At 40.1% G+C, this 130,392-nt stretch overlaps 3 protein-coding genes across 12 annotated transcripts; 1 reads left to right on the top strand and 2 right to left on the bottom strand.

Annotated features, from left to right (window-relative positions):
* Positions 1-8,379: 8,379 nt before the first annotated feature.
* ACKR2 (atypical chemokine receptor 2) lies at positions 8,380-66,439 on the top strand. 10 transcript variants are annotated; one of them, XM_016424358.2, is made up of 5 exons: positions 8,386-8,786; positions 10,879-10,977; positions 41,111-41,223; positions 62,868-62,943; positions 64,183-66,439. In XM_016424358.2, exon 5 carries the CDS (start codon positions 64,213-64,215, stop codon positions 65,323-65,325), a length of 1,113 nt encoding a protein of 370 aa, XP_016279844.1. In that variant the 5' UTR covers positions 8,386-8,786; positions 10,879-10,977; positions 41,111-41,223; positions 62,868-62,943; positions 64,183-64,212; the 3' UTR covers positions 65,326-66,439. The 10 variants fall into 10 exon arrangements, 9 of the variants coding, with proteins under 9 accessions (XP_056661087.1, XP_016279844.1, XP_056661084.1 ...); XM_056805106.1 differs by lacking the exon at positions 62,868-62,943; XM_016424360.2 differs by lacking the exon at positions 10,879-10,977.
* Positions 66,440-88,826: 22,387 nt separating this feature from the next.
* CYP8B (cytochrome P450, family 8, subfamily B) lies at positions 88,827-92,069 on the bottom strand. The gene has a single exon (XM_001377081.4). The coding sequence runs from the start codon at positions 92,027-92,029 to the stop codon at positions 90,500-90,502; it is 1,530 nt and encodes a 509-aa protein (XP_001377118.4). The 5' UTR covers positions 92,030-92,069; the 3' UTR covers positions 88,827-90,499.
* A 23,408-nt stretch (positions 92,070-115,477) lies between these two features.
* On the bottom strand, positions 115,478-118,097 carry LOC100026525 (5-beta-cholestane-3-alpha,7-alpha-diol 12-alpha-hydroxylase-like). Its single transcript, XM_001377067.4, has one exon. It carries the CDS (start codon positions 117,965-117,967, stop codon positions 116,441-116,443), a length of 1,527 nt encoding a protein of 508 aa, XP_001377104.3. The 5' UTR covers positions 117,968-118,097; the 3' UTR covers positions 115,478-116,440.
* Positions 118,098-130,392: the final 12,295 nt, after the last annotated feature.

Here is a 130,392-nt window from a genome sequence, read left to right on the forward strand (position 1 = left end):
TTACAGAGGTAACATCAGGTAGACTAAAGACAGCTGGCCATCTTTGGTTAGAAAAGCTAAGGTAAGCAGGAAGGGGAGGGGGTGAATCCAAGATGGAGTCTGTGAGAACCAAGGACAGGGCAAGAAAGGAAGGAGGGAGGTGATGAGGGGAAGCCAAGGACTTCAAGGAGTAAAGAAAAGGGGAGATAGAGAAAAAGGGCCAAGACTTAAAATTCTGAAATTCTGCCTCTCCAAGACAACTGCTCAGAAGGAGATTACGGGGGTCTTTTTGTTGGCTTTGGGTACGAGGCTCTTGTTGTAGTGTCCATCCAAAGAACCAGGTCTCAGCATTCATAGTGGAGGGAAACATGGGGCAGGTGGCCAGGAGAGTAGTGTGAACCTCACTCTCATCAGAATTGGCTCCATGAGGGAAGAAGAGACACAATCAACGGGAGATAGAAAGCTATCTTATCCTACAGGAAAGTAGGAGGGGAAGGGAATAAGAGAAGGCGGATGACTTTCATAATGCCATGTCTAGTTTTCTTGGCAAAGATATTAGAATTGTTTGCCATTTACTTCTCCAGCTCACTTTCCAGCTGAGAAAACTGAGGCCAATAAGGTTAAGGCCAACAGGGTCACACAGCTAGTAAGCGTCTGAGGCTGGATTTGAACTCAGAAAGATTAATCTTTTTGACTTCCAACATAGTGCTCTATCCACTGCACCACCTTAGCTGCCCTATTGGGGAAAGAACTTGATCCATGATGGATTCTTCCCCCCTTGTAAAAAAAAAAAGCATATATATATATATTGCTATATATATATATTTAATATCAATATATTGCTATATTGATATTAAGAGAAGGACTAAGGTGGATTGATGATGACAACCATCTAGGAAGCTGGTCACTTCACTTCTTTGGGTCAGTGTGCAAAGAAGTCTTAGAGACTATGTTGTATGAAAAACATTAACTATTTTATTTATAGATTGAGGTAAAGACTGAGGATTAAACAAGATGGCCCTGACACTAAGGAAAACTAGCTCTCCAATCCACAGAATCTACATTTTCCTCACTGTTATGGGCATGGAAGGGTACCCTTTGGGGTTGGGGAAGGATGCCTTTTGCAAGCATGCAAGACTCCAAAACTTAGCTTAAAAACAAAAAGAGATTTTTTAATTTAGAAAGTAATGTTGAGAGTGGCCAGGAGGATAGCAAGGTAGAACAGCAAGATGGGAAGCGGTTCCTTGGGAGGACAGCATGAAAGGAAAGGCTGTTCCTCCATGGGGACAGCATGGATGGAAAGACTGTCCCCCAGAGGACATCAGTTCTGGGGTTTATATACTCTTTAGATGCTATGTCCTGGTGTGGACATGACCAGAATGTTAGTCCCTCAGGCATTTGGTGCGGTGGGGCGGTCATCTGACTGGGATCTGCCTGGAGGCATAAAGATTCATTTCTTTGTCCACCTTAAATCTAGAGGACAAAAGAGGGTAAACATCTCCGGACCCTGGGTGGGGTCATTGGGTGTTTCTAGGTTAAGAGTCACAAGGATGCAGCAAGGGCAATGGAGTTTCCCTGATAATAGTTCACCTGGGTTTCTGGGGGTACAGTGCCCATGTCACTCACGGGAATGTCTTCTGTTCTTTAAATCTACTCTACCAGCTATTTCTCAAACACCCTCACTGCTCTACCTGGCTATAACCGTCAGTCCTTGAGTTGGTTCTCTTTCTTAGAAGTTGTCCCCAATCTGCTAAAAGTGGACTCAAATTGGCCAAGCCCACCCAAAGTGGGTCTGAGCCCTGAGGTAAAACCTCAGAGCCCACAGACAAGATTTTCCAGGCAAAACTTTTCAGGCAAGTTGTTAAAAAACAGCAGGTAAAGTTACATCTTCTTAGGATGTATTTCAGTTTATCCGGAACCTCCAAACTTCTCCAAAACAGGTTAGATCAAGGTAGTCAACAAGGGTTCCTCCTCCTTCTCCTCAGCCTGGGACAGGAAGAAGTGTCAGTTGTACCTTTAAAACTCTTCCTCCTCTGCTCCCTGCATTCCAGAATCCTCTCTCCAAACTTCCTAGCATGTGCCCATGCTAGCACCTTAAAGACAACCTTCAACTTCTCTTAAAACTTACTCTTATCTCTAGAACTCTACAATTACACTTGGCTGTAAGGCATCCTTTTCTCCCTCAACTGGGTCCTATTTTGCACATTGATTTTGAGACAAACATTTATTACAATACTTTTCCATTGAAATATAAATAATATGAATCAAGTGCCATAACAAGGAGCCCAAAAGAGTCTTAAAAAGCTCCTTATTCACCAACTATTTGACTGATTTACCATATAGAGAGATATGGCAGCCAGAAGCAACATGGATTTGGGGTATAAAATTCCACTGAGATTTACAACTTCCCTCTCCTGACCTTCCCTGTTTTGGTTGAGATCATCCACATTCTTGAAGTCATGCAGGCTCACAACCCTAGATTCATGCTTAACTTGCCTTGACCTCGTATATTCAATCACTTACCACCTCTAGGGAAATCTGTCTCCACATCTCTTGCCTCACTTCTCTCTTCTCACAAGTCTACCAGCCTAGTTCCATATTACCTCCCACCTGGACTATTGTACTAACCTTTTCATTGGTCTACCTGCCTCCTCTCTCCCCCTTCAATCCATCCTCCTGAGCTGCCGTAGTATAAACCAAACCATGAAGATTCTATTGTACTGAATAACATTTAATCATACTTAGAAGCATTACTGAATTCCTAGTAGTTTTTGTTATCATGAATTCTCAATTAATGGAAAGATAGGAAGGGACAAGGTTATGAAGAGTTTTATTTACACACTCATTTTAGAAATTTATTCTTCATATTTGCCATTTCTTACTTGACAATGCTATTATATCATCAACCCTGCCATGATAACCCATATTGATGGCCAGGATTTCATCCTTATTGCTAAAGAGCCAAGTAGGGTGACTGGTAGAAAGTGGGAGAGTTATTTACCAAACTTGCTTTCACCTAGACCATAAGTGAAGCAGTAAACAGGATTGGGGTAAATAAAGGTCTGTTTATAGCAATTGTACACCCCAATTAGTCAGGGATGTGTTGAAGAATGTTTATCTTATGTACACACCTTCAGATAAGAAAAGTCTAATTCACTGCAGCTTATAATTCTCTCCACCCATTCTCTTCTCCTTCCTGTCACCCAGTGCCCAGGTCAAGTTCCCCCTCCTTCAGGAAGTCTTCCTGATCACAATAAGTCCTGGACATTCACTTCAATATGATAAACTCTGAATAAAAACTCTGTTCAGAGCACAGTGCTAGGACTAGGCTGGCTGGAGGAGAGACAAAATTTAGATAATATCAAGTCCTTGTTTTCTAGGTTAGAAGTGCAAGTGTGATGATCTCTCCTTGATGGAAGAGGAAACTGAAATGCTTGGGGGCAAGTGATGTACCCTTGGTCCTAGAGTTCACTTAGAAAGGGGAGGGGGCTCCTGAATACAAGTCCAGGGCTCACAACAACCTTGGGAGGTAGACAATACAAATATTCGTGTCCCCAGGCAAGGAAAGATTTTTTTTAACCCTTACTTCCCATTTTAGAGTCAATATGCTATTGGTTCTAAGGTAGAAGAGAGACATAGGGGCTAGGCAATGGGGATTAAGTGACTTGCCCAGGATCACACAGCTAGGAAGTATCTGGGATCAGTTTTGAACCCAGGACCTCCAGGATTGGCTCTCTATCTACTGAGCCAACTAGCTGCATCCCCTGGAAACAGAATTTTGAGAGGGGAAGGGACTTACCCATGTTTGGTCTATAGCTAGTTAGTATTAGAGGCAAGTGTATGGGGTGCTCAGGGAGGGGTAGCATCTCTGGTATGGAGGGCTTGTCATGCCCTCCTAGGGCAGCTCTCCAGCCTCTGACCCCCACCTGACACCCAGCTCTCACTTGTGGCTCCTAGTAGCTGCTAGCATGGGACAGTGGCCACACCCCAGGCAAAGGCTTCAACAGGCCGGCTAAACCTTCTGAGGGTAGCCATTGGGTCGTCGACCCCTGGTGAACCAGGGCTTTGCTCACCCAGCATGTGAAGACTGTTTCGGCTGAACAGATGGAAGAAACCAATAAGAAGGTTCAACGGCTGAGATGGCGACGCAGCAAAGCACTGTGGAGTGCTTAGGGCGTGTTGGAGCACAAAAGACAACAGGGCTATCCAATGCAGTTGAGGAAGTCTCCAGGTGTAACGACTTTTCGTGCCACTGGACCTAGGCTTCCAACACCGAGAGAGCAGGACTGTCTCTGTGCATAGATTTTTCCACTTAAATCTTCATGCATAAGTGTCTTTGTGCACAAAAACACACAAAGACAATAGTCATCCTCAGTTACCGAGAGACTACTACTATACTATACTATACTATTAGAGGCAAGACTCAAACTCAGATCTGACTCTAACCTAGGGTTCTTTCTATTAATTCCCATGCTACTTTGATTTTAATAGCTCAGAAGAGGACTGATTCTGTGTCAGACTCATTGTTACTAATAAGGCTAATATACTTAGAGCTTCCTGAGGATCAGTATCTTATCTAAATTTTGTATGTCCCTCCAGTCATCAGAGAGTTCTGTACACTAGAGAAACCTAATCCTTCTGGAGCCTTTGCTTTGATCAGACTTTAATTGCTTTGATCTCTCTAGTCTACTCCTTCCAGTTGCCACTTAATCACATCTAGAGCTTTGGGGCTCATCAAATGTTAGTCACTTCCTTTTTCTGCTCCCTCAAATCACTCTCCCCTATTGAAGTTTATTTAAACCTGATCCTTTCCCTTTAGAGTGGACAGTCCAACACTCACCCATGCTGTGCAGTGACTCTGAACTGCAATTCCTCCACCCTGATTGAACACCCTTATAGGAAGGGAGGAAGGGAGAAAGAGATGGAGAGAGGAAGGAAGGAAGGAAGGAAGGAAGGAAGGAAGGAAGGAAGGAAGGAAGGAAGGAAGGAAGGAAGGAAGGAAGGAAGGAAGGAAGGAAGGAAGGAAGGGAGAGAGGGAGGGAGGGAGGGAGGAGGGAGGGAGGGAGGGAGGAAGAAAGGAAGGAAGGAAAGAAAGAGAAAGAAAGAAAGAAAAGAAAGAAAGAAAGAAAGAAAGAAAGAAAGAAAGAAAGAAAGAAAGAAAGAAAGAAAGAAAGAAAGAAAGAAAGAAAGAAAGAAAGAAAGAAAGAAAGAAAGAAAGAAAGAAAGAAAGAAAGAAAGAAAGAAAGAGAAAGAAAGAGAGAGAGAGAGAGAGAAAGAAAGAAAGAAAGAAAGAAAGAAAGAAAGAAAGAAAGAAAGAAAGAAAGAAAGAAAGAAAGAAAGAAATGTTAGAAGGGAGGGAAGAAGGGAGGGAAAGAAAGGGTGAGAGGGAGGGAGGAAGGAAGGAAGGGACCTTGAAGCACTGGTAATGTTGAAAAAAGTTAGGGGTAGGCAAGGAGGACATTTGAAGGATATAGTTTAAGAGAGGCATAGGTTGAAAAACATACATAGAAAGGCAAGGGGGTGTGTTTGTGTGTGTGTGTATGTGTGTGTGATATTTTATACACAGGCCAGAAGAGCAGAAATTAGTGCGTTTAGGGGAGTTCTTTTCCAGGAATATGGGCTCTTATAGCCACACCTGTATATCTAGGCTCTAGGGCACCTTAGAGTTAGCTGTCAAAGATGAATCTAAATTACTCCTCTGGCCTCCCAATTGCCCTGACTATGAAGGTGTTGAGGGCAATACAAATGTACATCATCAAGATGATGAAATAGTCGTCTCGGGTTATTTTCTCAGAAAATTGAAGTGCTGCAATCTCCATGGCTAACTCAGGAAACTCTTACCTTTCTCCTGCCCCTCCCAGAAAGAACTCGGGAGAACCTTACCTTTTACTGAAAAAGGGTCTCCTACAAATTCTTCAGTGGTTCAGTAGTTAGAGCACTGAGCCTAGAGTAAGGAAGATTCATCTTCCTGAGTTCAAATTTGGTTTTAGACACTTACTAGCTTTGTGATCCTGGGCAAGTCACTTAAGCCTTGTTTGCCTCAGTTTCTTCATCTGTAAAATGAGCTGGAGAAGGAAATGGCAAACCACTCTAGTCTCTTTGCCAAAAAAAAAAATTCCAGATGAAGTCACTATTAGTCATTATTTAGTCACACAATTAAACAACAACAAATTCTTCATTTGGTAACATTTTTTGAGTTTCCAGATGATTGCTCCAACATTTCACTTTTTAACTATATGGCAAAGGCAAATAAGTTGCTTTTCTTCTCTGAACCTTTCCTTTCTTATCTCTGCTTCCACTGCCCTAGAAGCCAATCAGGAGTCACTCCTCCACACAGTATCACAAGATTTCAGAGGATTCCCAAGCCTAGGCAGCAAGGGACAAAGCTCCACCATTACCATTTAAAAACAGGTCAGGGGGCAACTGGGTTGCTCAGTGGATTGAGAACCAGGCCTAGAGACAAGAGGTCCTGTATTCAAATTGGATCTCAGACACTTCCTGGCTGTGTGACCTTGGACAAGTCACTTGACCCCCATTGCCTAGCCCTTACTACTCTTCTGCCTTGGAACCAATACACAGTATTGATTCCAAGATGGAAGGTAAGGGTTTTAAAAAATAAAATAAAATAAAAACAGGTCAAATTAATATTATTTTATGCTAAATCATTTTACACATAGCAGTAAATTTGAAAAGTATGTTTGTGAAGAATTGAAGTAAACTTTGATTTATTTCTTGCCACTCAGAAAACAAACAAAAAAGAAACCATCAAATCCCTACATAAGATAGTTGAAGGCAGCTCATCACATACTGACAATACTTGGAAATAATCTTTGTTCTAACTCTAAAACATAAACATTCATCTTGTATGAAAGTCTTCCTCCCAGAGGACAGAAATAAACATGATGTCCTAGAAAGAGTGTTGAATTTGGAATCTTGAAACCTGGTCCCATAATCTACTGTGTGACCTGGGGGAAGTCATTTCCTACCTCTGGTTTTCAGTTTCTCTCTAAAATGAGGATAGGATGACAGGAACTAACTTTTTTTTTTTTCTAAACCCTTACCTTCCATCTTGGAGTCAATTCTGTATATTGGCTCCAAGGCAGAAGAGTGGTAAGGGATAGACAATGGGGGTCAAATGACTTGCCCAGGGTCACACAGGTGGGACCTGTCTGAGGCCAGATTTGAACCGAGGACTTCCCATCTCCATCCCAACTCTCTAAAAATGATGCACCTAGTTGCCCCATTGAGTTTTTTTAAACTTCTGCATAATAGATGCTTGATAAATATGTATTAAATTATATTTAAGTGATGTACTATTTCTTTGTGCCTCAGTTTCTTCATTTGTAAAATCAGTGGGTTACACTGGATCATCTGTGAGACTGTGAATCTTATGATTTTGGTTAATTCTATGTTCTAACATTTCTTCTGGTCCTAATAGTCTATGCTCCTTCATTGAAGGTTCCCCCCCCCCCCCACCTCCCAGTTCCATTCTTTGGGACTCAATAACAAGGACATTCCTGGTGAGCCAATGAATGAAGGCTTCCTAGAGGAGAGAGCACCTGAGCTCTAGACTTGAAGGAGGAAGATTCCAGAGAATGATGGGAACTAAGACAGGAGAAGGCAGGAAGGTAGGTGGGTTGGCTAATAAATATTCTGGGTTCTTAGCCCTCTACCATCTTTCCTGTGCTGGGGATAGTGCTAATACCAGTTATGCAGCAGCTCCACCTGGTGGTCACGTTTGGAGACGCCATCCAAAGACAGTTCACCCCCGAGGGATGGATAGGGTGGAGGGCTGAGAAGTCTAGGTGCGCATTAGGTTCACACACTCTTTAGGAGTCCCAAACCCTGAGAGCCAGATGCAGCCCAGGCTCGAGGATTTCTTCCCTCTATCTTGGGGGTCCCAGATCAAACTGTGGTAGATGTCTTTTAGAAAGGAGATGAGAGGGGGCAGCTGGGCAGCTGGGTGGCTCAGTGGATGGAGAGCCAGACCTAGAGACAGGAGGTCCTAGACACTTCCCAGCTGTGTGACCCTGGGCAAGTCACTTAACCCCCATTGCCTAGCCCTTACTGCTCTTCTGCCTTGGAGCCAATACACAGTATTGATTCCAAGACAGAAGGTAAGGGTAAAAAAAAGAAGAAGAAGAGAGATGAGAGCAAAAGGAGGAGCATCAGAGAGGAAAAAGCCCTTTGACCAGCAAAACAATGCTCAGCCCAAAGGCTTCTGAATATCCTCCACTGGGGATGACTTAAAGGCGCAGCCTGTCTTGCTCGCGGGTGCCACTTGGTGGCTAAAGGGAAAACTCAGGCAGATTAGTGGGAATCAAAGATGCAATGGCCAAAGAGAAGCCAGTTAGGACCAGACAGCCCCTCTCCCCTCCCCCTTCCCCCCCCTCCCCGGTCTTCAGGGGACAGTCCGCATAACCCTGTGGTCCCGTGACCTTTCCAGGGCACCACATCGCTTCAGGAGAGGGGGAACAGCCAGAGTTCCTCTGGCAACAAACTGGTTGCTGCAGAAACTCTAGGAGGAAGCATAACAATGGAATAACTCCTGGACCAGAAGAATTCCTGGCTGATCCCAACTTCTTCAACCACAGAGAAGAATTCTGGGGCAAAGCAAGAGCTCGAGCTGAAGGAGAGTTCAAGAATGATAGCGTTCGTTCTATGGGCAAACTTCAGAAATGAGACTTGTTATTTAGAGTTCAGACTGGTTTAATGTGTAACTCAGGACTCCATATTATATTGATCCCAAAGAAACCTTCCAGGAATGCCAGATCTGAAGATTAATGCCCTTCTCGGATACGGTAAAGGTTGGTGGAGGACGTTGGAAGTGGGTGGGAAGAGATTGTCTCTCTTAGTATAGAGGCTTCTTGGAATTTTCTCTGGGGGAGGAGAGGAGAGGGGGAAATCACCTTAGAATAATAATTTGTTAGGTGGACTATATAGATTACTGGGAGAGAAGGGGTTAACTGTAAAAAGGAGGCTCCAAGCTGTTATTGTTGCGTTTAGTCTGGTCCAACTCTTTTGGACCCCATTTGGGATTTTCTTGACAAAGATACTGGAATTGCTTGCCATGTTCTCCAGCTCATTTTACAGATGAGGAAACTGAGGCAAACAAGGTTAAGTGACTTGCCATGGATCACCCAGTTATTAAGTATCTGAGGCTGGATTTGAACTCAGGAAGATGTCTTTCTGACTCCAGGTAGAAGCTCTATCCATATAGTTGATAGACAAGTCCTAGAAAGGTTGCCAAATAGAATAAGGATTAGATTTGGTATGTTCGGTCCCAGAGGGCAGAACTAGAAGTAATGGAGAAGGAAGAGGAATTGTAGCTTGTAGATATGGTTGTGATCTAAAGAAAACCTTCCTAACAATGAGAAGAAAAGCTCAAGATACACAATGGAGGTTTCAGGAGCTAGGGAGACAGCACCCCATCAGTGAAGGGGGCAGGGTCTTCAATCCAAGACTGAGTGATCATCAGAGATATCTCTGAGATGCCTTCCTGCTCTGTGATTCCAGAAAATCAAATAACCAACAAAAGAGCATCTCCAGAAACCTGTCAGTTAAGTCCCAAGACATTTGCTGCTCTAGGTTGTCTACTTTTCCGACTTTCTCTCTTTTCAGATATTGTCCCCTGTTAATCCTACCTAAACCTTGTAACAAAATTTTCTCTCTCAGGCTTGGTTCCATTTTGGGGGGACACCTCCTCTGCTCTCCCTCCACCCTCTTGCATGCAGAAGGAGAACCCTAAAGCTCTCTCCTGGTCCTTCCCCCATCCTAAGTCAGGGCCTCAGGGTGTGATCATGGGTATAAAGGAGATCCACTCCATCTTGCAGTGTCCCAACCCAAGTGGTCCTGGGGAAGACCCTCACTCTCTTCGTGTAAAATAAAATGAACACAACTTGTACTGAGTCATTTATTGGCCCAAAGCACTTGAGCAAAAATACTCTGAAAGCTTCCAACTTACTCAACAAATGAATAAGATTCAGTCCCCACCCTCCTTGAGCTCATTGCCTCAGAGAGAAAAATTGGAGAAGTCAACAAGACCAGAATAGCCTCAGCCTCTAGTGTTTCACACATTTCAGCATGCAGCAGGAGCATATAATGGGTGGTGTGACCTCCCTGGGCTCCTGTGCCTCCAGAACTGCTCCAAGTCACAGATTGCCACAGGGCTGGCCGTGCATGTCTTTCTAGGTACATTCACTTACCCAACAGGCATTGTAGGAGCAAATGCAGAACTCCAGAGGCTCTGAAGTCCTGGGAATGCATAGTATAGAATGAATGCCCTAGCGCGAAGGGATGGATCTTAAAATAGGAGCCATATAAATGTTGGAACAGAAAGGGATTTGGGAGGTCACTCTAGTCCAATGACCTCATTTTGTATGTGGGCAGGGAAGGGAAATTATTTACTAAAGATTAAACAGCAGTCAATAACTGAACCCAGGCCTTGTGACATCAATTCCTTCAGTTCTCTCCTCTGTATACCAATTGCCACCATTTTCTGATATTTTCCTTTCGTATGTAGTTCTCCTTTATTTCTAACTACCAAAAATCTACTTGGTTAAATTCTATCTCCTTCAGGAAGCCCTTCTTGACTCCTTCCCCACTAAATCCACAGGGATTTCTCTCCTCTTTTCAGCTCCAATGGCATGGACCTTCTTTGTCCCTCTGCCTCACAAAACCCATAGAGCTTTGGCATTCACCTGATAATAAGAATAATTCATAACTTGTAGAATTTAGAGGTTTACAAAGCACATTCAGTCACTCGTGAGTGAGTGTGTGTGTGTGTGTGTGTGTGTGTGTGTGTGTGTGTGTGTGTGTGTGTGTGTCTTCCCACCCCAACCAAATGGTGGATGATTCAGGGGCAGGAAGAAGATCCTCTTCTCTTCTGTATCTCCTTAGGATATTGCACATAAGGAATGTACTACAAATGTGGTTGGACTTGACGATGAACAGACTTTTATAAAAGGCTCAGAGGAAGAAGCGACAAAGTGAGTCCAGGTATGCCTTTGCCACTGAGTTGTTGCATCACTGAGCCAATTCTTTCACCTTTGGATGTCACTGTCTTCCTTGAGAAATGGAGTAGCCAATGGAACTTTTACCTTGGTCTCTTCTATGTTCTTTGTTCGAAGGTTCCTTCTAGTTCTGTCATTCTATTTTCAGTATTCTAAGGTTCCACCTAGATTTGACATTTTATTGTTTTATGTTCTGGCCATCCTTTCGCCTCTGATATCCTAGCTAAAATATCAGAGCTGATAGAAAATAGAAAATGATTTTTGTAACCAGGGAATAATGTTTGAAAATGACCAAATTTAAAATATAAATAAATAAATAAAATATCAGAGCTGAGACTCTGAATTCTTGTACCTGAAAGCAAATTCATTTGTGGGAGAGCAAGAAGATGGTAATGGTCTAGAAGGCAGTCCAAATACAAATGCAGAAGGAAAGGATGTGGCCATATAGTTTGAGCTGAGCCCCTTAGGAGTTAGGGTGAAGGCAAGCCCCAGGAGAGGGATGCCATGATGATCTCCAGTGGTTGATAGTTCAGGCCTGGTAGAAGATTATTCACTTAGAGGTAGAGGGTGAGATAGAGCGGTTGGGTGGTGCAAGAGGATAAAATGCCAGGCCTGAGGTCAGGAAGACTCACCTTACCAAATCTGCCCTCAGACACATCCTATCTGTGTGACCATGGGCAAGTCACTTAAACCTGTTTACCTCAGTTTCCTTATCTGTAAAATGAGCTGGAGAAGAAAATGGCCAACCACTCCAGTATCTTTGCCAAGAAAACCCCAAATGGACTTGTTGGCTATGGGAGGAAGGAGGGAGGAATGGAGGGAAAGAACATGATTCATGTAACTATGGAAAAATATTCTTAATTAATTAATTAAACTTAAAAAAAAAGAAAACTCCAAGTGGGGCCAAGAAGAGTCAGATACAACTGAAAATGACTGAAAAACAGCAAAAAGAAGGGAGGCACAGGGATGGTGGTGATTATGAGGGGAAAGTGCTCTACCTTGTGTTGATTTTCTGGAGCAAAGCCTTGGGCTCTCTGGTCTAGTTATGGCTGTATTTATCAGGTCTCTTCTAGCTGTAATGATCTATGCCTCAGAGGGTCTCTGGCACAAGGGTTAAAAAAGATGTAGCAGAAAGATTCCAGAAGACCACAGAAAGTCAGCTTATTCCTACCCAGACAGCCCAGGGGTTGGGGAGGTTGGGGGGAACCCGGTTGTCGCATTTTCATACTCAGAGTGGAATAACAGCTACTGCAGGATTTCTGTAAAGTAACTTTTTAAGAACTATGTCAGGAAAGAAAAAAAGTTCATTTCTCCAAAGTCTCCACCCTACGGTTCAGATGAGGATGGAAATGTCCTCATCTAACCAATAGACGAATGAGCAGTTTCCACCATCCTCATAGCCTCCTCTTCTTCAGCAGTAGACTTCACAGACCCTTAGTTTCAGGGTCTTCCAGAGACTATTTCACAACCTCCCATTTATCAGTCAAGACGGAGTCCTTTTCTATGACCTAATGATAACAAAACCTGCTATTTCTACATCACTTTATTTTTTTAATTTATTTTTTTTAGTGCAAAGCAATAAATTTTTATTTGTTCACAGTTAGACACAAGCAACTGCCTTGACATTTTTAGAACATTCTAATAAGGACAGCAAAACCTTTTGATTCCAATTCTTATTCACTAGGACTGTACCATTTTCCCTTGGAGTTCATATTTATGGCACTTACTGTGGATTGTTTTTGACACGCTTACAAGGGTGAGGCAAGGAACAGACTGAACCTTTTTGACAAAAGATGACATTTTTAGATTTGGACTAAAAGCAGTTAAAAAAAGAAGTGGTGCCACTTCACCAATGCATCCCTTTAACCTGCAAGTTCACTCTATCATTCTGAAGATCCGCAGTTGAGGTTCACCAAACTAGATTACGTCCTTAGCAAAAACTCTTTTCCTTCATAATCTTTGTGGTCCATAGAAAAAGTCTTCCAAAAGTGATTCCCAATTCTTCCTAGTGTAAAACACCTGGCTTCTCCTGGGAAAAGCCATAGTGGAGTCCTGTTATAAAGAACACCCCTCCCTCCTCTCCAAACATGGCACCTGGGTTCAGCCTACAGGTTACAAACTCCCAAAGCTATCCTCTGGAAGGAGATCTAGCTCATTAAGTAAGCCCGTCTGTTTTTCAAGGATCATTTTTGTGGCCAAGTTACGTTTAGCTATTATCCACTGAGCAGCACGGAAAGGGACAAAGAAACTTACTCGGTCTTAATTCATCTCTGGGGCAGGAAAGTTGGGTAGAAAGAACTGTCCATTCACAGGGGTGCCAAGTTAGATTTGTGGACCAATCAGAGTTCACATTTCCCCTCATATGGAATGTAGATTGCAGGATTAAGACAAGCGAACCGTTATGTTTTCATTAAGCACACATGTAACTAACAATGAAGCCAAATATAGACAAGGGCACAGAGCAGCAGCTTAGGGGCCAGTTCCCTTATAGAAATCCATTCCTTGGTTAGCCTGGCCATACTGGTAAAAGCTTAGACAGGTGCAACTAATTTGCAAGAGGGACTACTCTGAAAATGCCTTCTCACACACCCAGACACACAGAGCAAGTGAGCTTCAGCCTGGATATAATTTCAAACACTCATTATTTAAAGTGATTTCCTTGTCACAGGGGGAACTACAAAGCACGGACCACGAGGAGTGAAGAATGCAACAGGCTAAATTGTCTAGAACACTCACTTCTCCGTCAATTACATGAAACATACCATCCTTTATCAGATCAGTGATCAACCCAGCCCAGTATTTTGTCTAAGAGCAACACCAAAGGCTGTTGTGAGAAAACATGGCTATTGGCTGAAGCAACTTCAAGAGGATCGGCCCATGTCCATCCTTGAACCTCGAAGCCACCTTATCATCACATTCCAATGTTTGCTACCCACTCCCAAGGATTACTCAAGCTTTCCTAAAATGACCTCTATCTTTGAAAGGATACTTTTTAGTCCTAGTATTTCAAGATGATGAAAAATGACACCTTTTCCTTTAGTAATTCTTCCCACAATTTTATAGATTTGACCATATCCACACTTAAGCCTTTTTTTTGTGGGAGCAGCTGGGTAGCTCAGCAGATTGAGAGCCAGGCCTAGAGATGGGAGGTCCTAAGTTCAAATCTGGCCTCAGATACTTCCCAGCTGTGTGACCCTGGGCAAGTCATTTAATTCCCATTGCCTAGCCCTTACCACTCTTATGCCTTGGAGCCAAGTCACAGTATTGACTCCAAGACGGAAGGTAAGGGTTAAAAAAAAAAAGACTTTTTTGACTAGGAGACCCAAATTTGGTTTGCATTTTTTTGTCTGTCCTCAAAAACTCCCATCATTGATTGCTTCATTCTTGCTGCCCTCTTGCTGACCGATCGATCTCTGGCTTTGTCCTTCCTAAGCAAAGCAAATCGTGTAACAAAGTTCCATATACAGGCAAGACATGATTTGAATATTTTTCATTTTGTTTTCAATTCCTTCCTATGAAGTTTGCTTCTACTTTTTTGATTTTTCATGCCACAGCAACATTGTCCTTAAGAAAGAGGTAATGATTTTCAGGTTGGTCTTAGATGTTATATAGCTTATTCTACATCACTTTACAATGCACAGCCACCAACTCATTACTTCTAATACAAATTTCCACACCTTCTCCTTTTTTTTTTTCTAAACCCTTATCTTAGGTCTTAGCATCAATACTGTGAATTGGTTTCAAGATGGAAGAGTGGTGAGGTCTAGGCAATGGGGGTCAAGTGACTCACTCAGCTAGGAAGGATCTGTGGTCAGATTTGAACCTAAAACCTTTCATGTCTAGGCCTGGCTCTCAATCCACCGAGTCACCTAACTGTCCCATTTCCATATCACCTTGTGGATTACAGAGCACTTTTTCTCAAGATACTCCCCTGAAAAAGATAGTACAAGAATTATTATCCCCATATTAAAGGTGGTAAAACAGACTTTGAAAGAGGTTAAGTGAGTGGCTTATATAGCTGATCCCCAATAGTGGGGTCTAGTCTATGAGTAGTTGCTGCTGTACTTCCAAGCTGGGCAAGATAGAATGATGTCATCTAGAATGAGAGATAGATAAGATAGATAGATAGATATAGACAGATGGATAGAAAGATGGAGAAGAAAGAAAGAGAGGGAAAAAAGAAAATAATAAGAAGAAAATGGAAGGAAAGAAGGAAGGAAAGAACAAAGGAAGAAAATGAAGAGAAGTAGGAAGGAAGGGAGTTAATTAGTACTCTCTTCTTGCACATTGTATGTAAGTGATGAATAAGTAGCTGTTAAATTAATGCATTGCTCTAAATGTTGTGGAGGGAAATTTTGTGAGGATGTATGTGTAACTGCCTGGGATTGATTTGTAGAGAATTCTGGGAAGAAAGTGACAGATGAGAGAGAGGATGGGGGTCAAGAGGAGCAGATGTATTCCCCCACTTGAAAGAAAGATATGGGATGGAATTGGAACCTCCTGCTTGTTTCCGACACAGCATTTTAGACTGAAAGGTCATGAGAACCAAGCATTCCAGAGGTACTTGTGTGACCTCAATGATGCAGATTATGTTTAGTTTGGATGAGATGGCTCCCCCTCAAAGTCATCCTTGAAAGTCTGAGCCAAGAGGAAAGGCACCAATTAATTGTCTTCCTCTCTGGTATCTAAGCAGCAAATCCGTTTCTGCTTCCTGCCATCAGAAAACACTGGCTGTTCAATTTTGCTTTCTTCTTTTTTTTTTTAACTTAAAAAAATGTTTTTCCAGTTACATATAGACAATTTTAAAAAATTAATTAAGAATATTTTTCCCATGGTCCCATGATTCAAGTTCTTTCCCTCCCTTCTTCTCTCCCTGCTTCTGTAGCCAACTAGCAATTCCACTGAGTTTTAAATGTATCATTGATCAAAACTTATTTTCATATTATTAATATTTGTACCAGAGTGATCATTTAGAGTTTACATCCCCAATTCCATCCACATCAACCCATGTGATCAAGCAGTTGTTTTTCTTCTGTGTTTCTACTCCCACAGTTTTTCCTCTGGATGTGGATAGCATTCTTTCTACTAAGTTCCTCTGAATTGTCCTGGATCATTGCATTGCTGCTAGTAGAGAAGTCCATTAGGTTCAATTGTGCCACAGTGTATTTGTCTCTATGTATAGTGTTCTCCTTTTGTTCTGCCTCAGTTCCTGGAGGTTGTTCTAGTTCACATGGAATTCCTCCAGTTTATTATTCCTTTGAGCACAATAGTATTCCATCATCAACAGATACCACAATTTGTTCAGCCATTCCCCAATCGAAGGGTTTATTGATTTAGCTCCTTATAAATTTGAGTAAGTAGACCTTTGTCAGGGGTTTTTGTTATGAAGATTTTCCCCCCAATTTGTTGCTTCCCTTCTAATGTTGGTTGCATTGGTTTTGTTTGCACAAATCCTTTTTAATTTAATGTAATCAAAATTATTCATTTTACATTTTATAATAATCTCTATCTCTTGCTGGGTCTTAAATTCTTTCCTTTCCCCTATACCTGACAGGTATACTAGTCCATGTTCACCTAATTTACTTATAGTTTCCTTTATATTCAAGTCATTCACCCATTCTGAGTTTATTTTGGTGTAGGATGTGAGATGTTGATCTAAATCTAATCTCTCCCATACCATTTTCCAATTTTCCCAGCAGTTTTTGTCAAACAGTGGGTTCTTGTCCCAAAAGCTGGGTTCTTTGGGTTTATAGTATACTATCTTGCCAAAGACATTTACTCCAAATCTATTCCATTGATCCTCCCTTCTGTCTCTTAGCCATTTAGGGATTAAATTTATAATTGGACTAAATAAAGAGAATGTGGTTGCTGATTAATTTAATCATTAATTAATTAATTAAAAATTAATACAGCTCAAGTCAAAATGACTTTTTAGCAGCTTTATTTACAAAAAGAGAGAAAGTGAAAGTAGAGAAATGTAAAAGGAGGGTAGAGAAGATATCTGCCTTAACACACTAAGTATTTGCTCCAGCACCTGGCTCCACTCTGGCAGGGCTTGTTAATCCCAGCCAGAGGGTCTAGTGATGAATTAATCAAGGGTTTTACCCACATGGCCTCCTCTAAAAGGGAGGCCTCTCCAGTGCTAATCTCTCCAGAAGCCAGGTAAGCCTTTTTCACTCACCCAATCCAAAGTCCAAAGGGAGAAGATCCAAGTGCAGTCTTATCAGAAGCAGGTCAAGTCACCAGCCCTAGGTCCTTCACACTGAAGATTCAGGCTGAAGACCATAGACCAAAAACCTTCTGACAGGAAGTTTAGGCCATTTTAATGGATCTTTCTTTACATCACTTCCTGTCCCTTCCTCCACTTTACAGGGACCAATTGCAGTCTTTAAATTTGCTTAACACTGCCTAAGGGGCAATAAATCTTTTCTGGAGGTGTTACTCACTTTAGTCAGTGATTTGTGAACCTCCCCTACTTAGTGTTAAGTAGCAGTGTTTACACTTTTGGTTGATTAAATTTAAAAGTAGGCAAGGGGAGAGTCAATCCCATCTTCACAAATCTCCCTGTGATCCTTTGGGAGACCAGTCTCCCCAATGGATCATTTAAACGTAACTCTCTTATACTTCTAAAAATCTTCTTACTAAAGGTGCATACAATATTGTACTTTCTAAGAGGAAACTACAATAGTTAGAGATAAGAGGGAACTAGAAGAGAGAGAGAAAGAAAGAGAAAAACCAATGTTTTCTAGGAGCATTGACAAAAAATCAATTAGAGGGTAGTCCCCTTTGGCATAAGAGTTTACATTCAGAATAACTGCGTTCAACCTCCTTCAGTTAAATCAATTGCATCCCAAAATTCATTCTGGATCTTCTGATGCAATGGAGATTTCTTTATGGCACTTTCTCCAAACAGTTCACTTTCTTGATTCAAGGAGTTAACAAGCTTCTTTTCATGAAATTTTTTTCTCAGAAAAATTTAAATCTTGGATTTTATGAAAATTATATAATCCCCCCCCCCCAAGGAGGGTGTTGACCAACACCCAAATCAACTTGGGATACATGGTTGAGTTATGGGGTATATAAATTATGTCAAAAGAAAACCAAAATCATAAAAAAGAAATACAAATAGAAGAAAAAATTAAACTTTTGAAGAAAAGAAAAAATTCAGAATCAGAATCAAAATATCAAAATTTATGTATATAAAAATTTCTGAGTAAACAAGACTAAATTCATAATAGGTTCTTAAATAAGGGTTCAATTAAAGTAATTTTTGTCCCACAAATCTGTAGGACAAATGCAGTAATATTGCACTTACCAATTGGCAGGCAGGACTACAGGAAGTTGCCATACTACAAAAGAGAAAAAAAAGACTAGATTTTCTGAGTAAAAGGGAAGTATGTTTCCCTGGCCTGTTTTTACCTTCACTCTCAGGGATAGAGGAGCCAAGATGGTAGCCATTCTTTTTTTTTTTCATTTTGAACCAACTTTCTGTACTGTTTCTGTACTATTGTGTTGATGTAGAGCTGAGATTCAAAAGATCTTGGCTTTAAAGGCAGCATGATGGAATGTTAAAAACAGAGGAAAACTTTCACCCAAAAGGTTGTTTTTGTTGTTGACTGACCATATCATTCTTTTTTTTTTTAAATATATTTTATTTGATCATTTCCAAGCATTATTCGTTAAAGATCATTTTCTTTTCCTCCCCCCCACCCCCCATAGCCGACGCGTAAGTCCACTGGGCATTAGATGTTTTCTTGATTTGAACCCATTGCTTTGTTGATAGTATTTGCACTAGAGTGTTCATTTAGAGTCTGTCCTCTGTCATGTCCCCTCAACCTCTGTATTCAGGCAGTTGCTTTTTCTCGGTGTTTCCACTCCCATAGTTTATCCTTTGCTTATGAATGGTGTTTTTTTTCTCCTGGATCCCTGCAAGTTGTTCAATACACCGCCACTAATGGAGAAGTCCATTACGTTCGATTATACCACAGTGTATCAGTCTCTGTGTACAATGTTCTCCTGGTTCTGCTCCTCTCACTCTGCATCACTTCCTGGAGGTTGTTCCAGTCTCCATGGAACTTCTCCACTTTATTATTCCTTTTAGCACAATAGTACTATCTTTTAAGAGTACCTTGGCAACAAAAGCTTCTGTGGCTCAGGCAGTAGGAAATGCTTCCAGTCATTTGGCCGGTTGATCCACTATGACTAGACAAAATTTGTAATGTTCATCCTATTGCTTTGATGACCACTGCTTTAAAGTACAGTTTAAGATCTGATACTACTAGGCCCCCATCCTTCATATTTTTTTCATTAGTTCCCTTGATATTCTTGATCTTTTGTTATATTGTTTTTCTAATTCAATAAAAAAACGTTTCTTGGTAGTTTAATAGGTATGGCACGGAATAAATAAATCCATTTGGGTAGGATTGTCATTTTTATTACATTAGCTTGCCCTACCTTTGAGCAATTCATGTTTTTCCAATTATTTAGATCTAGTTTTAATGGTGTGGAAAATGTTTTGTAGTTGTGTTCATATAATTCCTGTGTTTGTCTTGGTAAATAGATTCCTAAATACATGTAGATAACTTTTGACAATTGTTTTCTGACATTTTATCATTCAGATCCTCTCCTTTCCTCCCTTCCTCCCATCCTGATGTGGTAAATAATAAATAATCAGATATAGCTTATAACAATGCTTTCATGTGATACATATTTCCATATTCCTTATGCCATGAAAGAAGACATCACACATACAAAAAAACTTGTGAAAGAAATAAAGCAAAAAATGACAAGCTTTAATCTGCATTCAGATTCCAACATTTTTGGTCGATAACGTTTTCATCATGAATCCCTCGTGGTTATCTTGGAACTTTGATTTGCTGATGATAGTTTAATCCTTCACAGTTGATCATTGTTTAATATTTCTGTTACCATATACATTGTTGTACTGGTTTTGCTCACCTCACTTTGCATAAATTCATATAAGTCTTTCCAGGATTTTCTGAACTCATTCTGTTCATTATTTCCTATGGCACAATAGTATTCCATTATAACCATATTCCACAACTTGTTCAGTCATTTCCCAATAGATGGACAAACTATCAGTTTCCAAATCTTTGCCAGTACAAAAAGAACTGCCAAAAATATTTTGGTACAAGTAGGTCCTTTTCCCTGTGTAAAGGGAACCCCCTTCTCCTGGGATCTTTCAACCTGTGTCCCTGCACTGTGTAACTGGGTTTCAGGTGAATGCTCCAAAGAGAGGTCACAGGTGAAGAGTCCTAGGGACATGACCTGGAACTAAAGGTATGATTCGGGCCAAAAGAAAGAAATAAAAGGGGTGCCAGAAAATCTTCTCACTCTATTCACTTGGATGATGGCAGTGGAGCACCATGGCTGAGATAGATAGCCATGTGGAGGCATACGTGGTCAGAATTAGATTAGAAATAGGCTTTAAGCTCTATCTGCCTTCTTCATTCAAGTAATATTAATAAACTCTGTGGAAACTAAGAACCTGAAGTTTTTTATTTAACTTTCACATCCCCTTACTCTGATCTCTTTGGAATACAGAATGAGTAGTGGCATTGCTGGATCAAAAGGTATGCGGTTTTATGGCCCTTTAAGTATGGTTCTCCAGAATATTAAGTATTGTTCTCCAGAATAATGGTTGTGTCAGTTCAAAGTTCCACCAACAATATGTTATTAGTATCCCAATTTCCTCACAACCCTTCCAATATTTATCATTTTCCTTTTTGGTCATGTTGGCTAATCTAGTAGGTGTGAGGTAGTATCGCAGAGTTGTTTTACTTTGCATTTCTTTAATCAATAGCAATTTGGAACATTTACTTGTACTACTATAGACAGTTTTAATTTCTTCCTCTGAGAATTACCTGTTCATATCCTTTGACCATTTATCAATTGGAGGATGCTTTGTGTTCTCATAAATTTGACTCAGTTCTCTATGTATTTGAGAAATGAGGCCTTTATTAGGGACCTTTGCTATAAAGAATTTCCCCCCAATTTCTTCTGTGTTGATTACTTCCTGAGTGTTCTGTTCACACATCCCTCTCTTTCTGTTCCAATTCACCCTCTAATACCTAGAACTAATATAGCTGCAAGGTGGCACAATGACTAGAAATCTGGACTTGGAATCAGGAAAACCTAAGTCCAAATCCTTATTAGTTGTTTGACCTTGTCCAAGTCACTTATCTCTCTCAGCCTAAGTTTTTTTCAGTGGTAAAATGGAAAGTAATAATAGCACCTATCTCCCAAATTTGCTGTAAGAAACAAATGAAATAGCATATAAAACACTTTGAAAGTGTAAAGTACCATGTATATACCAGCTATGTAACATGCTAGTCCTGGTTATAGGATTATAGCAACTGATGCATCTAGCATTTTGAAAGGGATGGAGCCTTGATCCGGGATATGGCCTTCTAACCAATGGGCTGATCAACGGGGCATTCGCCAACCTGGCTTCTCCCGTTCCCCTCCTAACAAACAGGACAAAAAAAAAAGAGGAAGTAATCAGTCTCAAAAGGTCATTACCAGCTCTAACTACATTCTATAGTGATGAAGACCCAGAATTCAAATCCAGGGCTTTTAACCCCAAATCTGGCCATAGCTTATCTCCTCAATCTTTGTTCCTCATACAGTGGTCCAGGCCCGTGGCTTCTCAAATTGTCCTCAGTGGGGTGAGATTGGTTTCCCTCCCTGGAAACTAAGAATTTTCCCCATCGTTTTGCACAAACATCTGGCACATCTTTTAACTCACTGGGTCTCTTTAGTGTCAAGCAACCTGACACTGACCTAGGTGACCCAGCCAACCACATGCCTATTGGGATCAGAGAAAAACACTGAAAGGAATGTGAATTCTTGGAATTGGGGCTGAGTGGGGCCAGGGTTGGAACTGGAGTGAGCAGGGCATTGAGGCAGAAGCTAAGCAGCTAGTACACTGATGTGCCTACATCCTCCTCTCTGCTGGGGAGCTAACAGAGTTCAAGGCTGGTGAAGGGTAGGAATACAGTCTCTCTGTATCCCTGGCTAGTCTCCTGCCTCAGGGGATTCCTCATTCTGGGAGCAAAGGAAAAAGGGACAGCTAAGCAGATTCTTAGGGTGTTGGTTGACCAGGTGGCTTGCTCCATTCCAAGGTGAGGAAAAATCTGACAAAAGATCCTGAATCCACACCAAAGGTCTGCGGACAAAGAGCCTGGATTCTAAGCTCTCTGTGGTTCCTGTTCTGTTGCAGGAAGGCAAATGATCTGGGAGAAATGTGGAGGCCCATTTTTCTTTGTACTGGGCAGAAGGAGAAATGAGGAAGGTGGTAGTTTATCCATAGAACTATGTCTGCCATAGACAAGTCTGCCTAAAGGAAACATAATGGTCGCAGCACTTCTTAATACAAAAGAGATATGGAAAAAGCATTGCAAAATTAGAGTTACATATGGTTTTTCTTCTTATTCAGCAGATCAATATACTTCTGGAAATTTTATCAATTGGTTTTCTTTGTTATTCAGTCAATTCAGTCCTCTCTCACTCTTTGTAACCTCACCTGGGGTCTTCTTGGCAACAATAACAGCGTGATTTGTCATATCCTTCTCCAGTTCATTTTCCAGTTGAGGAAACCGAGTCAAACAGAGTTAAGTGATTTTCCCAGGGTCACACAGCTAATAAATGTCTGAAGCCAGATTTGAATTCAGAAAGAGGAGTCTTCCTGACTCTAGCCTGGCATTCTGTCCACTGAGCCACCTGTTGATTTTCTACAGCTGATATAATTGCAGAAGTTCAGGGGTCAGATGAACAGAAAAAAAAAGGTGCTACAGTCTTAAACAAAGTGCAAAGGGCTTATACTTGGTTTTTCTTTATGAAGTATAAAGAAGTTGTCCAAACATAATTGGTAGAATTTGAGAGCAGTTGACCATTGGCTAGCTAGTAGACCATAGGCCACCATTGGCTAGCTGACCACCATATCTTTGGTGGCCCTTTAAAAAATGGAAAATACAAAATATAAATTGCCTAGACTAACAGAAGAAGAAATAGTTTTCTTAAATAATCCCATATCAGAAAAAGAAATCCAAGAGGCCATCAAAGAACTTCCTAAGAAAAAATCCCCAGGGCCTGAAGGATTCACCAGTGAATTCTATCAAACATTCAAAGAACAGCTAACTCCAATACTATACAAACTATTTGACATAATAAGCAAAGAGGGAGTTCTACCAAACTCCTTTTATGACACAAACAAGGTACTGATTCCAAAACCAGGCAGGTCAAAAACAGAAAGAAAACTATAGACCAATGTCCCTAATGAATATAGATGCAAAAATCTTAAATAGGATACTATCAAAAGACTCCAGCAAGTGATCAGAAGGGTCATCCACCATGATCAAGTAGGATTTATACCAGGGATGCAGGGCTGGTTCAACATTAGGAAAACCATCCACATAATCGACCAGATCAACAAGCAAACCAACAAGAACCACATGATTATCTCAATAGATGCAGAAAAAGCCTTTGATAAAATACAACACCCATTCCTACTAAAACACTAGAAAGCATAGGAATAGAAGGGTCATTCCTAAAAATAATAAACAGTATATATCTAAAGCCATCAACTAATATCATCTGCAATGGGGATAAACTAAATCCATTCCCATTAAGGTCAGGAGTGAAACAAGGATGCCCATTATCACCTCTATTATTTGACATTGTATTAGAAACACTAGCAGAAGCAATTAGAGAAGAAAAAGAAATTGAAGGCATCAAAATAGGCAAGGAGGAGACCAAATTATTGCTCTTTGCAGATGACATGATGGTCTACTTAAAGAATCCTAGAGATTCAACCAAAAAGCTAAGCGAAATAATCAACAACTTTAGCAAAGTTGCAGGATACAAAATAAACCCACATAAGTCATCAGCATTTCTATATAATTCCAACACATCTCAGCAGCAAGAACTAGAAAGAGAAATCCCATTCAAAATTACCTTAGACAAAATAAAATACTTAGGAATCTATCTCCCGAGACAAACACAGGATCTATATGAACACAACTACAAAACACTTTCCACACAACTAAAACTAGACTTGAGCAATTGGAAGAACATTAACTGCTCATGGGTAGGACGAGCCAATATAATAAAAATGACCATCCTACCCAAACTCATCTATCTATTTAGTGCCATACCCATGGAACTTCCAAAAAAATTTTTTTACTGATTTAGAAAAAAAACATAACAAAGTTCATTTGGAAGAACAAAAGATCAAGGATATCCAGGGAAATAATGAAAAAAAAATACAAAGGAAGGGGGTCTTGCAGTCCCAGATCTCAGACTATATTATAAAGCAGCGGACATCAAAACAATTTGGTACTGGCTAAGAGACAGAAAGGAGGATCAGTGAAATAGACTGGGGGCAAGCAACCTCAGTAAGACAGTATATGACAAACCCAAAGATCCCAGCTTTTGGGACAAAAATCCACTCTTTCATAAAAACTGCTGGGAAAATTGGAGGACAGTGTGGGAAAGATTAGGTTTAGATCAACACCTCACACCCTACACCAAGATAAATTCAAAATGGGTGAATGACTTGAACATAAAGAAGGAAACTATAAGAAAATTAGGCGAACACAGAATAGCATACATGTCAGACCTTGGGAAGGGAAAGACTTCAAAACCAAGCAAGAATTAGAAAGAGTTACAAAATGCAAAATAAATAATCTGGATTACATCAAATTAAAAAGTTTTTCTACAAACAAAACCAATGTAACCAAAATCAGAAGGGTAGCAACAAATTGGGAAACAATCTTCATAAAAACCTCTGACAAAGGTTTAATTACTCAAATCTATAAAGAACTAAATCAATTGTACAAAAAATCAAGCCATTCTCCAATTGATAAATGGGCAAGGGACATGAACAGGCAGTTCTCAGCCAGAGAAATCAAAACTATTAATAAGCACATGAAAAAGTGCTCTATATCTCTTATAATCAGAGAGATGCAAATCAAAACAACTCGGGTATCACCTCACACCTAGCACATTGGCTAACATGACAGCAAAGGAAAGTAATGAATGCTGGAGGTGATGTGGCAAAGTAGGGACATTAATTCATTGCTGGTGGAGTTGTGAATTGATCCAACCATTCTGGAGGGCAATTTGGAACTATGCCCAAAGGGTGATAAAAGACTGCCCTTTGATCCAGCTATTGCACTGCTGGGTTTGTACCCCAAAGGGATAATAAGGAAAAAGACTTGTACAAGAATATTCATAGCTGCACTCTTTGTGGTGGCCAAAAATTGGAAAATGAGGGGATGCCCTTCAATTGGGGAATTGCTGAACAAATTGTAGTATATGCTGATGATGGAATACTATTGTGCTAAAAGGAATAATAAAGTAGAGGAATTCCATGGAGACTGGAACAACCTCCAGGAAGTGATGCAGAGCGAAAGGAGCAGAACCAGGAAAACATTATACACAGAGACTGATACAGTGTGGTACAATCGAAGGTGATGGACTTCTCCATTAGTATCAGTGCAATTTCCCTGAACAATCTGCAGGGATCTAAAAAATACTATCCACAAGCAGAGAATAAACTGTGGGAGTAAATACACCGATGAAAAAAGCAACTGCTTGACTACAGAGGTGGAGGGGATATGACTGAGGAGAGACTCTAAATGAACACTATAATGCAAATTCCAACAACAGGGAAATGGGTTCGGGTCAAGAACACATGTGATAACCAGTGGAATCGTGTGTCGGCTATGGGAGAGGGAAAGGTGGTGGGAGGGGGGGAGGGGAGGAAAAGAGAATGATCTTTGTTTCCAGTGAATAATGTTTGGAAATGACCAAATAAAATAATGTTTAAAATTTAAAAAAAAAGGAAAATACTCTCTATGGGGCCAATGGGCAGTTGAGACCAGCAATAACTCTGAAGATTGTCACTTTTGGCAACAGAGCAGACAGAGAACCATGGAAGAAGAACTTAGCTTTTGAGAAGGAATCATTCCTTGCCTCTGAGATTTCTTTCTTCTTCCCTTAACCATCATCAACTATTTGCCTAAGAGATAGATAAGATAACAGCGAGCAGATACAGACCCTCAAGGCAGGAGATAGCTCCAAGGTTTTTGGTCTCTGAAATTAAAGAAGAGAGTCCTTTCTGACTGTTGGAATTAGACCTTTAGTAGAGGAACTAGCCCAGGCCTACCAAGTAGAGATCCTAGATCCAAGGGGAGCAATATGGGGACACCATGAGATATAGGGCACTGTGTTATCAAAGATGTGAGTTGCCTAAGCTATAGTATGTTCCCTAAGGGTGTCAAGCATATTTTATGTATGTGGCCCTTCTTCTGGCTCAGTGGATTGAGAGTCAGGCCCAGGGACAAGAGGTCCTGGGTTCAAATCCGACCTCAGATGCTTCCTAGCTAAGTGACCCTGGGCAAGTCACATAATCCCTATTGCCTATTGTTTGGAATTGGAATCAATACACATTTTTTATTTTTTTATTATCTTATATATTATCATATAACATATATGATAATATAATTTTATTTTGGGGGGGTTTTATTGTCATGCAAAACACATTCCCATATTGGTCATTGCTGTAAGAGCAAACTCAGACATATCCAAAACCCCAAAATAAAACCAAAAATAATTTGATGTGAACAATGACTCCAACAGTTCTTTCTCTGGAGGTGGATAGATAGCATTCCCCATCATCATCCCCGTCTGTCAGGATTGTCCCAGATTGTTGCATTGCTGAGAGGAGCCAAGTTTTCATTAGATAATCATTGTCCAATATTGTTGTTACTGTGTGCAATGTTTTCTTGGTTCTGCTTATTTTGCTCTGCATCAGTTTCTGCAGATCTTTCCAGCTTTTTCTGAAATCATCTTACTTGTCATTTCTTATAGCACACAGTATTGATTTTAGATATTTATTTATTCATTCCTTCATTCATTCATTCACAGTGTTGATTTTAAATACAAAATAGTTACAAGCAGATGGTATCATTTTACTTTGAAATCAAAATTTCATCCTGCTACCAATCGACACAATTTGGTCCTTCAAAGTATTCCTAAATTCCTTAAATTCTAGCCCTTCTAGTGGCAAAGATAAACATACCAGCGGAAAATAGTAAGTTATATTTTATTGGAGGAGTGCAGACCCACAGAGTACCTTAAACCTGGAATTAGTCTAGTCATTCCCTGAGGGAACACAGTCCTTGAATTTGATTTGGGGTTTAGCTGGGAATGCTACATAAGCAACATAGGAAGCCTCCTAAACAATGTGATATAAGAAGCATTTTCTGTCCCAAATATCCTCCTTCCTCTCTGCCATTGGCCTCTGATGACCTATGACTATGGATTCCTTTTTCCTTTCCCATCATAAGAGTAATTTGCTTGGGTCAGACCAGGGGGAAAAAAGGTGGTTCCTATTTGGCAATACAAGAGCAAACAGGAAAGAGTCCAGGACCAAGAGTTTGAGAACCAGGATGTTACTCAACTAAACAACCAGGTGACCTTGGGCAAGTCATTTCCTCCCTTTGCCCTCAGTTTCCTTCTCACCCTTAAAAGGCACAGGGACAATTGAACAATTTCTAAGAATGCTTTTAACTTTAATATTCTAGGGTACCTGTGTAATCTGGTGGGGGGTAGAAGGCAGAAAGTGATATCCTGTGACCCTTTCCCATTAATATAGATCAGTTTGTCAAATAGCTAGTTGTCACTTTGGGGAGCTACAGGCATCCCCAAGAGGGTTGAGATGCCGAATAAAGGAGAGGCTGGAATGGGGAGGAGGAGAGGTTTGGAGAAAAAAATAGGAGAGACAAAACATTTTTATTTATTTATTTTAAGTTTAATAACAAGTTTCCACATGAGTTTTCTGAAGTTATATGTTCCATATTGTCTCACTCCCTTCTTTCCTTCCCCCTCCCGGAGCTGGCAAGCAACTCAATCTGGGTTATACATGAATTATCACGCAAAACTTTTTCCATATTGTTCATGTTTGTAAGTGACTAATCTTATAAGACCAATAAACAAGTGATAAGTCATGTGTTTTCACCTGCATTTTTACTCCCACAGTTCTTTCTCTGGAGGTGGATAGCATTCTCGTCATAAGTCCCTCAGAATGAGACAAGACTTTTTTTTTTAAACCCTGACCTTCCATCTTAGAATCAATACTATGTATTGGTTCTAAGGCAGAAGAGTAGTAAATGGGCTAGGCAATGGGTCAGATTTGAACCTAGGACCACCCATCTCTAGGCCTGGCTCTCAATCCACTAAGCCACCGAGCTGCCCCCAAGACAAAACATTTTGATCAAAAATTTCAACAAAAAATATTCTAGCTGGGAGGGACCTCAGAACAAAGAGCATAGAATGTCATAACTAGAAGGGATCTTGGAACATAGAATATGACATATGAGAGCTGGAAGGAATCTTAATGATCATTCAGTCCAACCTCTTTATTTTCACATGTATTATCACATAAAACATATTTCCTTATTGTTCATTTTAATAAGCAAATAATCTTATTAAACCCAAACCCCAAATCATATAGCCAAGTAAACAAGTGATAAATGGTCTGCTTTCAGAATCTCCTTATTTTCAACCTGAGGAAATTGAGACTAAGAGATAACAACATTATTATGCCCTATTGGGTGGGCAGTAGTCACAAGATAATGGGGCACCCAGAGCAGACCCTGAAGGTCCATGAAGTTAAGGTCTCTTCACAGTATGCTTTGAGCTTAAGCTAGATAGGCAGTTGGAAAAAACTCTTCATTGTGGTGAAATTCTTTTATTTTTTTTATTAAAATTAAAAATTTTTTTTAAATATTTTCCCATGATTCCATTCTTCATTCTCTCACCCTCCCCTTTTCCTTTCTCTTGGTAGTGAAAGTCTTGACTTTTTGCCTCTCACATGATGAGAAAAGAGGTTTGGGGAGACAGGCACTAAACAGCTGTGCGAGGTAATATACAGATGGGGGTAAAATACAGTGTGTGGATGAAGAAGGTATGCATGAGAGGTTAGCATGATGGAATGATCAATAGATTCTGTTAAGATTAAAATTCTCTGGAGACTCTGTCTGAATTTATATGTATTTACTAAATAATTTTAAAATGTGGGTCAGAAAAAGAAAAGGCACCAACCACATATGGCTGGCTGTTCCTTTCACAAACCTCCTCCTTAGCCAGAACTTGCCTGTGTGCCTGGCACTCTCCTAATGTGTAATTAGAATCTGTTACCCTAAAAACTATGATCCCCAGCAAAACCATGATTCCCAGAACCCTACTCACTTCTTGTCCTTACATGCTGTTGGGTGTGGCCCCGCCTCTTGCTCTTTTTCCTTCCTGTCACAGCTTTGGTGGAGCGGGGATTTTCAGCAGGTAGAAAAACTAAGTCACATGGTTCTGTTTTGTTAGAAAATAAACTTTATAAAAATAATACTTGAAGTATTGGACACATTAATTTAACTGCCTAAATTAATCAATCAATCAATTAATTAATTAATTAAGGCAGCTGCCTAGTTGCCTTCCCTGTGCCAGCTGAGCCACCACACTATGAACCTACCAGGGCTCGCCTAGCCACCTCCCCTTACCAGAATTCCCTACTTCCTTTGCTCAGTTCAATTTTATGTGCCTTCTGACATCTCTTTACTGAATCCCTTACATATGGTAGACTCAGACCTCCATCAGGATCAGAGGCAGATCTTCCAGATGGCAGGAGACACATCCAGGTGCTATAGAACCATGAGGCCTCTGGCATTTTCCCACAGTGTAGCTTGTTGACAGATATGCCCCAGGCCTTGTTCTTAACTCAATCAAAGGTTAGGGCTGAATGGTCATCTATTCAATCAAAGAATGGGTATATTTCATTATTATTAACATTATGTTTCAAATTCTTTATCAATATATCAGAATATAATTATATTTCAAACTATGAAACTTTCCCCTTTTAAACTTTTAAATCAATCTTAAGTTATCAGGAAAAAGAAAGAGTACAGGCTAGTGTTCAGCTTTCACAATTCAGAGGCAAAGAGGCCACAATAATATGCCCATTAGGCAATGGGATAATGGGATAAATTTGCTTTTTTGCCTCTCATGAAACACCAAAGATGTTTTGGGAAACAGGAACTGAACAGATGTGGGGAATCACTGTGCAGATGTGAAAAGGCATGCAAGACTGAAAACTCTTTTAAAATAAAAAGGCAGGCATGCCAGATTGGCACAGTGGAACAGCATTGAACTCAGAATCAGAAGAACTGAGTTCAAACTCTAGCTTTGTCCCTTTCTACAGGTTGGATCATTTTTTTTTACCCTTACCTTATGTCTTGGAATCAATACTGGGTAATGGTTCCAAGGCATAAGAGTGGTAAGGACTAGGCAATGGGGGTTAAGTGACTTGCCCAGGGTCACCCAGCTAGGGAGTATCTGAGATTAGATTTGAACCTAGGACCTCCTGTCTCTGAACCTGGCTCTCAATCCACTGAGCCACCCATATGCCCCCTACAGGTTGGATCTTGAACAAATTTCTTCCCTGGAAACTCAATTTCCTCACTTGTATACTCAGAGAATTAAAATAGATGATCTCTAACAACCCTTCAAATTCTAAAATGCCATCCTAGGATGAATGGTCAGGAACTAGAGATAGACTAGAATGGAATAAGGATAAGAGAAGGTCCCATTTGGGAACCAGTGTATGGAACATGAAGGGAGTTCCAAAGAACTTAACAAGTCATAAATAGGAAGAACATTTGAATATAGAATTTCAGAGCTGGAAGGATCATCTTGTTCAACTTCTCCACTTTACAGAAAGGAATACAGAAGCCCAGAGAAGAAGAATTGCATGCTGGAAGCAAGACGATGGAGTAAGGAACACTCAGCTTACCCAAACCCTCCAGATGCACATAAACAGAAAATAAAATGCCTCATGCCAAAGGAAATCAGGAAAGACTCATCTTACTGGGGTGAGAGGGGAGAATAGCTCAGTGAGTGCTGCATGGGGGGCATGTAGAGTACACACCAGCTCAGAGTCTTTGCATATGGTCCAAGGCAATAAGGAAGCTGGTAGGGGAGCAGCCCTATTCTCCATCAAGCTGACTGAGGCAATGAAACAGCAGATGGGAAGCAGCCCAATACTAATCCCTCAGAGGGGCTGGTAGAACCAGGAACAGCCCAAGATCAGCCCTACAGAAATCTGAGACAAGGAAACTGGTAAAGCCAGAAGCAACCCAACCCATGATGAGAGGCAACAAAGCTGGCAGTGGGAAGGTGCAGCTCAATGCCAGCCCTACCAGCTCCCACATTGTCTGAGGTAAAAAAAAAGGTAGATCAGGGAACACCCCAACATAGGAAATAGGAGGGAAACTGGAAACAGGAGGAAGGGAAACCTGATGGACAAAACTGCTACAAGCCTCCCACAAGAAGGAAGCCAGTCTACCCGCCCTGTAATATATACTGAGTGATCCAAAGATAGCTGAGTTAACCCAAGTATAAAAGAAGGCTACATTGCAAGCCTAGAACAGTGTTCCCCCTGCCACAGGAACAGAGCAGGATCTCAACAAATACACAAGGTAATGGTGGGGGGTGGGGGTGGGGAATGACTAGAAAAATGAGCAAAAGATAAAGAAAAAAAAACCCTAACTTTACAAAGTTACTTTAGTGATGGGAGATCAAAATATAAACCCAGGAGAGGACAAGAATGGCAAATAGGAAATGTGAAGCCTCAAAGAAAAGTAAAAAAGAATGTCAGCACCTCAAAAACCTCTTGAAAGAACTTGAAAGGAAGTTTAAAAATCAAATAATAAAAGAAATGATAGAAAGATTCAACAACTTGGAAACTAGAATGGGCCAAATGAAAATGGAAACATAAAAGGTCACAGGAGAAAACAACTTCCTAAAATTAAAATTGAGCAAATGGAAGTTACTGACCCCATAAAGCATCAGGAAACAATAAGGCAAAATCAAAAGAATGAAAAATAGAAGAAAATCTGAAATATCTCATTGGAAAAACAACTGACATGGAAAATAGATCCAAGAGAGACAACCCAAGGATCTTTGGAATACCTGAAAGCTCTTCAAAAAAAGAGCCTGGACACCATATTATAGGAAATCATTGGGGAAAACTAGCTTGATATCCTCAAACAAGAGGGGAAAATAGGGATTGAAAGAATCCATCCATGGATGAAAGAGACTGCAATAAAACATCCCAGGACTATTATAGCAAAATTCAAAAATTTGCAGACCAAGAAGCATAAAGAAGAGAAGGAACTATTTGGTCCTAGAGTCTTGGGTAAGCCCTGTGATAGTGGCTAAGTGGTGACAACTGAAAGGACAGGGATATTAGTCAGTCTAGATTATAATTTCCATCAGGAACATTTGTTTTCCAACCAGTTTTGCATAAGGAACATTAAGGTCATTGAGTTTGACTCAGCTCTTCATTCAGACCAGTACCACAGTGGGTTTTGAAGTCCAGCCCAGCAGGATGGAAAACAAATTTATGAAACAGGATGTAGTCAGGCTGATCATTATTAGGCCATCCTAGGTCATTTTCCACCAGGACAGAAAACATTGTGGTGGCAACCTTGCTTCTCTCCAGCCATTTTTCCTTAAGAAGAGGAGCTCCTAGGCAAGCCACAGAGGTCTGACCTCAGCCAGAGGAGGAGCCCAAGTTGGCAGGCAGCTCAGGGTCAAGGAAAGTGACTTTCTCTATGGACCAGAGAATCGGTAAGTGTGGTATGAACCTGTCATCTCCAGGGTGCTTGCTTTGAAGGATCACTTGAAGGACTACGGTTGTGGAGGAGTAGACAGGGAATTCTAGATTTGGAGTGAAAGGGCCTGAATCTGGTTCTTACTAACTCTGACTTTAAGTCAGTCACTTTATATCTCAAAGCCTCAGTTTTCTACTCTGTAAAATAGTCAAGTTGGATTAGGTGGTCTCTAACATCCCTTGCAATTTAAAATCTTATAATTCTGTGCAATAGGCTTAATGTATACTGATTCATAATAATAGCTAACATTTATATAGCACTTTAAGATTTACAATGGGCTTTTCAGATATTATCTCATTGGATCCTTATAATATCAGTGGGAGGCAGGTGTCATTATTATCCTCATTTTATAGTTGAGGAAGCTGGGGCAGACTGTAAATGACTTGCTCAGGATCACACAGCTAGTGTCTAGTTACTCAAATCCAGCAATGCTGGATTGAAACTTAGGTATTCATGACTCCAGAGCTGCTTCTAAATCCTGAGGGTTTGCAGGAGTATATTGATAAATGTTTAATAACCAGCCCTCTAAATACACACACACACACACACACACACACACACACACACACACACACACACACGTATGCACGCACACACCCAGGGCAATGGTATTTTTTTTAATACATTTTTATTAATTACCATTAAATGCCAAATAAACATTTTACAATATTTTTTTAAACTCTTACCTTCCATCTTAGAATCAACACTTAGTATTTGTTCCAATGTAGCCTACAGGGCACACTAGTTTAATCTACATCATTAACATTTTCTTCATCATTTTCTTAAGTCTAGTAATTAGCAAAACAATAAATCAGATCCTGCTTTGTATCCTTTGCTGATTGGAGTTTTAATGGTCTCAGAGAAATTTGTCAATTGGCTTTCAGAAATCAGGTTAAGCTGATTCCAGCATATTCCTGCCTGGTACCCTCACCCAGGGGTATACTAGAGCCCCCTGGAACCATTCTCAAGCTAATTGCTACATTTGTCAATGTGATCCCATCTAAACCTCAGAAATTGGCAGACTACAAATTAGAGCTTGATTTATTGTTCTGCTAATTGTCTAGACTTAAGCAAATGATGGAGAAAATGTTAATGATGCAGATTAAACTTTTTTAAAAACCTTTACCTTCTGTCTGAGCTTCAGTCCTAGCAAGGGCTAGACAACTGGGGGGTAATTGATTTGCCCAGGGTCACATAGCTAGGAAATGTCTAAGGCCATATTTGAACCCAGGACCTCCCGTCTCTAGTTCTGGTGCTCCATCCACTGTGCTACCTAACTGCCCCTGACACAAATTAAACTTACAAGTGTGGTATGGATTTATTCCAGAAAAAAGTGACATCCGAGTTGGGATTTTTATAAATAGGCAGGAACTGGGGAGGAGATAAGAGTACATTTCTGGAATATGAAAAAGCAAAAGCAAATGTATGGAAGCAGGAAGATTTAGGATGTGTTCTAATTGTCCAGTTTGCCTGGAGTAGAAAAATATGACGCAGGGCTAGAAAGTAAGGGTGGTACCAGATTGTGAAGGGTTTGGGACGACAGGCTAAGAATCAGAAATATGACTCAGTAGGGAGTTACTAAAGGGTTTTGAGCTGAAGAACGACAGGGCCAAATTTGTGTAGAAGGAACTTTCATCTGGCAGCTGTGGTGGGCAGTTTGGACTAGAGAGGAGGAAAAAAAATAATAGTAAAGTACCAGGGATTGATGGTTTAGGAAGTTCCCTGTAAGGTTGTGGTAGTGCTACTATTATCCTCATTTTGCAAATAAGAAAACTGAGTCTGAGAGATGGTTAAATAGTGAATTCTTCCCCCAATAGTTTGAATCTTTGGATTCATTGGGCACTAAGTGACTATGATCATTAACTACAGGGTGCTGATTTCCTAACCTATTCCATTGAACCTTTACTCCATTTCTTAGCCAGTACCAAATTGTTTTGATGATTATAGTATAGTTTGAAATTTGGTACAGCTAAACCTCCTTTCTTCATTTTTTTTTCATAATTCCCTTACCATTCTTGACCTTTCATTTGCAATCATTTTTCCAAATGAACTTTGTTATGGTTTTTTCTAAATCAGTGAAGAAGTATTTTGGTAGTTCAATGGGTATGGCACTAAATAGATAAATAAGTTTGGGTAGGATGGTCATTTTTATTTTATTGGCTCGTCCTATCCATGAGCAGTTAATGTTTTTCCATTTGTTCAAGTCTAGTTTTAGTTGTGTGGCGAGTGTTTTGTAGTTGTGTTCATATAGTTCCTGTGTTTGTCTTGGGAGGTAGATTCCTAGGTATTTTATTTTGTCTAAGGTGATTTTGAATGGGATTTCTCTTTCTAGTTCTTGCTGCTGAGCTGTGTTGGAGATATATAGAAAAGCTGATGATTTATGTGGGTTTATTTTGTATCCTGCAACTTTGCTAAAGTTGTTGATTATTTCAATTAGCTTTTTGGTTGAATCTCTAGGATTCTTTAAGTAGACCATCATGTTATCCGCAAAGAGTGATAACTTGGTCTCCTCCTTGCCTATTTTGATGCCTTCAATTCCTTTATCTTCTCTAATTGCTACTGCTAGTTGTTTCTAGTACAATGTCAAATAGTAGAGGTGATAATGGGCATCCTTGTTTCACTCCTGATCTTATTGGGAATGCATCTAGTTTATCCCCATTGCAGATGATATTAGCTGTTGGTTTTAGATAAATACTGTTTATTATTTTTAGGAATGACCCTTCTATTCCTATGCTTTCTAGTGTTTTTAATAGGAATGGGTGTTGTATTTTATCAAAGGCTTTTTCTGCATCTATTGAAATAATCATGTGATTCTTGCTAGTTTGCTTGTTGATGTGGTCAATTATGTGGATGGTTTTCCTAATGTTGAACCAGCCCTGCATCCCTGGTATGAATCCTACTTGATCATGGTGAATGATCCTTCTGATCACTTGCTGGAGTCTTTTTGCTAGTATCCTATTTATGATTTTTGCATCTATATTCATTAGGGAGATTGGCCTATAGTTTTCTTTCTCTGTTTTTGACCTGCCTGGTTTTGGAATCAGTACCATGTTTGTGTCGTAAAAGGAGTTTGGTAGAACTACCTCTTTGCTTATTATGTCAAATAGTTTGTATAGTATTGGGATTAACTGTTCTCTGAATGTTTGATAGAATTCACAGGTGAATCCATCAGGCCCTGGGGACTTTTTCTTAGGAAGTTCTTTGATGGCTTGTTGGATTTCAATTTCTGATATGGGATTATTTAGGAATTCTATTTCCTCTTCTGTTAGTCTAGGCAGTTTGTATTTTTGTATATATTCATCCATTTCTCCTAAATTGGTGTATTTATTACCATATAATTGGGCAAAGTAATTTCTAATGATTGCCTTAATTTCCTCCTCATTGGAGGTGCTGTCCCCCTTTTCATCTTTAATGCTGTGAATTTGCTTTTCTTCCTTCCTTTTTTAAACTAGATTGACCAGTACCTTGTCTATTTTGTTTGTTTTTTCAAAGTACCAGCTTCTTGTCTCATTTATTAAATCAATAGTTCTATCACTTTCGATTTTATTAATTTCTCCCTTAATTTTTAGGATTTCTAATTTGGTTTTCTGCTGGGGGTTTTTAATTTGATCGCTTTCCAGTTTTTTCATTTGCATTTCCAATTGATTGATCTCTGCTCTCCCTTGTTTGTTAATATAAGCATTCAGGGATATGAATTTACCTCTGATTACCGCTTTGGCTGCATCCCAAAAGGTTTGAAAGGATGTTTCGCCATTGTCATTTTCCTCGATGAAATTATTAATTGTTTCTATGATTTCTTCTTTAACTAAACGGTTTTGGAGTATCATATTGTTTTAATTTCCAATTGGTTTTAGATTTGGTTTTCCATGTACCATTACTAATCATTATTTTTATTGCCTTGTGATCTGAGAAGGCTGCATTCATTATTTCTGCTTTTCTGCATTTGTGTGCTATGTTTCTGTGACCTAATGTATGGTCAATTTTTGTGAATGTGCCATGTGGTGCTGAGAAGAAGGTGTATTCCTTTTTATCCCTATTTATTTTTCTCCATATGTCTATTAATTCTAATTTTTCTAAGATTTCATTCACTTCTTTTACCTCTTTCTTATTTATTTTTTGATTTGATTTATCTAAATTTGATAATGGTTGGTTTAAGTCTCCCACTAGTATGGTTTTATTGTCTATTTCTTCCTTCAATTCTCCTAGTTTCTCCATTAGAAATTTGGGTGCTATATTATTTGGTGCATACATATTGATTAATGATATTTCCTCATTGTCTATAGTCCCTTTTAACAAAATATAATTACCTTCCCTATCCCTTTTGATCAGGTCTATTTTTGCATTGGCTTTATCAGATATCATGATTACCACACCTGCCTTCTTTCTATCAGTTGAAGCCCAGAAGGTCTTACTCCATCCTTTAATTCTGACCTTGTGGGTGTCAACCCGCCTCATGTGTGTTTCTTGAAGACAACATATGGTAGGGTTTTGGATTCTAATCCATTCTGCTATTCGTCTACGTTTTATGGGTGAGTTCATCCCATTCACGTTCAAAGTTATGATTGTCATTTGTGGACTCCCTGGCATTTTGATTGCCTTCCCTAATTCTAACCTTTTCTTCTTCGGCTCTACCTTTTAGTCCAGTGATTTACTTTGAAACAGTCCCCCTTGTCCCCTCCCTTGATGTTTCCCTTTTTAGTCCCTCCCTTTTTGTTCCCTCCCCCTCCCCCCTCTCTTTCCCTCCCTTTTTGTTCTCCCTCTCCCCCTCCCCCCCTTGGTTTTCCCTTCTCCTTACCCTTGTTGGGTAAGATAGAATTCAAGATCCCAATGGATCTGGATGTTTTTCCCTCTCAGAGCTGATTTCCCTGAGATTGAGGTTTAAGTAACCCCCCCCCTCTCTTCCTCTCCTTCTTATAGGAGTTTTCTTCCCCTCCCCTTCCCATGTGAATCTTTGTGTGAGAAAGATTATTCTATTTGGTCTTTCTTTACCCCCTATTTATACATTACATTTTTTCCCCCACATGTTAGTATACATAGGTTGATATAAATGTAGTCCTTATAGAAGAGAGTTTGAGTAAAAGAAGAAGATAACATTTTCCCCTTTCCTTAATATTTACCTTTTCAGGTATTCCTTGCTCTTTGATTTTCGGTATCAAACTTTCCACAGAGCTCTGGTCTTTTCTTTGCAAAAAGTTGGAAGTCTTCTATTTTGTTGAATGCCCATACTTTCCCTTGGAAGTATATAGTCAGTTTTGCTGGGTAGCTGATTCTTGGTTGGAGACCCAGCTCTCTTGCCTTTCTGAAGATCATGTTCCATGCCTTACGATCATTCAGAGTAGAACTTGCAAGGTCTTGTGTGACCCTGATTGGCATTCCTTTATATCTAAATTGTCTTTTTCTGGCTTCCTGTAGGATTTTTTCTTTTGTTTGATAGCTTTGGAATTTGGCAATTACATTCCTGGGAGTTGTCTTTTGGGGGTTTAGTGTAGAAGGTGTTCTGTGAGCTCTGTCAGTGGCTGTATTGCCCCCTTGTTCTAGAATCTCTGGGCAATTTTCTTTGATTATATCTTGTATCACCATGTCCAGTTTGGTGTTTATTTCTGGCTTTTCTGGGAGTCCAATTATTCTTAAATTATCCCTTCTCCCCCTATTTTCCAGATCTATCACCTTGTCGGTGAGATATTTTATGTTCTCTTCTAATTTCTTGGTATTTTGGCTTTGCTTTATTGATTCTTGCTCTTTTACACGATCGTTGTCTTCCAGCTGCCTGATTCTGGCCTTTAAAGCCTGGTTTTCTTTTACAGTTTGGTCAAACTGGTTTTGTAGATGCGTGAATTTCTTTTGCATTATTTCCAACTTTTCCTCCCAGAAGGCTTCCATCTTTTTGGTCATTTCTGATTCAAATTCTTCATAGGTTTGTGGAGAGTTTCCATTTCCTTTGGAAGGTTTTGGAGCATTTTCTTTTATATTATCTTCTGTCTGCTCTGTATTTTGTATTTTGGCTCCATAGAATGTGTCCAAAGTCGCCCCTTTCTTCTTATTTTTCTTGGTATTTTGGGGCTTCTGTGGTTCTGTGGAGTTTGCCATTTCTGAATGTGGAGGATTAGCTTTTCTTATCTCTGGTGATCCGAGGCTTTAGTCCTGGGCAGATGTTGGTTCTATGAGCTTTCCCTGGGTTAAACTGAATATGCCTCACTGGAACTGGAATGGAAGGGTCAGACCACAAGGCCACACTCTCCCCCTAGCTCGCTTTCAGGAAGTTGCCTTCAGAATCGCTGGCCGTGAGGCTGTTTCGTCGGCCGGCCTGCGGGGGGATGGGCTGCAGCTAGCCCAAGCTCCGAGGGCGAGGACTTTCACTGGGACTTGGATAGCAGGATCCAGCCCGTGAGGCTGTCTTGCCCGCCCTGAGGGTTGCTGTTGTTTCGACCAGCTCTCTGCAGTGGAAGCCCCAGGCAGTAACTTTCACCGGACTGTAGAAGGCCCTGAGGGTTCTGCTCTCTGAGCCCAGCCGGGCTGCGGCTTCCGGGAGCCTTGGACTCTGCGCTCCTACCCCTGAGGTCCGAGTGATCTCGGGTTCTGGCTTTTAAGGGGAGCCGTACCTTTTGAACCGGGTCCAGGTCCAGGAGGAGGGTTCCTAGGGTCTGTGCTGTTGATCGTTTTGAATTTCGGCGCCTTAGGAGCTTATCGTTTGAGATCGGTCGGGAAGGGTTTTCAGGAGATCTGAGCTTTAGCTTTCTCTAAGCCGCCATCTTAACCGGAAGTCCCTGCAATCATTTTTAAGAGTGTAAAAGCATCTGGAAGCAAAAAAGTCCGAATATTGTTGCTCTCATATTTACCTTATGGACTTCTTGAAAGGTTCAAATGAGATAATTATAAACAAAACATTTTTCGGATTTTAGAGTGCTGTACAAAAGTCAATTATTATTATACTACGTATCCAATGAAATTGCACATCAGCCTCAGGAAGGGTGGGGGGAGGGGAGGGAGGGAAATAATGTGATTCTTGTAACCAAGGAATAATGTTCTAAATTGATTAAATAAATTAATTCAAAATAAAAAAAAATTAAATTATTATTATATATAGTAACTCTGAGTAAGCTAAAGGGAGGGGGCTTTTAGAAGTGGAGGAAGAGACAAGGAGTTTTCCAGGTCTCTGGAATGGGGCTAGGTGGGCTTATTCATAAGGCAGATTCTAACTCCTCTCCCCAAAAAATTCAGTGTCAAAATGATCAAAACAGTATAGCATGATGGGTAGCTCATCTCTAAAACATAATTTTGGGGGGGATATTTTAAAATAAATAACCCATAAATTACAAAATAATAATAAAATGAGGCCGTGGGACTAGTCTTGACCCCCTCTCCCCCATACCTATGATTCTATGATGTGATTGAGTGCTGGGCTTAGAGTTAAAAGTCCTGGCTTGCAATCTACATGGTGTCATTTAACCATAGTGGGTTAAATGGGGGGCCGTATTACTTCTCTTTGTGCTTTAGGGAATTTCCTAGAATTTATCTATTAGATGGTAACAGAATCACAGAACCTTCCTATTATTGTTATAACACAGCACTATGTGAATAAACAAAACTGGCTTTCGAAATCATTCCCATGATGACAGTCAATGCGATAAATCCTTTCATTTCTGAAACACTGGGGTCAGATCCTAGATGAAGCAATGCTTAATTGCCTGAGTTTTTCTACATGGTAGGGAATGATAAGGGATAAATGACCCCTAGGTCAGTGAGATGTGGGTGTGATAAATTACATGGCATGAGCATTAGCCCAAAGTCTAACTCTGATTTACTCTGTGATCTTAACACTTCTTTTGAGGTGGAGGAAGGTTGAGGGAATTGAGGTCTAAAAAAGCACAATAATCCCTGCCTTCCCAAGCTGGAGGCAGTACAGAAAGAGTACCCCATGTTCAAATGACATTATGGCTTGGGAAATTGGAAAGCATGTGTTTAGGGTAAAGTTTTGGAAAATATAAGGATTAGTATGCTCCAATATAGACTCAATTCAAAGGAAAAAATCAGAAATCAAATGCAACGTTGATGTCAATACCCACTCTCAAAATTATAGACTTGGATATAAAAGTAATGTCCTATTTTTAATGTGCTTTACTCTTTGCAAAACTCTTTCTTCATAATAGTCCAAGGACACATGTGACATAAATATTCTTATCCTACATGTACATAAACTAGATCGAATTGTTTATCATCTCTAGGAGGGAGAAGGGAAGGGAGGGAGGGAGGGAGACAATTTGGATCTTATAATTTCAGAAAACATGTGGAAAACTATTATATGTAATTAATTGGTAAAATAAAATATCTTTACAAAAATAAATGTTATTCTCCCCATTTGTTTTTGCCAAGTTTTGTGATTTCATTGGTGTATGGAACTCTCAGTGAAGAAATGCCCTTTGGGACTACAAATCATCATGAAGTCAGCAACTTGGAGTCCATAGAAGGTCTTATGTCCTGGGAAGGTAAGTCATTCACCCGGGGGCATCCACCCAACCACATCAAATGTAATTCCTACATCTCAGTTGGCTTCTTGTCCACTTTGCTGAGGTATGATACTCACACTAAGCATTTAGCACCAGGCTCTCTGGTCTTCAGCACATCCTTGGGAGAGACCCAACTCCTTGGCCCCCCTCAATAGGGCAAAGCACAATCCAATACACCACAGATTGGAATTGGAGAATCTCACAGCTGAAAGGAACCTCAGGGGTCATCTAGTCCTCTAATTCCCTCTCCCTGATATTTTTCCAGGAATGCCTTTTATACAAGGAGTCATCTTCTTAAAAGCCCTTAAAAATAGAAAATTTTTTCAGCTGAGTCCAATTCTTTATGAACCAATTTTGAGGTTTTCTTGGCAAAGATATTAGTTTGCCATTTCCTTTTCCAGCTCATTTTCTTTATGAGGAAACTGAGGCAAACAGGTTTAAGTGACTTACCTAGGGTCACAGAGCTAAGAAGTGTCTGAGGCCAAATTTGAATTCAGGTCTTCCTGACTGCAGGCCTGGTACTCTATCTACTGCACTGTCTTGCTACCCCTGAAAAGAAACTTATTAACTAATAAAATAAACCCAATTCACTTTTGAACTGTTCTCATTATTAGGAAGTTTTCTCCTCTATCAGGCTGAAAGCTTTTTCTCTACAAATCCCCCAACCTTAGTGCTTTTAGTTCTAACCACTGAGGCCAAGCAAAAAAGATCTAATTGTCTTTCTCATGACCATCTTTCAAAGATTTGTTGAATGAATGCACAAGTCCAGTTGTCTTTTCCATAATCACTTTTTACATTTTTGACTTAATGAATACAAGATTGACTGCTGAAAAGCAAGTCTCCAAGATAACCAGAAAGGAGTCATGATGAAAATGCTATCCACAGCCGAAGAAGGAACTATTGGAGTCTGAGGGTAGATCAAAGCATGCCATCTTCCCTTGTATTTCCTTCATGAAATTTCTGTTGTTCGTGTGATACGTGTCTTCTATCATGACATGAGTAATATGGAAAGATGTTTTACATGAAAGCATGGGTGTAACCTCTATCAGACTTTTCCCTGCCTTGGGGAGATGAAGTAGGGTAGGGAAGGAGGATGAATTCTAAAATGTCAAAAAAACAATGAACAGAAATTGTTGCTCATGTAACTGTTAACTTGGAAAAAAAACAGAACTATTAAATAGTCAGAAAAGCCACTCTTTAATTAAGGAAAGGGATTCAGTTCTAAATTAGGCCATTCCCACAGAGCTGCATGCTAACCTCATGCAGAGTTCTGAGGATTTAAACTCTGGTTGCTCTGGACACTAACCCCCGGGAGAGCCAACCGCACTAGATTGACAAAATAGGCTACAAGTTTGGGGGTTTCTAGATTCCACATCAACATAACTGAAAAACTGAAAAAAAGATTAAATGATGAAATCCTCATGTTGTCACAACAGGGACCTTGACCTTAACAGAACAAATATTTTTGGTAAAAACCCTTACCTATGGGTTAAAAACCAGTACCTATTATGTATTGGATCCAAGGCAGAAGAGTGGTAAAGGCTAGGCAATGGGGGTTACTGAGGTCAGATTTGAATTCAGGACCTCCCGTCTCTAGTCTGGCTCTCAATCCACTGAGCCACCCAGCTGCCCCCAAAACAAATTTTAGCAATAACTATTTGTGAAAAAAGGGACCAGCTAAAAGCACTAAGGATATGAGGCAGAAGTACGGATCTGATCTTTAAGTGAATCAGAGAGACCAACTCTCAAATACCCATTCATTAAAGAATTGGAGGTTTTAGAGCTAGAAGGGACTAAAGAATTTTGAAAACCTTTAAAGTGCCCTTAAAATATTTGTTATTATTACAGCATATAGTTTATATAGGGTATCCCAAAATTCTTAGTGCACTAAGATAAGACATCCTATTTAACATATTAATTTTACAAAGCAACCTACCCACAGTATCTCATTTGATTCTCACAACAGCCCTATGGGAGAGTTACTAAAGGAATTACTATCTCCATTTTGCAAATGGAAGGAACAGGTTCATAGGGGTTAAGAGAATGGTCTCACAGCTAATACCTGTTTCTGGACTCCAGGACCAATGTTCTTTCTACCCCTTCTGCCATGTTTCCTTTTCTGGGACCGGCCTTCAGGGATGGACCAATTCTAGAGCTTTGTTTTTCCAATAAGGAAACTGAGTTTCAGCAAGGTGAAGGGACTTGATCAATGTCATATGGCTGTTAAGTACACAAATTATGATTTGAAACTAGGTCTTACTCTGAATCTGATTTTCCTTCTATTATACCATGAATGAACTTCTCAACTTCAAAATGCCTTGAGGGCAGTGACAGTGTTTATTCCCTTTAAGCTCCATCACAGTATAACCCCTCGTCTATAGGTGGCACTTAATCACAGATCAGACACTCACAGTTATTTTCTGTGGACCCTAAAAAAGTATCACATTTAATTCATTCCTAAATTGGAATCACCACTAAACTATCTCTATGTCACCATCTAGCCACAAACTCTAGGGAATCCCTATAGAGATAGGGTGGGATCACCACTGGGGAAATTTCCCTAAAAGGGAAATTCTAAGAAGTACATCACAAGATATCTGAGGTTATGTCAAAAATCTTCAGTGCTTCTCTTATCTCCAGGATAATGTATAAGTTCCTCATTGTCATTCATTTGTTTTAGTTGTATCCAACTCTTTGGGTGTTTTCTTGGCAAGGACCCTAGAGTGGTTTACCATTTCCTTCTCCAGCTCATTTTATAGATGAGGCACTAGGGTAAGCAAAATTGTGACTTGCCCAGGGTCACACAGGTAGGAACTGTCTGAGGCCAGATCTGAGTCCAAAACTTCCTGACTCCAGGCTTGGCTCTCTATCCACAGAGCCATCTAACTGCCCCTTTTCTTTGTTTTTAATAGGAATGAGTTTTTTTGCTGAAGACTTTTTCTGTATCTGTTTATATAATAATATGATTTTTGTTGTCTTCTTATTGATAAGGTCAGTTATGCTGATAGTTTTTCTAATATTGAACCAGGCAACATTCTTGTTATTAATTCCAGTGAGCCATAGTATGTGAGCTGTATAATATTACTGTAAATCTCTTTGCTAGCATTTTTATTTATAATTTTGTAGCAATATTCATTACAGAATTTATGGTTTTATTGTTTTAATTTTATTTTTATATTTATATTTTATATATATTTATTTTATTTATATATTTTTTATTTTTATATTTATATTATTCTGTCTTTGTTCTCCCTGGTTTAGGCATTAAAATCATATTTAGGTCATAAAAGGAATTTGGTAGGGTTCTTTCTTTACCTATTTTTTAATAGTTTATATAATATTGAGATTAATTATTCCTTAAATGTTTGGTAGAATTCTCTTGTAAATTCATCTGGCCCTGAAAATTTTTTCTTAAGAAACTCGAGGGGCAGCTGGGTGACTCAGTGGATTGAGAGCCAGGCCCAGAGAAGTCCTGGGTTCAAACCTGACCTCAGACACTTCCTAGCCATGTGATCTTAAACAAGTCACTTGATCCCCATTGCTTAGCCCTTACCACTCTTCTGCCTTAGAACCAATAGACAGTATTGATTCTAAGACAGAAGGTAAAGGTTTTAAATATATATATTCTAAATATGTGCATATATTTAGAATATATTGCATATATTTAGAATATATATTTTATATTTTTATGTTATATAAAATATATCTATAAAATTAAAATTAAATTAAAATATTTATATATATAAAAGAAGCTCATTGTTCAATTCCTTTGTTAAGATAGGGTTATTTATATATTCTATTTCCTCTTCTGTTAATCTGAGCAGTTTATATTTTTTTTAAATATTCATCCATTTCATTTAGATTAAGCTCTCTTTTTTAGAGCAAAACTCAGCAAGCACCTTAGGTTGGCTCTTTGAGCAATACAGGAAATACCAACAAATTATTTACTCCACATAATGCTGCATTGTTCAATCAGTTTTAAGATTCTCCTTGTTTGGCCTTAATTTTCAAAGAGGACACTGTGAGATAATGACTTGATTTCTGCATGAATTGGATTTAAGTGAGGCATAGTTGTACAAAGATAGCAGCTTACTTCTCCCTTCTGCAGTCATCACAGTCTAAAGGCAATACAAAAGTCAGAAAAACTGATGATGACCCAAGACACAGTGGATGACCCTGGCCCATTGGTTATCCTCAACCTGATTAAGCCCATCTGCAAAGATGGTTTTCCAGAGTGTGGCTCCTGAGCTTGCTACAGTTTCTTGCAGCCACAGTTGAGAGTTGAGTGCCAGGTGGACACCAAAAGTGGATGAACAGCCCTAAAAAGTACCCTAGAGGTACTATTTCCTCCCTAAACAGCGATAGAGTCCAAGATTCTTAAAACATCTAGATAACATCTTTTCTCTTCTGTTTCTCTCCATACAACCAGAGAAGGCAGTAGAGAGCAGCTAGTTCTGAAAGATTCCTCTGTCTGCCTCTAGGTGGCTTACAGAGAGCAATAAGCTGAATTCAGCGCCCTCCAATGAGTTTCTGCCTTTCTTCAGCCAATCAGTGACTTTCCTGCTGTACTCTTATTTCCTTCCTTCTATATAATATCCTCAATGTCTTATAGTTATTTGATTCTTCTACTGGTATCTTCCCCACTTAAAGTGGCTCAACTTAGAACTTGCTGGTATTGTTACCTTTCTTTTGGGTTCAAAACTAACAGTTGTTACTTAATCTTCCCATGATCTAGAGTTATGTTTTTTACTTCTCTGTAAATCTCAATAATAAAAATATTACATTTTAGGAGTTTTATTAATGATCATTAGCAATCAAGGAATAAAGAGGATACAAAATAAAAACCACATGCCCATGGCTGATTAGCCATTTCAAAATCCCCACATTTAGCTTATCACTGTCACCAAGCTGGCTGCAAGCCCAAGAAAGAGGCCCAAGAGGACCACCCACTCACTAATATCCTCCGTCTACAGGAAGTATGTAATGACAAGAAGTCAGTAGGCTCCTGGGAAATATAGTTCTTTTTTAGGGTAACAGATTTTCAATTATACATTCCCCCCTGAGATCTGTGGAAGACTGGTCTCTCAAATGGATCTTGTAAACATAACCAACTTAAAAATGACAATAATTTGGGGATAAAAGGAAAAGAGAACAAAACCAATGATTGCTAGGTACATTGACAAAAAGCCCGTTAGGGGACAGTCTCCTTCACCATAAGAGTATACATATGAAACAAATGCATTCAACTCCACACAGTTCAAATCACCACATGCAAAGTTCACTCTGGATCTTCTGGTACAGTGTGTGGTCTGTGGAGGCATCTTCATGGTGTCTTCTCCAAACAGTTCACTTTCTGGATTCGGAGAGGTATCATGTTTTAAAGTGGCTCAACTTAGAACTTGCTGGTATTGTTACCTTTCTTTTGGGTTCAAAACTAACAGTTGTTACTTAATCTTCCCATGATCTAGAGTTATGTTTTTTACTTCTCTGTAAATCTCAATAATAAAAATATTACATTTTAGGAGTTTTATTAATGATCATTAGCAATCAAGGAATAAAGAGGATACAAAATAAAAACCACATGCCCATGGCTGATTAGCTCTCAAAAGAATTTAAATTTTGCATTTTAGAATAATAATAATAATAACACATTCCCCCCCTGAAGAGGGTGTTGAAAAACACAGGGATCACTTAGGGATGCATGACTGAGTTATGAAGTATATGAATCAATTGGCAAGAGAAATCAAAAGCATCCAAAAAATCCAAATAAAAGAGAAAAGATAACTTCTGGATGAAATATAGACTATCAAAGTCTTATGTGTAAAAATTCAAAGTAAAAGAAAATAAACCTATAACAGGCCCAGTTAAAGTGATTTCTATCCTATAAGTCTGTAGGACAAAATGCAGTAATATTTCAACTACCCATTTGCCGCCAAGACTACAGGAAATTGTCATACTATTAGAGATAAAAGGGACTAGATTATAGGAGCAAATGGGAGCCAGAATGGAGCCTGAATAATCGATGTCATATATTTTTATATAGAGTGTGTGGTGTGACAAGGAAATCACTTTAAAAGACTGATATATATTAATTTAAGGTCGCCAAGGAATTCAGCTATGTAATTCCTAAATGAAAACTCAAGTCAGCCGTCAGCCTTTTATAGAGTTTAATTACAAACAGGAGGAAGAAAGGAATTAGAGGGAGAGAGAGAGAGAGAGAGAGAGAGAGAGAGAGAGAGAGAGAGAGAGAGAGAGAGAGAGAGAGAGAGAAAGGGGAGAGAAGGGAATAGGGTTTAAATATCCCCTCTGTTTAGGCTGGGCCAAAAGGCCCAAGCCCTTAGATAGCTGGGGCAAAGAAAGGAGATCAGTCCCTATTACTCACATGACCAAAACGGAGAAACAGTCTCCGGGGCCTCCACCTCCAGCTTCCTTCAGAGCAAGCTTCTCAGAGCACCTCTCCAACCACTTAGAGCCAAAACTCTCCAACCACCCCCCCTCAGTCCTCAGACCCCTCTATCTTTAAGGAAACCATCCAAGTTCCCTCCCCTCAGTTCTCACATCTACCAATCACTGTCCATCATTTTCACTGTGCCAATGGTGGCTCTAGCTTAACCCAGGACCGCCCAGAGGTCTGTGGCTTTGCACATGTCTGTTGAAGGTCATATTCTCAAATAATTAAATCTTGATCTTTTGCTACAGCCTTTCCTAAATCCTGTTACCCTGAGTAGGGTAGAGATTGGAATAATTAAATTTTGATCTATGCTGCAGCCCTTCCTAAATCCAGTTAGGACTGAGTGGGGTGGAAATTGTATTTTCCAAGACTTGGTTCTATCATTCCAAGTATCTCCATTGTATCAATTCTAAAATCAATCATGACTCAAAGAAATTCCTGTTCTGTGCTTAAGCATAGGTCAAAGCCCTTTCCATTGTTCAGCAAAAGGTTTCTGTCCTAAAGTAATCTTAAGAAGGGAGGAGGAGGAACCTCCCTTGTCAATTGGGTTCACATTCCAATAGACTATCACTAAGAAATTTTCCAAGTATGAAATTTCCCAATGGTGAAATTTCCAACATTTACAAGTCTAAGAAATTTTGAGGTATACAGTGGTACAAGGAAGACCTGTATTTAACACAAGTTAAAAAGCCACAACCTTGAGGCTCACACATGATTAAGTCCTTGCACTCTTTGTGCAGAATGTCATCAATCCACATAGGATTAGTTTTGTCTCTTTGACCTTGTGCTCTAATGGCACTATGCAAGTAGCTTTGTGCTTCCTTGGCACTGTGCAATGGCTCTTTTTGTATCCCCTTCTCCTGGAATCAGACAGAATCATTTAGCAAAGTCCAATATTTTTTTAAACAATCAATGGCATCATTTTTATAGTCTAAAGCTTTTGGGATATGAATTAATATTATAGCAGATATATATTTTAACTTATATTACTGCAAAATCAAAAAAAGTTAAAAGAAAATCTCAATACTAGTGACGTGCTTCAAATACAAAAAGGAGAGAAAATAAAACTGAAATAGTATATTGCACATGCAAGAAAAACAATAATAGAAAAGTTTTAAAAATAAAAAAATAAATAGCTTACAATAATTGACACTGTGTCAGCTAGGGAAAGGTAGAATACAAAGGTTTCTCACTCAAAAATGAGATCCGTTTCCTTTTCAAATTTGGCCATGATCCACTGTTTTTTTTTTTAATAAAGAACAGTGATACAACAAGTAATGCACATCCAAAAAGTATCAAAATATCCAAAGTTATAATAGCCCATTTAATGACAATAGCAAACAAACCCACTATCATATTTTACATGAGTCTGCTGAATGACATTTAAAGTTAATGGATACTTGTCACAGGTTTTTTAGGTGTAGTAAATCTTTTAACCTTGGTTGAGATATTTTTAAACAAAGTAAAACTTATTTGGGTCTAGAATATTACTAAGAAATCTAGATTGTTTTGTTGGAAGTAAATTAAACTGAAGAGTTACAAATGAGAGGTGCTCACTCTTGGGAGACATTCAAGGGTACCATGCCCTTGGATCAACTTCCCAGCTCCTTTGGTATGAGACTGTTGTGTCCCATCCATTCATATTTTTACAAATGCAGGAGGTGGGGATTATAATTGTACTTCACTTCAGCTACTAAAATGGACCCTTTACCTCTTGTTACAAATAACTTGGAGGTAGGCAAAATGAATAGTCAGAGTTGTTGAAAAAATTTTTAAATCATGTTTAAAGACCCCTTAAGATCAATTTGAGATATTTAGCTCATTAAATTTACCAAAGGTTGTTAACCAGGTTGACAGAATCCATCTATCATCTGTGTGACAATTTACAAAGTCAAAATGGAAGAAAAAGCTGTTTTTATATGGACTTATTAATTAACATTTGTTCAGTATAGTTATAGGGGAAAGGTAACAGAATATATCAGTAGTTAAAACACAGTAGATTGAACTGATTCAGTGTAACAGAATAGTATTGAATACATTGATATATGAACTTAAAACAAAAAAATTAAATCTTAAAGCAGACAATCAGCAAAATACAATAAAATACAGAGATTTTCATAAAACAATGTAGTCTGAAAAAGCTTAAAATTTTCACCTCCAGTCTCTTTAAAGTTCCTTTCTCTATCTGTCCAGATTCCTTTTGTCAGATTTTTTTGACTCTCCCCTAGTGAGGGAGAATTCTTCATTGAACATGGTGAGGAGGAATCCCAAATTGGATAAATCTTAGAGACTTGACAGGCCCAAATGGCAAAGGATTATAGGGAGATGAGTTTTCTCCCCTGAATCTTAGGCAAGATAAATGAAAGGATTAGTGTACTCATGAAAAAGTATCCTAAAACTGGAAGCTGTTTGAAATAGGTAATGCATTGCTCTTTCGTAGAATGGGCCATGCTTGTAATTTACTTCATATTTGGAAGAGTAAATTCCTTCTTCCCTTCCCCCTTGAGGTATAACACTAGTTTCCCCAAAATGAATTCTGGAGCAGCATAACCCACAAAAAGATAGAGTGAAATAATTTTTCAGTCCAAAACAACTTGGAAAATTGGCAAGAAAGATCCATTGTTTATGGGTTTGAAGTGAAGTACAAAGCTGCATGCCAAGGTAGAAACAGCCCTGGGGGCAGCTGAATCAGCAGCAAAGGCTTCCAGAGCTCTTAGCCACAGACAATAAGATGTAGCCAGACAATGGAATTGCAGTGGGCTATGGGAGAGGTGGTGGGAGGGGGGGAAGGAAGAAAAGAAAATGATCTTTGTTTCCAATGAATAGTGTTTGGAAATGACCAAATAAAAATAAAAATAAAAAAAGATGTAGCCAGACAATTGCTCAGAAAGGGATTATAGAGGTATCTTTGCTAACTCTGGGTGCAAGACTCTTGTCCTATTGTTCATATGCAGATTCAGGTTGTTGTCTTGGATTTCAGTCTCAGGGTGAGGAGGTGCACTAGTACACACCAGACTTACAGCTATGGGAATTAGGAGACCCTGGTCACTGTTCCAAGGTGGAAAAGAGTGGTTATAGTTGCTCCCTTCACCTCACTTACAGAGCCAAAATTTAACTGTTTTTTTTAATTAAAAGAAAAGAAAAAGGTAGGAACACGAATAAACAACAACAACAACAACAAAAAGAAACTTGACATACAAAGTTATTTTGGTGATAGGGAAGACCAAAACACAAACTCAGAAGAAGACAACAAAAGCAATACTGCTGCATCCAAAGCCTCCAAGAAAAATATGAATTGGTCTTAAGCCCAAAAAGAATGGAAGAGCTTAAAAAGAGCTCTTAAAGTCAAATAAGAAAGGTAGAAGAGAAATTGGGAGAAGAAATGAGAGTGATACAGGAAAATAAAGGGGGAAAAGAGTTAACAGCTTCGTAGAGGAGACACAAAGTACTGAAAAAAAGAACAGCTTTTTAAAAAACAGAATAGGCCAATTGATAAAAGAGGCACAACAATATACTTCTTAAAAAGCTCAATTGGCTAAATGGAAAAAGATATGAAAAAATTCACTGAGGAAAAGAACTCTTTAATTAGTAGAACTGGACAAATGGAAAAAAGAAGTACAAAAGCTCACTCAAGAAAATCATGAATTAAAAAATAGAATTGGGCATGTGAAAGTTAATGACTCCTTTAGACATCAATAAACAATAAAAGTCAAAAGACAGAAAATATAGAAGAAAATATGAAATATATTTTTGGAAAGACAACTGACTTGGAAAATAAATCCATGAGAGATGACCTAAGAATTATTGGATTCTCTGAAAGCCATAATGAAAAAAAAAAAGAACTTAGATATCATTTTTGAAAAATTATCAAGAAAAATCTGCCCTGCTATTCTAGAACAGAAGGTAAAATAGAAATGGAAAGAATTCACTAATTACCTTCTGATAGAGATTCCCAAAGGATAACTCCCAGGAATATTATAGCCACATTCCAAAACTCCCAGGTCAAGGAGAAAATGTTTCAAGGAGTCAAAAAGAAACAATTCAAATGCTACAGTTGGAATAATATAAGATTTAGAAACTTCTACATTAAAGGATCAGAGTGCCTGGAATAGTATATATGCCAGTGAGCAAAGGAGATAGTGCTTCAATCAAGAATCACTTACCCAGCAATACTGAGAATAATCCTTTGAGAGAAAAGTGGGTATTCAATGAAAAAGGGGACTTTCAAACTTTCCTGATGAAAAGACCAGAGCTACATGGAAAATTTTATTCTTAAATTCAAGACTCCAGAGAAGCATAAAAAGGTAGACAGGAAAGAGAAATCAAAAGATACTCAATAAAGTTCAACTGTTTACATACTTAGGTGGGAAGATGATTCTTGTAACTCCTAAGAACTTTATCATTATTAGGGTGATTATAAGTAGTACACATAGTTAAAGGACAAGAGTGTGAATTGAATAGGATGGGATGATATCTAAAAATAAAATAAAATTAAGGAGTGAGAAAGTAGATTGCTTTGGGAGAAGGAGGAAAAGAGAAATAGAGTGGGGAGTAAATTATCTCACAAAAAGAGGTAAGGAAAAGCTCTTAAGTGGAGGGAAAAATCAGGAAGGTGAGGAGAGGAGTACTTGAACCTTACTCTCATCAGAGCTATCTCAAAGAAGGAAGAATATACATAATCAATTGGGTATAGAAATCTCTTTTTACCCCATAGGAAAGTAGGAGGAGAAGAGGAGAAGAGAAAAAGGTGGGGCTGATAAAAAACAGGGCAAATTGAGGAATGTGGTGGAGGATGGATAGAATGAAAGGAGGGAGAAAAGGATAAATGGGAGAGAAATAGAACAGAAAGTAATACAAAGTAATCATAATGGTTAAAAAAAATTTTACAAGAAGTCTCTCTAATAAAAGCCTCATTGCTCAAATACTTAGAGAAATGAGTCAAATGTATAATACAAGTCATTCTTCAGTTGATAAATGGTCAAAGGATATGAACAGCCAGTTCTCAAACAAAGTAATTAAAGCTCTCTATAGAAAAAAATGCTCTAAATCAATGTTAATTAGAGAAATACAATACTCTGACATATCATTCCTGCTACTGCCAGCATAATCAAGTCCAGGCAAGATTCCTTTGACTGAGGAGGTACAACTGACATGAAGTAGCAGGAATTACAGAAAAGAGAGCCAGAATAGAAGTTGGAAAAGTGCTGCCCTCTGGTACTCCAGCTTGAGGGGGTTTATTAAGCAAAAACCATTACACATTGACACTGGGAGGATATCATTGGCTGACAGGGGAAATAGTACAGTGAGTTACTTCAATGATACATGGTCCAGTTTTAACACGGGTTGGCCAGATTCTTGTTACAGAAAGAACTCATATTTTTTTATGACTGTGACTTTTGATAAGGAAATAGTGAAGAGGTGAAAACCAAGATTCTTGGAAACTTTGGGTCTGGGAAATCTTAGGTCAGTAGCATTGGGGTGTTGAAATGTTTAATCCAAAGATGCTTGTAATGCTAATTAGGAAAGCTGAGTCAAGCACTTTCAGAAGAGGCCAAATTATGTAATAGTTAAAATTTAGGAATATGGGGAGACTGAGGCAGGTAGAAATTAGTTTCTCTCTGCAAGAGTATTATTTTTTTTAGAGGTTTATTAAAGGTTAAAGATTAAAGAAAATATAGAATAAGAAAAAACACGTCCCTAGGCCAGACAACCTCACAAAAAGACGCATCTGCTCCAAAATGGAAGTCCAAAAGAAGTGAGAGAGCCCCAAAAACCTTTGCCACCAGCTTAAATCTTTCCTCGATCTCGGCCCACCTCCAGTGAGATTACAAAACATTTTGGGGAAGTGGAGCAAAGGCTTGTGGGGATTGTAGTCCTATATTCGAGTCTATTTTTTACATTTCACTGTTTGATCCTCTGGGAAGAAGTCCTTCCGCAAAGGATCATAAAAACATAATCAATTTAAAGATTACAATAATTTGAGGATAAGAAAAAAAAGAACAAAACCAATAATTACTGGACGCATCGACAAAAAGCCGTTAGGGGGCAATCCCCTTTGGCATAAAAGTATACATACAAATAAATGTTCAATCAACCATACCCAAAGTTCAATTTTGTGCAACTTGTGGTCTGGAGGCTTCTTCATGATGGCTTCTCCAACAGTTCAGTTCTGGATTCAGAGAGGTAGCATCTTCTTTACCTAAAATTCTTCTCAAAAGGAATTTAAACTTTGCAATTTAAATAATGATATTTTTTACATTCCCCCCATTAAAAGGGTGATTGACAAATACAGGATCACTTAGGGATGCATGGCTGAGGTATGAGGTATATGAATCAATTGGCAAGAGATATTAAAAGACATCAGAAAAATCAAAAGAAAAAAAGAAAAATTTCTGGATGAAAATATAGACTATCAAAGTCTTATGTGTAAAAATTCAAGTAAAAGAAAAATAAATCTATAACAGGTCCTTGAATCAGGGCCCAATCAAAATGATCTAAGCAATGATGCATTTACCCAGTCAATAGCCAGGACTACAGAAAGGTACCACACTATGAGAGACAGAAAAGAAAGGGACCAGATCATAGAAGCCAAGTAGGAGCCAAGTTTGGGGATACTCGTCTGTGAGTATCTTCAGAGTGAGTGTGGACACAAGGAAAGCCTATGTCTAGCAATGATAAACATAGTAACCTTGAGTCTTCACACTAGGTTCAAGACCTTTGTATTGGCCTAGATGTGCATCAATCCATCCTGGATTGGCTTTTCTTTGGCCCTGTGCAATGGCTCTTGTGTGTATATCTTGTCCTGGAATCAGACAGAATCATTAAGCAAAGTCCCATAATTTATTTAAATAATTAGTGGCATCGTTTTTATAGTCACAAGCTTTTTAGGGCATGCATTAGCAAATGTATTTCAAACTTGTAGCACTGAAAGTCAAAAAGTTAAAGAAAATCTTAATGCTGGTGACATGTGCTTCAAATATAAAAAGGAGAGAAAAAATAATAAAAAAACTGAAAAAGTATATTGCACATGCAAGAAAAATATAATAATAAAAGTGCTTTAAAAATTCAAAAATATAGCTTATAATCATTGACACTCTGTGTCAGCTAAGGAAATATAAAATGCAAGGCTTTCTCACCAAAAATGAGATCCATTTCCTCTTAATATATGGCCATGCTCACTGTGAGTAGAAGCCAAATGAATTGAACTAGGTTAACAATTTTTTTCATTTTTAAAAATACAGTAGTACAAATATGTAGTTATCAAAATTCCCAAAATTCTCAATAGCCCAATTAATTACAATAGCAAACAAACACACTGGCATTTTAAACTTATGAATTGATGGATATTTGTCACAAGTTTTACAATCATAGCAAATCTTTCAACCTTTGTATTTAAACATATTTTTAAAAACAAAGTAAAACTCATCTTGGGTTTAGAACATAATCAAGAAATCTATATATCATTCTGGTGCAAGTAAAATAGTGAGCTGAAGAGTATAAATAAAAATGCTCCTTTTTTTGGAGGCTTATAGGGATACAAATGCCCTGAGATTAACTGCCCAACTTCCATTCACATATTTAGAAATTCGGGAAGGTTGGGGTTTATAAAATGTTTTTCACTTCAGCTACTAGAATGGGCCTTACCTCGTGGTAGGGGCAGGCAAAAATAACCAGAGATTGTTAAAAAAAAATTACAAAAATCATATTTAAGAAACCCTTAAAATCATTGAGATATTTAGTACATTAAATTTTCCAAGGTTGTTATAGCAATTGTAACCAGTTCTGAAGTCCACCTATGTGATAATTTACAAAGTCAAAATTGTGCTGTTTTTTTTTCCATGTGGGCTTAATTACAATAATATTTGTTCAGCACAGTTATAGGGGAAAAACAATAGAATTTCAAAACTCAGTACATTCAAAATAAATTCAATCAACCTTCAGTGTAAGAGAATATTGAATCCAGTAATATATGAACTTAAAATCACAAAGTTAAACCATAACAAAAAATGCAATAGAATACAGAGGTTTTTATAAACCATTGGAGTCTGAAATGCCTTAGAATATAGCCTTTAGTCTCTTCAAAGTTCCTTGGGGGTTTATCCATTGTCAGAAGGCAGAGTGGTAAGGGCTAAGCAATGGGGTCTAAGGGGTTTGCTCAGGGCCCCACAGCTGGGAAGTATCTGAGGCCAGATTTTAACCCAGGACCACATGTCCTCAGGTCTAGTTCCCAGTTCGTTGAGCCACCCATTTGCGCCTTCAAAGTTAAAGTTGAATCTTTGGGCTGAATCTGCTCCCTGAAAGGCAGGTAAAATCAATGAAATTACCAGAAGAGTCAAAAGGTATCCTTTTAAACAGCCCATTGCTATTAAGTTTCTGTTTGAAAAATCTGTTTCTTTTTCTTTCTCCCCTGCTCTGATACCTCCTCCTGCCCTAGTCCACATGGAGCCCAGGCCGCCCACGTGGAGTCAATACCCCCGTCCACTCGGAGGCTTAGCCTAAGGGAAAATTACCCGTTCTCCTTTCCCTCTCGTCTCTCCCCTCCGCCCACGTGGCCAATACTGTTACCAACTGGTCGAAATGAGTCCTGAGCGATCTGCTCCAAGGGTCGGAGTGATGAGCTGTCTGGGTCGGAGGCCAGATGGGTGAGAGACAGACCGCCGAGGTGGGTAGGGCCGGGAGCTGGAGCGCAGACAATCAGGGCCCGGAGCTCCGGCACCAGATGAGAGGCCAGGAGCAGAAGCAGGAGCCAGAGAGGGCTGCAGGCAGGAACTGATCAAGATGGTTTTCTAAAAGGCATCTTGGAGATACGTGGCTTAAAAAAAATTCTCTAGGCTAAAGAATTTGAGAAGTTCTCATCCAATCTAGTGGTCGCTTGTGGGGATTGTAGTCCTGTATTTGAGTCTATTTTTTACAATTCCAATTGTGAACTTAGCCCTTAATTGCCAATGAATAGACTTGTTAACTTGGAAATAACATGGAAACTACCAAGGTAGTCAGAAAAACCTAAGTCTTTAATCAGGAATAGGGATAGGGTCCAACATTGGCCACCACTCAGAGTCCAGAGCCTGCACCCTGGGGACTCTGGGAACCGTATCCCTGGGAGAAGGCACCACACTAAATGCCAGCTCCGATGCCAGTTCTGCCCGGGGAGAAAACACCATGCTAATTGCTAACTCCAAAGAGAGATGGAACTTGGGGGGGGGGTCTCATACCCCCTGGAAAATTTGCTATGGCAAGCCTGCAGAGACAAACTACAAACAGGTTGCACACCTCTTTGCAACCTCAGGGGTATCACCTAGGGGTCAGCTATATCAGAACCAAGGGGGAGGGGTCAAACTCAGGAGCTGGACTACTGAGAGGAGAAAACACAATAAGGGAAACTTCTAAAATGAATAAAAGGTACTTAACATTAGCTATGTCCACAAATCCCACCTCCACTAAGGGTTCCCAAACAGCTCTAAAGTCCATAGTTTAACCCCAAAACAGGGGGCTTGGGACTAAGGTTTCTCAAAGGGCAGAGGTAAACTGAGTCATCCAAATTTCTCATCAAACTTTATGAAATTTGGAGTTCCTGCCAATTCTTACTTTCTTTTTAAAGGTAGGTCGGGACTCGTTAACTCATGAGTATTTTTGGTTTTGCCACAAGAAGAAAGATGCCTTTGTAATAATATCTTGTTTTTACTGAATCCTAGCTTTTGCCATAAGACTCAGTGTGGCAGCCTCATTTCACTCATAGTTCTTCAGTCCTTGCATTCCCTTCGCATTTCACACTTTCGGATTGGCTATTGTGACAGAAAAAGAAAATGACAAAACTTGGAGATGTGGGAAAATCGAGACACTAAAGAATTGTTAGTTTTGAACTAATTCACCCATTCTGGAGGGCAGTTTGGACCTATCCCCAAGGGGCTATAAAATAGCACAAACTCTTTGACCCTGTAATATCTTTACTAGGTTTGTATACCAAAGAGATAAAAAACAAAAAGAGGAAGGACCTATATATACAAAAATATGTAAAGCAGCTCTTTTTAGGGGGGGCAAAGTATTGAAAGTGAGGAGATACCTATCAATTGGGGGATGGCTAAGTTATAATATATAATTATAATGGAATACTATGTGCTATAAGATAAAGGAGCTCAGAAAAACCTGGAAAGACTTAGGCAAACTGAAGTAGAGTGAAGTAAGCAGAATGAGGAGACCCAATAACAGCAGTACTGTATGATGAACAACTGTGAATAATTTAGTTATTCTCAGCAACACAATTCAAAACAACTGCAAAGGACTCATGATAAAATGCCATCTGCTTCCAGAGAAAGAGTTGATGGAGTCTGGGTCTAGACCAAAGCAAACTTTTTCCACTTTCTTTCTAAATAATTTTCTTGGTTCAAGTTTCCTTCTGCAAAAGGATCAATATGGAAAAATGTTTTCCATGATTGAGCATTGTACAATCTATATGAGATTGCCTACCATCTTGGCAGGGGTGGGAGGATAGAAGGGAGGGAGAGAATTCAAGACTCAAACTTCTTTTTAAAATGTTGGAAACTTTTTAGATGTAATGGGGGGGATTAAGTTAAGTTAAAAAAATTTTAAAGGGGGACGAGTTTGTTTAATGCTTTTTCATTATCCAACATTTTGTTTTCTGCCCATTTCAAGAAGCAAACTTCTTATGTATGAAAGGAGCAGTACCTTACACAAAGAAGAAAAAGAGCTACCATTTCTGTAATGCTTTAAGGTTTGCAAAGGGTCTCCTTCACAACTGTAGGGGAGATTAATACAAGGACTATTATTCTCATTTCACAGAGAAAGCAGCTCAAGTTGGTTAAAGAGGGAAAGTGATCTGTTCAAGTTCATAGTATGTAAGAGCTAGGTTTTATTGTTTCTGTGTCACTATCCTTTGACCCCTCATTTCAAACAAAACACCTCAGTGATATTCTAATTCTTACCCATACTTGCCTAATAGGATGTCAATGGCCTGCCCTACCTGACTTTGCTCTTTTGACGTTCTCTAAGCCCACCCATCCACATTGATTTAGCTCTCTTTGCTTTCTGCCTCTGTTATCTGATGACCCTAATGACTTCCCCAGAGCCCAGGCATTCCATTCCTTTATATTTTATCCTTTCCACTTACCAACATTGGTCATGGTCTTGATGTGACATTTTGCAGGATCCTCAGGTGGGATCCAGCTCCATTCAAGTGTATCTAGACCTGGTGCAAAAAACCTGCTAAATGTGGCACCCCCCCCCAAATGTGGTGGACCTAACTGTGGTGAAAGGTAGAATGCTGTAGTAGACTCACCCTGGTCTGGTTCAGATTTGGGATTGGAATGAAATGAAATACTCGTAGACCATCCATCAGTTTAAAATTTTTTTTACTTAGTCATAGCATGTACAAAATATTTAGCGATGACACAGCATTGATTCATTTGGGCAATTTCTCTCTTTTTATGTTGGCCATGCTATACATTGGTCAGAACCCTGAGGAGGTGTTCCCTTCTACACATGTATTGGTTAAGATAATAGAAAATTTTGTCCAAAGCTTTAGTCTCCTGGGCCAATTAAGTCTCAAAATTGGTCTCAATACCTCTTTAAAAAAACAAACAAACAACTTTTACCTTCAATCTTAGAGTCAATACTGTGCCATTCTCTCTTAATTAGTTGGGAACACCTCCGGTTGTCCCCTCACTGTTAACTACCACTGACTAGCACTCTAGTTCCATTTAACCACTTATCAGTTAGCTTTTTAAAAGGTTATATCCTTCAAAGATAAAGCAATAATAAACATTATCTCCCTACACCTCAGGAACACACTTTCTGCTATACCACTTTAGGCTCTCAGACTTAATATAGCTTCTACATAGCATGAGGGCCATTAATTTCACATTCAAAGGCAGCATAATTGCTAGATGAGTGGTTTCATCTACCATTGGGTTGGTTTCCAAAAGGTCACTCCATATTCCATGGGGAATTCCAAAGCTAAGGGGCCTAAAAAACCAATTGTGGATTTGCATTCCCAGAATCCCAAAGGCTTGTTCTCCTAGACTTTGAGGACTTAAAAGATCAGAGCTTTCAGATTAATCTCCATCAACAATGGAAGAATAAATCTGGAAGCCAAGGACCAGCGTACATTTCACTGGGATACCTGTGAGCCTTAGAGGAGAGGGCCCAAGACCTCTATGCTAACATCATTGTCTCTCAATGGATGACATTAATAAAGGGGTTAAAAAAAAAAAGAGCATCTAAAAGAAAATGAATATCAGAGCCCTAGTAAGGCCTTTTTGAGTGCACTCCCAGTTCCATTTCTGCAACTGCAGCCAATTGAAAGGCTGCTCCTAACCACATTGCCTAACCACAAGAGCTCAAGTCTCTTTTTTGGTTTGCCCATCCTTCCAGACTCTTTCCTAACTTTGGACTTGATGTTCAGGCTGGACTTTTAGCATACTTCTGGAGGAAAAATCTGGGCTAGTCCTATTGCTACTTTCTTGAGCATATTGAGTACTACACTACCCTAGGATCTCAGTGATAGGCTAGGGACTTAAAAATTCTCAGTGATCTGAGAGGGGTCTGATCTAGGACAAAGTCTGATTGCTGCCCTCCTAGTCTGAGCTGTGTAAATGCCTGACTTGGGTTTGGGTCTATGCAAGGATATAGTTCTGCTAGACTGCCCCTGCCAATCAGCTGGAAAGCTTTGTTGCTTCAAAATGGCAGACTACAGACTCCTATTTGGTCTGAGTTTCCTGTCTTGGTTATTCCTTACAGACGAGGCTGGATGCTGGGAGTGAGATCTTGTTCTGAGTTTGGAGTCAGAGTCACACCACTACTGTTCCTGGCTTCTGAACTTCATCCCTTCTCAGTGCAATGCCAAGGACCTCCCTCTCTGAGGCTACACCCACATCCCCTTTGCACTCTGCTTTGAATCTGTGACCCAGATTTGAGTAGTTGGAGTCCTGTCTCAATTGCAGTGCCCCATATGGGTCTGGCACCCACTTTTGTGCTGGTATGCAGCCTTTCCCTAGGCATTGGAGTAGTCCATGCACTGGGTGCTCCTGCCCAGACTCTGTCTCTGTCTGTTCACTCATTGTTACTTTTTCCCCTGGATTTCTGCATCAGGATTCATTTCTGGTACATTTTATAGATCTGTTTGGAGGAGTTGTGAATAAGAGCTCATATGCATTACTTCCTCCTACTTAGTGATCTTGGCTCCTCTTCTGCAGAATTTCTCCAAAGCATTTCTCTGACAGAACCAAGTTCCCTAACCTTCTCCCTATAGGGAGACATCATTAGACACCCTCTGAATATGTCCCAGTCCCATCACAGCAATAACTCTAAAAACTCTCTGTTCCTGGAAAAGGAATAGAGAAATAAACCATTAGAAGAGAATTTAAAATCCAGAAACAGAATTAAATTAATATAAGCCAATGAACTTGAGGCAGGAATAAGTCTCAAAGCTACTTCCTCTGGATATGGATGTTTATACTTCATTTTCATACTTGGAGAACCATTCTTTCTCAGCATGGACATTCCATCTAGCACTGCAGATCCCCATCCAACAAACCTTTATTTATGAAGCATCTACTATGTCTTCATTGCAGTGGCTGCCAGGGATCTGGAAATAACATAATCTCTGCTCTCAAGGTGCTTATTCTTCTGGCAGGGAATAAAACAGGTAAAGAGAAAATGTTCATTCATGGTTATCAGAGGAAGGAGAGAGCCCTCTTGTAAGAAGTGGCACACAAACCAATGTAACCAAAATCAGAAGGGTAGCAACAAATTGGGAAACAATCTTCATAAAAACCTCTGACAAAGGTTTAATTACTCAAATTTACAAAGAGCTAAATCAATTGTACAAAAAATCAAGCCATTCTCCAATTGACAAATGGGCAAGGGACATGAACAGGCAGTTTTCAGCCAAAGAAATCAAAACTATTAATAAGCACATGAAAAAGTGTTCTACATCTCTTATAATCAGAGAGATGCAAATCAAAACAACTCTGAGGTATCACCTCACACCTAGCAGATAGGCTAACATACCAGCTATGGAAAGTAATGAATGCTGAAGGGGATGTGGCAAAGTGGGGACATTAATTCATTGCTGGTGGAGTTGTGAATTGATCCAACCATTCTGGAGGGCAATTTGGAACTATGCCCAAAGGGCGATAAAATACTGTCTGCCCTTTGATCCAACTATAGCACTGCTGGGTTTGTACCCCAAAGAGATAATAAGGAAAAAGACATGTACAAGAATATTCATAGCGGCGCTCTTTGTGGTGGCCAAAAATTGGAAAATGAGGGGATGCCCTTCAATTGGGGAATGGCTGAACAAATTGTGGTATATGGTGGTGATGGAATAATATTGTGCTAAAAGGAATAATAAAGTGGAGGAGTTCCATGGAGACTGGAACAACCTCCAGGAAGTGATGCAGAGCGAAAGGAGCAGAACCAGGAAAACATTGTATACAGAGACTGATACATTGTGGTACAATCAAAGGTGATGGACTTCTCCATTAGTGGCGATGCAATGTCCCTGAACAATCTGCAGGGATCTAAAAAACACTATCCACAAGCAGAGGATAAACTGTGGGAGTAAAAACACCGATGAAAAGCAACTGCTTGAATACAGGGGTGGAGGGGATATGACTGAGGAGAGACTCTAAATGAACACTCTAATGCAACTACCAACAACATGGAAATGGGTTTGAATCAAGAACACATGTGATACCCAATGGAATCGCTCATGGGCTATGGGAGAGGTGGTGGGAGGGGGGAGGGAAGAAAAGAAAATGATCTTTGTTTCCGATGAATAGTGTTTGGAAATGACCAAATAAAAATTAAAAAAAAAATTAAAAAAAAAAGAAGTGGCACACAAGCTGAGACCTGAGAGAATCAGGTAAGAAATAGAAGCAGGGAAGAAGACTTGGAGGATAACCTCAGATTTGAACAAAGGAGGAAAATGGAAAGTCCTGTTTGCATAATAGCTGGTAGACCAGTTTGGCTAATATGAGGAGAAATGTGAAATATTCCTGTCAGTGCAGGCTAGTGCTAAATCATGAAGAGTCTTACAGGTCAGCCTGAGGACAAAGTTATTTTTTATAACTAGAGGTCAGGGGGAACCATAGAAGGTTCTTGAGCAGTGGAATGACATGATCAGATTTATGATTTGGGAATATTATTTTGACAGCAGTGTAGAGGGAAGATGGGAGAAAATGAAGAATGAAAGCTAAGAGACCAATTGGGAGAATGTTACAAAAATCCAGGTGAGAAATGGTGAGGACCAGAACTAAATGGTAACTGTGTGAGTACAAAGAAAGGGATGAATGAAAGATAGGTTGTAGAGTAAAAACTGACTAGTAAAAATTACAGATTGGACATGGAGACTAAGGGAGAGGGAAGAGTCAAAGATGACTCCAAGGTTGCAAACCTGTATGCCTGGAAAGTGCCCTCCACATAAATAGAAGAGTTTGAGGGAGGGATAGGTTTGGGTTAAGATAATTCATTCTGTTTTGGTCATGTTGAGTTTAAGATGTTTATGGGTCATCCAGTTGGAGAGAGAGTTCTGGAAGATGATTGGTGATGTGAGATTGGGGCTCAAAAGAGAGGCTAAGGTTAGATGTATGTATAGCTAGTACTGTCTTTGGCCTCACTCTTCCAGAGTGAAGTTAGCTATATCTTCACCTCGGGGATCTAGGAGTAACTCCTTAGGTAGTTGGGGTGTCTCTTCTCTAATGCCATCTGGCTGGAGTACCCTTTTGAGATATGTTCTTTTTCCTACCCCCCCCCCCTGTTAAGAGTTAACCTTAGTTCTACTTAACCACTTGTATTACTTAGCCTTTGCCAAGGGATATTTCCATGAAAGATATAGTGATAACAAAAGTATAAAGATTTTCCTCTTACCCTAGTACCCCAGGGCACACTCTCTTCTATAATTCATTCTTTATGTATTGCCTTTTAAACCCTTAACTTCCCTCTTGGGATCAATTTTGTGTATTGGTTCCAAAGCAGAAGATTGGGAAGGATTAGGCAATGGGAATTAATTGACTTGCCCAGGGTCACACCGCTGGAAAGTGTCTGAGGTCAAATTTTAACCAGATCTCATCTCTGGATCTGGCTCTCAATCCACTGAGCCACCTAGCCATCCCCTTCTATAATATTTTATACTCTCAGAGAACAGACTTAGACTTAATAAAGCTTCTCTATAGCATTGGTCCCATCAAGTTCACATTTAAATGTAGCATTGCTACTGTGTGATTCCTCAAAGCAGTCACTTCCCTCCTCTGGGTCTCAGATTTCTTCTCTGAAAAATCATCCTCTGAACCCATGTGGATAATTGAGTTGCTTATATATGCACATACACACACACACACACACACACACACACACACACACACACACATATATATCCTGATATTTGTTTCTTTCCTAGAAGTAAATGTTTATTGAATGGCATATTGCATCTTTGCCTAATCTAACTTGTTTTTTTCCTTTTGATTTTATAGTTCATTGGAAAAGTCTGCTTACCCTCCAACATGGCAGCCACCTTTCCTCCTGCCTCATCTGCCCCAACTAGCCTTGAAAACACCAGCCTCTATGACTATTACTACTTTGAAAATTTCCCAGATACTGTCTGTAGGAAGGAGGCCATCCTGTCCTTTGGCCAAGTGTTCCTGCCCATCTTCTACTCCTTGGTTTTTGTCCTGGGTCTGGGAGGGAATCTTTTCTTCCTTATTGTTCTCCTCTACTCTGCCCGTAGCAGACGGGTAACTGAGATATACCTGCTCAACCTGGTTGTTTCTAACCTCCTCTTCACCATAACCTTGCCTTTCTGGGGGGTGTCTGCAGCCTGGCACTGGGGCTTTGGGGAGGTCCTGTGCAAAATCATATGCACCCTTTATACCACTAGCTTATATGGCAGTATCTTCTTTCTTGGCTGTATGAGCCTGGATAAGTATCTGGATGTTGTCCACGCCCAGACCCACCATCGTCAGTGGACATCAGCAAAGAGCCGGCTCCTTACTGGTGGTGTGTGGACCGTGGCCCTGGTGCTTTCCATCCCTGACCTGGTCTTTGCTCGACTGCAGGAAGGCCCTAGCGGGAGGCAGAATTGCCATCTGGACTTTGGAGAAAATGGGCCTGTATGGAAGTTGGTCCTTCGCTTTCAGCAGAGTGCTCTGGGATTTATCCTCCCACTTTTCACTATGGCCTTCTTCTACACTCGAATAGTCTGTGTCCTCACAGTCCTGAGACCTCGGGGAAGGAGCCGAGCCCTGTGGAGAGCTGCATTACTGGTGGTGACCTTCTTTGCATTGTGGGGCCCCTACAACATTACGCTGTTCTTGCACTCGTTGCAGGACTTACAGGTCCTGGAGAGCTGTGAGGTCAGCAAGCATCTAGACTATGCTCTTCAGGTGACAGAGAGCATTGCTTTCCTGCACTCCTGCCTTTCTCCTTTCCTCTATCTCTTTGTCCACCATCGGCTCAAGAAGCATCTCAAAAAGGTTCTGGAGGTCATCTTCAAGAGATGCAGGGAATCTGCTGCCCATCCCTCTCAGGCCAGTTATTCAAATAGTTATTCCACAGACCAAGAAGAAATGACAAGTACTGGCAATCTGGAACAAAGCTTACAGGATCATAGAATTTAGGGCAAGAAGAGACTTCAGAGGTCATTTAGTCCAACCGCCTATAAAGATTAAAATTAATATACAATAACCAAATAATATATTTTATACAGTTTTGTTAATAATTAAAGCAAAAGAATTGCCTGAATTCAGCCTGGTTGCAGGTCAAAAAGGCAGCATGGGAGGAGCAAACATCCACTTAAATACCCATAATGTGATCTCACCAACATGGAGAGGCAGGAGAGATTATAGGGAATTTTGGGAAATACTAAGGACTTCTGGGAAATGAAGTCAAACATTCAAAATCTCCATTTATACAGCCTCATTTCTCAAGGGGGAGAACTAAAACAGAGTATAAGTGACTTGCTTAAGGTAACTCAGGCAGTAACTATCAGATCTGGGTTTTGAATCCAAGTCTTACTAGATAGAGCTCTTTTATAATGAAGACAAAGGTTCACCAATTATCGTGGTGGCCTGTTGCTTCAAAAATTATCCATGCAGAATCAGAAGATCTGGATTTGAATCCCAAGCCTGATGATTATTAACTGTCTTACTACAGCTTGGGGTTTAGTATGGCTCTCAAATTCTTTGATTATAAGAACCTCCTTTTTTTTCTCCCCTATTTCCTCTAAGAAGGCAGGTAATATGATATAGATTATACATATATTATCATATAATTCATGTTTTCCTATTTGTCATTTTGTGAAACAATATATATATTGCTTATGCTACAGAAAAATCCATAAAGGAAATAAAAGAAGAATGATATGTTTCAATCTGTACTCAGATTCTGTCTATTCCTTCTGTGGCAGTGGATATCACTTTTATGTCATGAGTCCCTTGGAACTGTCCTGGATCCTTGTTTTATTAGTAATAGTTGTTATTCACAGGTGATCAGCATACATTGTTATGGTTACTGTGTACAATGTTCTGGTTCTGCTCACTTCACTTTACATCACTTCTATATAAGTCTTTTGAGATGTTTTTGTGATTACCTTGATTTGTCATCTCTTGTGATACAATAGTATTTCATTACAATAATACAACTTGTTCACCCATTCCCCAACTGATGAACATCCCTTCAATCTCCAGTTTTTTGTCACCACAAAGAGGTACAATAAATATTTTAGAACATGTAGTTTCTTTTCCTTTTTCCTTAGTCGCCTTAGGAAAGAAACCTAATGATATTATTGGATTAAAAAGTATACACAGTTTTATAACTCTTTGAGTATAATTCCAGATTGCTCTCCCAAATGGTTGGATCAGTTCATAGTTCCTCCAACAATGTATTAGTGTCTCTATTTTTCCATATTTCCTCCAACATTTGTCACTTTGCCCTTTTATCATTTTCACCAATAAGAACATCATTTTAACAACCAAAAAACCTGACAAACCTTCACACAATAATAGATATATTATTCATATCCATTGGTTGAAGAAATATATAATGAAAAAAATGATAACACGGGGATTTTCAGACTCCTTGCAGAAACTCCATAGGTCCTTATGAAGTCCATAGTCCACAACATCCATTAATTTAATGGAAACAACCATGAATTTGGAGTCAGAAGACATAGCTTAAAGTTTCAGTTATCCTATATACTCCCTATATAATTTTGAGCTACTCATTTTCCTCTCTGAGTCTCATCTTCAGTTATAAAATAAAAGGGTTGGCATTCTAGAAAGCAATTTTAAATTATGTCAGAAATTTTACAACATGGCTACAACTCTTTGATCCAAAGAGCTCATTGCTCTACATATCCCCTAAGGAATCTGTAAAACAAATCATAGTAGCACCTACTAGTTTCCAGGTTTTTGTGAAGATCAAATGACATAAAATTTCTAAAAGCACTTAGCATAGTACCTGGCATGTAATCGACGCTATATGAATGCTAGCTATAATATTTGTTATTATTAAGGAGACTAAAGTCAAAAGAAAATGGTGTTTTTTTATATACTAAAATATTCACAGCAGCAAAGCTCTGGAAACAAAGTAGACGTTGGGGCCTATATGAGCTTTCTAGCCTCCTTGTCAGAACACAAGGAGGCTAGAAAGCTCACACTAATTCTAACCTTCACAAATGGAACATTGAGTAATCATTCTCTTTGCCAATAAAGAAGTCATTATTGCAACTTGAGCTCTAGGTAATAAATGTAATGGAATATTATTAAGAAATAAATGCGGAGAATTTAGAGAACTTTGGAGACATTATAAATTGACACAAGGTGAAGCAAGCAAAACAACCACTATATTATTGGAAGTAAAAAGAACACTAAAATGAAGCCAAATAAAGGCTGGCCACATTTGGAAGGTCATTGTTTGGAAAATGGAGTGTTTACTGCTTCAACATCTTTTGCTTTATATCTTTCATTAAATTGTTTAGTAAGTAAACTTCCCTTTGCAATCATGTTATGTGATTAATTTTGGCTGGACAGAAAAGTTTCAGAGAAAAAAATGGAAACTCACATGTACTTTAATAAATCAGTAATATCCAAAGTGGGGTGTACACAAAATGAGTACAAACACAAAAACATTTCTTGGTATTGCTGGAAGAAGTCCTATTTATATGCATTTTTAGCCTAAAAAGAGAAAGAAATTAAGATTTACTCGTGTTTAATATGTGGATTGGCCGTGGAACCCTCAATCAATCCACCTGTCAGATGGGTCAAATGGCATACATGTTAAAAAAGATATTGGGAGTGAAGAATGGGAGATCCACAATGCAAAAGAAGGGTTGTGATACCTTGTAGTTTAAGTGTGTCTAGTTAAGTAGATGGCAAATTATATTATCTAGCTTTACACGAACTAACCCTTAGAAAATGAACAAGTGGTTTAAAAAAGATTCTTACTGCAAAGACATAAAAAAAGAGAAAAAAACCTACTTGTACAAAAATATTTATAGCAGCTCTTTTTGTGGTGGTGTTAGGGTCCGTTTAGGGGCCAAAGGAACAGAACAGACGCTGCAATCCGCACAGAGAGGTAGTTTATTGTAACTCACTTCCACATGCGTAGGGAGGATCCCAAGGCAGGTCCTCCCCGAAGCAAATTTAAGGCAGGCTTATATACCTATGGAGCCTACCAAGGATCAATATGGTTATCTCACAAGGTGGAGGGGTCAAGGTGGTTATCACACGGGGTGGGGAGGTCAAGGTGGTTATCACACGGGGTGGGGAGGTCAAGGTGTTCATCACACAGGGTGGGGAGGTCAAGGTGGTTATCACACGGGGTGGGGAGGTCAAGGTGTTCATCACACAGGGTGGGGAGGTCAAGGTGGTTATCACACGGGGTGGGGAGGTCAAGGTGGTTATCACACGGGGTGGGGAGGTCAAGGTGTTCATCACACAGGGTTTGTTGGTTTAGAGGGGGCACTTATCTATGTCGGGTACGTTGGCCTAGGAAGGGTGCTTATCTGCCCCGGTTCGTTGGCCTAGTCCCCTTTCATTCCACACTTTTTTTTTTTAGCGGCTTGGGGTCCCTGAGGCCCAAGGTTGTTGGGTGATTACCATGGCTGGGGGTGGTTGGGCCTGTGAACCTTTGGGCAGTGCCTGCGTCAGGAGTAGTGGTACCTGTCTTCTAAGGAGGTTGAGTATCAGGGTGACCAGAGGTGGACCCCCAATAAGTAGGATTAGGATGACGAGTAGGATGCCTCCGATCGTGACAATGAGGCTGGTTAACCATGGGGAGAAATCGAACCATCCGTGGGAAGACAGTGTAGCCCAAGGTTTAGACTCTCTATCTCTCTGCCTCTTTTCGAGGTTCTTTCTGATGGTGGCTAAGTTGCTCCGGATAACTCCAGAGTGATTAGCATAAAAACAGCATTCTTCCCCCAAAGGGCGCAGAGGCCTCCTTCCTTAAAGAAGAGGAGGTCCAGTCCCCGTCTATTCTGCAGCACTACTTCGGCTAGGGAGCTGTGGGACTGTTCTAGAAACTTAATGGAGTCCTCAAGGCGCTTAATGTCTCTATCTATTGAGGCCAGGACGGGTTGCAACCCAACCTCTTGGTAGACGAGGGCCTCTATTCCTGTGGCCTCTCCTGTTACCCCTAAGATAGCTGCTATAGTCAGGCCTACGGCTGCCCTTTTCTGGCGGTGGGTTGCATGCTCCAGGGCCCCGGGGATCTCGTCCTCTGAGTGGTAAAGGACTCTGGGGACAATGACGGCTGCTACGCAGAACTCCTGGCCCGTGTTTAGGTATGCGACGGAGACACATCTTTGTAGTCCGGAATAATAACATACCCATCGCGTACCGGTGGGAGGTCGGAGATATGAGTTGGCAGGTACGGAACCTAAAGCCATGTTGGTGGCACAGAGGGAGGTGTAGATCTTCTGATCAGTGGGTTTGGGTCGGCCCACACAAAGTCCTTTTCCCTCCATTTCCACAGTAACCCCGACGGTGGTATCCATCCAGTTGCAATTAGAATCTTGAATGGAGTCTCCTGGGTCAAGTATGGTTAGGTTGGAGGGGGCTAGGTTATGGCCATGCCCCGAGAGGTACGAGGATGGGGTAAGGCACAACCAGCAGGAGGAAGTGAGATTTGGCCGGGTGTTATTCAGGGCTAGGAAGGTGCCGTCGAGTAAATCGAGGTATGGGTCCAGTCTGGGGTTCGAATTCCCAGCTGCGCGGGTGAGGGGTAAGGGGAGTATCAGGATGATCGGGAACCAGGTCTTGGTTAGGGCAAGGAAGGGGATTGCCGCGAGGAGCAGGGGGGGTAGGGAGCCAATATCCGTGGCGGCGGACCTCGGAGGGGTAAAGGTTGGGGGGGTAGGGGTAGGGGGGTCGGTGAGGGGATGGGGTTCAAAGGACCACTGCCCTTCAAAGGGGTCCCAAAAGATGTGCTCATCGGGGGGGGGTTCAGTGGGGGGGATCCATATGGGGGGTGGTGGCGCATTGGGCAGCCACTCAGCCAATATCTTGAGGAGCTTTTGGCTTGATTCCGACGAGTCTCCTGTATAGGGCTGAATGTAATGCCCCGTAATGTTCCTGATGACGGCCATAGCGGTCCCCGTGCATGAGGAGCTGGCATACTGATACCACGTGACTACCCTGCAGGTCGGGGCGGGCGTGGGTGGGTCCCTTTGTGGGGGGGGGGGGAGGCAGGTGTCGTTTCCCTAAGTCTAGTCTTGGGCTCTGGTTGCCGGTGCAGAGTCTGCAGTGGTCCTATGCTGTGGGAGGCGGTGACTGGTCTTTTCATAATCCGGAAGGTGGTCCCAATGTTTCTTCTCCCCCTTGCATATTTCCTGAGGCCCCAAGTTCGTCCATACAACCAGGTCCCGGACGTTGGTTGGAGGACCGTAAAGTTGAGGTGGGTACACTGGCGGGGTGCGGGGTGACAGGCAAGTCTGATAAGGGGGTCCTGTTCTGGTGGGGCCCAGGAGGGACTGCCCGTTACTGCAGTTTCGCAGCCCCAGTAATGACAGTAGAACTGGCCCGGGGAGTTGCAATAAGGCTTTTCCGGGTTGTGACTAGGACATGCGTAATATGACCCGCCGGTGCCCCACTGGTTACACGGGGGGCCCTTGGGTCCGCTGATTCCATAGGGGAATAGTCTGCACACCTCGATTGTAAAGGTCGGGGTCAGTGGCGTGGTGGTGGTGGCAAGGGTGACCCACTTGGTATGGGTGGTGGTCCACCCGGCTGGCCGGTAGTAGACATATAAGCATGTTAAGGTCCAAGTGGCCAGCCTGTGGGGGTTCACATCCCTCCGTGGTCTGAAGGTTCGGGTAGTGGTGGTCTCGACGGGGACGGTGGTCTTGACAGGAACAGTGGTCTCGACAGGAACAGTGGTCTCGGCAGGAATGGTGGTCTCGGCAGGAACAGTGGTCTCGACAGGAACAGTGGTCTCGACAGGAACAGTGGTCTCGGCAGGAACAGTGGTCTCGGCAGGAACAGTGGTCTCGGCAGGAACGGTGGTCTCGGCAGGAACGGTGGTTTCGGCAGGAGAGGTGTGCTATGGGTTTCCCGGTGGATGTTATGTATCCTCTCTCACGGTCGGTGGTTTCGACAGGAAGGCGAGAAGTTCGGCTCGCTGAGCTGATGTCCCTTCCGGGAGCTTGGCCGCCCAAACAACGGTCCCTTCATCATTGACTACTGCTGCCCCTGCTACCCTGGCCCCGGAGGGAGTGATGAAGCTGCTCCCATCAGTAAAATAAACAAGTTCTGGGTTGGGTAGCGGTGTGTCCTTGAGGTCTGGCCTGGCTGAGATCGCCTCCACCAATATCTCCTGGCAGGAGTGGAGGCTTGGTTGCTCCCCCGAAGGTAGCAGGGTGGCTGGGTTTAAGGCTGTTGTAACCTTGAAGGTGATTTGGGGTTCATTGAGAAGCAGGGACTGGTAATGGGTGAGTCTGGAATGGGAGAGCCATCTGACCGGAGGCTGTCGTAGGACCATCTCTATGGCGTGGGTCGTGGCTACCGTCAGTGCCTGGCTGTGGGTCAGCTTGTCTGCGTCTTTGACCAGTAAGGCAACTGCCGCAATTATGCGGAGGCACGCTGGCCACCCTGACGCAACCGGGTCCATCTTTTTGGACAAGTAAGCGACCGGCCTGTCCCATGGTCCTAGCCTCTGGGTGAGGACTCCTTTGGCCACCCCTTGCCTTTCATCCACAAAGAGGAGGAAGGGCTTCTCAGGGTCGGGTAAGGCTAAGGCTGGTGCCTTCAGCATGGCGGTTCGGAGTCTCCGAAAGGCGGAGTCCATTTCTGATGTCCAGGTCCATTCTCTGGACTCCCTAGCGGCCTGGTAGAGGGGGTTCGCTATGGTGGCAAAGTCGGGAACCCATAGGCGGCAATACCCTACCGTGCCGAGGAATTCCCGGACTTTCCTTGGAGAGGAGGGGGTGGGGATTGCCAGGATGGATTGGGTCATTGCTGGTGTGAGCCACCAGAAGCCCCCCTTGAGGCGGTACCCCAGAAACATTACCTCAGTCCGCGCTATGTGGGCTTTCTTGGCACTGACCCGGTATCCGGCATCCTGGAGGCACTGTAAGAGCGCACTAGTGGCTTCTTTACATTGCTCTTCGGACAGTGATGCGATGAGGAGGTCATCCACGTACTGCAAGAGGGTCACGTCCGGATGGCTAGAGCGGAATTCTTCCAGATCGTGCGCTAGCGCGTCGCTGAAGAGTGTTGGGCTGAGTTTCAGTCCCTGGGGGAGCCTGGTCCAGGTTATCTGTGAGACGACCTGGGAGGTTGGCGAGCGCCACTCAAAGGCAAAAATGGGTTGGCTTACGGGGGCCAGGGGCAGTGTGAAAAAGGCATCCTTCAAGTCCAGAGTGGTATACCATGTGAGTGAGGGGTGTAGATTGCTGAGTAGGGTGTAGGGATTGGGGACAGTGGGGTGGATGTCCTCCACTCGCTTGTTAACCTCCCGAAGGTCCTGAACTGGGCGGTAGTCCCCGGATCCGGATTTCCTGACTGGCAGGAGGGGGGTATTCCATGGGGACTTGCAGGGAATAAGTATCCCGGCTTTCATAAGCCTTTCAATATGTGGTTGGATGCCCTGTCGTGCTGCTAGCGGCATGGGATACTGCTTAACCCGCACTGGTGCGGATCCGGCCTTCAGGGGGATCACCACCGGGGCGTGGTGGATTGCTAGTCCCACACCTGAAACCTCTGCCCACACTCCTGGGTAGGCTTCTACCCAGGGTCTGATGTGTGGAGGAATGTCTTTCGAGACAGGGGCGGAGAAAAGGCGGTGCTTATCTTGGAGGGCCATTGTAAGGATGGTGAGGGGAGTCCCTTCGGCATCTGTGATCCATACTGAGTCCTGGTGGAAGCGTATACAGGCGCCGAGTTTGTGTAGGAGGTCCCGGCCCAGAAGGGGCGCGGGGCTATCGGGGACGACCAGAAAGGAATGGGAAACAGTGTGGGAGCCAAGGTCCACAGTCCGTTCAGTGGTCCAGGGGTATGGGCGGGAGCCGGCTACCCCTTGAACCACGGAATACTTGGAGGTGACGTCCCCGAAGGTCTGCTTGAGAACTGAGTGTTCTGCCCCCGTGTCTACTAGTAGGGGAACGGCAGTCCCCTCAATACGAGCAGTTACCCAGGGCTCGGGGAGCGGGCCCGAGTCCCATCCCCATCAGTCCCTATCGCTAAAGGACAGGGCCTGCCTACCAGATCGGTTGTTCATAGGTGGGAGCCTTCTCTGCCGTCCCCTGGTGCCGGAGGCTTTCTGAGGGCACTCACGTTGCCAGTGACCTGGCCTCCCACAGAAATAGCAGGACTTCCCTGTGATGGTGTTTGCCTGGGTTGGTGGGGGCTGAAGGACTGCTGCCAATCTGCGGGTGGTATCTTGTTGGGCCTTAAGCATTTGTCTATGTGCCCGGTCTTCTCTGGAGCGTTGCTCGGAGAGTTTTTGGTCTTGCCTTAGCAAATCTTCCTGCCTGAGCCGTTCTGCCCTCTCTTCGGGGGTTTCCCTAGAGTTATAGACCTTTTCTGCCACCTTCAGGAGCTCCTCCAGGGATTGTGCTGTGAAGGCATCTACCCTTTGCAGCTTTTTCCGGATGTCTGGAGCTGACTGGTTAACGAAGGCTAGTAAAATGTCGGTTTGATTGCTGGGGGCGGCGAGATCCATGGGGGAGTAGATCCGGAAGGCATTCTGCAAGCGTTCTAGAAAGGCTGCCGGGGTCTCCTCTGGCCCTTGTCTAACTGCCCCAATTTTGGTCAGATTAGTAGGCTTCCGTGCTGCTGCATGGAGGCCCGCTAGGAGATTCTGGCGATAGGACTGAAGACGCTCCCTACCTTGTTCCGTGGAGAAGTCCCAGTCAGGTCGGTTAGAGGGGAAGACGGCCTCAAGCCGCACGTTGTCAGTGGTGGGGCGGCCGTCGTCTCCTAAAATCAGCTTACGTCCCTCTACTAGGATTCTGTTGCGCTCCTCGCCGGTAAAAAGGGTGCGAAGGAGCTGCTAACAGTCATCCCAAGTGGGGCTGTGGGTTAAGAAGACAGATTCCAAGAGGTCTATAAGTTTCTGAGGGTGTTCCGAGAAAGGGGGGTTCTGATGTTTCCAATTATATAAGTCAGAGGAGGTGAAGGGCCAGTATTGGTGCATTAATGGTCCTCCCGGGACCATTGGTCCTACTGCCCGGACAGGGAGGGCCACCGTGGAGGATGGTTGGGTGGCTTCCTCCTGCGGGGGGGTGCGTCCCCTTGTCCGGTGGGCTAGGGGAGGAGAGGGTGGTCTCAGGGGTAGTGCTTGGGCTTCCCCTGGGGGATGGGGTAAAAAGGGGGCCAGTGGATTATAGGGAGGTGGTAGGGGAAGATCCAACAGAGGCTCTTCAGGGGCTGGGAGGACGGGGGTGCCGAGGGGTCCGGCTGTTTGACCCCAGAGGTGGCGGCGGCTCGTTGGTCTAGGGTGAGTGCCAAGGCCTGAACCAGGTCCGTGTAGGGCTGGAGCCAAGGCGGGGGATCTTGGGCTAGGGATTGCCATGTGAGGATGTACGGCATTTGGTCAGGGTGCCCCTCCTTCCCAGGAAGGAGGATCCTCGCCCTCACAGCTGAAATTATGGCCTTATCCCACGTACCCCCAAGGGGCCAGCCTACTCCAAATGTGGGCCATTCCAGATTAACGAAGGTTTGGAGTTTTCCTTTCTTTACCTCTAATCCTATGCTTGTGGCCCTATTTTTAAAATCCCCCAAATGGTGGAGGACCAGGTCGATAGGCTGGCTTTGAGAGTTTCCCATTCTTGTGTAGTGAAAGTAAGAAGAAAGATGAGAAGACAGATAAGGAGAGAAAGGAAGGTAAGAAAAATAAGGCCACGCGTGGTGAGAAAGAATTTAAGGGGACCGTCAGCCGAGTTGGTGTTCCTGCGACAGGGGGGTAGCCCAAACAAATTAAGGTTAAATTTGGGCCTTCCCATGTGCCGGCGGTCTAGTGAGGTGTCCCTCAGTGGATGTGCCGGCGTGGGACTCAAACCCACGGGTGGGACTCAAACCCACCTAACAGCAAGTGGGACCCTAGCCCACCTAACAGCAAGTGGGATTTTTAACCCACTGAAAGACTGTGGCCTCAGGACTCGAACCTGGGGCCAGTACCTGCAGGATTTTGTGGGGTATGCGTTGGGGAGGAAGGGCGCCTCTTCCCGTATCCAACACCCCGTTTATCGTAGTGTCGAGCTGAGACTCGAACTCAGGACACTGCGAAAGGACTCGAACCTAGATTTGCTAGAAACCGAAACTAGCGGGTAGGGTTGGGAAGGGGTAGCGGGAGGGGTGAATGGGATGGCATTCGCTTCCTCGGTTTCCCGGCTGGGCCCCTGCTGGGAAGACAGAACCGCGGTACTGCCAAGTCCACACTCAGAAACAGGTCTGGAGTTCAACCGAGTCGCGGGCAAGCCCTCACCCCGGAACGGGATGGACCCGTGACGCTTAGGACAGGTGTGTCGTATAAACCCCGACCAGGAGCACCGTGTGCCACCCTTTGCCTGTATGCGTTTCACGGGGTTTCCCTCCAGCCATAAAGTATGCCACGCTCTCTCATTCACTCACACACTCAAGCCCAGAACCCCGCAGTTTCGGTTTCAAAAAAAGCCAATAGGGGTCCCGGAGGCTTACCTGCTCGGCGTAGGTCTCCCGCTCTCCGTCTGTGGTTCCTGGACACCCTTGGGACGAGCCCCCATATGTTAGGGTCCGTTTAGGGGCCGAAGGAACGGAACAGCTGCTGCAATCCGCACAGAGAGGTGGTTTATTGTAACTCACTTCCACACGCGTAGGGAGGATCCCAAGGCAGGTCCTCCCCGAAGCAAATTTAAGGCAGGCTTATATACCCATGGAGCTTACCAAGGATCAATATGGTTATCGCACAAGGTGGAGGGGTCAAGGTGGTTATCACACAGGGTGGGGAGGTCAAGGTGGTTATCGCACAAGGTGGAGGGGTCAAGGTGGTTATCGCACAAGGTGGAGGGGTCAAGGTGGTTATCGCACAAGGTGGAGGGGTCAAGGTGGTTATCGCACAAGGTGGAGGGGTCAAGGTGGTTATCGCACAAGGTGGAGGGGTCAAGGTGGTTATCACACGGGGTGGGGAGGTCAAGGTGTTCATCACACGGGGTGGGGAGGTCAAGGTGTTCATCACACAGGGTTTGTTGGTTTAGAGGGGGCGCTTATCTATGTCGGGTACGTTGGCCTAGGAAGGGTGCTTATCTGCCCCGGGTTCGTTGGCCTAGTTCCCTTTCAGTGGTAAAGAATTGGAAATTGAGGAGATGCCCATCAACTGGCGAATGGCTGAACAAGCTGTGCTGCATTATTCTGACAGAATACTATTGTGTTACTATAAGAAATGTTGAGCAGGATGATTTCAGAAAAAGCTGGAAAGATCTACATGAACTGATGCAGCAGTTCCAGGTAAGCAGAACCAGGAGAACATTGTGCACAGTGACAGCAATATTGTCTGATGATTAACTGTGAAAGACTTTTTGACTCTCAGCTATACAATGATCCAGGACCATCTGAAGGACTTCTGACAAAGAATGCTATCTCCTCCTGAGAAAGAACTGTTGGAGTCTGAATGCAGATCAAAACACATTATTTTTCCTTTTTTTATGTGTTGGTTTTGTTTGATATGATCTCACAACAATAACCAATACGGAAGTATGTTTTGCATGATGATACATGTATGACCCAGATCAAATTGCTTACCATCTGGGAACGGATAGAGAAGGAAGGGAAGAAGACAATTTGGATCTTAAATTTTTGAAAAATGTATGTTGAAAATTATTACATGTGTCGACATGGAATTTGGATGCCTCAGTTTACCCCTGCTCTTTGAGAACCCCCAGTGCCAGGCACACTTGTTTTGATTTGAATTATGAACTTTAGAACTTTTTGGGGACCCAAGGGTGGGTGTGTTTTGAGGACATAGTCCCAAAGTTGAGTGCCTTTTGTTTGTTTTAGAAGCTTCCCTTGTTATGTTAAAGTCCCCCCTCGGGAAGCCTAGTTCTTAGTTTGACCCTTGTCTTTGATTTGTTACTGCTGACCCCTGGTTGATACTCCTGGGGCTGGCTACTGAACTCTTGTCTCTACAGGCTTCCCATACCTAGTTCTCCAGAAAGGTATAAGAGACCCCCAGGTTCCGTTTCTCTGGGGAGTCAGCACTTAGCACAGTGTTTTCTCCCAGGTCGGAGTTGGCATCGGAGCTGGCATTTAGCGGGTGCCTTCTCTCAGGGATACGGTTCCCAGAGTCCCCAAGGAACAGGCTCTATGTGGTATTTAGCACTGGGCTCTGTGTGGTGGCCAAATATTGAACCTATCCCTATTCCTGATTACAGACGAGGTTTTTCTGACTACTTTCGTAGTTCTGTGTAATTTCCAAATTAACACATGTAATCAGGAAAATAAAATATTTTTTCAAATAAATCATTATTGATTTGAAAAATGCAAATAAAAATATATTTTTGCAAAGAGACCACAGATGGAGATCATCTGTAATTATGCATATTGTTATTTCAAATAATCTAGATCATTTCGTCCTTTAGCTCACTTGTTTCAAAATCTGCTTAGTAAAAAAAAAAAAAGTGGACATTTACTAGTCCAATGTCAAACTCTTCTTAATGGGAGGTAGAATTCTAAAAAAAATATCATGGTATGGCCAGTGGCCTCAGCAATATACTTCTTCACTTTAGATCAATAGTTTCAGTTCAAACAACTGTTAACTTGGGAACAACATAGTACTACCAAGTAGTCAGACAAACCTCAGCCACCACTCAGAGTCCACCCAGGGGACTCTGGGAACTGTATCCTCTGGAGAAGGAACCACACTAAATGGCAGCCAACTCCGCTCTGAGAGAAAACACCCTGCTAATTGCCAACTCCGAAGAGGGACAGAATTTGGGGTTCTCTCATACCCTCTGGAGAAATTGCTACAGCAAGCCTGCAGAGACAAACCATGAACAAGTTGCAAACCTCTTTGCAGCCAGCCTCAGGGGTATCACCTAGAGGTCATCTATAACACATCAAAGGTCAAACTCTGGAGCTGGGTTTCTGAGAGGGGACTTGAACATAATAAAAGGCTATCCCAAATAGCTCTAAAGTCCATAGTTGAACCCCAAAACAGGTGTGCCTGGTAAAGGGGTTTCTCAAAGGGCAGGTGTAAACCGAAGCATCCAAATTTCATGCTGATGAAAACCAAATATCAAAATAAACTGAACTTAGAATCAGAAGTTTGAATCACTAGAATACAAAATGTTAAGCTAAGCTTTTCAAAAATAATGAAGCGTATTCAATCATTTTGCTCTCATTAATAGTGTTATTAAAAGTAGATTCTTTTGGTGAGAGCAAAAAATATTTTTGTACCTTAAATAAAATGGCAAAGTCATTTTTAAAGTGCTTTATTGCATCTTTAACTCATCGAATGGACATTACAAAATGATGGTTTTGTTAATAGTTTATGCTATATGTAATAGTAGCAGTAGTATCTGTATATCATGTGTAAAAAGACATCTAGGGGGACTGCATGCACAAAAATATTGTTTTGAAAGGGATGTGTGATTACAAAAATTCGGAGCCCACTAGCATTGCTGATGAACCCTAACAGGCTTGGCAAACTTGAACTTGGTGCTGAGGCACCACCATTATAACATATGAACAAGAATAGTCAGAACGAAGTTATGAAGGGGAGCATGACTTTTATTTTTTTTAACTCTTACTTTATGTCTTAGTAACAGCTCTAGGACAGAAGGTCACTTAACCCCAACCTTGAAACTGGGAAGGTCAGATTTAAACCCAAGTCCTCCTGCCTCCAGGTCTGGCACTCTATCCCCTGTGCTACTAACTGCCCCATCACTTTTCTTTCCTTTTTTCTTTTAAACTCTTACCCTCTGTCTTAGTATCAGTTCCAAGACAGAAGAGTAACAAGGGCTAGGCAATTAGGAGTAAATGACTTGCCCAATATCACACAACTAGGAAGTGTCTGAAGCCAGTTTTAAATCTAGGACCTCTGGTCTCTTGGCTTGGTGCTCTATCCACCAGACTGCCCCATGCTCCATGACTTTTCAAAATAAATTCTCAAAGAATGTCAATTAACTTCACATTGACTGATGTTTAAAAAATTCCTCTGATGAAGCAAAGGTTTATTGAATTGAATTTGGCTAAATATTTACTCAGTGTGTCATTCCAACCTCAATCTTTCCCATGACCTCTTTTTTCCCCCAAATCCTTTTCTTTTTTCTTCTGTCTTGGAATCAATACAAGTATTGCTTCTAAAGAAAAGAGAGGTAAGGGCTAGATAATGGAGGTTGGACCCTCTAATAAAGTCCCATAGAGACCTCCAAGGGTATCCAATACACCCCTAAGTGAAGAGAGGGGTACTTCATAAAGCAAGTCAGGACACTCAGAAGTTCAAATGAATGGAACCAATATTTATTTATTAATCTATTGATTAATAAATGTACTTACTGCCCAGGGCAGACTTTCCTAGTAAAGCTGCCCTAAACTGAAGTTACAGATAGTTTTTATAGGGTTACATACATGCAAGAGGTTAAACAAGCTTATACAATGTAGAAAATTATATATTGCTTTAAATCATACCATGAGTGAGATATAGCCTTAGTGATGGGGGCAGAATGACCAGGGCAAGCAAGCCTTATCATACAGAAGCAAGATGTGCCATTAGCAGGGGAAGGCAGGACGTTCCATGGTATGATAAAAAATTTGTTACCCTAAAAAAAAAACTATATTTCCCAGGAGCCCACTGACTTCCTGTCATTATGTACTTCCTGTAGACAAAGGATATTAGGCAGGGATGTGGAGGGTCCCACCCTTTTTGGCATGATGGCAGCAAGCTTGGTGGTGGTGGTAAGCTAAGCATGGGGATTTTAAATGGGTAATTCAGCTATAGGCACATGGTCTTTATTTTGTATCCTCTTTATTCCTTGATTTATAATGATCATTAATAAATCTCCTAAAATATAATTTTTTATTATATGAGATTAATTTTAACTTTTACCTTTATGGCAACCAGAAAGGATGAGAAAAACTCTCAATTTTTTTTTAAGATAGCCTAGATAAAATTTTAAGACACATTTCTCCTGCTAAGACTTTTCACCCACCCACCCACCCTCTCAAACTCCAAGAGAACTCTGAACTCTCTTTGGAGCTGCTGTCTTTTTCTTTCCCTACTTTTTGCTCAGTTGCTCTACTTACCAGTCAGGCTATTTTTAGCTGGGGGATTCTTGTCGAAAAAGAGATAAGCCACTTCTCTAGCCCATCTGTTTGAGCCCATGACCTTCAGTTCCTTGATGCTGCCTTTAAATCCCAGTGGCCTGCTTCTTGATCATGCTTGTGCTCCTGCTACTGCTGGTGATCCAACCTCCTGGTTTGTCCCAGCCATCTACTCCTGATCTTCTTGATCCTGATTGTTCTTCCTCCTGCTCCGGCCCCAGCCCGGTTCCAGACTGCTGATAAGCTGCTGCTGTGTCTTTGGAATTCATAAACTTGGAGCTACTCTCCAGGCAATGATAAAAACCCAGGGTGTATTTTCCTGAGGCAGTGATTAGCCTCCTAACTCCCTCTCCATGTGACTGGGGAAAAAACTGTTCCCTAGCATTTTACCTTAGAGGGGAAGGGGAAGGGGAAGGGGAAGGGAAGAAGGAAGTTACTCTTCCAAATAGGAAGTAAATTGCAAGCATGGCACATACTATGAAAGAGCAGTACCTTGCCTATTTCAAATAGCTTCCAATTTTAGGATGTTTTTTGTTTCTACCATTCATGAGTGCACTGGTCCTTTCAATTATCTTGCCTGAGATTCAGAGGAGAAATTCAACTCCCTACATTCAACTCCCTACAACCCTTTGCCATTTGGGCCTGTCCAATTTCTAAGATTTATGCAGTTTGAGATTCCTCAAACCCATGTTCTCCCTTGCTATGGGAAATCCTACAGTTCTGACAAAAGGAATCTGAACGGATAGAGAAAAGAACTTTAAAGAGACTGGAGGTGAAAATTTTAAGCCTCTTCAGACTCCATTGTTTTATAAAAGTCTCTGTATTTTATTGTATTTTGCTGATTGTTTGCTTTAAGATTTCATTTGGTTGGTTTTAAGTTCATATATTAATCTGATCAATACTATTCTGTTACACTGAATCATTTTAATCTACTGTGTTTTAACTACTGTCATATTCTGTTACCTTTCCCTTATAACTATACTGAACAAATATAATTGAATAAGCCCATAAAAATGGCTTTTTCTTCTATTTTTGCTTTGTTAATTGTCACATAGAGGATGGATGGACTTTATCAAAAACTGGTTATAATTTTATAACAACTTTTGAAAAATTTAATGAGCTAAATATCTCAAATTAGTTTTAAGGGGTCTTCAGACATGATTTTTAAATTTTTTTTCAACAACTCTGATGGATTATTTTGCCTGCCTCTGAGTTATTTGTAACAAGAGGTAAAATGTCCATTTTAGTAGCTAAAGTAAAGCTCTATTATAATCCCCACCTCCGCATTTGTAAAAATGTGAATGGATGGGATATAACAGTCTCATACTAAAGGAGCTGGGAAGTTGATCCCAGGGCATGGTAACCCTTGTCCCACATTCTACCAAGTATCTCAAATTTGGCTCCTAACTGGTTCTTATAATCTAGTCCCTATTCTGCCTTTCATAGTGCGGCAATCTTTCTGTAGTCCTGGCTACCAATTGGGTAAGTGCCAAATTGCTTAAATGACTTTAATTGGGCCCTGATTCAAGGATCTGTTATAGGTTTATTTTTCCTTTACTTAAAATTTTTTCACATAAGACTTTGATAGTCTATAGTTCATCCAGAAGTTATCTTTTCTCTTTTATTTTGATTTTTTTAATGTTTTTTATTTCTCTTGGCCAATTGATTCATGTACCTCAAAACTCAGCCACGCATCCCTAAGTTATCCCTGTGTTTTTCAACATTCTCTTCAGGGGAGAATGTATAAATTATTCTAAAATGCAAAGTTTAATTCTTTTGAGAGTAATTTTAGGATAATAAAAATGCTACCCCTCCAAATCCAGAAAGTGAACTGTTTGGAGAAGGCACTATGAAGATGCCTCCACAGACCACACACTGCACCAGAAGATCCAGAGTGAACTTTGGGATGTGATTTGAACTGTGTGGGGTTGAATGCATTTGTTTTTTATGTATACTCTTATGGCAAAGGGGACTTTCCCCTAACTGGCATTTTGTCAATTCATCTAGCTATCATTGATTTTGTTCTCTTTTCCTCTTATCCTCATATTATTGTAATTTCAAAGTTGATTATGTTTACAAGGTCCATTGGAGAGACCAGTCTTCCATGGATCTCAGGGGGGAATGTATAATTGAAAATTTGTTACCCTAAAAAAGAACTACATTTCCTGGGAATCGACTGACTTCCTGTCATTATGTACTTCCTGTAGACAGAGGATATTAGGTGGGGATGTGGAGGGTCCTGCCCTTTCTGGCATGATGACAGCAAGCTTGGTGGTGGTGGTAAGCTAAGCATGGGGATTTTAAATGGGTAATTCAGCCATAGGCACATGGTCTTTATTTTGTATTCTCCTTATTCCTTGATTTATAATTATCATTAATAAATCTCCTAAAATATAATATTTTATATTGCCTGGGGATTTTAAATGGGCAAGTGGTTTTCATTTTTGTATCCCTTTATTCCTTTATTTCTAATTATCATTAATAAATCCCTTAAAATACATTATTTTCATTATTTGAGATTAATTTTGATTTTTACAGTATATCTTATCCTATACTGGATTTATCCCATCCTTAAGGAGTCATCCTCTGGGGTGCATTGACCATATATTGCTTCTGACTTTCCCCTAAGGAAGCACATTCCTGATGCCTGCTTGCTACAAGGAAAAGTAGGCTTATTGATTTAACCAATTGATCAAGGACCTAGTTTTATTTCACTTCATAAATGGGAATCTTTCTACAACACACCCTACAAATGGTCATCTTGTTTCCCCTTAGAACAAGTACCTTGTGAAAAGATAAAAATTAATATTACCTCTGATTTTTACTATACTGATTTTACATTGTAATTGATTTTATGCTGTATTGATTTTTTAAATTAATATTTTCTTGAATTCACCTTGCTCAGAAATGGAGTATTCCCTCCAACTGAGTTAATTTTTTTTTAAAACCCTCATCTTCTGTCTTGGAATCAGTACTGTGTATTGGTTCCAAGGCAGAAGAGTGGTATGGGCTAGGCAATGGGGGTTAAGGGGCTCCCCCAGTATCACCCAGCTAAGAAGTATCTGAGGCCAGATTTGGACCCAGGACCTCCTGTATCTGGGCTTGGCTCTCCATACACTGAGTCACCCAGCTACGTCACTCCAAGTGAGTTTAAAGATGGAGTTTAAATGGAATATTGTTGTCACTCAGGTCCTTAGCCCCTGGGACATCTGTTTATTGTTTGACATACACCCCAACCTGCTTAATGTGGAGCCACCAGCCAAAAGACTCATCATTTGACCTTTCCTCATGCAATTAGGGGAGGTTCTGGTCTTCTAAAAAAATTTCAAGAGGCAAATGTTTTATGGAAAATAATTAATATCCCTCAATTGAAAAAGAGGGGCTTAATTAGCCATATCTGTTTTCCAACCCACTTTTTCTAATATAGCCAACTGTATGTTCCAAAACTACCTAGTTTCTCTGCTCCTTTCCTCTGTCAATTAAAAAGGTTCCTAATATTCATAGTTGTACTCTTTGTGGCGGAAAACATTGGAAAATGAGGGGATGCCCTTCAATTGGGGAATGGCTGAACAAATTGTGGTATATGTTGGTGATGGAATACTATTGTGCTAAGAGGAATAATAAAGTGGAGGAATTCCATGGAGACTGGAACAACCTCCAGGAAGTGATGCAGAGCGAAAGGAGCAGAACCAGGAAAACATTGTACCCAGAGCCTGATACACTGTGGCACAATTGAATATAATGGACTTCTCTACTAGCAGCAATGCAAAACTGTGGGAGTATAAACACAGAAGAAAAACAATTGCTTGATCAAATGGTTTGATGGGGATATGATTGAGGATGCAGACTAAATGATCACCCTAGTGCAAACACCAACAACATGGAAATAGGTTCTGATCAAAGACACATGTAATACCCAGTGGAATTTTGTGTCAGCTACAGGAAGGGTGGGTGCAGGGAAGGAAAGAATATGATTCTTGTAACCAAGGAAAAATATTCTAAATGGACTAATTAAATAAAATTTTCAAAAGAAAGAAAGAAACAAAGAAACGAAGAAATGAAGGAAGGAAGGAAGGAAGGAAGGAAGGAAGGAAGGAAGGAAGAAAGAAAGAAAGAAAGAAAGAAAGAAAGAAAGAAAGAAAGAAAGAAAGAAAGAAAGAAAGAAAGAAAGAAAGAAAGAAAGAAAGAAAGAAAGAAAGAAAGAAAGAAAGAAAGAAAGAAAGAAAGAAAGAAAGAAAGAAAGAAAGAAAGAAAGAAAGAAAGAAAGAAAGAGAAAAGAAAAGCAGGAAGGCAGGAAGGCAGGAAGGCAGGAAGGCAGGAAGGCAGGAAGGCAGGAAGGCAGGCAGGCAGGCAGGCAGGCAGGAAGGAAGGAAGGAAGGAAGGAAGGAAGGAAGGAAGGAAGGAAGGAAGGAAGGAAGGAAGGAGGGAAGAAAGTTCCTCACCACCTGCCCCCTTCTTACTGGGGTCACTGGCTTTACTGAGGAGTCTAGTCTGACCCACTTTTGGGTTGTTTTGTTTTGGTGATACAAAGAATATTTTTATTGGATAGCAAATAGTTTCCATATACAATGATGAAATAATTACATTAGGTGAAATCCAAGCTTGTCTTCAGTAATGTATTGCCCATAAATTGACATAAACTTTATATCTCTTTAAACAATTATCTTCCTACTCCAGAACTTTATATTTTTTCCCTTTGACTATTTCATAATTTCCTAATTCATTTTCCTATTTCAAAATTCTTCTTGTTCTAGTCTATTCTTCATACAACTGACGAAATGTTTCCAGAGCAAAAAAACAACAACAATCTGGCCATGTCATTCATCCACCCATCCAATCCAAACATTTATTAAATGCCTACACATACCAGGCACTGTGCGAAGTGCTGGAGACACAATTAATACAAAGAAAAATGGTCCCTGACCTTAATGAGCACATAGTCTAAATGAGGAGATGATACCCAAAAGTGGACAGGGAAGCAGGGTGGGGGACACTCAGAGGTCCTTGGAGTTGGAGCATCTTGTTCTATAGAGTTGAAATTAGACAGGGGAGCAAGATGGAGTGACCTGAAAGTCCAGTTCATGCTCCCTATTAAAGGACAATATTGAAAAGAGTTTGGGCTATTGCCCTCCAGTCCTCTAATCAGAGGGGAGAGGAGGTTGAGAGATAGGGTGTTAATCAAAGCTTGAGTTAGCAGTCTGTTTATGAGTTTAGAAGTAATGAGCTTATCCTGGGAAGGGCACCTTTTTCTTTTTCTTTTTTTTTTAACCCTGATCTGTCTTAGACTCAGTATTATTATTGGTTCTAAGGCAGAAAAGCTCATAAGGGCAAGGTTAAGGAGGTTAAATGACTTTCCCAGGGTCACACAGCTAGGGCATATCTGAGGTCACATTTGAACCCCAAACCTTCTTTTCTAGTCCTGGTTCTCAATTCACTGAGCCACCTAGCTACCCTGGAACCAATTCTGATGCCCCATTTTTACTCTCCACCTTAAAGTTCTTTGCATGCCTCTTTTACGTGAGAAAAATTTCCCCATGATTCCACTCCTTTTCCCTTTCCCCTGTTGCATTCCCCTTTCTCACCCCTTCATTTTCTTTTGGACATCTTCCCTAAATAATTTACTTACATGTATGACCTCTGTCTATGTAGATTCTCGTTCTAAATGCCCTAAAAGCAAAATGATAAAGTTCTTGGGAGTTACATGTATCATCTTGGAAACAGTTTAACTTTAGAGTCTTATGATTTCTCTTCCAAGTTTACTTTTTTTTGCTTCCCTTGAGTCTTGCATTTGAAAATAAAATTTCCTTTTCAGCTCCGGTCTTTTCATAAAGAATGCTTCCAGAGGGGGGCAGCTGGGTAGCTCAGTGGATTGAGAACCAGGTCTAGAGATGGGAGGTCCTAGGTTCAAATCTGGCCTCAGACACTTCCTAGCTGTGTGACCCTGGGCAAGTCACTTGATCCCCATTGCCTAGCCCTTACCACTCTTCTGCCTTGGAGCCAATATGCAGTATTGACTCCAAGACGGAAGGTCAGGGTTTAAAAAAAAAAAAGAATGCTTCCAGAGATTTCAGTTGGATCACTGCCTCTAATCCACCCCCTTGGCTCTGATTTCTTAATCAATGTGTCTTTAAAAAATTTTTTTTTAATTTAATTTTTAAAAATGTCCCATGGTTAAATGATTCATGTTGTCTCCCTCTCCTCTTCCTTTCCCCCTCTAGGAGATGACAATCAATTCCACTGGGCTGTACATATACCATCACTCACAACTTATTTTCTTTAATCAATGTGTCTTGAATTGAATTGTTTCCTAGGCTGCCTAAAATCTTAGTTAACAATATCATTGTTTAAAATCTGCAGTGTTGACTGACATATAAATGAGAGGAGGAATGCTAAAATCATTGACCTTGAATTGGTGGGAACTTAAAAGACACCCATACCCCCTCCCAAAATGTGTTCAATCCATTTTTTACAAGTGAACAAACTGAAGTCCGTAGAGTTTAAATAATTTAACCAAGGGAGCATAAAAGTAAAGTGGGAATTAGATTTAATCCTCATCCTTTGACTTCAAAATCCATCATTCTTTCTACTGAACTGCACCAGAAGTGGGCGGAGAGGATAGATAAAGGGATATAGGAGGTAGATAGATGCAACCTCTCTGGAGGGCCATTGGCTAGACTGGCCTGTGAGAGAAACCAGGACTAGAGCAAAGTATTTGGAATGTCTCCCTTTCCCAAAGGGTTCTCATGATTTCTCTTTGGGTTCCACAAGAGGTATGTCTTCCAGTAATCCTTTCTCATCCACAAACACAATCCTGAGATTTAGAGTTAGAAGGGACCTTTTTGGTGTTGTCATTCCAGTTGTGTCTGACTCTTTGTGACCTCATTTAGGGTTTTCTTGGCAAAGATACTGGAATGCTTTGCCATTTCCTTCTTCAGTTCCCTTTACAGATGAGAAAATGGAGGCAAACAGGGTTTAGTGATTTGGCCATGGTCACATAGCTAGTAAGTCTCTAAGGCTAGATGTGAACTCATGTTCTTCCTGGCTACAGTGCTCTATCCATTGTGCTGTCTAGTTAAATCAACAGAATATAAAACAGAAGTTTTAGAGATTATCAAGACTTACCCACTCATTTTACAGAGGAAGAAACTGAGGTCCATAAAAGTTGTGGGCCAGGATATTCATGGAACTGAGAAAATGGGAATTAACCTCCAACATTCCCACAGTACCTACTAGACTAGTGTGGGCAAGGAATCTACAGTGCAGACCTGGAACAGTTAGAAGTATGTATTTTTGAAGACTTTGGAGGGAGCGAGTTACCTTTGTTAACCAATTTTTTAAAAGTAATCTTTTTATTATTCTTTATTAGTATTGATAGTTTTAGACACCACAAAACAGCCAAAACTCCCACATACACACACAGTGATTATACAATTTCACTTACTAGTGATTAGGAATGATATACATGCCACTATTTTTTCAGTTTTTCCATTATTTACAGAAGTATGCTTTGATATTAATTTTGTCCACTATATTCAACCAGAGTTTTGCTGCCTTTGGTGTATTTTTCCCATTATTTCCATTCTAACGTTTTTTTTATTTCCATTTTAGTAAACATAGTGTGCACTCTTCTTTTGTATCTGCCTTTTTCATGTTAATTTTTAGAAGTTTAACTTCTTCTAGGTTCAAATTTGGCCTCAGACACTTCCTAGCAGTGTGACCCTGGGTAAGTCACTTAACCCTCATTGCCTAGCTCTTACTGCTTTTCTGCCTTGGAACCAATACACAGTATTAATTCTAAGATGGAAGGGAAGGGTTTAAAAAAAGTTTAGCTTCTTCAGGGACCTAGGCAATAAATAGTGAGAACTGGGCAACTGAGTCTCTGAGAAAGGAGCTGGCATAGAGTGATGGACTAGGTAGGATATCTGGCAGAAGTTTTAGCTGGCTCAAGCAGAGCCAAGAGGCATACAGTTCAAAAGATATCTGAAAGGATGGGTATGAGGGAAGCATTTAAATATTGGTGACAAGACTTTGGTGTTTCCATTCTTCTGCCTCAGGTTCAACTAGGAAGGAATCTCAGAGAAGGAAGGTAGAGGAACTATTTTTTCCTCATCTGCCCTCAACTGAGCCCCCTCCTTGCTTCCTCACAATGATTTATCACCTAGGAGAGAATAACTGTCAAGGCCCTGACTGATTTGGCAGGGAGATTTTACTAAGAGTGAAATGATGTGTATTCTCAGTTCCTGGCAAACTTTAGGAGTGTCACCTCCTGAATAAAATTCTGTCAAGTCTAGCAAGTCCCAGCTTGACAGAATCTGCTAGGGTCCCCAAAAGGCAACAAGGAAAATGACACAGACACAATTGGGGGTCAGGAGGGCTAGAGGTGCTTATAGCAAACAGAAGCACTTTATTGAAAGTTACATCTACTTTTATATGGAGGGAAAGCAAGCTAAGAGTTTAGGTAAGTTTTCACATACACGATGAAACATAATGATCAACTAATGTTTTACAAGGTCATACAATGGATTTGGTTTACCTCATCAAATCTAGACAGACTATTCCATAGGCTAATATACTGATATGTCAATATGTAACCATCTAACCCAGATTCCCAGCATACATCAGTAGTTTTGTAAGAATATTCAGTCACAGCAGGAGGGGTGAAAAGGAGGGGTGGTGGGGCTACATGTTTAACTTCAGCTGAGTTATGCCTTGCTTTTACTAAGGGTCTATGTCCTCCAGAGCTTTGCTCTATAGAGGTCCTTGGACTTTGCCTGATACAAAGTTCAAATTCTATTCCTTAGTTTTCGAGGGTCTCCATGGTCCAGCACCATTCTACCTTTGAAGTCTCTGCCTTAGCTCTACTTTTTAAGGGTTTACTAGCTCTGAAAAGCCCATCTCTACCTTCCTTTAGCCTTTTTTGTCTCTAGGGAAGTATAAAATGGGTCATTTCCAGATAAGGGAGAAAAAGGAGATACATTAATAGTCATGTATAGCTAACTTACTCCTGTCCTAGATAAGGAGATGAATTAGGGCAGAGACCATCCCTGATTTTCCTATATCCCAACCATTTTTAACCTCCTTGGGTTACCATCATTTGACTCTGACAAGTAAATATAATATAATATAATTAAGGTAAACTGAGTCAAATCCATTTATGTTATGAACAATCCTCTAGACTGGCTTAGGAAAAGGACCAAGTCATTCACAGTCCATGGTTTTCCTTAAGTTGTATAAAGAGCCAAACTAACCAGCAGGAGAGAAAAACATTGCCCCACCACCCCCTTCACACTAGCTACTCTCTAAAAGCATCATTCTCTACCTAGAGGAGGTGAGGTTTACTCCTATTTTACAGGTGAAGAAAGTGACAGTTGCTCAGGATAGGACTTTGGAGGGGAGGGGAACTACACAGATTCACAGCAAGTTCAGAAACTCAATTTTATCCTTTCATTCAGGGGCTATAGAAGCTTGAGACTCTATAATTAAATTGAGACTCTATAAATAAAAAAAATTAAGAAACCAAGATGTCAATTGATTCATGTAATACCAAGTTATAAAAAAACTTCCAAGATGGCTGGCATACTATTCCTGCCAACAAGTCAGCATATTCTCATACCAGCAAGGAAACATATATGATGTAAAATTCCCGAGCTGGAAGGGAACTTACAGCACTGGAGTTAGAATGTTAGAGATACTTTATATACATCATCTCATTCCAAATGTCTCATTTGACCCATAAAGAAATTGAGGCTCTGAGTGAGACTGCAACCTACTAAAAGTCCTACAGCAACTAAGCAGAAGAGGGGGACCAAACCCAAAATGTGGGACTCCAAACCCAGGGCTCTTTCCAGCCTACCACACTGCCTCTCACCCAAAGACTGCATTGACTCCTACCAAATCATCCAAAAGCTGCTTGATGAGTAGTTTCACCAAGATAACAAGGACAAGATCCATGTTAAAAGGGAAGAGATTCTGGGGAATTAATAGGTGATTTGAAAAGGGAAGTAGCAACTGTACCCCACTGCATCCCTGAGCTTATGCAAAAGTTTTCACCTTCAATCTAGAAGCGCATCCGATATCGGAACTGGACATCATATATTGGCTGCATGGCACCGATTCCCCATCGCTTCACGTTTATTGGAGGGATCTCTACCTCTTGATCAACTAACTCTATATCATACTGTGTAACCATCAAGAAGACAAACATCTTCATCTCATTGAGGGCAAAGAACCTCCCAGGACAGAGGGAAGGGCCAGCACCCCATGGCAACATGTAGGATTTGATCCTCCTCCCTTGCTTGTAGAAATCTACCTTTTGACTGCCATCGAGGTTCAGGAAACGATCATATTTGAATGTGGTGGGGTCTGGGTAGATTTCTGGGTCCATATGGAGGAAAAGGTAGGGGAAGACGCAAACTTCATCTCCCTTGCGGAGGGCATACTCTCTGCCATCATCCATTTTCAAGATCATATCCTGCATGACAGATCTGGTCAGGAAAGGGGCAACCACCAGGCGTAATGTCTCCTCCATGACACTATCCAGCACTGGGGTCTGTTGCAGCATGCTATACTCAACTTGGATGGGCACCCCACCTGGTCTCCTCTCCTTCCCCATTTTCCTGAGGATTCCTTCTGCCTCCTCTCTCACAGCCTTCAGAGCCTCGGGATTCTTCAGGAGGAAGAGGAGAGCCCAGAAGGACACAATGCCTGTGTTGCCCTGGGAAGCCCAGAGCAGTATCAGGTTATTTTGACTCTGTCCTATGTCAGACACTCCACTGTCAGCTAGCTGTTGCTGAGAGAAATAGATCCATGGACTCACATTATCCTTCTCCAGGATCTTCTGTGGAGCGAGAATGTCCCAGAAGAAGCGTCTGAGCCTCTTCATTTCTTGCTTCTCGTTAGGCAGAAGTGCAGATAAAAATGCTCGAGGAAAGAGTCTGTCAAATTTCCTGAATTCCTCAAAGACTTTCTGGGATCTAAGCAAGTCCTGAATGTGTCCTGACTTGCCATTAGTGGGTAAACTCCCAAACAAGGCCAGGTAACCAGCTCTAAAGACAATGTTGTAGCAGTGTTCAAGTAGCCCATCCTGCTTCCACTCCTGGAGTCCAGGTTTCATATCAGCATCAAGTTCCAGCAACAGGACCTGTAGGTTATCCATCATGGCCTGAGTCATCACAGCTAAACTGCTACCCATCAAGTACTTGGTGCTGTGACTTTTAAGTACCTTTTGGTATTGTTTTGGTCCTTGGAACTCAAAGATCTTGAACACCAACTGAGAAGCAAAGTTGGAAAAGTCCAGCTTGCTCCTGTTCTCTTTCAGGATAGCATCAAAGGATAAGGGGTCTGTAACAAAGGTGACGTACTTGCCACCAAGCAGAATAGTGAAGATGTTCCCATAACGCCTGTGCATCTTCTTCAAGAAACTGGAAGCATCCTTAGATAAGTGCCAGGTATAACCAAACCAGGGGATGGGGCCTTTGTCCAGAGGGGGCTCTCTGGCTCTTCTCTGCCGCAAGACTCCCAGCGCATACAGAACTACCAGGACAGAAGACACCAGAATTATAAAAACAAAAACCCAGAGTGCCATCATCCCTGTGTTCCCAGGACTCTCAGGAAAGAATGAAGGTGCTCTTTGATGATGAAAGGCTTTTATAGGCACAAGAGAGGCCTCTGCTGCCTGTACCTTGACCTTTGCTTACAAGGGATTCATGCATGGAGTTAGGCCAGAAAGCAACTGTTGTGCTTGCTGTTTTCAGGAGTTTATGGCCAGAAAAAGGGAAAACTGCCAGACAGGACTAGGAAATATCTAGGGAGGGAAGCCAAATTTGTATTTAAATAAAAGTTTGCCTTTAGGGTCTTCTTTAGATTATAAAAGAAGGTCTATTACAATGCATAAGATCTTCTGATATTAATTAGGATTTATCAGGATAATCAATAAATCAGGCTTTATTGGAGTACTTGGTCCTCTTTCAATAAACCTAAATAATTACCTTGGAGGATCTGACTCAGTTGATCTAAATCCTGTACCTGTTCTTAAGAAAATTCCGTGACATGTCATTCACCAAGAGTGATAGTTTTGTTTCCTCGTTGTCTATTCTATTTCTTTTTCTGCTTATATTGCTATAACTAGTGTTTCTAGTACAATATTAAATAATAGTGGTGAGAATGGCATCCTTGCTTCACCCCTGATCTTATTGGGAAGGATTCTAGTTTATTCTCATTACAGATAATATTTGTTGATGGATTTATGTCTGTGCGTGAATAGTTTATTTTTAAAATACATTTGACTAAATGTGAAATTTACTTGGCAGTTTATGAAATATGTTTTTCATAACTGATCACATTTAGAGGCAAAGCAGTAGATCTACCTCATCCATAAGAAAAATAAACAAATATACAAATGTCTTATCATACTGCTCTGTTGTAAGAAAAAAATTAGAGAGTAGGCAATATTCCAATTTAACCTGCTTTTCTTCTCTCAGGCTAACACAGAGATCTGCTATGACAATTAAAAGGGAAAAACCTAGATTCTCATCTTCTGCAGAAGTTCTTCTTTGCCAGGAATTCATCAGAAATGTTCCATAACAAGAAAAGTCTGAGTTAGCAATTACAAACAGCCAGATTTCAGAAAACTCCAACAAAAACCTACTTGTTTTAAAAAAATAATCATGCTTAAAAAGGAATGCATTTTTAAAGGGGAAAAATTATAACCCTTTTGGATTTTTATTGTCATGCTCCCAAATGCTCAGTAATTTCAGATCTAAGTATGAGTTTCACCAGAAATCATTAACAACAGAAAAAAAGTAGTGACTCAGGGCTGACTTTGCCTAGAGTGTTGCATAGATTACAAACCCCCTATCTCTCTTCCCTTTCCCCTTCCCCATGTTGTTAGGTGATTTGATCTGGGTTAAACATGTATCATGCAAAACATATTTCCAATTTATTAATTTTTATAAATGAATAATCTTATAAAACTAAAATTCCAAAATATAAACCCAAATAAACAATTGAAAAAATCACATGCTTTCATCAGCATTCTAACTCCAACAGTTCTTTCTTTGTCATAAGTCCCTCAGAATTGTTCTGGATCATTGTATTGATGATAGTAGCTAAGTCTATCACAGCTGATCACCACAATATTGCTATTATTGTGTACAATGTTTTCCTGGTTCTGCTCATTTCACTCTGCATCAGTTTATGTAGGTCTTTCCATCTCTTTCTGAAATCATCCTGTTCGTCATTCCTTATAGCACAAAAGTATTTCATCACCATCATATACCACAATTTGTTCATCCATTCCACAATTGATAGACATTCCCATAACTTCCAATTCTTTGCCACCACAAAAAGAACAGCTATAAATACTTTTGTACAAGTAAGTCCTTCCTCCGCCCTTTAAAAAAAAATCTCTGGGATACAAACCTAGTAGTGATATTACTGTATGTAATAAGATATATTGGCCCTTATTATTTATTGGTTTTTGCATTTACCAATAGTTGTTAGTGATATGGTCAGGCTCTTAAGTTGATATGATCCTGGGTTGACAGTTGAGAAAAAAATAGTTGTTCTGGGCAGTTGAAGAAAAATCCTGCTCAGATTATTTATATAAAACCCCATTTATTGTAACTTTTTAAATGGTAAGAAAGGGAAAGGAAAAGGAAGCAGAAAGATAAATATGGTAAAAAATATTCTCTAACACTAATAAAATCTAATGTATATTTCTCCCAAAATCTGCCTTGCAAAAGGCTGCTTCTTGATTGCCAAAGGTAACCCTCCTTATTCTACACTGTCTAACTAGTTCGCCAACTATCTATCTTTCTATGCTAATACTAAGATATAATTTTATAAGTAGCGATAGCTAAAACTGGATTCCTTTCTTCTGCTCACATGTAATTCAGCCTGTTAGAAATTCACCCACACCGCCACTCAGCAGTTGCTCTCTCCTGTCACCTACTGGCGAAACAGAGGAACTGCACCACCACTTTCTTCTTGATAGGATTTTTCCAAGTGAGAAATAACAGATCTTCTCCAACGCTTAAGAGCAAGCTCCTTGGACCACCTTCCTTATTCAGGACCATCCAAAGAGTAATTGTTGGTTTATCTGTCTTTCCCAACGCTCCTTGGGACAATTCTCTTCCCATCCTTTTAAGATTCCACTCTGACTTAAAGAAATCCAGCTCACTCAAACTCAGCTCTACATCCACTTATACCTAACCTATCCATAATCTTTTATTGCTTATTTAATTACCAAATAAGCATTACATGTATCAAAGGGTATGCATTGTTTTATAGTCCTTTGGGCATAGTTCCAAATTGCCCTCCCAAATGGTTGGATCAGTGCATAACTCTACCAACATTGCATTAATGTCCCTATTTTGCCACATTCCCTCCAACATTTATCATTTCCCTTTACTGTCATATTGGACAATCTGATAGTCTGTACTTATTTTCTGATCTTTCTAAAACAGGTGTTAGAACCAAACACTTTAAGAATTTGAGGTGAAAAAGCCAGCACTGACATAATTCTGCATTTAGTGATAGTTCTTAAAACCCTCTCAATTGTTAAAATCACATTCCTTTCTAAGTCTCTCCCCTTTACCTTTTGAAGTTGTTTCAAATCATCTTCAGTTGTGATACAGGATTGTTCAGCATTAGAGTTAATTCTATCAACTGGCCCCTGAATAATAAAATTACTATGAATAATTAAAAATTGAGCTTTAAAATAAAATTTGTAAAATGTAGTTACTATTATCAAAGTTAGCTGTACTAATTCCTTATGTTTGAAAAATACCCACTGAAAGCTTAAGTATGATTGGGGGGAAATATGGATATATAACCAATTTCAATCAGCATTAACAATCAAGCTTGCTCTGAGAGTTACAATGAAGTCATTTAGCTCATAAGGAATAACAAAGAGATTTTAAAATTTTAATTCCTTATTCACTTAAAAAATGAATAAGATCAAAATATGTTTTGAGTGATAATACATCTATACCCCAGACTGAATTGTTTGTCAACTCTGGGAAGGGAGGAAGAACATGAATCATATAACTTTGGAAAACTTATGTGGAAATTTGTTATTAAAATAAAATAAAGACAATTTTTTTAATTGTTAAAATCATTCTAAAAAAAAGAATAAAATTTTAAATCCTAAAAGATAAATGAGTCAAAGGTGTACTGAAGCTTTCTTAAATATGTAGTTCAGTAGGAATTGACTCTGAAAAAGAGCTTCTTAGTGCTCACAAACTCTTAAACAAATAATGCTAGTGAAACTAGATGTGGTTATTACAATACCACCAACTTTTATCACTGCAAAATGTAAACCTCTAGTTTCCATATGTAAGAATTAAAGACTGTAAGCCACAACCCACCATCATAAAAATGAATAATTTTCATACATAATTTTCTTTGAAAAAACTGACTTGATTGTTGCTGTAAGAATGGGGGCAGGGCAAGATTTGGAACTCTGAGAGGAGAACTAAGGGAGAACCAGTGGCAGTTGGGGAGCAAAGGCTGCTGGGAAGAAAAAAACTATTCTGGGAGGGCTCTGAGGAACCTCAGGAGTTCTGACCTACAACTTGGACTTGTCAGGACGGGTTTTGGGGGGATTAAGGAATCACCAAAGCTGCCTGAGAAGATCCTGCTTCTTCCTTCAAGCTTATAGCTGATCTCTCTTTAAACATACATCTCTTACCTCCCTCAACCTGAAGAAAAGACATCTCAAACCCCTAAGAGGAGGGCTGTGGACTCTCAGAAAGAGAGCATAGCTCCCTTGTCCTTCCCTGCCTTCCTGAAGTTATTCCTTCATAATTCTCTTAGGCCAAATAGATAAATAAGTTAAATGAGGGATTATGTTAGCTGGGAAGTGACAGAGATGTCTGATTGAGCAATATTACATGCCTTTCAGACCACGGACTGTGTAGGATTATAACAGGGTGGCCTATTCCCTCTCCCCTTATCCAGTTTACCTGCTATCCAATATTAAACTCTTAAAAGCAGTCAGATATTTGTTCAAGCCTCTCAATACAAGTTATAGAGCAGGGGTCCCCAAACTATGGCCCATGGGCCACATGCAGCCCCCTGAGACCATGTATCTGGCCCCCTTTGCACTTCCAGAAGGGGCACCTCTTTCATTGGTGGTCAGTGAGAGGAGCACTGCATGTGGCGGCACCTCAAAGTGAGACATTGCTCACATACTACTTCCGGTGACATAATCCTTTGCCTTTGCTTGGTGCCTTAGAACAAGGAGTGGCACAAAGGATTATGTGGCTGCACAATGGAAGATGTCAGCATGGTGAGTTTCTGCACTGTGTATACTGATGCCCGGTTAAGGTTAGGGTTAGGGTTAGGGTTAGAAATTGGCACATATTTAGGGTTAGGGTTAGGGTTAGGTTTTTATAGTCTGTCCCTCCAACGAGCTGAGGGACAGTGAACTGGCCCCCTGTGTAAAAAGTTTGGGGACCCCTGTTATGGAGGATATTTTAAGAACTGGAGTCGGGTCACAATAAATGTTCCCTCTGAGACAAGATCCCTTGCTGGGGCCCCCCTCCAGATCCTCTCTGACTGAGAGGCGATGAAGTCATCCATAAGCGTAGCTAACAGGGGAGCTTGTCATCACAAACCCCTCGGCCATTTCTTCTGGGGATACAGTGTGGTAACTGACAACCTGTTATCACAGGGGAGAGGGAGAGAGACAGCTGCTTCACCCACACTAGCTTGGGCTCCCTCCCTCACACTCTGTTCCTGTTCCTGTAGCCTTTACCATACTTTCACTGACCCTTCACCATTGTCAGTGAAGGAGAATCTTTACTATAACATCAAGAAATAACCATTTTTACATTGCTTAAGTTGAAAAAAGAGTTGAAGTATGGTGTGTCAGGACAGGGCCTTTAACTGAAACATTTTCTACTGGAAACTGTATCAGTTCATTTGAAATTTTTAAATTATTGTATCTGGAACTTCTATAGCTCTAAAATCCTCTAGACTGTTACATATTTAAGAAAGCTGCAGTACACCTTTGACTCATCTTTTAGGATTTAAATTTTTATTTTATTTTTTAGAATGATTTTAACAATTTAAAAAAAATTTGTCTTTATTTTATTTGAATAACAAAGAACCCATCTAGGTCTTCATCCTTCTCCCTGAAGGGGCCTGTAGCAGATGAGCTCCAACCCTGGTGTCTCAGCCCCACTCCAGCTATAGGGCCTCTTCAGGAGGAAGAGGCACAATCTGAAGCCTCCTGATTCCTCTACTCTTCAGCCTCTGGCTCCCTCCATCCGGGGATCTGTTGGTGGTTTTAAATAGATGCTATTTAATGGAAAATTCCTTTTATTTCAATGTTTTCTTTTTTTTTAATTTTATTTATTTTATTATTTAATCTAAAATATTTTTCCACAGATACATGATTCATGTTGTTTTCCTCCCCTCCTGCCTCCCCTGTCCATAGCCAATGAGCAATTCTGCTGGGTTTTACATGTATCATTGATCAAAACCTATTTCCATATTATTCATACTTGTTATTTCAACGTTTTCTAATGTTTTTACAAGGAATGGGGGGGTGAGGGAGTATTTTGTCAAAGGCTTTTTCTTCATCTATTGAGATAATTATATGGTTTCTGATGGTTTTGTTATTGATATGAGCAATTATGATGAAGTTTTTCCTAGTATTAAACAATCCTTGCATACATGCTGTATGATCCTTAGAATATAATGCTATACTAAATCAATTGTACAAAAAATCAAGCCATTCTCCAATTGATAAATGGGCAAGGGACATGGATAGGCAGTTCTCAGATAAAGAAATCAAAACTATTAACAAGCACATGAAGAAGTGCTCTAAATCTCTTATAATCAGAGAGATGCAAATCAAAACAACTCTGAGGTATCACCTCACACCTAGCAGATTGGCTAACATAACAGCAAAGGAAAGTAATGAATGCTGGAGGGGATGTGGCAAACTTGGGACATTAATTCATTGCTGGTGGAGTTGTGAATTGATCCAACCATTCTGGAGGGCAATTTGGAACTATGCCCAAAGTGTGATAAAAGAATATCTACCCTTTGATCCAGCCATAGCACTGCTGGGTCTGTACCCCAAAGAGATAATGGACAAAAAGACTTGTACAAAAATATTCATAGCTGCGCTCTTTGTGGTGGCCAAAAACTGGAAAACGAGGGGATGCCCATCAATTGGGAAATGGCTGAGCAAATTGTAGTATATGTTGGTGATGGAATACTATTGTGCTAAAAGGAATAATAAAGTGGAGAAGTTCCATGGAGACTGGAACAACCTCCAGGAAGTGATGCAGAGCGAGAGGAGCAGAACCAGGAGAACATTGTACACAGAGACTAACACACTGTGGTATAATCGAACGTAATGGACTTCTCCATTAATGGCGGTGTAATGTCCCTGAACAATTTGCAGGGATCTAGGAGAAAAAAACACTATTCATAAGCAAAGGATAAACTATGGGAGTGGAAACACCGAGGAAAAGCAACTGCCTGAATACAGTGGTTGAGGGGACATGACAGAGGAGAGACTCTAAATGAACACTCTAATGCAAATATTATCAACATAGCAATGGGTTCAAATCAAGAAAACATGTAATGCCCAGTGGACTTACGCGTCGGCTATGGGGGGTGGGGGGGAGGAAAAGAAAATGATCTATGTCTTTAACGAATAATGCTTGGAAATGATCAAATAAAATATATTTTAAAAAAAGAATATAATACTATAATCACTTTGCTTTAATTCTTTTCATCAGTATTCATTAGTGTTAAGATTAAAATCCTCTGGAGACTGCAGTTGAATTTATAATTATTTATTAAATAAGAAAAATCAGGCCAGAGAAGTAGCTGACCCTTCCCTTGGAAAGTTTCTTTCCCTAGTCAGGACACTAGGTCACAGCCAGACCTCAGGCTTGCTGGTGCTGGAACTCTGCTAGCCACTTCTCTGTCTCCACTACACAGCCAGACCACAGGCACACCAGCGCTCTCCTAGCCACTTCCCCTCTCCCTGTTTCTGAGGTAAAAGAGCCTTATTTCCTTTCCCTATTCCAATATGCTCATTGTAAAGGCCTTTTACTGAACCCCTCTGATTTGGCAGACTCCAACTTCAGTCTGGATCAGAGGCAGGACTTCCAGAAATCCAGAGTCATCACAATGGCCCTTGAAATAGCTGCCCAGTTCTAAAAAAGAGACTCCCAGCTTTTTATTCCACCCACCACCTCAGAGAGATATGGTTCAGAGGTTCAGAAGTAAGATTCTTTGCTTCAAAATCCAAAGATTGTCTTGGGGTAGAGGCTAGTGTTAAATTTCCACATTAGGGAGATTGGTCTAGAATTTAAACAGTACCATATTTGTGTCATAAAAGGAATTTAGAAGAATTCCTTCTTTCTCCTTTTTTTCCAAATAATTTTTTATAGTTTTGGAGTTTACTTTTCTGAATGTTTGGTGGAATTCACGTGTTAATCTATCTGTCCTTGGAGTCTTTTTCTTTTTTTTTTATATTTTATTTGATCATTTCCAAGCATTATTCATTAAAGACATAGATCATTTTCTTTTCCTCCCCCCACCCCCCATAGCCGACACGTAAATCCACTGGGCATTACATGTTTTCTTGATTTGAACCCATTGCTATGTTGATAATATTTGCATTAGAGTGTTCATTTAGAGTCTATCCTCTGTCATGTCCCCTCAACCGCTGTATTCAGGCAGTTGCTTTTCCTCGGTGTTTCCACTCCCATAGTTTATCCTTTGCTTATGGATAGTGTTTTTTTCTCGTAGATCCCTGCAAATTGTTCAGGGACATTACACCACCACTAATGGAGAAGTCCATTACATTTGATTATACCACAGTGTATTAGTCTCAGTGTACAATGTTCTCCTGGTTCTACTCCTCTCGCTTTGCATCACTTCCTGGAGGTTGTTCCATTCTCCATGGAACTCCTCCACTTTATTACTCCTTTTAGCACAATAGTATTCCATCACCAACATATACCACGATTTGCTCAGCCATTTCCCAATTGATGGGCATCCCCTTGTTTTCCAGTTTTTGGCCACCACAAAGAGCGCAGCTATGAATATTTTTGTACAAGTCTTTTTGTCCATTATCTCTTTGGGGTACAGACCCAGCAGTGCTATGGCTGGATCAAAGGGTAGATATTCTTTTGTCGCCCTTTGGGCATAGTTCCAAATTGCCCTCCAGAATGGTTGGATCAGTTCACAACTCCACCAGCAATGAATCAATGTCCCTACTTTGCCACATCCCCTCCAGCATTCATTACTTTCCTTTGCTGTTATGTTAGCCAATCTGCTAGGTGTGAGGTGATACCTCAGAGTTGTTTTGATTTGCATCTCTCTGATTATAAGAGATGTAGAACACTTCTTCATGTGCTTATTAATAGTTTTGATTTCTTTATCTGAGAACTGCCTATCCATGTCCCTTGCCCATTTATCAATTGGAGAATGGCTTGATTTTTTGTACAATTGATTTAGCTCTTTATAAATATGAGTAATTAAACCTTTGTCAGAGGTTTCTATGAAGATTTTTTCCCAATTTGTTGTTTCCCTTCTGATTTTAGTTACATTGGTTTTGTTTGTACAAAAGCTTTTTAGTCTGATGTAGTCAAAAATTATTTATTTTACATTTTGTGATTCTTTCTATGTCTTGCTTGGTTTTAAAGCCTTTCCCCTCCCAAAGGTCTGACATGTATACTATTCTGTGTTTACCCAATTTACTTATGGTTTCCTTCTTTATGTTTAAGTCACTCACCCATTTTGAATTTATCTTGGTGTAGGGTGTGAGGTATTGATCTATTCCTAGTCTCTCCCACACTGTCTTCCAATTTTCCAAGCAGTTTTTATCAAATAGTGGATTTTTGTCCCAAAAGCTGGGATCTTTGGGTTTATCGTATACTATCTTGCTGAGGTCGCTTTCCCCCAGTCTATTCCACTGATCTTCCTTTCTGTTTCTTAGCCAGTACCAAATTGTTTTGATGACTGCTGCTTTGTAATATAGTTTAAGGTCAGGGACTGCAAGGCCCGCCATCATATGTGTTTTTTTTCATTATTTCCCTGGATATCCTTGATCTTTTGTTCTTCCAAATGAACTTTGTTATGTTTTTTTCTAAATCAGTGAAGAAGTATTTTGGTAGTGCAATGGGTATGGCACTAAATAGATAAATAAGTTTGGGTAGGATGGTCATTTTTATTATATTGGCTCGTCCTATCCATGAGCAGTTAATGTTTTTCCAATTGCTCAAGTCTAGTTTTAGTTGTGTGGAAAGTGTTTTGTAGTTGTGTTCATATAGTTCCTGTGTTTGTCTCGGGAGATAGATTCCTAGGTATTTTATTTTGTCTAAGGTGATTTTTAATGGCATTTCTCTTTCTAGTTCCTGCTGCTGAGCTGTGTTGGAGATATATAGAAAAGCTGATGACTTATGTGGGTTTATTTTGTATCCTGCAACTTTGCTAAAGTTGTTGATTATTTCGATTAGCTTTTTGGTTGAATCTCTAGGATTCTTTAAGTAGACCATCATGTCATCTGCAAAGAGTGATAACTTGGTCTCCTCCTTGCCTATTTTGATGCCTTCAATTTCTTTTTCTTCTCTAATTGCTACTGCTAGTGTTTCTAGTACAATGTCAAATAGTAGAGGTGATAATGGGCATCCTTGTTTCACTCCTGATCTTATTGGGAATGCATCTAGTTTATTGCCATTGCAGATGATATTAGCTGATGGTTTTAGATATATACTGTTTATTATTTTTAGGAATGACCCTTCTATTCCTATGCTTTCTAGTGTTTTTAATAGGAATGGGTGTTGTATTTTACCAAATGCTTTTTCTGCATCTATTGAGATAATCATGTGGTTCTTGCTGGTTTGCTTGTTGATGTGGTCAATTAATTGGATGCTTTTCCTAATGTTGAACCAGCCCTGCATCCCTGGTATAAATCCTACTTGATCATGATGGATGACCCTTCTGATCACTTGCTGGAGTCTTTTTGCTAGTATCCTATTGTAAACCTCAAATTTCCTTAGACTTATAAATGTTGGAAATTTCACCATTGGGATATTTCATACTTGGAAAATTTCTTACTGATAGTCTATTGGAATGGGAACCCCATTGGCATGGGAGGTTCTTTCTCTTCCCTTCTTAAGATTACTTTAGGACAGAAACCCTTTGCTGAACAATGGAAAGGACTTTGACCTATGCTTAAGCATAGAACAGGAATTTCTTTGAGTCTTGATTGATTTTAGAATTGATACAATGGAGATACTTGGAATAAATCTCCACCTTATTCAGTCCTAATAGGATTGAGTAAGGGCTGCAGCCTAGATCAAAATTTAATTATTCCAATCTCTACCATACTCAAGTTAACAGGATTTAGAAAGGGCTGTAGCAAAGGAGTAAAGATTTAATCATTTGAAAATATGACCTTCAACAGACATGTGCAAAAGCCAGAAACCTCTGGGCGGTCCTGGGTTAAGCGAGAGCCTCCATTGACAGGGAAATTGATGAAGAGTGATTGGTAGATGTGAGGACTGAGGGGAGGCAACTTGGATGGTTTCCTTAAAGATAGGAGGGTCTGGAGACTGGAGGAGGTTGAGGAGTTTTGGTCGGGGCTCGGAGAAGGCTTGCTCTGAAGGAAGCTGAAGGTGGGGGGGCCCCTGAGACTGTTTCTCCATTTTGGACACGTGAGTAATAGGGACTGGTCTCTTTTCTTTGCTCCAGCTATCTAAGGGCTGGGGCCTTTTGGCCCAGCCTAAACAGAAGGGGTATCTCTCCCTTTTTCTCTCTCTCTATCTCTAATTCCTTTCTTACTCCTATTGTAATTAAACTCCAAAAAAGGCTGACGGCTGACTTGAGTTTTTCATTTAGGAATTACATAGCTGATTCCTTGGCGACCTTAAATTAATATATATCAGTCTTTTAAAGTAATTCCCTTGTTACACTATTTAAGATTTTTGCATCTATATTCATTACGGAGATTGGTCTATAGTTTTCTTTCTCTGTTTTTGACCTGCCTGGTTTTGGAATCAGTACCATGTTTGTGTCGTAAAAGGAGTTTGGTAGAACTCCCTCTTTGCTTATTATGTCAAATAGTTTATATAGTATTGGGATTAACTGTTCTCTGAATGTTTGATAGAATTCACTGGTGAATCCATCAGGCCCTGGGGATTTTTTCTTAGGAAGTTCTTTGATGGCTTGTTGGATTTCATTTTCTGATATGGGATTATTTAAGAATTCTATTTCCTCTTCTGTTAGTCTAGGCAGTTTGTATTTTTGTATATATTCATCCATATCTCCTAAATTGGTGTATTTATTGCCATATAATTGGGCAAAGTAATTTCTAATGATTGCCTTAATTTCCTCTTCATCGGAGGTGCTGTCCCCCTTTTCATCTTTAATTCTGTTAATTTGCTTTTCTTCCTTCCTTTTTTTAATTAGATTGACCAGTACTTTGTCTATTTTGTTTGTTTTTTCAAAGTACCAGCTTCTTGTCTTATTTATTCAATCAATAGTTCTATCACTTTCTATTTTATTAATTTCTCCCTTAATTTTTAGGATTTCTAGTTTGGTTTTCTGCTGGGGGGTTTTAATTTGATCTCTTTCGACTTTTTTCATTTGCATTTCCAATTGATTGATCTCTGCTCTCCCTAGTTTGTTAATATAAGCATTCAGGGATATGAATTTACCTCTGATTACCGCTTTGGCTGCATCCCAAAATGTTTGAAAGGATGTCTCGCCATTGTCATTTTCCTTGATGAAATTATTAATTGTTTCTATGATTTCTTCTTTAACTAAATGATTTTGGAGTATCATATTGTTTAATTTCCAATTAGTTTTTGATTTGGTTTTCCATGTACCATTACTAATCATTATTTTTTTTGCCTTGTGATCTGAGAAGGCTGCATTTATTATTTCTGCTTTTCTGCATTGTGTGCTATGTTTCTGTGACCTAATGTATGGTCAATTTTTGTGAATGTGCCATGTGGTGCTGAGAAGAAGGTGTATTCCTTTTTATCCCTATTTATTTTTCTCCATATGTCTATTAATTCTAATTTTTCTAAGATTTCATTCACTTCTTTCACCTCTTTCTTGTTTATTTTTTGGTTTGATTTATCTAAGTTTGATAATGGTTGGTTTAAGTCTCCCACTAATATGGTTTTACTGTCTATTTCTTCCTTCAATTCTCCTAGTTTCTCCATTAGAAATTTGGGTGTTATATTATTTGGTGCATACATGTTGATTAATGATATTTCCTCATTGTCTAAAGTCCCTTTTAACAAAATATATTTACCTTCCCTATCCCTTTTGATCAGGTCTATTTTTGCTTTGGCTTTATCAGATATCATGATTACCACTCCTGCCTTCTTTCTGTCAGTTGAGGCCCAGAAGGTCTTACTCCATCCTTTAATTCTGACCTTGTGGGTGTCAACCCGCCTCACATGTGTTTCTTGAAGACAACATATGGTAAGGTTTTGGATTCTAATCCATTCTGCTATTCGTCTATGTTTTATGGGTGAGTTCATCCCATTCACGTTCAAAGTTATGATTGTCATTTGTGGACTCCCTGGCATTTTGATATCCTTCCCTAATTCTAACCTTTTCTTCTTTGGCTCTGCCTTTTAGTCCAGTGATTTACTTTGAATCAGTCCCCCTTGTCCCCTCCCTTGATATGTTTCCCTTTTTAGTCCCTCCCTTTTTGTTCCCTTCCCCTCCCCTCTCTCTTTCCCTCCCTTTTTGTTTTCCCTCTCCCCCTCCCCCCCCTTGGTTTTCCCTTCTCCCTACCCTTGTTGGGTAAGATAGAATTCAAGATCCCAATGGATCTGGATGTTTTTCCCTCTCAGAGTTGATTTCCCTGAGATTAAGGTTTAAGTAAAAAACCCTCTCTTCCTCTCCTTCTTATAGGAGTTTTCTTCCCCTCCCCTTCCCATGTGAATCTTTGTGTGAGAAAGATTATTCTGTTTGGTCTTTCTTTACCCCCTATTTATACATTACATTTTTCCCACATGTTAGTATACATAGATTGATATAAATGTAGTCCTAATAGAAGAGAGTTTGAGTAAAAGAAGAAGATAACATTTTCCCCCTTTCCTTAATATTTACCTTTTCAGGTATTCCTTGCTCTTTGTTTTTCGGTATCAAACTTTCCACAGAGCTCTGGTCTTTTCTTTGCAAAAAGTTGGAAGTCTTCTATTTTGTTGAATGTCCATACTTTCCCTTGGAAGAATATAGTCAGTTTTGCTGGGTAGCTGATTCTTGATTGAAGACCCAGCTCTCTTGCCTTTCTGAAGATCATGTTCCATGCCTTACGATCATTCAGAGTAGAACTGCAAGGTCTTGTGTGACCCTGATTGGCATTCCTTTATATCTAAATTGTCTTTTTCTGGCTTTCTGTAGGATTTTTTCTTTTGTTTGAGAGCTTTGGAATTTGGCAATTACATTCCTGGGAGTTGTCTTTTGGGGGTTTAGTGTAAAAGGTGTTCTGTGAGCTCTGTCAGTGGCTGTATTGCCCCCTTGTTCTAGAATCTCTGGGAAATTTTCTTTGATTATATCTTGTATCACAATGTCGAGTTTGGTGTTTATTTCTGACTTTTCTGGAAGTCCAATTATTCTTAAATTATCTCTTCTCCCTCTATTTTCCAGATCTGTCACAATGTCGGTGAGATATTTTATGTTCTCTTCTAATTTCTTGGTCTTTTGGCTTTGCTTTATTAATTCTTGCTCTTTTACACGATTGTTGTCTTCCAGCTGCCTGATTCTGGCCTTTAAAGCCTGGTTTTCCTTTTCAGTTTGGTCAAACTGGTTTTGTAGATGCGTGAATTTCTTTTGCATTATTTCCCACTTTTCCTCCCAGAAGGCTTCCATCTTTTTGGTCATTTCTGATTCAAATTCTTCATGGGTTTGTGGAGAGTTTCCATTTCCTTTGGAAGGTTTCGGGGCATTTTCTTGTGTATCGTCTTCTATCTCCTCTGTATTTTGTATTTTGGCTCCATAGAATGTGTCCAAAGTTGCCCCTTTCTTCTTATTTTTCTTGGGATTTTGGGGCTTCTGTGCTTCTGTGGAGTTTGCCATCTCTGAATGGGGAGGATTAGCTTTTCTTATCTCTGTCTGGTGTTCAGAGGCTTTAGTCCTGGGCAGATTGTCAGTTCTATGAGCTTTCCCTGGGTTAAACTGAGTATGCCTTCAGGCAATGACTTTCACTGGAACTGGAATGGAAGAGTCCGACCAGGGGGCCACACTCTCCCCCGGTTCTCTCTGTTTCCCTGCTGCTAAGGTGCCCCCTCCACTGGGTCGGGTTGCTTTCCGGAAGTTGCCTTCAGAATAGCTGGCCGTGAGGCTGTTTTGTCGGCCCTGAGGGTTGCTGTTGTTTCAGAGGACCCTGCTCTCTGTGGGGGAAGGGGCCGCGGCTTCACTGAGACTCCGATAGAAGGATCCAGCTGGTGAGGCTGTCTTGCCCGCCCTGAGGGTTGCTGTTGTTTCAGAAGACCCTGCTCTCTGAGGGGGGAGGGGCAGCGGCTTCCTGGAGCCTTGGACTCTGCATTCCTATCCCTTAGGTCCAAGTGATCTCGGGTTCTGGCTTTTGAGGGGGGCCGTACCTTTTGATCCAGGTCTAGGTCCAGGAGGAGGATTCCCAGGGTCTATGCTGTTGATCGTTTTGAATTTCGGCGCCTTAGGAGCTTATAGTTTGAGATTGGTTGGGAAGGGTTTTCCAGAGATCTGAACTTTATCTTTCTCTAAGCCGCCATCTTGACCGGAAGTCTAGAGTCTTTTTCTTATGGAATTCTTTAATGTTTATTTTCTTTTTCTGTGATGGGGCTGTTTAAGCTTTCTGTTCCTCTTTTAACCTGAGAAGTCTGTATTTTTGCAATATTCATCTATTTCACTTAGATTGTCAGACTTATTGGCATATAGTTGGGCATAATTCCCAATAATCACTTCATTGGCTGTAATTTCACCTTATTCATTTTCTACACTAGTAATTTGGTTTTCTTTTTAAAAATCAAATTAACAATGGTTTATCTATTTTATTTTATTTTTCATAAAGCTACCTCCTTGTCTTATTTATCAGCTTAAAGGTCTTCTTACTTTCTCTTTTATTTATCTCTTTTTTGATTTTTAGGGTTTTCAATGTGATATCTAATTTGGGATTTTTTATTATTCTTTTTCTAGTTTTTTAGTTGCATACCCAATTCATTGATTTGATCTTTCCCTATTTTATTATCATAAGCATTTAGAGATATAAATTTCTAACTTTAAGTATAGCTTTGGCTGCATTCCATAAATTTTGATATGTTGTCTCCTGTAATAAAAAAAGATAATCTGTGTTGAATATATTTCTAGTTACAAGAGATAATCTGTGGAGAACTATTTCTAGTTGCAATAACTGGTATACTCTGGCTTGAGACTAGAGAGAAATACTAGGGGAAACCTCAGTATGCCTATTTGAAAATGGAAATAGAAGTATTTCTTCAGAGAGAGATATAGAGATGTTGCTAGAGGAGTTACTCTGGGGTACTCTGGGGTTGCCTATAGATCACTAATGGCTAATAAGTAAAGATATTTCCTACCCTCTTCCTCCCTTCACCTCCCAGTTTCCACCCATACCCTTTCTGCCTCCCTTTCCCCTCCCACATCTTAGTCAGCCCCCTTCTAAGTAACTTAGGGTAACTATGAGATTTCAGAGAAATATTCTTCACTCTTCCTTTATCAAGTAAAGGGTTTTATTGGGAACAATTGGATGAAGAACTGAGGTAAGAGGGATAGGAGTGACCCTAATATATAAGGAGAATTAGGAGGGTTTGGGGAATGTCAGTCCTGTCACAGCTGTGACATAGAGACAGTCAGGGAGATGGAGAACAACTGTTAAATCTTCATTCTTCTTCCAATTACACAAAACCACCAACAAAAGTTAATTTCTTCTCAGATTAATTCCAGAAGCCCTCCCAAAGGTCTCTCTCTCTGCCTAGATCAGAAAAAGCCCATCTCTCTTGGTCAGGAACCCCAGAGAAGAGGTTTCTCCCTTGGTCAGTAACCCCAGAGCCCAAGTCTCAGTTTATCCCCTCTGGCCAGGCTCCCAACTGCCTTTTCTGGGAACATTCTATTTGGAATCTTCACCTTGATTGACAGATCAGGTCATTTACTTTGGTGTGCATGCTTGTCTTGTCTTGTAAATCCTCTCTTTCTTCATGTCTCTTCCATACTCCTCATCATTCTCTTCAATGAAATGGTTGTTTCCATGATTTGTTCTTTGAACTAGTCATTCCTAAGGATAAGATTATTTAGTTTCCAATTGAATTTTTAGTCTTTCTGCTACCCTCTTTTGAATGTAATTTTTATTGAATTATGGTCTGAAAAGGATGCATTTGATATTTCTGCTTTTCTACATTTGGTTGTGAGGTTTTTTTTATGCCATATTATATGGTTACTTAGTGTGAAGGTATCATGTACTGATAAGAAAAAGATATATTCCTTTCTGTTTACATTCAGTTTTCACCCAGAGGTCTATCATATCAAACTTTTCTTTTTCTTTTTATTATCATACAAAAAACACTTCCATGTTGGTCATTATTGTAAAACCATACTCATACAAAACCAAAACCCCCAAATAAAACCTTAAACACAATGATACGAAAGATAGTATGCTTTGATTGTATTCATCCTCTTCATTTGTGATGAGTTCACCCTCTTAATTTTTTATACTGAATATTTTATTTTCTTCTTTCCTTTTTTTAAAATCAGATTCACCAATGCTCTATTTTATTTTTTTTTATAAAACCTAATTCTAGTCTTATTTATTAGTTCAATGGTTCTCTTTCAGTTTTATTAATTTCTCCTTTAATTTTTAGGGTTTCCAATTTAGTCTTAGTTGGGGATTTCTAATTTGTTCTTTTCCTATTTTTTAAATTGCATGCCCAATTCATTGATATGCATTTTCTCTATTTTACTGATATAATCTTTGGAGATATAAATTTCCCCCTAAGTGCTGCTTTGGCTGTGCCCCATAAATTTTGAAATTTTGATTTGTCTCCTCACTGTCATTCTCATTCATTAAATTATTATTTCTATAACTTGTTCTTTGACCCATCCCTTTTTTAGCATTAGATTATTTCATTTCCAAATAAATTTTGATTTGTCTTTCCATGGAACCTTATTGATTATAATTTTTATTGCAGTATGATCTGAAAAGCATGTATTTATTATTTCTGCTTTTCTGCATTTGGTTGTGAAATTTTTGTGTCATATAACACGGTCAATCTTTGTGTAGGAGCCATGTACTACAGAAAAAAATGTACATTCCTCTCTATTCCCATTCTATTTTCTCCTGAGATATATTAGTTCTAAGTTTTCTAAAATTTTATTCACTTACTTTACTTTGTTCTTATTTATTTGTTTGTTTGATTTATCTAGATGTGAAGAGGGAAATTGAAGTCCCCCATTAGTAAAGTTTTATTTTCTATTTCCTCCTGTAACCTGTGATTTCTCCATTAGAAATTTAGCTTCTATGCCATTTGGTATACATATGTTTAGTATTTACATTGTTTCATTGTCTATTGTGTCTTTTATCAAGATATAATTTCCTTCCTTTTGATTAGACCAGTTTTTACTTTTGCTTTGTCTGATATCTTAATTGCTACCCCTGCTTTTTTACGTTAGCTGAAACATAATAGATTCTCCTCTAGCCCCTTACTTTTATTCTGTGTGTCTCTCTCCACTTTAAATGTGTTTCTTGTAGACAGAATATTGTGGGATTTTGGTTTTTAATTCACTTTGCTATCCATTTCCATTTTAAGAGTAAGTTCATCTCCTTCACATTTACAGTTATGATTATGAATTGTGTTTCTCTTCTTTTCCTTCTGTTTACCCTTCTCTCTCTCTTCAGTCTTTCCCTGTTCACAAATGTTTTGCTTCTCATCACCACCCCTTCAATTTGCTCTCTTTTTTTGTTCATTCCTTCCCCCTTCTTTTATTTCCCTTTTCCTCTTAATTCCCTATATATAAATATTATGTTATCAATTATTAATATAATAAATTATTAATATATTATGGTAGAGTTCTACAGCTGACTAATTATGGGTGTTATTCCCGCTTTGAGCTAAATCTGATAAGAGTAAATGTCAAGCATTGCCTGCCATACCTCCTATCCTCTCCTCCACTGTATTGACTCTTAAGCAATGCTTCATATGAGATAATTTACCCCCTTCTGTTCTTCTTTTTCTTTTCTCCCCATGTGTTCCTCTTTCCCATTCTTTGATTTATTTGGGGGGGGGGTATCAATTCTTCCTATTCTGCTTCCTTCCTTCCTTCTTTCTATGTATACTCCTTCATACTTAATAGTAATAAAACTCTTAAGTATCTTAAATATTTCAAGTACCTTAAATATCTCAAGTATGATGAATATTTAAAATATTTTAATTATCAGTTTCCCAGGTATTGATGTGCTTGGTTCAACATTATTGAAATCCATAAGTTTTCACTTTTCTATTTAATCTTTTATTCTTGGGTGTTAGATTTGGTCATCAAATTTTCTTTTTAGTTCTGGGGTTTTGGTTTTGTTTTGCTTTTGTTTTTTGGTCAGAAGTGCCTAGAAATTCTCTGTTTTATTAAACACCAATTTTTTGTTCAGTTTTAGTGGATATGTAATTCTTGGTTGTAGGCCTAGATCTTTTGCCTTTCCAAATATTACATGTTATGCTTTCCAGTCCTTTAATGTAAAAGCTGACAAATAGTAATGGAATCCTGACTGTGGCTGCACTATATTTAAATTGTTTCCTTCTGGCTTCTTATAGTATTTTTTTCTTGGTCCTTTGCTTGTGTCTTATTATTTTTTGATGCCATATGGAATCATTAGCTTCCATTTGCTCAATTCTAATTTTTAGGAAGTTATTTTCTTTTATGAGATTTTTGTTTTCTTTTACATTTGGCCCATTCTAGTTTCCAAATTGTTGAATATTTCTATTATTTTGTTTACCATTTGGTTTTTAACTTCTTTTCAAGCTCTTCCAAGAGTTCTTTTGAGGTCTTTCTCATTTTCCTTTGGGGCTTTATGTTTGCTTTTTGCCATTGTTGCCCTCTTCTAAATTTATATTTTGATCTTCTCTATAACTAAAGTTACTTTCTAAAGTTAGGTGTCTCTTTGCCTTTTGCTCATTTTCCTAGTTATTATCCTCTCACCCACTCCCACCCCCCATCCCTTGTTACCTTGTCTATCTATTAAGGTTCTGCTCTGCTCCTGGGGTAGTGGGAAAATTGCTCCAGACTTGCAGTATAGATTTCTCTCATTCTTGGAGTAGGCATGACTATATTTGGGTTCCTCCATGTGCACTTTGAGGAGGGAGTGTGGATAATTTCTTGTAGGGAGACTTTTGGCTGCTTTGTCCAGCTAGATTCTGTTACCTTTGCTGTCAGTTTCTCTCTTGTCTCCTATGCTGGGCTGCTCCCTGCCCTACTCTTTTGTTACCTCACGCTGTTTGGAAGGAGGTAGGACTGCTTCCCAATCTGTTGGTTCATCCTCAGGCTACATTAAAGCACCATGGGTTGTCCTGAATTCTGCCAATTCCTGACAAACTAGCTGGGCTCCTCTCCTTTATCATCCCAGTAAGACATGACCTTTCTGCTATCCTTTGTTTTGAGGTGCTTTGTTTTTGAGGTGCTATTTTTGTGTATTTAAAAGGTTTGGATGAGCTGAGTGTCCCTTACTCCACTATCTTAGTTCCTGGCATCTAGCCCAGCTTTTCACATTATAAACTGCTTTTTCACCTCCTGGGAATCTTCTTTTATCTGCACATATCTGATAATTAGTTCATTAAGTGGATTGTTTGTCTGAACCCTTAAGGTAGAAATAATCAATTCATTATATCTTCTGGGTCTGAGGAATCTCTGCTACCAGATTGAAAAAGGGTATAGAAATTTAATATTTAATTGAAATATTGTTGTGAAATAAATTTCCCTGTAATCACAAAGTTATTCTAGGATCAAGATGAAACAGTTTCTCACCCAAGCTATGGAACTAGTTTGGGATCTTAGATCTTTTTTTTCTTTGATCTTAAAAGAACAACAGGATTAAGGGCAGGACTGGGAGCCATGGTGAACCTGATTAATAGTGTACTCCACAGCATATTGAACTGACTCAGTCATTTGGCAGAGAGGAAAGAGTATATGAGCATCTTTGTTCTCTGGACAAAGGCTCCCCTCTTCTTATAATAAAGTAACAAGAAAGGAATTGGGGTCTCTAAACCCACCTCCTCAGTGACTATTTAGCAATCAGAGATTTCTTAGGATGTCCAAGGGGAGGGACTGAGTGATGAGATCATAAATGATATATAAGAATTATCTTGATCAGTTGATTAATTAACTAACTAAAATTAAGAAAAAACTGTCTTAAGAACTTCATTTGTTACAAGGTCATTATTTAAATTCAGGTCCTCTAACTCCTAATCCATTGCTCATTACATTACCCTCCTTACCCCTTCCATCAAACTCCTTCTACTGAAGGTTGTTTGAGCTGAGGAGCGACTGAACATTTAGTGTCTGATGAGGTACTAAGGAATTTCTATTCTTCCTTCACAGGGAATTTGTACTATGATGGGAATAATGCCTTTAATCTCCCACCCCAAGAAAGATGTATTAGTCTTATAAGGAAAGTATTGATGGTAAAATTTCAGGTATTGGGGTAGTGCAAAAATGGAGATTTGAACCCCAGACTTCAATCCCCAGAAGTCCTTGGTACTTCCCAGAATTCCCTATAATCTGACCTGAGATCCCCACCAGGGTGAGATCACAATTTGTATTTAAACTGGCTATAACGCCTACTTCGATCTCTTCTTTCACTTCTAAGCACACGCCTCTCTCTACCTGGCATGGGAGATGTAGTGAGTAAGATGTAAATGGGCTAACAGCCCTAGGCTGTAAACCTCAAAATTCCTTAGACTTATAAATGTTGGAAATTTCACCATTGGGATATTTCATACTTGGAAAATTTCTTACTGATAGTCTATTGGAATGGGAACCCCATTGGCATGGGAGGTTCCTTCTTTTCCCTTTTTCAGATTACTTTAGGACAGAAACCTTTTGCTGAACAATGGAAAGGACTTTGACCTATGCTTAAGCATAGAACAGGAATTTCTTTGAATCATGATTGATTTTAGAATTGATACAATGGAGATACTTGGAATAAATCTCCACCCTATTCAGTCCTAACAGGATTGAGTAAGGGCTGCAAATTTAATCATTTGAAAATATGACCTTCAACAGACATGTGCAAAAGCCAGAAACCTCTGGGCGGTCCTGGGTTAAGCTAGAGCCTCCATTGGCACAGGGAAATTGATGAACAGTGATTGGTAGATGGGAGAACTGAGAGGAGGAACTTGGAGGGTTTCCTTAAAGATAGGAGGGTCTGGAGACTTGAGGGTGGTTGAGGAGTTTGGTCGGGGTGATTGCGGTGGACTCGGAGAAGCTTGCGCTGAAGGAAGCTGAAGGTGGGGGCCTCTGAGACTGTTTCTCCATTTTGGTCACGTGAGTGATAGGGACTGATCTCTTTTCTTTGCCCCAGCTATCTAAGGGCTTGGGCCTTTTGGCCCAGCCTAAACAGAAGGGGTATTTAAGCCCTATTCCCTTCTCTCCCTTTTTCTTTCTCTCTATCTCTAATTCCTTTCTTCCTCCTATTGTAATTAAACTCCAAAAAAGGCTGACGGCTGACTTGAGTTTTTCATTTAGGAATTACATAGCTGAATTCCTTGGCGACCTTAAATTAATATATATCAGTCTTTTAAAGTGATTCCCTTGTAACAAGGCACATGCTTTTCTTATTTTGTATTTTCTTTATTCCTTGATTTCTAATAATCGTTAATAAACCTCATAAAATTATAATACTACTTTTAATAGAGAAACTAATTTAATCTTTATAGTAGGTCAAGAAGAGATATATTTGGGTAGGAGCCTTTATATTCTACTATGTGGGTGATCACCAGTCTTCTCTGGAAGTCTAGCAAAAGGGATCAGAATCTGGTTTTTGTTCCTCCTGAAAGAGTTAAATTTCTTTCCACCCACCCCCTTTCTTCCTTTTTATTTTTACCCACCTACTTTCAAAGAGCTTCTACACTAAGGTTGTGACTAATCCTCTAGAGGGAATATGAAAAGGACAAAATCATCTACAGTCCGTGGTTTTCCTCAAGTTGTAAAAAGAGTCAAACTAACAAGAGAGAAAAGCATTTTCTCATCTCTCCCTTCATACCAGCTACTCTCCAAAAGCATCATTCTCTACCTAGGGGAGGTGATAGTCACTCCTATTTTACAGGTGAAAAAAGTGAAGGTCAAAATGGTATTGTAGTTAATTAAGAGGATGAGAGAGGGGTCAGCTGGGTAGCTCAATAGATTGAGAGCCAGGCTTAGAGACGGGAGGTCCTGGGCTCAAATATGACCTCAGATATTTCCCAGCTGTGTGACCATGGGCAAGTCACTTAACCCCCATTGCTTAGCCCTTAACGTGGTAAGGGTTTTTAAAAAAATAAAAATAAAAAAATAAACAGAGAAAAAACTGACTAAGAAACCAAGATATCAATTGTTTCATGTAGTACCAAGTTATAATAGAACTTCCAAGATGGCCAGCATATTCTCATACCAGCAAGGAAACTCTTATATATGATATCAAATTTCGGAACTGGAAGGGAACTTATTACATTGGAGTTAGAATGTTAGAGACACTTTATATACATCATTTCATTCTAAATGTATCATCTGACCCCTGAGGAAACTGAGGCTCAGAGAGAGACTGTGACCTGCTAAAGGCCCCACAGCAATTAAGCAGTAGAGGGGGACTGAACCCATAATGTGGGATTCTAAGCCCAGGGAAATTTCTGCCATACCACACTGCATCCCACTGAAAAGTATTACTATTCAAAACAGTTAGTATTAATCCCTTTAATAATTTATATTTTGTAAGAGTTAATCACAGCAGCTAAGTTAAACTAATATTAAAAACTTGTTTCAGGATACAGTTACTTATAGAATCAGTAAATGAGCAACTATATGGTAATTTTTTTACTCAATAATATTTTATTTTCCCAATTAGGTTTAATAACAATCTTCAACATACATTTTCTGAAATTGTAAGATTCAAATTGCTCCCCCCAACCCCCACCCCCTGATCTGGATTATAAATGTATCATCATTCAACGATAGGGTAATAGTAAGCTTTACTATAAGAAATACATTTTAAAAATAAGAAAAATCATTAGATTTAGAAATCATAAGTTTTCATTCTCGTCCTTGAAATCCTTGAAAGGGAATTGGCGAACACAACAGCTTCTGTAATCCTAAACCACAACCCTGCCTGCTATTCATAAAATAACAGAAAATTCTTGCGACACCAAAGTTCCAGCTTTAGAAAAGTTTGTCAAAACATACTTTCAGCAGTAGGCTATGAAATGACAGACATTAGGTCTATCTAATTCAATAGAATATTAAATTCAGTAGCTGTCCCACCTTAGACACTCCCCATTCCACCCTTGTTACACCCAGCTATTGCATATTACAAAGCACCTGTTTCTCATCTCTTGTAAAATCGACCATATTTTGTCATAATTCCCTGTATTTTTGAACACTAACAAAATCCAAAAATGTATTTCTTCTTTCTGTACTATAAAATAAGGTTTGTGAATCATCTACTTGTCTCTATCTGTCTTTGAATCAGTGATCTTTGGTTTATGGTAATCACTGGCCTTATAATAAATAAAATTATCTCAGACATTTGTTTCACAGTCTTTTCCTTTTCAGATAAGGGTTGTTGTTTTCTTTTACTACCACCAAAAAAAAAAATGCACTGATTCCCACCAAATGATCAAAAAGTTACTTGGTGAGCAACTTCAAAAAGTGATGAGAACAATAGCCTTGTTATAGGAGAGAAAATACTGGGGAATGAGTGGATGATTAGAAAGAGGAAGTGATGACTTCCCCACTGCATCCCTAAGGTTGTGCAAAAATTTTCACCATCAATTTAGAAGCGCAACCGATACCGGAATTGGACATCATACATTGGCTGTAGGGGACCCATTCCCCATCGCTTCACGTTTATTGGAGGGATCCCCGCCTCTTGATCAACTAACTCCATATCATATTGTGTAACCATCAAGAAGATAAACATTTTAATCTGATTGAGGGCCAAGAACCTCCCAGGACAGAGGGTGGTGCCAGCACCCCATGGCAACATGTGAGATTTGATCCTCCTCCCTTGCTTGTAGAAAACTACCTTTTGACTGCCATCGAGGGTCAGGAAACGATCATATTTGAATGTGGTGGGGTCTGAGTGGATTTCTGGGTCCATATGGAGGAAAAGGTAGGGGAAGACGCAAACTTCATCTCCCTTGCGGAGGGCATACTCTCTGCCATCATCCATTTTCAAGGTCATATCCTGCATGACAGATCTGGCCAGGAAAGGGGCAACCACCAGGCGTAATGTCTCCTCCATGACACTATCCAGCACTGGGGTCTGTTTCAGCATATTATAATCAAAATTGATGGGCACCCCACCTGGTCTCTTCTCCTTCCCCATTTTCCTGAGGATTCCTTCTGCCTCCTCTCTCACAGCCTTCAGAGCCTCGGGATTCTTCAGAAGGAAGAAGAGAGTCCAGAAATTGACACCAGTTGTGCTGCCTTGGGAAGCCCAGAGCAGTACCAGGTTATTTTGACTCTGTCCTTTGTCAGACACTCCATTTTCAATCATCTCTTGCTGAATGGAATGGATCCATGAACTCACATTATCTTTCTCCAGGATCTGTTGTGAAGAGAGAATGTCCCAGAAAAAGTGTCTGAGCCTCTTCATTTCTTGCTTCTCCTTGGGATGAAGTATGGAATAAAATGCCCGAGGAAAGAGTCTGTCAAATTTCCTAAACTCCTGAAAGACTTTCTGGGAGTGGAGGAGGTCCTGAATGCGTCCTGTCTTGCCACTAGTGGGGAAGCTCCCAAACAAAGCCAGGTAACCAGCTCGAAAGATAACGCTGTAGCAATATTCAAGTAGCCCATCCTGCTTCCACTCCTGGCTTGCTGGTCTTATACCACCATCAGGTTCTAGCAACAGGGTCTGTAGGTTATCCATCACAGCCTGGGTGATAACAACCAGACTACTAGCCGACAGGTGCTTTGTGTGGATATTACTCGATATCTTCTGATGGCCTTCCTCGTATTGGATATCAAAGATTTTGATCACTTTCTCAGAAACCAATTTGGAAAAGCCCAGCTTGTCTTTGCTCTCCTTCAGGATGGCATCATAAGTGAAGGGGTCTGTGACAAAGGTGACATATCGACCACAAAGCTGAACCGTGAAGATGTCCCCATGGCGCTCTTGCATCTTCTTCAAGAAAATGGAAGCATCCTTAGAGAATTCCTTGCTATAGCCCAGCCAGGGGATGGGGCCCTTGTCTAGCGGGGGCTCTCTGGCCTTCCTCTGCCGCAAGGCCCCTAATTTGTACAGCCCTATCAGGACGATGGCCACCAGGACTATCAACACGGACGCCCAGAGTGCCATGACCACAGCACAAGAGATCTGTGATCCCAAGCAGCTTAGGAAAGAGTAAAGGTGCTCTTTGAAAAGGAAAGGCTTTTTATAAGCGCAGGAAAGGCGCCTGCTGCTTGTACCTTGTCCTATGCTTAGCTGAGTACTAGAGATTAGTAATATGGAGTCAGGCCAGAAAGCAAGAATTGTGCTGAGTTCACTGTTTACACAAGCCAAAAAAGGTCAGGAGATATTGTTAGGGAAGGAAGCCAAGATTGCATTTAATTTGTAATTTACCTTCTGGACCCCTGCCAAAAGGCTTTGGGAAGGAGGGAGGACAGATTGGTAGAGTCAGAGGTGGGCAGGAATCCAATTTGAATCAGTAAATGTCTTCATATCTTCTTTCCACACTCTGTCAGAGTCAGGAGGGAGTCAGAACAGACAAAGTCAGAACCAGAAGTCTTTAAGAGTTTCTGGTAAAATCTTTTGTTTTTATTGTTAGATTTAAACAGTAAAAATTTTAGTGAAGATGATATGGTGGAAACTGAGGTTAAGAGGGCTAAAGCATTTGTAAATCCATGGCACTTAGCCTTGTTGTTCCATTGTAGCATTCACTCTTTTTGACTGTGTTCTTTTCAATAGTTCCTGTCTGCTACAGTCATCATGAATTGAACCAGAGAGAAAGGAGGGACTAACTTTGCCCTGGTTCACAGAAATGGGCTTCTTTGTTTGATTCTCTGTTGTTTGCCTTCCATTTCAGGTGCCAGAAGTAATTCCTCACAGGAGCAGAAATTCAAGCCATAGTGACCTTGGAACTAGGAATGCAGCCAGCCTGCTCAGCATGAAAGCTCTGAAAAGCCAGGGCATCTGGGGGATTTGAGGCCAAGGTGGGTTTGGGATTTGGAACACAGGAGCTACAGAAATTAAACTATAGACCTAATCTCCTTCAACTCCCCAGAGGCTGAGGTGATGCGAGAGGAGAGGAGGATTATGCCTCCCACATATCAGGGAAATAAATTTGTATGTCTGTGATTATATACTTTTTAATATAAACATTCTTATGTTTTTGGTCTCCTTGTTTTTAAAATTCTTACTTTCAGTTCTAGTAACTACTCTAAGATGGCAGGGCAAACAGGCAAATGGGGATAAGTGTCTTGCTTGGGGTAACACAGTTTGGAAGAGTCTGAGGCCACATTTGAACCCAGGTCCACCTGGGTTCTGGTCTGGTGCTCTACCTGGCATGGGACTCTGGGTTTCCCTGGACACCCCAAAACCTAGAAGTTCTTCAGGTCAAACTGTAAGCAGGAAAATTCTTTTCCTTCCTTGTTATTCTTGATGTTGATGTTGAGGAAAAGGTGACTTTGGGCCTCAGAGACTCAGCATAAGGGAAGACCCCTGAGAGAAATATTCTTCTTGGATTCTCCCCTAGATTCCAAGACAGACACTGAGACCATCAGGTTGAAAGATTAAAATTAATATATTAAATCAATATAGGGTTGTATCTAGGACATCCCCCACTCCTGCCCAACCTCATTCCATTACCTCATCATTTGTCACATAGACCCCTGGTATTCTGTAAGACTATAAAAAGCCCAGAACACATCTCCAGTAGGAGGCAGTATCCCATCTTGCTGGGAGCCATCAGGCCACGACGCCTTGACAGACTCACACGTGGTAGCTGAAGAGACCACAGAGTGGTCCTTGGCAAGATGTGATTGCCCACCCAATCCCCTTTACATGACCCCTTTCATCAATGCCCCTTACCTATGAATTGACATGATTATTATTCCCCCTAGTCCCAAAAGAAATAATGCAAGAGCAAAACACATGTACCCTAATTCCCCAAAACATCACCAAAAGATCAGACCCTCAAACCCAATCCCAAAGAGACTATCATGGGTTAACTTTTACTTAGGTACATAATTCCCAGCAAAACTGCAGTTACAAGCCAAGCCCAAAACTTTCCCACTCACAGAAATCTATTCTCATGAAGCCAGTACACAAATCAATCATAAAGGCCCATACAATAAGTACAAGTACATCAAGCTTCAATATGCCTCAGTGACTCTATTACACAAATCAGTAACTCAGAAATTCCCTAGTAAAGAACCCTGAAAAATGATCAGTCTAAATTTGAATTGTGTTCCCAGTATCCCTCAACCTCAATGATATGAATGTTGAATAGTCTTTTAAGAATTGTTGATTAATTATTCTATTTTATTAGAAGCAATAAGTAATTTTCCTTGATTGTTTGTAAGCTCAAAACTTATCACAGGGTAATGAGAAAATTAAGCCACCTGTGACAAAATCATTTATCACGTGTACAACCTTTATTTTGTCTGTAATCACAATACAAAAATATAGAATGTTAATCAAGTGATTTGTTAAAAGTTAATGCATCACTTTTCCAATTATCTCTCTTTGAACATGTGTGTTAGGTAATGTATTTGAGTGCCAAGAAAGTGGGTATAAAAATAAAAACCAGGCATGGGGATGGTGGAGCAGCTATCAGATGCAAAGCAGTCCCATGGCCGTAATGATTAAGCTGTCTTCTGTTTCTTACTTTTGTTGACTGATCCTCCAGAAACCCTAGAGTCGAGAGTAAGGCTGAACCTCTCCCGTGGCATTTCTCACGCCCAAACAGGACCATTCCTGGCTAGGTAAGTCCCCTTCCCCTAACCCTAAAAGTTTCAAACAGATCAGGTTCTCCCCCCTGTGGATAGAGCAGGGTTTGGGGGGGAGTAGTCCAGGGCTCCCAATATAAGAGGAGCAGTTCAAAACAGGTAAAGTTAGGAGAAGAAAAGGGCCACCATGCAACACAGTGAATTGAAAGAAAGCTAGTCACTGAAATAATTAAACACAGTTTTCAGAAAAGGAGAGGAAAGTAAGCAAGTCACAGCTGACTATGTTCTTGGAGTTTATTCAAAATTGCAGTCTGTAGTTCCCCAATGTAAGGACGGTAGATTTAGACACAGAAGAAAAAGTTAGCCCAGACTTAAAATCTTATAACATCCCGTTTGGGCTAGACAACCATCAGCAACCCCCCCCCCCCCACCTGTGGGAAGGAGGAGTGAATGGATGGGAATGAGGGGTCCTCCTCCTCCTCCACCTCCAGGACCCCCAGATCCTTGGCTCTAGCAGAGAAAAGCCCATTTTTCAATCCCTTGTCACCTGCCTTTTTAAATGTTTACACTAAGGGTCCTGGAGCCCAAAACTTTTTCACCTCTAGCAGTTTTAAAGGGACAATATCTTGGAAACAGCAAGATGGAATTTTTCATTTCTTCTTCCTTTTTCTTTCTTCCTCAAGATCTTGAGTAAACACCTTAACTCTTAAAAGCATGCTTCACTTAGTATGTGTTTAATGTTTGTTATGTGTCTGCTTAAGTTTTTGTCTGTGTTTCCTTAATTGGCCATTTACAAAAAATACTTCAAAGTCCTCTGCTGAAAAGAGGTAATTTATGTTCCATAAACATTCTCTCCTTTTGTTTTGGAAAGGGTCCATCCAGAAAAAAAAAAAGAAAGAATGAATGATTTGGAACACTCAAAAAGAACTTTTATCCCCAAAATTGGCTATTCTCTTAGATTTGATATTAAAGATCTATATAGGCAACCTTGGAAAACTGCTAATTAGTCTGAAAATGTACTGTGATAAGTGGAATTTGATGGTGATGATTGTGTCTCAGAAGTGATGTGTTAGCTAAATTCAACTCTGTTCAAGCCAGAGGTCTGTTTATCAACACTAGGACCGATAAGAGATAGTGATTGCAATAAGTTCAGAACTGGTTGAAGCTAATTAATAGACAGCTTGACACCAAGAGGAATTTTCCTTTTTAAAAGGCAAAAACCCATACTGGATGCTTAGTAAAATATAATGTAATGCTTAGTAAAATATAAAATATAATTATGTGTAAAATTCAGTCAGACAACAGTTATAGTGGAGAACTTTTTCTAAGAATTAAATGTTGGCTTTCAAAATGAGATGTCCTTCAAAGACAGCAACAAGTGATTGCATGTTAGCATTGAGATTTCAGAAGTTCAGAACTGGTAATTAGCATATGTGAATTTGCATAGTTGTTAAGAATGTGATATATAGCTAAGGTTGGAAGTTTTAAGCAATGTTATACTTGATTAGGAATATATGTGCTATGAATAAGAAGAAATATACCTATTCAAATATAATTTGATATAATGTCATAATAGATGTACACAAAATATGTATGAAATTGTGCTGTGAAGAAAATTAATTTTTATTCAGATTATGTATAGTGCAATCGACAAAGAAAATTTGACCAATCCAGAAATCAAATAAAATTCATTATTAGGCTATTAAATATAGGTAAAAGGTATTCATCTCTCCCCTACTTATAGTAAGAGTAATAGATACAAAAACTGAAGGTTTTATTCTGCTTGTAGCAGAAGTTTGAAAAGAAAACTGGAATCTTAAGGAAATGTTAGGGAACTTTAAACAAAGTGAATTTGGAAGTTGTTAAGTTTTTAATTAATATATTGGGAGCAATTTAATACTAAGGTTTTAAAAATATGTAACTAAAGGGCTAAAAAGGGATTGGAAAGAAAGGAAAGATCTTCTCAGACTACAAGGGCAGTCAAGCAGTTACTGTCTTGGAAACATTACAAAAGTAATTAATCCCTTTCCTCAGGTACAGGAAGGAGAACAAAAGTGCTTGTAATTATTTTGCATTTATATTAAGGGACCAATACAACAAAATATTTTTAATACATAAAAGTTTTCTGCTACCTTATCTAAATTTAGAGCTATAATTTGAGAGACCTGAGAGGTTAGCTAATAGCTGGAATAAATTTTGATCTGATAATAAGACACATTACACCTAAGGCTTAAAGAAGTAACAGGAATTGTAAGAGTTTATTTGAGTATGCCTAAATATTATAATTTCTATAAACTACTATTAAGTAAAAATATGAGCTTTTCTGGAAGCAGACAGGAATAAAAAGTTGTTGTGTTTTTTTTTTGAAACTGCACAATTTGGCTATGTGATACAACTGCAAAAGTCCAAACTATAAATCCAGAATCCTAAAGAAGCTCAGGTTAGAAAGCATGCCTTCCTTTAAATAACAACAAATTGATATATATTAGTTAGTTAAACAAAAATAAAAATGCAATGATTTATGAATAATTGGATTAACTGTTTAAGATGCTAATGTGAATATATTAGAATTGAAAGACTTATGGTTCAAGTGGTTAGGATAAAGTTTTGAGAAAATATCTAGATTACTTTTTGTAGCATACTGTGACAAGGAAATCACTTTAAAAGACTGATATATATTAATTTAAGGTCGCCAAGGAATTCAGCTATGTAATTCCTAAATGAAAACTCAAGTCAGCCATCAGCCTTTTATAGAGTTTAATTACAAACAGGAGGAAGAAAGGAATTAGAGAGAGAGAGAGAGAGAGAGAGAGAGAGAGAGAGAGAGAGATAGGGGAGAGAAGGTAATAGGGCTTAAATACCCCCTCTGTTTAGGCTGGGCCAAAAGGCCCAAGCCCTTAGATAGCTGGGGCAAAGAAAAGAGATCAGTCCCTATTACTCACATGACCAAAATGGAGAAACAGTCTCAACGGCCCCCACCTTCAGCTTCCTTCAGAGCAAGCTTCTCAGAGCACACTCCAACCACTCAGACAAACTCCTCAACCACCACCCTGAGTCTTCAGACCCCTCTATCTTTCAGGAAACCATCCAAGTTCCCTCCCCTCAGTTCTCACATCTACCAATCACTGTCCATCAATTTCCCTGTGCCAATGGAGGCTCTAGCTTAACCCAGGACCGCCCAGAGGTCTCTGGCTTTGCACATGTCTGTTGAATGTCATATTCTCAAATAATTAAATCTTTGATCCTTTGCTACAGCCCTTCCTAAATCCTGTTACCCTGAGTAGGGTAGAGATTGGAATAATTAAATTTTGATCTATGCTGCAGCCCTTCCTAAATCCTGTTAGGACTGAGTGGGGTGGAGATTGCAATTTCCAAGACCTGGTTCTGTCATTCCAAGTATCTCCATTGTATCAATTCTAAAATCAATCATGACTCAAAGAAATTCCTGTTCTATGCTTAAGCATAGGTCAAAGTCCTTTCCATTGTTCAGCAAAAGGTTTCTGTCCTAAAGTAATCTTAAGAAGGAAGGAGGAGGAACCTCCCATGCCAATGGGGTTCACATTCCAATACACTATCAGTAAGAAATTTTCCAAGTATGAAATTTCCCAATGGTGAAATTTCCAACATTTATAAGTCTAAGAAATTTTGAGGTTTACAATACCAGGCATTTTGGCATTTGGGAAAGTATGATTGATGTATTGCATACATGGTCAGATCAGTTAATAATCATCGTATAGACAGTACAAAGGGCAAGAAAATTCCTGAGTCGCCACAAAGGCCTAGCTCTCACCTTGTCAAACCATATTCCTTTGAAAGGTGCATGTCAGGTTAATCTCCACCTCCTCGATCTTGTCATTGTCTATTCAACCAATGTTAAGACTTATGCTATGTTATGTATTCATTGAGCACCTCCCAATCCACACTCCTAAAACCTTCAATAAATACTGGGGTAGAAGCGCTAAGCTCTCTCTTACCTTCCTGGATCTTCAAACTGCTCTGTCTTAACCTTTTCTGGTTGATCTTTATCTTTCCTCGCGACACTGTCGCCCCCATGCTTCCTATTAAGGCTCAAGGCATTAAGGAGTCCTTACTCCCCATGTGTTTTCTTATTTCTCATGTTTTCCTTTAATTAATTATCCAAGGGAAAACATTAAGGAGATAGTGCCTCTCCCCATATTTTTTACTGGTTGTCTTTGAGTCTCTTTTATTCATCCATTCCTTAGTTTTCCTTCTTCTCAGGTTATTACCCACAGGTAAAAATTATATAACAACGACGGGCAGGTTGTTATACTTTTTATACAGCAATACGTCAATTTTTTCTGTAAATGCTTCTGTGTGAACCATAATACATTCATGATATAAATTTAAGATCACATTTTGAAAAGTTAAGTATATTAACCCCTCAAAGGAATTGCTTAGAATTGCTAGGATACAAACATCCATTCCCTTGCTACCCCTTCCTTCGTTCTCCTCACAGTTAGAGTTAAGTAAGCATACGCTAGTTGGCAAACAGAATCAGATTTTGATTACAAATAATTTCATTGGTTATTGGAAAAGGGATTCCATTATCCACCTTTATGTATGGGAATCCACATATAATTTTGAAAACAATAATCCTATGACTTTAGAATAATACTATTAAAGATTTTATTTTAATTTTTGAGTAAACCTGTTTCATCACACTCACTCCTCCCTCTTCCAACTACAGAAAAGAGAATTCTTATAGAAAACACTAAAAAGTTCTATCATACTAATTTTAAATAGATTTTAAGATAGGATAGGATAGTTTTTCATCACTATAGTGACATGTATATAAATAAAGCTTCTATGTAGCACCTATTTGAGGTAAATATTTTAGCAATTGCTAGGTTATATAAACAGGCAAGCAACCTGTTTCCAAATTATAATGATTGGAATTGGAATATTATTGATAATGGGTAGGAATTTTTGTTCTTTAAGAAAAAAAGAACCACATCCATGATACCTTGCTTTTATTGATTTTGCTGCTTAGTCTGTGCATGTATATTTTTAAACAAAATCTTTTCCCTTGCATTACTGAGATACTGATTGACCTACAATTAAATGTTACAAATATAATTTAGTTATTTATAGGGGAAATATAATCAAAAATTTTTTAAATTAAAGGTTAGGACCTCAGGAATTTTTATATTTCCTGAAGTAGAAGAATTTATTTCACAATATGTTAGTTCCACCAAAATTTTTCTTAATTAAAGGACATATCCAAAGCAACATGGACCACATAGCTCAGAGTACAGACAAACAGAAACCATGAAGATGAAAAGAAAAGAAAATTCAGCTAAAATTTCATCAATATTACTAATTGCTCTTTGGAATAGATGTTAAATTCTGCCCATCTGTGTATCTTTGGATACATTTTCTAATAAAATTTTTACTTCTACCCATACTACTGAAACAGCATGCTCTCTGCATCTCCCAAACCTTCAAAACAGATAATGGCCTAACACATACATTCAAAGTTCTTCCTAATTTCAAATTAATCCTAAAAAAAATACAAAAAGTCCATTGGAAAAGTATCATTATTAATCATTGGTAGTCCCAGCCCTCTTTTGGGGGCAAGGATCTGTTTGTGTTTTCCCCCCAGGTACTCTCATACACTTGGATTCCAGAAGGATTCACCCGTTCCTGCCATGACTCCCATCCCAACAAGCCTGGGAGAATGCAGATACAGAGACTGTGTTCTACCAACTTGGGGATAAATTGGGACACTTGCAGCCCAAGCAAAACAATGAATGGACAAGCAACAATTTATACCTACTAATTGCACTGCCACCTTAATTCTTGCCATGCTAGCCATTTTATCTGTACCCCCTGGTATTTCTGCCATTGAAAGCCCCTTCTCTCCCATTACTCATTTTTCTTTGTGGAAATTCATTGCTTCTCTCTCCCCCTGCTGTATTACTACACTCTAGTGACAAGAAAAGTTCCAAACCCATTCAAGCCTATACAACACTGTAATAATTAAAATTATAATGATATTTCTACTACCCATATATATATATATTTTTTTTTTTTATAAGTTTATTAGGAAGGGTAGACAATCATTCTGAAGTAACCTGGCTGCATGGAGCAATGGAAGAGAAATGAAGAGAGAGAAGATCTGCAGGACAAGCCTGCATGCAGACCAAGGTGATATCTGTCTGTCAATCAAGGAGAAGTTTCCTTATTATTCTTTTTTTTCTTTTTTCTTTTTTATTATTTTTATTTTTTTAAAATATATTTTATTTGATCATTTCCAAGCATTATTCGTTAAAGACATAGATCATTTTCTTTTCCTCCCCCCCACCCCCCCATAGCCAACGCGTAAGTCCACTGGGCATTAGATGTTTTCTTGATTTGAACCCATTGCTTTGTTGATAGTATTTGCATTAGAGTGTTCTTTTAGAGTCTATCCTCTGTCATATCCCCTCAACCTCTGTATTCAGGCAGTTGCTTTTTCTCGGTGTTTCCACTCCCATAGTTTATCCTTTGCTTATGAATGGTGTTTTTTTCTCCTGGATCCCTGCAAGTTGTTCAGGGACATTACACCGCCACTAATGGAGAAGTCCATTACGTTCGATTATACCACAGTGTATTAGTCTCTGTGTACAATGTTCTCCTGGTTCTGCTCCTCTCGCTCTGCATCACTTCCTGGAGGTTGTTCCAGTCTCCATGGAACTTCAAGGAGAAGTTTCCAAACGGAATGTTCCCAGGAGGAGGCAGTTGAGCTGGCCAGGGGGAGGATCTGAGTCTGTCTCTCTCTCTGGGGGTTGACTGACCAAGAAAGGAGACTTTGGCTCTCTGAGTTTTTCTGATCAAAGGAGGCAAGCCTAACTGAAGAGGGAAGAAGCTGAGAACTAATATTATTAACTTCTGTCCCAGACTGAAGGACCCTTGAGGGGGGGCTTTTGAAATTAGGCTGAGAGACCTTAGTGGCTTTGTGAAGAAGAAAGAAGATATTAAACAGTTGTCCTCCATTTTTCTGACTGTCTCTCTGTCACTTGCTGTGACTGGACTGACTTCCCAAACCCTCATAATCCCTCATTATAGATTAGGGAAACCCTCATCCCTCTTTCCTCAGTTCTCTATCCTGTTGTTTCCCAATAAACCCCTTACCTGAGAAAGAAATCAAGAGTGTGTGGGATCTGGGAGTGAAGGGAGGAGGAGGTTAGGAAATAGATTGATTTATTAGCCATCAATAGAGATCAGTAGGCAAACCCCAGAGCATTCCCTCTGTGACAGCATCCCTCTATCTCAGTATCTCTGTTATACCTTCTATCCTCATTTGTAACTAGGCAACCCTCAGGTGTATCCCCTACCAGCAGCGCTCTCTAGTCACAAGCCAGAGTATCTAGTTATTACAACCTGAAATAGTGTCACACAGACACTTTTCTATTACAGAGCCTAGCCTGCCAGTTTCTTCCTCATTCCCCCTCACCTCCTACACAGTCTCTTCTCCTCATGGTTCCCTCATGGTCTTCTCATAGGTGTCCCTGGTCTTCTTGTTGGTCTCCCCCCTCACCTTCCCCAAACCTTCACTTTTATTGACGTACAGAAGGTACACTGACATTGTACTTCAAGTATCACCAAGCTTAGACAACAAGGGTTACAAGATAAAGGAGAATGGGGCAAGATGGGGTGAATCAGGAATGAAGTAATTCATTGAGTTGGGGACATAAGGGATGATCTGGTGAAGATTTGTGTCCCAAGGGCACAAGGGATGATCTGTGGAATTCAAGGGATGATTGAATTAGGTACCACCCAATGCTGATCAGAGTTGAACTGGGAGGTGTACATCTGTGTTAAAAGACGGTCTAGGGGAAGAGTCCATGGGGGATGTTTCTCTCAGGGATCAGAAAGGAATTTCCTGTATCCTTTTTGACCTGGAACACTTTTGGAGTTTAGGATATCCAGAGGGAAACCCTGGGTCCCACCCCATTACTACTGGAGTTAGGTATAATACCCACTCACAACCTTAATCATTTTGTAATAATATATTTATGTTCAAAATGCTTATTGGTTGCCTTTGTTGCTAACAGGTGAGCTGGCTTGAATTGCCTAGAAGTAAGCTAAATGTAGAGGTGTCCAAAGGACAGAGATCCTTTGCATGAGAATAAGACATGGGCCATGTCTTCATATCCCAGTCTCCTCACCCTGATCCTTTTGGATCATCTCTACCTCCCCCCAAATCCTAAACTCTACTCCAATTCTCTAGATTCTGACAGGTGAGCTTTGTCATAATTTGCAGAGGGTTAAACATCTAAACAACTTTCTTCAGTCTTCTTGCAATACTTACAACTTTTTAAATTTTTTTTTTCAAAAAACAAAAATCTGCCATCTCTCCCTTCTCCACTCCCTTCCTGAGAAAGCAAGAAAAACAAAATCCTGTTACAAACATGTATAGTCAAGCAAAACAAATTCCTACATTAGCCAAGTCAAAAAAAAAAAAAAGGGAGTGGGGGGGTGGGGCTAAATCTGTACTCTAAGTAGAACTCTTTTTCAGGAGACCATTTGACCCTGGAGTTTCTCTTCAGATATAAATCAATGATTTCATCAGTACTGCCCTTTTCTCCACCGTAGATTCCATTCTCCTTAAAGCTCTGTAGATGGCTCCTTAGGGATTTTTGCAACTGAACAATTCATCCCTTCTCGCTTTCCTTCCCCCTTAGAAAAATCCCCATTTCTTTAGCAGGGGCAAGTCCAGCCTTGTGTTAAAGAGGCAAGCAAACTAATCAAACATTCCCACTCAGGGAGGAGCTCCTGATTCCACCACTCCCACTTTAGCTTTCTTCTCAAAGATTTATATTGTAAACATCCCTTTTTCTTCTCCCTCCTCTACCCTCCCTAACTCAGCTTTAAAATGTTCTCTTGATCTCAGGCCTGTTCATTTGTTCCCTTCCCAGTTGGGCTTTGACTCATTTGGCTCTTATACCAAATTTCTTTTAAGAGAAACAAAGGGTGAGATTGTCTCTTGGAAATGAGGACAACAGGATTAAGGAACTGGGCTATTAAACCAGTCTTGTCCCTTACTAAATCTTATTCATATGCATTCAGCCTCCACAATTTGTTGCTCTCAGTATTGTCAAGCTGAAAATGAACAAAGCACAAAAAAAGGGATTTACTGTTGTTACATCACTATCATTCCATAACTAGGGGTCATCTCATGAAACCTGGTCACAAATTAAATAAAATGAAAGATTTTTTTCATTTTATTATTTAAAATAAAATAAAATTCATATTGACAGAACCTGGATCTCTAAGGTGCAAGTTGCCTAGAGGATTTAGGCTTGATAGAGTGATGGACCTGGTAATTAAGAAGTCTTGAGTTCAAATCCGACTTCAGACTTTAACTGTGTGACCCTGACCAACTCACTCCATTTTGTCTCATCTGTTAAATGAGCTGGTGACAGAAATGGCAAATCACTCCAGTATCTGTGGCAAGAAAAACCCAAATGGAGTCACAAAGAGTCTAGCACAACTGAACAACATTTATAATATGGGCTCCTCCATAGGATCTAGAGCCAAAAGGGACTTCAAAGGTCATACAATCCAACCTATTTCCTCCCCTTTTGATTTCTAAACCTCTCTTATTTCTTAACAACCTTTCCTTATCCTTTATCATCTTAGAGTTTGAGATGGGTCCTTTTCCCTCACTGAAGATAACTCCATCTTTCAGTCTCTCTTTACTCTATGTTCACAAATTTAATAGAGAAGGGCCTAAAGATTCATCTATAACAAGACTTTTGAAATCCTTCTGGAATTCTGGAAATAACTAGGGTAATGTATCATCAAGGCTTAAGTAAACTAGGAATGTAG

This window comes from Monodelphis domestica, chromosome 7 (assembly GCF_027887165.1).
Source record: "Monodelphis domestica isolate mMonDom1 chromosome 7, mMonDom1.pri, whole genome shotgun sequence".
Taxonomy (NCBI): Eukaryota; Metazoa; Chordata; class Mammalia; order Didelphimorphia; family Didelphidae; genus Monodelphis; species Monodelphis domestica.

Coding starts and splice junctions, on each gene's coding strand:
- ACKR2 (XM_056805109.1), top strand. CDS start 64,213: ATGGCAGCCACCTTTCCTCCTGCCTCATCTGCCCCAACTAGCCTTGAA.
- CYP8B (XM_001377081.4), bottom strand. CDS start 92,029: ATGATGGCACTCTGGGTTTTTGTTTTTATAATTCTGGTGTCTTCTGTC.
- LOC100026525 (XM_001377067.4), bottom strand. CDS start 117,967: ATGGCACTCTGGGCGTCCGTGTTGATAGTCCTGGTGGCCATCGTCCTG.